The sequence below is a fragment of the Carettochelys insculpta genome, chromosome 25 (assembly GCF_033958435.1).
Source record: "Carettochelys insculpta isolate YL-2023 chromosome 25, ASM3395843v1, whole genome shotgun sequence".
Classification (NCBI taxonomy): Eukaryota; Metazoa; Chordata; order Testudines; family Carettochelyidae; genus Carettochelys; species Carettochelys insculpta.
The window spans coordinates 9,080,073-9,207,687 of record NC_134161.1 but is presented as its reverse complement, the minus strand read 5'-3'; the positions used below and the strand labels follow the sequence as shown (position 1 = coordinate 9,207,687).

The window sequence follows — 127,615 nt, the reverse complement described above, 5'->3', positions numbered from 1 at the left end:
GGCAGCCACAGCACCCCTAGTTCTGGCTCTCATGCTTGGAGGAGAATTGAGAGATGGCAGGGAACCTTGCAGAAGGAATCCTCCTGGGGTTTAGGTCTGCTTGGCTCTAGGATTCTGGCTGTGAGGCACTGGCACTTGAGGAAGAATGGTCCCATGATTAGGCTTCAGGAGAGCTGTTCAATTCCCTGTTCTACCCCAGGCTCCCTGTGAGACCTTGGGATTTAGGGGCAGATTTTTAACTCTGTGTAGGTGCCTGAAGGGGCAGGTGGGAAATTACAAAGCTCTCAGGTTGGAAGATTTTGAAAATGGTGAACTTCTGAAAATCCCAGCAGGCACCTTTCTGAGTCTCTCAAACTCCGCCGCCTAGTGTGTCTGTGCCTTAGGTCCCTGTGTGTGGAGTGGGGATAATAGCACTGCCCTGTCTCGCAGGGGAGTGATGAGGATAGGCATAAAGACCATGGGGTGTTCAGATGACTGTTGTGTTAAGAGCCAAATAAGTGTCCTGGATAACGTGGGCCAGTGGTAGCACAGTGTTAATTTATGATCCCCCAAAGTGCGGTTTTGAGGGCTCTAATAGACCTGGTAAGTCTCAGATATAGTAGTGCAGGCCAGGGAGAACTTTGAGTCTCCAAAGTCCAATCGTGTTTTGCTCCGCATCTCATGGGTGCTTTGGAAGGTGAGGCGTATTCAGTCCCCAGGTTAGCTACTATTGTACAAGGAGCTACCTGTGAATACCCAGTAGGGTTTGTGTTTTTTGCTGGTGAACTCAACCAACATGCCATGTCTGGTATCCAAGGAGAGACAAGTCAACATGTCTTTGGGTGGATTTTTGGTTAAAAAAGACATTGTTAACAAGGCAGCCAGTTGGATCAGAATTGGCTTCACAGGATGAACCAAATAAAAATATTAGGTACCTTGTTGCTTAAGCTTCTCCACCAACCAGTTAGCATTATAGTTTAGCATGCTGTTTTCTCATTTAGCTGATAGTTTTATGATGGTGAGTGATCAGCATAGGGTGCACATTGATGTGGGACATAAAATTAACACGAGGGGGGAAATCATAGAGAGGAAGGAGGTGCAGCCCAGGAACTAAGGGATCTCTTTGGAACTGACATTTCCAATCCTGCACATCCAAATCTCCTCCCTGAAGTAACTGTGGGTGGTGCAAATGGGATCTCTGAAACCAGTGGAAGTTGTATGGGGCCCCAAATCATGCTGATGTAAAACTCCCATAAAGGGTAAGATTGACCTTTGTGTAGTGGACTCGGAAAAGTGAACTCAAGGAAGCCTCATAGTATTTCTCTGAACAGGGTGAATCTCTCCCTTGCAGAACAGAGTGAGAATTTTTAATTAGCCATGAATTCCCCTTCCTCCCTGAAGTAAGCATGTAACAGTTATCTGAAATGTCTCATCACTGAGTCGCCAAGCAATGGAAGTAAAGCCAAGATCAGATGATAAACGCAACCAGGGAGGCAGGAGGGGTTGAATGTTTATTCCAGTCCAAAACAAAGCAAATCCTTTCCTTTCAAGGCTCTCTGTTCTTTGAAAACAATTTGTGTGTGCTTATCTAGGCTTATCGTTATTACCAGTAAATGTAAGAAGCTCATGAACATATTTACCTTAAAAAGGGGTGGCCAATGAGAAAAGTCAGAGACACTCAACTAAATTATTCATATGATTATTATTCATGAATATTGCATCCTGTATAACATTAATATATTATACATAATATGGTATGAATAATTAATCATTATTCATTTATGGCAGAGAACCAGCAGATCCCACCAAAGCCCACTGCTCTCTCCACAGGGGTGTATTTCACCCAGACACAGGAGGGCCAACAGAACTCCCACTCCCAGCAGCCCCTCTGTGGCACATGGAGTGCACTCCTTGGACTCTGATGGTGGTTAAAAAGGCCTGGGGCTCTGGCCACCACGACTTCTAGAAGAGCAGCAGTGACAGCCAAGAGCCCCAGGTCAGTTGCCTCCCCACCCATAGGTGGGCCTGACCATATGTTTTACCTGAATGCTCACTTTCAGTTTCACTGGTTGCAGGTTGGACTACTTGGCTGCGTCTACACGTGCACGCTACTTCGAAGTAGCGGCAGTAACTTCGAAATAGCGCCCGTCACGTCTACACGTGTTGGGCGCTATTTCGAAGTTGAAATCGACGTTAGGCGGCGAGACGTCGAAGTCGCTAACCCCATGAGCGGATGGGAATAGCGCCCTACTTCGACGTTCAACATCGAAGTAGGGACGTGTAGACGATCCGCGTCCCGCAACATCGAAATAGCGGGGTCCTCCATGGCGGCCATCAGCTGGGGGGTTGAGAGATACTCTCTCTCCAGCCCTTGCGGGGCTCTGTGGTCACCGTGGGCAGCAGCCCTTAGCCCAGGGCTTCTGGCTGCTGCTGCTGCAGCTGGGGGTCCGTCCTGCATATACAGGGTCTGCAACTAGTTGTTGGCTCTGTGTATCTTGCACTGTTTAATGAAAGTGTGTCTGGGAGGGGCCCTTTAAGGGAGCGGCTTGCTGTTGAGTCCGCCCCGTGACCCTGTCTGCAACTGTGCCTGGCTCCCTTATTTCGATGTGTGCTACTTTGCCGTGTAGACGTTCCCTCGTTGTGCCTATTTCGATGTTGGGCTGAGCAATGTCGAAGTTGAACATCGACGTTGCCAGCCCTGGAGGACGTGTAGACGTTATTCATCGAAATAGCCTATTTCGATGTCGCAACATCGAAATAAGCTATTTCGAAGTTGGGTGCACGTGTAGACGTAGCCCTTATGTATTTGAGTGGAAAACTGTAAACGCAAAGGATTTACTCAGGGAGAGTGTCATTTTCATTAAATCAGCTGTGAGTCCTTTGGTTTCACTTTTGAGAAATCCATTTAATGTAACAAGCAAATTAAAAAGGCATGGTTGTTCCCACAGTTGTTAGCACTTGAAGTAGAGGATTTTAAAAAAATAAAACAAAAACAGATGTCACAGGTAATTACAGCGCTTTTTGGCAACACAATTATTTTTAAAGTCAAACATTTTTTCCCAAATAAATAGTTTGATTACACTGAAAACATAGTAAACAAAACAATTACAACAAAAATATGTATCCATTGATAACATCAAGTTTTTAGAACTGTCCACAGAGAGAAACTTCAGAAAGTACTTTCTTAGTGGCAACAAAACAAGTTAATGAAAAGGATCTGGTCGTGTATTTTCCAATCTCAAACATGTCTATTTCATAAATATTCAGTCAGTAAATGTGTTCAGGTACTTGAGGCAGCAATGACAACCAAGTGGCATATTAGAGTGTATGCCGTCAATTGCATTTACAGTTTGATTATTCACTCATACATCATTTTAAATGTGCCTGCTCCTTTAATATTTTCATATGTATTTAAGAGTCAATGATTTCTTCTGCATTGAGGCTCAACTCATGTTACCACTAGACTTTCCATTATAATCAGTAATTTTCCTACTGACTTTCACTATGTATTAAATATTGAAGTACTGCAAATCAATTTTCAGTCCTGTGTTTAAATGTGAAAATTATTTCAGGACTGACAGACTAAAATATTCTACATCTCTCTTGTTAAAATGAATATTAACTTAAGCAGATGTTAAGTTTTCCCCATACCCTACACATGAGCTACTGAGATTTTTCTCCCATCCTCTTTATGCTGCTTCAGGACTGCAATTTAAATGCAAATTTTGGGTGCTACCAATTTCACATTAGTGTGTGTGGAGTTTGCTACTGCTCTAAAGGATGCTGAAGTGAACTGCAGTTCATCTATGTTTGAGTATGTTCCTTATTTAGTGCAAATACAAAAGGGAATTCATCTTTGTTTTTAGATGATATACTCAAGCAACAATGCAGATTGGCCTAACAACAAATGCCTCTATTCATTGGACAAAGAAGGATGTTCACAATAAGACAGACCTGCAGGAATCTGACTTCATCATTTAGCCCTTAATTCAGGGGAGCAGCTCTGTTCAGGCATGTTCTTCAGTTCCTGCTTAATGTCCTTTGAAGTCTGCCAGGTGTTAGTGTCCTCAGCTGACACTGAACTCAATGGCAGCAGAGAGCAAACAGCACTTAGCAGGTCCAGATCTTGTGTCACCTGATTGCAAGCCCTGAAGTCATTCAATAAGTCTTTCCAGTGATTTCAGTGAGCTTGGGATCAGGCCCTTAGCTCTGTGCAACTGAAAAGTATCAATACAATAGGCTAACAGCTAGTTTAGTGGAATGACTGTCAGTAATAATGCTATGCACAACTACATCTCCAAACTTTCTTTAACAATAGGTGCACACAATACACAGTGGAGCAGATAGCATCTAATTCTTTATGGTATAACAACCTAGAGGAGCCAGATCTGTTGATAAAAATGATACACTAGGATAATACCACTCTGGAATCATTTCTCTCGCTCTTTTTTGGAGGGTTTGGTTTTTGTTGTTTTTGTTTTGAAAAATTGTTTAATTCTTTTCCAGGAAGAGCTATTTTAATATAACTCACTCTTTAGTTATAATAGATTATTAATTTTATCATAACAACAAAAAGAAGCTAGCTCCACAGGGAAAACCAATGTTCTAGCTATCAGTTGGCCATTTATTCTAAATATGCTTAGATTCCATGTAATGGAAAACATTGCATTCTAGAAATAATGGGTCACATCTTCCACTGATGTAAATGGACATAGTTCTAGTGATTTCAGTGGAGTTAAGTCCATCTATAGTGGAAAAGGACCTGGCCCAAGAACTACCTATAGAACTTAAGCAATCGACTGTAGCTACCAGTATGCTGATAGTGAGGAAAACATGAAAATGTAGCACCTGATGTCTGCATTAACACATCCAGTTATTCCCACACAAAATGGACAAAGTGGTACATTGCTGAAATTGCTGGGAACTTTTTACTTTTTTTTTTTTAAGCACAGACGAGAGCAGGAGCGTCCAACCTTTTTTCATTGGAAGCCACCTAGCAATTTTTTACATGTTTTGGGGGCCAAACACAAAATAGCCCCAAAGCATCCCCCCCACAGTCTTAGACCACCACCCCCCACAGCCCCAAACCACCCCTGAACATCGCAGCAGGGGCAGTTCCCTGCTATGCTGAAAGAATAGGACTCAATTTATTTGGTTTAACAGCTGGATCCCTGCTGCCAGCCGTTAAACCAATTAAATCTCAAACTTTTTTATATAAAGTACCCCTTTTTAAAAAAAAAATTGTGAGTACACTGGCACCCACAATCTTCAGAAACACAACATCACCAGTCCCCCGTCCCCTCTCCAGAGCCAGGCAGCCCCAGCCTTCCACTATAACACAATCCCCCCTCCACTCCTCCAGAGCCAGGCACCCCCAGTTCCCTGCATTAACCCAATTCCCTCCCATCCCCCAGAGCCAGGCACCCGCAGCCCTCCACTGTAAACCAGTCCCCCTGAGCCAAGTACCCCAGCTCCCCACTTTAAACCAATCCCCCTCCCATCCCTCAGAGCCAGGCACCCCAAGCCCCCTGCTTTAAACCCATCTCCCCAAGCCAGGCATCCCCAGCTCCCCACTTTAAATCCAATGCTGGTGACTCACTAGAGCTGCTGCCACTATCACCGCTGCCATGCACTTCTCCCTCCACGCGCTGGGGAGGGATGCGTGCACAGAATGGCGCACAGTGCTCCCACGGCTCTGAGCACTTTATTGCTCAAAGAGCCATATGGCAGGGATAGCTCTCAGTGCCCTGCCACACTGAAACAATAGGACTTAATTTAATTGGTTTAGTGGCCATTGTAACAATGAAATCAAGTGCTACACTTTCAGCGCAGCAGGCAGGAGGAGTCAGGCAGCAGCAGTGTGAGCTGCAAATGGCTCCTTAAAAAGCCACATGTGGCTCAGAGCTGCTCAGCTGTTTTTTAAATATGGCAGCGCTGCCCGTGTTGTGGGCCAGGTAAAAAGGCTCCACAGGCTGGATTCTGGCCCATGCACCCCAGGTTGGACTCTCCTGGACTAGAGGGCACTAGTAACAACAAGCAGTTCGGGAGCACCTTAAAGACTAACCAATTTATTTATTAGGTAAAGAGCTTTCGTGGTTAAGACCCGCTTCCTCAGACTGGTCTTACCCGTAAAGCTCATTATGTAATAAATACATTTGTTACTTTAAGGTGCTACAGGACTACTTGTTGTTTGTGAATCTACAGACTAAAAACACAACCCCCATGGATCTAGAGACTACTAGGTGACGTTTAATATATTTCAGTGGGCTCTGTGCAGGGAAAGTGTCTGCATGTGTAAGTTTGCAGAAGTGTAATTAGACAGCAAATGTGACAAAGCAGGACATTTGTTTTTCTGGGGGGTGGGGGAGAGGCAGTATAATGGCACATATAAGACAAAGCTAATATTGGGCCATGTGGATGCCCTAGCTTGCAGGATCAGGGGTCTGACTGTTGTAGCCCAAAGTGTTTTACTTAAATGTGGGCATACAGGCAAAACATGCAGGTAAAGGCTGGACTTAGGGCCCAAGAAATCAGGGTGGCGTCCATTCAGCCCTACTCAAGCACTTGATCAAATAAAACAGCAAATGGAAAAATGACATAAAAATAATCTATTTTTTCCTCTTGTGGCTGCTGGGTATCGCCCCGTATTTACTGCTGTTCTAGATCCCAGCTGTAGTCACTCAGGCTATGTCTACACTAGGGAAAGTAAGTTGCTTGCAGATATGCAATTTTAGCCACAGTTATTGCATAGCTAGAATCGACATATCTGCAGTCGACTTACTTGGCTGCCCTCACTGCAGTAAGTCAATGGGACAGTTTCTCCCATCGACATCCCTTACCCCTCGTGTCTCTTGAGGACTACAGTGGTTGATGTTGACCCCTGGTAGGTCAATTTTATGCGACTCTATCAGATGAGCAAAATTAAACCCTGGAAGATTGACCCCGAGCAGGTTGATCTTCTGGGCTAGTGTAGACACAGCCTCATTCTCATGTTATTTCTGACCATGCCCAAGCTAGGAATGTCTCAAGAACAATTTGTTCTTGAACAAGTTCCTGCCTTGTTCCTAAGCCACACTAGAATCTAAGAACCATTGTTACTCCTTTTGGGGCCAGACTAAACTGATGAGGCCTAAGACTGCTGCAGGGAAGCCAAGAGAAGGAATTCTTCATGTCAGCTGCTTCAGGCCAACGTTTGCCTGGGACAAGACACTGACAATACATGAAATACTTATAAATGAACAGCAACATAGCAAAATATAAACAGTGATACTCTTTTTTAAAACTTTCTAATTAAAAACATTAAAAATATTTAGGGTTTCCCATTGCAATGTACTTAAATAATGTAAGATGCATTTTTAACAAAGAACCTTATCCGCATCAGTTTCCTTAATGCAAAACCCTTATTAGACAACAAAATACGGGAAGAAAACAAGATTTTCTTTTCTGACATTCCTGACACCTGAAACTCAAATGTGAGATCAGATAACAATTGTCAAAATACTCTCCCAAACATCTAAAAATATACATTTGTAAGAAGAGAATGTTTTACATTTTCCCTTCTCAACAGAACACTTTTTTAAAAAATACTAGCTCTATGCAAAGATCAATTACTACAATATTCAACAGTCTATGCATACAGGTTTTGTTCCATACCTGTTACATTTTACTGTCAAAACAAATTCTTGTAATGCTGCTTAACAATGGTCAAATCTGGATAGCTTTTCATCCTATTGCATATTACCCAACCTCTTGCAAGCCTGGAGCACAAAAGAGTAAGTTATCAATAGAATCTAAATATACAGTGAAACCCAAATTCTTTTTGGTTTGATTGTCTGTTTATTGATTTAATTAAATAAACTCCTTTGCAGGTTTGTGGTAAGGAAGCATGGAAGAAAACAAGCAATAAACACTCTTCAGAATGTCTGTACATAGCTAAAAATAGTTTAAATTATAATTAAAATAAAAAAGTGACAACAATATAACTGCACAGATACTGATGCAGTTTAGATACTGATGCAGTTTCTTTCTGTCATCACATAAGTTATCTCCCTGACGATTCAGCATACATCCCTGGTATAATAATGCATTTATTGATGTCCTACGATGTATTACATACATTGTAAATGTACAAATAGTAGAGTATTGTTATGGTCATGAGAATGTACATATTGCACAAGATGAGCTGTTTGTTGACTTAAATTCGGTCGGTAGTGAACCTCCAGTACTTTATATTCCTTGGCAAGGTCCACGTGACAAACTAGTTAAACTTGCTCTCAACTAAGCTGATCTTAAAATCTTTGATCTTGTTGTTGCCATATGGACAACATTTCCACTGAAGAAGATGGACCTTTAACCTGCATCACATGTGAAAGATTAGCCCTTCTTATGTTAGGGTCACTGTGATATACTGAATGTGTGTCCTAGTCCCATTGTAATCATTGAGAATTCTGCTATACTATTTAATGGGATTATCACCTCCCCTCAAATGTGGACATTTATATGGAAAAGAAGAACATTCTGAATTATGGCCAAAAAAACAACTTCAGGATAGTGCTTAACTCCCTTTTACTTGAATATAAGCATGTGCTTTAATGTTTTCCTGAGCTGCAGCTTAAAATTGTAAATATTTTACATAATAGTTTTGGAACCCTCATGCTTCAGGGCATAAATCAGCATTCTACAATCGTAGGTCAGGAAGGAACTTTCCTGGAGGCAGGTTATCCTATAACTGCCCATTGCAGACTTCTTGCTTCTTTCCCAAAAGCAGCTGATGCTGGCCACTGTCAAAAAGTGGATGTTGGAATAAAACACTGGGGCTACGTCTACACTTGCCAAAAACTTCGAAATGGTCATGCAAATGGCCATTTTGAAGTTTACTAATGAAGCGCTGAAATACACATTCAGCACCTTGTTAGAATGTGGGCGGCCGCGGCACTTCGAAATTGACGTGGCTCGTCCAGACGGGGCTCCTTTTCGAAAGGACCCCGGCTACTTCGAAGTCCCCTTATTCCTATCTGCTCATAGGAATAAGGGGACTTCGAAGTAGCCGGGGTCCTTTAGAAAAGGAGCCCCGTCTGGATGAGCTGTGCGGCGGCGAGCCGCGTCGATTTCAAAAGTGCCGCGGCCGCCCACATTCTAACAAGAAGCCGAATATGTGTGTTCAGCGCTTCATTAGTAAACTTCAAAGTGGCTATTTGCCTGGCCATTTGCATTTCGAAGCGCCGCGGCAGCCCTCATGCTAATGAAGCGCTGAATATGCATTTCAGCGCTTCATTAGTAAACTTCGAAATGGCCATTTGCGTGGCCATTTCGAAGTTTGGGGCACATGTAGATGTAGCCCATAGGTAACATCATTGGTCCCACACATCACTTTTGTCATCACAGTGTCTTCTTTCTCAACTCTGTTTTCAATGCATGAGAGGTGACACTTAAAATATAAAGAAAAGGAAGGGGAAAACCCAAAAACAAATAAAATTCATCCACAAAACAACCTCTCCACTTGAAATCTGAATTATTAATATATCCTTTTGACCATGTCATTATCCTTGGTGAAGACTGATTATTGTAGACAATCACTAGGGCTGTGAGAAATACTGATAAAAGGGTAAAATTCACCTCTCTGTGCAGAGAAATCAGCAAAAAGCCCATCCATTGTATAAACACACTATTGTGAGAGTCTTAAACAAGATTTGAGGGATCCGTAGAGATTTACGGTCCTCTGCCGAGCAGTGATTTTCAGCCAAGAAAATCCTCATATTTGGAGTACTCTTTTCATTTTCTGTTAGCAAAATTGCAGGTTCTTCACTGAAAAATGATCCTATTTTTCATGTGATAACTTCATTTCTGACAGCTTTGAAGTTCAAAATTGTGTGATGCTGATCAACGTCCTGTGCTTCAGTCTACCTTAAGCATCTATTACCTGCCCACCTGTGTAATATGTAGGCACTGAATATGGTAATCAAAAGGAATAGCTTGAAGCTCGTCTGTAATTAGAATAGAGAACCCCCTTCCTTCTGGAGATGAGACAAGATATCTTTTGGAACATAGGGAGTGTAGCTAATTTGGGGGAACACAAAACAGCTATTTAGCAAAATTTGGTTGTAATGGGGAAGCTGCCAACATTACACACACAAAAATTGCAAATACTTGTTCTGCAAGATTTCATAAATGAAAAAGGCCCCAAATTCACTTTTTTCACATAGTTCTAGATGTCACTAACATGGTGCAGAAGGCAGTGAAACTTTGTTGTCTGAGTTCAGTTCACGATGAAAAATATATCCAAGCTATTTAGCCTGAGATACCATAGACATTTCCTGCAATGCAGATGCCTGGATATATAGGTTATATTCTTCCATCACATAAGCTCTTTCTTATATCTACCCAGTTTTACATATGAGAACTTTTTGCACAAATGTGACTCTATAGGTGATATGCTAGAATGTTGTTGTGAATGATTCACCTAAAATGTTAGGAATATTTTTCCACTGTCATTAAACACAAGAAATAAGTGACATTCTCCAATGCTTAGAAAGGCCATTTTTGTTCATTTGTAAGTTTAGCTTTGCCTATTCTTGTAGTAAGGTCTCTCTCCAGTTAAAGCCTCCGGTTGGTCCATGTGTGAGAGGGAGGATGGGGGGGTCTGTTAGTTGCCAAATGCCTGTTTCTCCCAGTTCTTCACAGGAACAGAACCCCAGGTATGGAATCTGTGTCAGGAAATATTAAAAAATGGAAAGGAAATGAGAAGGGATAGATCAAGAGCAAAGGTGATGTTTTCAAAAGAGCTGAAGAACTTGTACTCTCAAGTTATTTCAACATCCCCCCTCCAACTCAGCAGATAGTTTGAGACACAGCAGGATTCAGTAATAACATTAGATTAGAGTTGAATGATTTTTTTCAGATTAAATAGATGGTATACTGAAGAAATGCAGTGTTGAATTGTTGAATTGACCTACAGTTGCATGCTTTTGGTTAGAAAATAGCAAATAGTTTTGGCCAAAAAAAAAGGGATGGGGGTGGGGTTGGGGGACATTTATTGGACAAAGATATCGATGTTGTGACTTTTTGTTTCGAAAGAATCCTTCATGTTGACATTTAGATAAATGTACTTTTGAGTATTTGTTTCACCTTGCTTCTTTAAAAACAAACACAAAAAGCTATTTTGTTTCAGGTTAAACTGAATATTTTGAAAAGAAATAAAAATATATTTTTTGTGTGGGCAAATAAAAATGAAAAATTTCCATTCAAGTGGATCTGAACTACCTGTTTAAGAGATTAGTTATTTGTTCATTTTTCATGCAGCCCTGCATTTTAAAGCATCTCACTGTGAATATAAAATATTTGCAGGTCAGACTCCAACTTTACAATCTCCACTAAATAAGATACAGCACACAGCTCTGTGTGAATGTCCAGGTCTCGTTAGCTGGCTTAACCGTATAAACAGTCAGTACAGCAATGGGAGAGTGACCCTGGTTCTATTCTGGCTCGCTTATGAACACAAGGGTCAGCTTGTGTAAGAAAGGTGATGATATGAGGCAGAAAGAATGCAGATGGATTTCCAGCTGCCTAGTTGTGATTGCAGGCTTAGCATACAAACAATGCTATCTCCAGACATGAAGTCAAGGAAAAGGAATAAATGTGGATGCCCACAAGGATATTTTTGAAAATGCTTTCCTGATTATAACAGGGTACATCCAGAGGGGGGCACCACCACCCCAAAGCATAAAAGTGCAGTGCAGACATGCACCGTTTGTGTGGCAGTATTCACTCTCCTGATATCTGTCGAGAAATGGACAGCGAAAGGGACTTCTAAGATAAGCCTCTTAAACCAATCTTCTCTACTCCCATGATTTCTGAAGCTTGCCAAGCTCAAACAATGGCCTGAATGATCAGAGACTAGAAACAAAGTCTCCTCTGGCTTATACGGTGATTTTCATTTTTGTCTGTCTGAAGAGCTTTACCCATTGATAATTACCTTTCTGACCATCTGTACAAAGTCCTTGGAATTCTGAGGCGACAGGCCCTGGAGTTGGCAAGTGCAGGCTTCAAGAGATGAAGCGTGAGCCACTATCAAGATGTTATTTCCTGCAACAAAGTGAATAAACACAGCTCATTTGGGGTGTAGGGTAAAAAACTCTACATAGTGACAATTGTCAAGGGCCGCCGACTGGGGTGTGTGTGCAAAGGGGGTAATCGCCCAAGGGCTCAACCACTGCTGCTGTGGTAGCGCAGCGGCTGGTGGCTCTGGGCCCTTTTAAATCACCTAGGTGGCCTTCAGGGCTCCTAGGAGCACATGGCCTGGTACTGGTGGCAGCAAAGGCAGCCAAGTGGGCATGTGGAAGTCCAGGCTGTGCCAGAAGAGTGTGCCCAGCAGTGCAACAGAGAGCACATGGACAGCATTGCCCAAATGTCAGGCAGACTGTGTGTATGTGAGTGCATCTACTGCGTACGTGGGAGCCCATTCACTGTCCTGCCCGGGGCCAAGAATTACTGTCCATGAGCCTGCAACTGTCCAATGCAAAGTCTACGTTTGAGGCTCTTAAAATGGATTTAATTTTATACAGAACATCTCCATTGTTGTATGTGGGAAAAATTGTTTATGAATAACACTTCTAGCACTTGTTAAACTTCGGAGTGCTTACAGCTAGAATCAGTGGAAAATTGTTTCACATTTATTGATTTTTTGTGACGACAAGCAGCTTTGTGAAGAACATACACATTTTGGTGGAAAAAATTTTGCCTGCTTTGAAATTTTTGATTTTTTTTGAGTGGTCCAAAAATATTTTTCTGTTTTGTTTTGTGCATGCAGGGAAAAGAGTCTCAGCAATAGTTTTGTCAACTGAAAGAAAATATTTCATTTCACTGGAGTTATTATTAATAGAAAATACCTCTACTTTTCAGCCACCTGTAATTCTGGCTAATATTTTCAAACTCAGTTGCCGAGTTGATTCTGGCACCTAAGTAATCTATCGCCTTGATAAACAGTGTTTCTAATACCCTCATTAATTTCAGTGTGAGCACTTCTGAAAACCAAGCCAGACTTATTGACATGGATAAGTAGGATTTGGAAGCTAATTTTATAATGCTCTATATTCTTCATTTAAAATGGAAATAAGGCATGCTTTTTAAAAAAATAGAATTATTAATCACTGAAACAGTTTATTAAAGGATATGGTTGCTCCTTTGTGAATTGGCGTCTTTAAGACCCAATCTACGGTAAACCAGCATAATTATGTAGTGTTAAAAATCCACAACCTTGAGAGGCATCGTTTAGCCAATACAGTCTCTGTGTAGTCTTCTGTTGACCTGCCTACTGTCTTCTGGGGAGGTGAATAGCCTACGCTGACCGGAGAATCCTTCCCGTTGGCACAGGTAGTATGTGCACTGAAGTACATGCATCTACAATGATGCAGCCATAGTGTTTTAAGTGTAGACAAGCCATCAGCCAAGACTGGGTGGCTTTCTCAAAGATAGCTACCCTTTTAATTTTAAGTTCTTAGACTTGGTACAGAAATTAGTGAGTGAACTTCAGTGGTTTGTATTCTGCAGGCGATCAGATGAGACAAACAGTGGTCCCTTCTGAGTTTAAAAATCTACAAATCTGTATATAATCTGGGGCTCAAATCAGCAAATCCATATATTAAGCATAGTGAATGCGATATTGAGTAATACTGTTGTTCTATCACCGCTACATTTCAATAAAAGCACTTCTAGGATCAGGCCCTAACTTTAAAAATAGGGTTTTATTGTTTTTTCCCCTTCAAACTGGGCCATGTCAATGCTGACCATTGGTTTTTCAGTTCTTAAATGTTAGCCAGAGTTTATTTTTATAATTTTAGGATGACTTTTTAAAACTCAGCATACAGCTAGCTGTAAAATTTTCAAAGAAAAATATTGAGAAGAACAGAAATTGTTTTGGGTTCAATTAATCTTTTCAGGCATGCTATTTTCATGCTGGTTTGTTTTGTCCTCACAAAATTCCAGATTTTCAGAAATGCTTAACTAGCTCTATTTGATAGAATAATGCTGGAAGAAAACAAAGCTACAAAAATCCACAAATCTCACCCAATTCTTTCCATCTTCAGATATCCATGTGAGATGTACATTACCCTTATTTAATTAATGGAGAAGCAGCTGGGGAGGTTAAGGCTGGGATTTTCAATCATGACTGGGGATTTGGTCAGTGATCAGCCAGAGATATTTGAAAAAATCTTGATTTTTCAGTACGCCTTCAATACCTGCCCTCTTTGAAAATCAGGCCCTTTAAGGAGACTGAAGTTGGGCATGCACAAATTTTCAGCCTCCTTAGAGGCCAATGTTTTCACCTGGGATTCTTCTATCTGCTTTTTGGGGCTAATTATCTCTGAAAAACCTCAGGAAATGATCACTAACAAAAACAAACAAACAAACAAACAAGTAAAACAGCTGGGGTTTTAGGAATATACCAATTGTTTTCATGTTTGTTTTCTGTTCACAATTGAAATCCACCTTAAAATTCTGGTTTTGTTCCAGGGCAAAACAAGCCACTGGAGTAGCAGTTATGACCCACACAAATCCATATTAAAGCACATAAAGACTCTCCTTCTGGTCCTGGTGGTGGAGATGGGAGGGAGGAAATGGCCTGAAGAGGAGTTGTTCCAAAACCAGTGGAGACAGAAGAAACCTGCACAGCTTGCATAGGTTATAGGGCCCCTAAAACAGTAAGGTCTGATGTGACCACTTATTCTACTTGTGCTATGGACAAACCTGGTAATAAGAAACAGTGGGATATTTTACTAGAAATGGGCCTGCATGACAGTTTCTCATGGATGTTGAATCCTCAGTGTCTGTGAGCTGAGAGGATTCAAACATGGGGTTTTGACAGAGACTGGGACTCGCCATTGGCGTTCAATTCTAGAGTGCCTATCTGTCGTTTTGGATTACTATAGAGGTGCGCAATCCCCTTTTACTGAAGTGCAGAGCCACTTACCTTTGCCTTTGCATTCACTTATGATGTCTTTCGTTACTTGGTAGCTTCTACTTATGTAGGTGTCGTAAGACTCTGAAACCACTAACTTGCTGACGGGTATATGAGGTCTATGGGCAGAAAAACAAATGCAGCAAGTTTTGGAGATGAGAGAAGATTTTAAATGCAAGTTACTTAGACCCTGTCCACACTGTGGCTGAAAGCATGCACATCAGTGCCCATGTGTGAAACAAGATCCCTGTTGTTTTTCTAATTCTTCTAACTCAACCCTGCCAGACTTCATTGTGTAAGGACCACTTCCATAGGCTTTGAATCTTGGACTTCAAGCACTCAAGTACAAACCTCCATCACTCGCGCTAAAGGAGTAATTCCATTAGCTATCAGCAGTATTAAACTGTTAACCACTGTGTAGACCAGCCACTAGAGATGGAAACCAACATATTGTACTTATACAAGCCCATTACACTAGCAGTTGGATATAATAGTAATAGTCTGAACACTTTACGTTTCCATAGGTCCTTTGATCTGAGACTCCCAAAGAAATTCATTAAACTTCCCAGCAGCAAAGTGATGTCTGTGAGTAATATTTCCCCTTTTTAAATGTGGGCAAAAAGAAACAGAACCTCTGTTTTCATTGAGTTATTTCTTCAAATTTCCCACCAGTGCAGGTGGGAAATTGGTGGCAATGGTGGGACCTTTAGGATAGATGAGGTACCAGTGTTCCTAATCACAGTGTTGTCTGGACTTGCTCAGAGCAGAATTAGATGCAGTAGTGGCAAAACCACCAGGGGTGGCTTCTGTCTTAGGAAAGTATGGTACTGCACGGGTGTGAAATATTAAAGACCAGCTCAGTGCAACAAGGCCAGAGTGATTCAATGACTTACTCAGGTTGAGTTTGGCTGATTAATTCAATCGGAGTGTTTTTGGGCCAAGCCATTGGAAGAACTTGGGGTGGTGGTGTGGGAACAGAATTCTCTATTCCCCTCCACGGGACACAAGGAAAAGCCCTATCTCCTAATTCCATCCCAGGAAATGAGAAACTCACACTGGTGTCAGAGGGAATTACTTATCTCCTCAGACAGGGTACTTTGGGCTCCAGGCATTCACCCAGCTTAACGCTCAGACCACACGACAGCAGGTTTCCTTTTTCCTCGAAGAATATACTTTACATGCTTCCCAGAAACTTGGTGTTTCCCAAACTGGCTATTTTCCTGTGGTCCCACAGCTTTGCTAAATGCTAGCAATGTGATACCCTTTTGGGGATAAATGCCATGTGAGTATCTCTGTTTAGGTGGAATATACATCATGACCATATATTTCCACAGACCCGAAAAGGTAATTTGTAGGCAGGACAAAATATAAACAGCTATATGGTATAATTAGGCATGAAAGCTTTCAAAGGGCTGGTTTTTGCTTTGCTTGCTTATTTGTACTTGGTCACCCTAAAATAGAGAGTAGCTCTGGTGTAATAGAAGAATCCAAGGTTTCTGATGATATCGCAGGCCACAGAAAGAAGCTGCAGAATAAGCTGTCACCAAACACCATGTGTTGGAATTTCCTGTGTTAAATTATTTATAAGGTGGGAATGTTTTTATCTGAGACCTTTTTGGTTTGCATTTAATATCCTTCCTTCTCTCTAAAACAGATGGTTTACTGTTGATGAGAATTCACGATAGTCCTGAGAGTTGACCAATGTGTGTACTGATCAGGCCCACATGACCTTTCCCTGGAATCTGTTGCTCTCTGGGACTTTTCAGAAGCAGTTTAGCATAAATGAATCATAGATTTGGGTTGCAGAGAACAACCGGAAGGTCATCTAGTCTATTACTTAACTCTTTGTGTGATATGTGGGACTATTCCTATTAAGCTGGTTTATTTAACCTCTCTCTATATGTGTTCCCTGAAAGTTGAGCGCTTGGGGAGCCATCCAGAAGAAATTCAGGTGTCACCCAGCTGATTAACAGAGCGCCCACAGCCACCCACACTCCGCAGCATATAGTTCTACTGGTGGTGCACATCCACACATGCCTTGGTGCACCTAATAAATTTTTTTCCACCCAAGGATGGGAAAAAATAGAGGGAACACTGCTCTATATGCCTTCCAGTTATTTACAACACTGATAGGCACTGTGCTGCGTTTCAAGCAGCAGCTCCTTTGGTACAAGATGGAGCTGTGACAAGGTGGCCAGAAAGCTGGCTTCACGGTCAGGCCTGGTGGGTAGTGATCAATGGCTCAATGTCTGGTTGGTGGTCGGTTTCATGTGCAGTGCCCCAGGGATCAGTTCTACTGCTGGTATTGTTCAATATCTTTATTAATGATCTTGATGAGGGGATGGATTGCACCCTCAGTAGATTTGTGGATGACACTAAGCTAAGGGGACAGGTAGATAGGCTGGAGGGTAGGGATGTGTTCCAGAGTGACCGAGATAAATTGGAGGATTGGGCCAAAAGAAATTTGATGCGGTTCAACAAGGAGAAGTGCAGAGTCCTGTACTTGGGATGGAAGCCTCCCAAGCATTGTTACAGGCTAGGGACTGACTGTCTCAGTGGCAATGCAGCAGGAAAGGATCTGGGGATTATGGTGGATGAGAGGCTGGATATGAGTCAACAGTGTTCCCTTGCAGCCAAAAAGACTAACGCCAAATTGGGGTGCATTAGGTGGAGCATTTCCAGCAGATGTAGAGAAGTTATTATTCCCCTCTATTTGACACTGGTGAGGCCACATCTGCAGTATTGCATCCAGTTTTGGGCCCCCAGTATAAAAAGAATGTAGATGTAGATGCATTAGAGCGGGTCGAGCAGAGGGCAATGAAAATGATTAGGGGCCTGGAACACATGACGTATGAGGAGAGGCTGAGGAATTTGGGCTTATTTTGGTTTGAAGAAGAGAAGTATGAGGGACAATTTAGTAGCCTTCAGCTTCCTGAAAGAGGGGTCTAAAGAGGATGGAGAGAGGCTGTTCTCAGTCGTGACGGATGGCAAAACAGGGAGCACTGGTTTGAAGTTACAGAGGGAGAGGTGTAGGTTGGATATTAGGAAAAACAATTTCATCAGGAGGGTGGTGAAGCACTGGAGTGCATTACCTAGAGAGGTGGTGGAATCTCCATCTCTAGAGGTTTTTAAGTCTTGGTTTGACAAAGTTTTGGCTGGGATGATTTAGTCGGAGTTCATCTTGCTGTGGGCAGGGGGCTGGACTCCATGACAACCCGAGGTCCCTTCAAGCCCTAGGATTCTGTGATTAGCAATTGCTGAGAAATTGAGGCTAAATGCAATGGTATTTGACGGCAGAAACTGCTGCATTTATAGTTTTCAAAGAGATAGGAGTTTATTTGGGCGTTTACTGGACCATCAATTGCTAATTTTTCAAAAAGTTTTGGAGCACTGGGAAAGTTCCAGAGGGTTGGCAAAAAAAAACCCAAAAACCAAAACCTCATGAGGAGCCAGTTTTTAAAAGGATGTGTCAGTTTCTTCTGATTAGAAACAATGGGAAACTTTCCATTAAAATGCTTATTTCAGGGGCAAATGGTTTTTCAATTAAATGAAAAATTTAATGAAAACATTTTTGGTTTCATCATTCATTTCCGAGTTTTTGCTGAAAACTCCGATCTTAAAACATTTTCAGTCTGCTAACTGAAAAAATTCAAACGGAACATTTTCAGCTTTTGGTTGCTGAAAAAGTAGAAACAGTGTTTGCTTTCAGGCTTTTTGATGAAAATCTCAAAAATTCTGAGGAAAACAATTTTTTAAAAATAAACCTGTTGTTGAAATTTTTCATTGGCTCAGGAGACAAACCCTCATTCCACCAATCATTAAGGATGCTTCACTCCAAGCAGCCTTTCTGAAGATTCAGGAGTTAATGTCTGAGATCCTCTAGTGGAAGGCACAACGATTAGTGCTTACTCTTAAGAGGTATTAACCTCTGAGCTGTATTTTTTACACAAACAGATTGAAAAAAGGAAACTGGAGTTGTCTCTAAGTCCTCAGGAGACAGTTATGGGGGGGAAGAGGGCCTTCTCTATTAAGAGTTTCATTTGCAATAATATTGAAAGTTCAAAAAACATGTCTTCTGCATTTGTTCCAGTAACATTTAATACTTACTTTGGGGAACGTGAGCTTTTCGGAAGGGAAACTGAAGACTTATATGGGCACTGCATACTTGGCAGTTTCATGTGTCAGCACGAAAAAAGTCAAAAAACAATGGGAGCCCCACAGGGGCTTCTCATGTTGATTAACCACAAACTTACAATTCTTCGTGACTTTGGCTGCTGTCCCAGTTACAGTGAGGTAGTAGCTCAGGAAGGAAGGACAAACACCAGAGGAAAACTGAAAATTACGGGCCACACCTTTTGCTGGTGTAAATTGGTATAGCTATGCCTATTTTACTAGCTGAGGGCATGGGACTAACAGGGAGGCATCAGATGAATGAAGGCAAGAGTCTTGGGACCAGACTCCTGGTGGGAAGTGACAGGTTGGTGCTAGTGGGCAGCCAGCAGGATACAGTGGGGTTATCTGAGTGGGGAAGATCAAGACAGCACTAGGAATGGAAGAGGACAAGCGACTACCCCAAGGATGCCTCAAAATATTGGTGCTAACATGCTCCTGAGCATGTTGCCAAGTGTATAAGGGCTCCAACCATGCGATTAGATGCCCAAATCCATACCCCAGATTTGCATCAGTGGGATAAGGGGATGCGACTGAGCTCATGAGTTGGCCCAGGCTATAAATGTCCATCATGGAGATTGACTCAGCTCAGCTAGTTCTTTTGTTCTCTTGTGAAGCAGACATGAGCCTGGGCTGCAGAGCTCACATCTAGAGTTCAAATCCCAAAGTTTTGAAACATGGTTAAAGAAAACAAAAACAAACCCAACCCAAGGCAACACCCTGGCCCAACAAATGCCCCACTTTCACAGCTCAGCAGCACTAATGGTGCACATGAGGATTCCATAGGAATGGGGGAGCCCTAGTTTAGGGGACACAATTTGTCAAGGACACACCTAGAGTACAGCAGTGTTCTGGTGAGCACTGCCTTGTGGGGCACCATGACTAGCTAATGAAAATGAGAGCAGACCTGACCTGCTCTAATTTAGGCTGGAAACTCAATAGCTTCCAGCAGCTCCATGGACTGTACAAAGGTGGTCAACAGCTCATTCAGCATGCAGGTGTAGGTCCCTGGTGTTTTGTTTTTTCTCTCCTGTGCATTAAATTAAAGATTATTCGTTGCTAAGGAAACTCTGAGAGTGACACGCCAAGTTCTGCTACCTGTAGGTTGTATCAACACACAGATTGGCTGCAGCTAAATCCACAGCAGGTATCCAGGCAGGTAACGTGGTTCCAGAGACCCATTTCGTCCACTCAAATAAGCCTGGCTCTACTCGAATCTTCAGGTTATTTTCTTGTTGCAAACCTGAAAGGAAAGGAAAAGAAAAGAAAAGTTGGGCAATGTCAAGAAGCAGAGGAAGGGACTATGGACAAGAGGAGTGAAAATATTTTGGGATTAGTAATCAACAAGTGCTTCTACTGGTTGGGACTGGGGCAGTGTTCCCTCTAATTTTTCCATGCACACATGGAATAAATGTTGTTATATGCTCCGAAGCATGGGCAGATGTACACCACACGTGCTGCTGGTTGTGGTCGCTGTGGGCACTTTGCTGAAAAGCTGGGCAGCACCTGTATCTCTCTTTGGTGGCTGTTCAGCTGACAGGGAACACTGGTGGGGAGTCAGGGTCACATGTGCACAGTTCCAGTATTTGTTTGTGTCTGTAGCCAGTTTAGTATAGCGTGAATTGCAGACGTGTGTGCATCATTTAGTGCATGGAGCTATAGAAGTGCCCCTAGTGTAGATATAAAATTCTGTATTTTGTAGGGCGCCTTCTTCGGACCATACGTTCCAAATGCTTGACTGTTTCAGAGGTGATAAGCAAGCTGATGATTCTGAAGACAAGTTGATGGCAGTTCCGTGTGCATCTTACACTACCATTGTCAAGGGAGCAAATGTATTCGCATTTGCTTCCCTTCACGTCCCTGTCTGTGTAGCAGCCTCTTTCTTGATGACATCAGCGTGTTGATGAGTGAAAAAAATTAGTTGCAGTTAATAGCTGCAGAACCAGCAGGGGGAGCTCATGCTTCCCTTACATCAAAGAGCGTCTGCATTGAGATGGCAAAGTTCAAACACTAAACTTATACATATGGCGCATCATCCAACAAATTTAAAAATCCTATTTTTGGGCACCTTGAAATGGGTAATGATCCCTCCATCTCTCTACCAGCTCACATATAACCTACAAAAGCAGCGTTACAGACCCCACCGTGGTAAGTACTTGTTGAAATACACAACAAAGAGAGAGACCCTGCCCTGAAGAATTTGCAATCTAAGCACTATGCCCCAGTCTCAGGCTTGCCCACAGCACTCATGCACCATCAGTTCTCACTCAGAGTATAACTAAAAGAAAGCAGCTATTTGCAGAGGTTTTGCTGACTTGAAAAGCATATACCTATGAAAGTGGCCCATAGCCCATCTCCCAGGAATACATCCTATAATACACCAAACACTGGTGTGCACTTGATTGCACGCACAGGATCTAAGGCAGTGGCTCTCTACTTTTCCTGACTGCTGTAGGTCTTTCAGGCATCTGATCTATCTTGTGTACCCAGGAGGCAAGGTGTGTGGGGCAGCTCTGTGCCCCAGAAGGGGCAGAGCCACAGAGAGGAGGGACAGTGCTAAGGGCAGCCAGCTCTTAGTGCTACCTAGGGCACGGCACTGGGCCTCCCCTGCCAGCCCTCAGAAGCTGCATGGTGGCAGAGTGATGCTGCTGTGGTATTTCAAAGGGGCCTGGTTGCCACTGTGACTGTGCCAGAAGCAGTGGCCAGGAGCTCTGGACCCCTTTCAAACGCCAGGCCTATATGCAGTTTCTCCCTTTGCCCCCGCCCCATCAGCGAGCCGTTGTACCCCCACATTTCAGCTCACCTAAAAACTACTTGTGTACAAAATCAGACCTAAAAATACAGAAGTGTCAACAGCCCACTGTTACTGAAAATTGCTGACTTTCTCACTTGCCCCATATAATAATAAAATAAATCAGCTGGAGTATAAATATTATGCATACTTTTCATTGTGAACTAAATAGAACAGTCGACACAAGTCACAGCCTGGATGAAATTTTAGTTTGTACTGGCTTTGCTTGTGATTTTGGTGTAAACTCTATTGTAAAAAAGCCTGTTGTAAAACTCGAGAAATACCTAGATGAGCTGATGTACTCATTGGAGGGTCTCAGGGTGCCCCCAGGGGTATGTGTACCTCTGATGCAGGGCATTGGAATCTGTTAGACTGAGAATGCAGTTTTAATCAGTGCACTTGAACTCAGGAACTGCCATACAAAAACAGGCCATTGATCCATCAAAGTGGAACCCTGCCTTCAGCAGAAGCCTCATGTTGTGCTTGACCATTGTACAATGGTATGGAATGGAAGAGAGGACAGAAAATCCATTTCTTGCTTCAGTTACTAGTGGCTTCATGCCCCAAAGGTTAATCACTTAACCTGTAGAGCACAGAGTAGAATGGTGCTTGCTATATTTGAGGCCTCAGATTAAATCAAAGGGGCTTCCAGCGTCAGCTTCCTCAGAAAACCAGAAAAATCCAGACTCCCTCGTCAGCTTCTTACCTTTCAGAATGTTGTGCGCTGTCTGCACACAGCGCAGCGATGGGGAACAGTAGATGTGGTCAATAACAGTATTACTTTCTAGCAAGGCTTCACCTGGAAGCAAAGGTTGAGCATCACAAATGACAATCACGGTAATTGCAGCAGGCATGTTTCAATATATATGTAACACAGAAGGAAGCTAATGAAGTTCTCCAGTTGGACTGGTTGTTTTTTGTAGACTTGTTTATCCATCAGATTTTATTTCAGTAGCAATACTATGTTTTGTGGCATAGGCAACTGTGACCTATGCTACCTTTTTCTGTGTACTGTCCTTTTCAATTTCTGAGAATTCAGTGGCTAGAGCAATGACTGCAGTCATTGTCTTCTCAGAATGGCTGTAGCCTGTTTCAAGACAGATATACCAACACTGTGCTCTCTCAGAGACTTGATTCTTTTTTGTTCTTGCAAATTTCTTTATTTCAGATTGCCGCCTTACACTGGAAACATATCCTTGCTATTTGCACATTGGGAAAATATAAGCGGCCTGAGTGTTATTTCATTTATACTCATGTAAGTCAGGAATAACTCCATGTAAACCAGTGGAAGTAAGATGAGAATCAGGTCCAACATTATGATGATTTATATTACAGTTGTTACCTCAGGAGCCCAAATCAGATTGGGACTCCATTGTGCAAGGTGCTGTACATTCACATAGTAAAAGATGGTCCCAGTCCTATAAAAATCTGACAATTTAAATAGATGAGGCAGTCAAAAGGAGGGAGAATACAAGGGGTTTTAATCTTCTTAAATGTTAAATTATGTCTAACTGGCTTTTTAACTGTTGGGGAAGGTGGTATGTGCAGTTGAAAGAGAGGTGTGTATGAAAATCTTTCCCCACTTGATTCCGAGCTATTCTTTTACTAACTGTCAGAGGAGTGTTTGAAAATGATGTCAAGTATCGGAGGGGTAGCCGTGTTAGTCTGGATCTGTAACAGCAACGAAGGGTCCTGTGGCACCTTATAGACTAACAGAAAAGTTTTGAGCATGAGCTTTCGTGAGCACAGACTCACTTCATCAGATGCATCTGATGAAGTGAGTCTGTGCTCACGAAAGCTCATGCTCAAAACTTTTCTGTTAGTCTATAAGGTGCCACAGGACCCTTTGTTGCTGTTTGAAAATGATATAGCTCTTGGGTTCTTCAAGGTTATGCTCGCATTTGTGTAGAACAGAGTTTCACCTGTAGATGGCAGGCAAGCTGGAGCAGTGCTACGAAGCTCTTTTAGGAAGGTTATTGCTGGTCATGTACAAGTCTAATATTTGCAGACCCTAATTCATGGGGCCACCAAAGTGATCTCACTGCTTCCAAATTAGCCCTTCTGTACTGACCTTCCTTGAGAATTGCCCCTGCCATTTGACCAGACTATTATTATATCCTCTTTCATGTTTAGTTAAAGGCCTATGTTTTTCAAAGTGTACAGTACCCTTGATGCTTCAGTTTGCAGGTGCCCAACATGAGATGCCTTGCAGAGGCCTGAAGTTCAGAAAGTGCTCACAAAATCAGATCCGTAAAGGTCACTCAGGTTGGGTAAACTAAAATGTGTAACATTTTCAGGGGTTTTTCCTGCACTCAGTAAATATCATATTCCATAAAAGTAGGGAGGTAGAAAACTAAGTATTCCCCTTGTGAATCAGGCCAAGAACAGAACTGGGGAGATGCCTGATTTGACTTGAGCTGCACTAAGCAGTATAAATAGGAAATCCACTGAGGAGATAAAACCACATTTTTGCTGCAAGGCACAGATCAAAAAATGAAGCTTGTCAATCAAGTCAGGAACATATTTTGCATACAGCAACTGTCATGTTAACTGAAGTACTTTTGCTACCATCATTATCAACCATCTTTCACAATGCAGCAAACTTATAGGGCAATTTTATATGCTATGCAGCTGCATGTCTGATTGCTTTGATTTTTGTGCATTGTTCTTCCTGCCAGAATGGCAGATGAATGGGGCCAGGCTGACTTTAAAGGAAGTTCTTTTCTAATTGAATTGAGGAAGCTTTTTGAAGGCTTTTGATGTGACTTTTTTTAGCCCCTGGCACCTGAGTGAATTTTTCCATGTTGCACTTGCTCTTTCTTTTCCTGTGTTAATCAGCCGATGATAGCTTACCAACAAGTCTTGCTTGCGTGCAACCAAACACGGTGATTGGTGCATCTTTTTCATAATCCCTGAAACCACCACTTCTCTGAGGTAAGCTGTGAGGCATATTCAGGTTGGTACGCATATACCTTCCTGTTGAGGGAAAATTTAGAAGCAGGTGCTGGAATTAGTGATGACTGAGAAAAATGCTTGGTATCATTCATGCTCATTATAACCCTTCATTCACAACAGCTTGCACAGAACAGACGTTAACCAGAACTGGGTGGGAAAGAGTTTTCACACTGTGGGAGCATTTTCCAGAATTCACATATTTTACTGCTCCAAATTAGTAGGAGCTGTAATCATGAAAATTTTCAGGATTTCCACAGCAGTCCGAGAAGAATTTCAGTTCTGGCCAACTGAAATATTTCATTTTGATCATTTCAAAATGCTTATACTTTTGACTTTTTAAAATTTTAATATTTTTAACTAGGCTTAGCTTCATTTTCCAAGCACAATTTTTTTGTTTCAAAAATACCAGGAACAGGAGGTTTTGACATATTCAAGTTTTCTTCCAAACTTTTTTCCAAAAGATGAAATTAATATGCAATGAAAAAATTCCGACCAGCTCAGGTTCTAACTATGCCTGGAGTTACTGTGGATAACTTATTATAAGGAATACTAAGGCTTTGTCTATTTTGGAGAGTTGAACCAATTTCAGGAATCATTCACCACCTAATGCCATTGCTGCAAGTCCTAGCATGGACAAGGTAAATTGTTCTAAGTTGTGATATGCTCTTGTGCCTTTTACTCTGGTTTCATTGAGGCTTAAGAGCTACCAGCACAAAGAGTGGCTTTGCCTGCCTGCAATAAGAGTTTTTATTGGATTTCAATGGCTTGGATGTCAATGGTTAAAATTAGGGCAAATCCTTGGTGTAGATATAGTTTTAACTTACAAATCAGAATGATTATGGAAAGGTTTTATTCAGATGATTTTTCACTTCAACTGCAAGGGCAGAGCAATGTGTTCAAGCGTAGTACTCATCCACCTTATCCCCACCCCCACTTTGCAATGTAACCTGTGGCTGCAGCCAGTGCACTAAGAATGTAGATGGACTTGAGCCACTGATTGCCTAGCCCTCTTATGATATGAACCTACTTAGGGCTCTTCTTCTCTACCTGGTGTATCAATGCTGCAGCAATCGATCTACCCGTGGTCGATTTATGGTGTCTGCTTAGACATGATAAATCAACCTCCAAGTGCTCTCCCATCAATTTCAGTACTCTGCCAGGACAAGAAGAGTGGGCAGAGTCAATGGGAGATCAGCTTTTACTGACCTTACCGCATGGAGGACATTGCAGTAAGTATGCTGTCTTGAGCTATGTGACAAGCTTAGATCAACAGGGAGGCATAATGTAGACTAGGCCTTAATGAAAGGCCTAATTCAAGACTGCAGAGAAGGAGCAGATACATTGGTATTTCACACTGTCCCTTTCTTAGATACTGAAGAGTGCTGTTAAAAGGGTATCTCAGTTAGCCTCTCCCTATGAGTTTGAGTTTGCCCTGGAAACAATCAACTTAAAACTTGTGTAATTACCACCCTCCTACTCCACTTCAAAAGTTAGGGATTAACCAATCCTTCAGCAACTGACTCACCTTTGGCATCAAAACACTGGGATAACCAGTACTTTCCAAACACAACATCCATTCTCTCCCCATGCCGGCAGACAAAAAGGCATCTTTTTTGAGGCCCCAGCTGACTGGTTACTCTCAGGGGCTGAAAACAAAGTGACAAGAAGTTTGGCCATGGTGAAAATCCAAGTGTCTTTTCCTTAGTTCCAGTTCCTTAAAGAGTAAGGACCTGACTCTTAATCCTAGTATGAAGAAGGGATTTTGGAAACTGTACTCGAGTAGATAATGTATACCACTGTAAATGTGGTGTATATGGAAGAAGAGTAAGACTCTGTCTTTGTTCCACAGGTATTCTGGAGACAGATGCCATCTTCAGAATTTGTGGTCTATAATGTTACTTTAAAGTTAGGGTTAGTGCTAGTCCTCAAAACTGCCAGGTGGATCAGCACAGACCCCTCTCTCTGGCTGGGCTCTGCGGGGGGTTTCTCTGTGCATCCCCTCAGCTATGCATCGCCCAGCCACACCCCCTGACCTGCATGCTTCCCCTGCTATACATCCTCTGGCCCTTCCTGCTGCTCCCAGGTGATTTAAAACCTCCCCAGGGACCCGCGATGTCACCAGTGGTAGTGCAGCATGTTAGAGCAGCTTCTTTCCGCTAGCTCTGTGCTGCTGCCAGCACACCCCAGTGGCCTGAGGGATGTGTCTGCAGAGCCATCCCATCCATACCCTGTGCTTTGGGCCCCCCGCAGTCACTTTAGCTGTCTTATAGACAGGATGTTCCCCAGACCCACGTTAGCCTATGGAGTCCTGGGTGGGGGCCTGAACACAAAATTGCCCCCGCCCAAGCCCATTGCAGTGCCAGCCCCACTTGCCGCCCTCAGGCTTAGACCCCCACAGCTCCAAGCTGTCCCCTGCCCATCCCCAGGCTTAACCCCCCCTCCCAGCCCCAAACCCTTCTGCCACCGGCCCCACGCCCTAGCTGGGGTTCTGCCCCCCAGGGCTGGCAGCGGCATAGCGCTCCGGCTGCCCGTGCTCTGCTGATGGCCCCAAGCCCCAGCCAGAGCTCTGCCCCTGGGGCCAGCAGCAGCTCTGCACCCCAGCTGCCAGGGCTCTGAGGCAGCTGGTCCTGCCACAGCAGCTGGCCCCACAGGCTGGATAAAAAGATTCCATGGGCTGGATTCTGGCCTGTGGGCTGCTTGCTGAACACCCCGATGTAACATTTAGGCCCCAGCGGTCTTGACAAGGTGACAGTGTTGCGACTGGAAAGTGTGGGGAGAAGCTTCTGAATATTTGAAATTAAACTTACTGTGGAATTGGCATCTTTGGAGAAACCCATGTATTGCATTCACAGGACAGGTAGAAGTCTGAGGGTCATTCTTTGTGTGTGGCTAAGTGGAGAGTGGGGAGGTCCTGAAACTATTTGCTGCTGTTAAATGGGGTCACAATATGGAAAAGCTTGCGAAAAATCACTGCCTTCATCCCTAACATACATTGAGCCAGAAACAGCTCAGTTGCAAGATGCAAAGCTGCCATAAGAGGTATGTTCCCTATTTATAAATTTTAACTTAAGTAATATAAAGAGGTCTACATAAATCTTGAGGTGCCCTAATTGCAAGTTGAGACTACAATTACAATTATTATCACAATTACAAATTATTAATTGAGATAACAAATAATTACTGATTAGTATTTATATTATTTACATTACTAGTTAATGTTACAACAAATTGGTTGTGTTTAGCTGCGTTATTCATAGACTCAGGAAGGGACCTCATGAGGTCATTGAGTCCAGCCCCGGCCTAATGCAGGATGAACCCTAACTAAATCATCCCAGCCAGGACTTTGTCAACCTGGGACTTAAAACCCCTCAGGGTGGAGATTTCACCACCTTTCCAGGGAACACATTCCAGTGCTTCACCACCCTCCTGGTGAAACAGTTTTTCCCAATATCCAACCTACACATCCCCCTCTATGACTTGAGACCATTGCTCCTTGTTCTGCCATCCACCATGAATCCTTACGTGCACTGTCTGGCAGATGATTGTGAGTGGTCCTGTGTCCCCCGGTCCTTGATCTTCTTGCTGTCTTCTTTCCAGAGCTCCATCATTAAAGGCTAGAGGGGATGCGGAGGAACTGGTACTCAAAATTGAGTAAGATCTGTAACAAAGAAAGAGACAGGTGCTTGGAAAACATACCTTTGCCCTTATTGTGCCAGGGTGTTCCCAGAGCCTAAGACAGGGCAATAAATGGTCTTATTATTATTGTTTTTCAGTGTGTAACTGGTGCTGTATGTACACAAAGTAAGGGATTACTCCTGCCCCAAAGAACTCTCCTGTTCATTAGAGAAAGGGTTTTTGAATCTCCATGGGTCATCACCGCAAACTAGGGCAAAGGAACATGCCCAAAGGCTGCGTAGGAGGACCAGCAAGGGAATTGATATCTGTCTTCAAGGTGGCTGGAGGCTGTGGTGATGGTGGGGTCTGTTGCAGAGCCAGTGCTGCTCCACACTAACAGCAGCAGCTCCTGGAGCTCCAGTCCTGTGGGTCTGACTGGATTTGGTTCCCTGTTTTGGGCCTGGTGCATAGAGTTTTGGCATGACTCGGGTTTGACCCACCCGACCTTCTGTCATAAAAGGGGTCTGGCCGAGCCAAACTTGAGTCAGTGGAACTGTGGCCCTCTACATCACAATGCCCAAAATTAGGGCTCTATACCTACCCACCCCTTGGGACAGGAGCTGTTGCCACAAGCACACAAAATGTTTGATGTACTTATTGAATACATGGGTATTATATATTATGGGTAAGAAATATTTAGTAACCCTGCTGTTTAGGTACTAAAGCTGTTTACTGAGTCACAACGGCCTTAACCAATGGATCTTGAGCCTCGAAAGGTTGAGAACCGCTGCAGGGAAAGAACAACCGAAAAAAAAAAGATTGAGAGGAAGTCTTCAGCCAGCTTTGGGGCAGGGGCTGTTATTTATTATGAGACTGCGGAACACCTAGCACAGGGGTCAGCAACAAAATAGCAAGAATTTTTCAAATTCAAATAAAAACTCAATAATTCAAGAGCCACAGTGCATGTGAATACGAGATGGTCCTTAATAAATAATGTCAAATCACACATAATTTCTATCTCAAGAACAGTGCACACAATGATTTGTAATGCAATACATGTTTACTGCAGGACTTTCACAAACTTTTTACGTATTCTCTCAAGGTAGCATTTTTTGTTGGTGGTGAATTTCTCATTGCAAATGAGACAAAAAGGGAGCCCAGCTGAAGTCGGTATAAATGTAAAGGATTGGATCCATTCAGGTTGAAATTTTTTGGTTTCATCTTTGATTTTCCACTTTTTTGAAGCCACTTTAAATATGTGATCTTTACTTCACGTTTAATTTCAGTTTTCTTTCTTAAAATGCACATGGCCCTTCACAGCAGGAATGCCCCAAGTTTCCTTTTCCTTTTTTAAAATCAAGAGTTTACAAGCAACACAATCAAAACACAGATACAGTATCATATCCCACAATGCACTGCACATATTAAAGGGGGAGTTATCCCATGTTTGCTATTTAGATCTGAGTTGTTCATTTTTGGGCTTTTAGACGTTCACCGTTTACTGAAAATAATCAGAAGGGTTTTTTGTTTTTTTTTTTAAACTTTGCAGTTATCACATGGGGAGCCACAAAAGTCCTTAAAGAGCTGTATGCAGCTCTGGAGCTGCAGGTTGCAGACCCCTGGGCTAGTACAAGGGGGCCCAACCTGGTCATGATCTTTAGGCACTACTGAGACATACCATGCTAAGTAAGTAGCTGACAGTCCATGCTGTTGTATGGGTGTGGCCAGAGGGAGAAACAGACTTGTTGGACCCTAATCAAAGTGTTTGGGGGCAGGGGTAGGGGCAGCTCTGTGTTCCCAGAAGGAGCATGACCTTGAGTGGAAGGGGCGGGGCTGGGGGGCTAGCCTTCCTTCACCAGCTCTTCAGCACTGTGTAGGGCTCCAGTAGTGATTTCGAGAGCCTGGGGCTCCAGCCGCCTTCACTGCCACAATAGCAGCAGCGAGGAGCCCTGGGCCCTTTTAAATCACAGGGCCCAAGGGCAGTTGCCCACTTATCTCCCCGTCAGCAGTCCTGAGTGTGGCAGTGGGGCCCTGTAATCTTTCATGTGTGCAATCCTCCTCATACAACCAATGAAACCATTGCATTCAAAGTAGCTGTGGAACCTCTCATATCACCATGCTCCAGGATTCTTGGCATGACGTAGATATGTGTCTTGCAGTAGCTGCTCACTGGGTGGGTGTAATTTGTAAAATCAGAATGGCTGAGAGCCTCAAATCTGGATGGTAACAGACCACAGTGCCCAGTGATGATTAAGCCTGGTGATAGTCCAACCTGAAAAAGCTTTCAGCCATACTTCTAGCTGTTCCCATGGCTTCACACTGATTCAGTGTTCTTGGCTTCAGTGTGGCATGCAGAATGACAATCTTCTTATTTTGCTACTAACTTCCTAGTCTGTCAGGCTGCTTTTAAGGGGTCATTACAGATTACAACAACTATCATGGGATTATTCAGTTTTGATACTTTCAAGAGAAGGGATAACATATAAACAGTAACAGGAGACAAGATCTTAGACATGATTCTCAGATGAATGATACCAGTGTAATAGGTAGCACGTTTAAAAGAAACAAAAGGAAATGTTTTTTTTGTGCAGCACAGTAAATCTGTGGAACTCCTCGCCAGAGGATATTGTGAAGACCAAGACTTTAACGGGCTTCAAAAAAGACCAGGATAAATTCATGGAGGACAGATCCATCAATGGCTGTTAGCCAGGGTGGGGAAGGAATGACGTCCCTAGCTGCTTTTTGTTAGAAGCTAGAAATAGGTGGTGGGAAGAATCAGTTGATGATTACCTGTTCTGTTCATTCCCTCTGAGACACCTGACATGGGCCACTTGCGGAAGACAGGCTAGTGGGCTAGATGGATTTTTGGTCTTACCCAGTGGGGCTATTCTTATGTTCAGTGAATGCCTTCCAGTTAACAGAGTTGACACCAATTTTGTAACTGGTACAAAATAACGGGATGAATTGTGCTATTTCCTGAAGAGATTATCTCTCCTTTCTAACAAGATATGTTGCAAACCAAGACTATGGTCTTTCATGTTGCTCCAGATAAGTGCAGGAACCTACCCACACAGGTAGCTTGTGTGATCTGGGCCTTCTCAGATATGTCACATTTTCAAATTGATTCCATTATTCCTACACTTTTTCAGTGTCTTCCACAGTGGTTCCCATCTGCTGTGGGCACCACAGAGTTTGTTTCTTTCTGCCTGTGCTAGCAGCTGAACATAGCCATGGGGAGAGAATAGATCACTTACTTTTTCTTTTCCATTAAATATGTTAATCAAATGTTGCATGCTCAGAATAAAGCCATCCCAGCTAGATGTTCAGGCACTTGGGCCAACATCCTCAGGAGTAAATTACAAAAGGCAATTACAGAAATTCGAACAACCCTCTGTTGATTGCAGTGGATCTTGCTGCAATGTGCCTTTTCTTATTTGTTGAAAATGAAGCATGGGTTAATGTGTGCTTTGCTTTGACACAGAAATATCCACCTTCCCTTTGCACTTAAGTTAACTGCTTTAAATATATCAGGAGAAGATCCTCAACTTGATCCAAGGGGTAGGGGGGATGCCTCACTACCAATGAAAGAAAATAGATCATCTGTGTTTGTGAATAGTCAATCTGCCACAGGATCATATCATCCCTGCTGGTAAAAAGTGAAAAATATCATGCCCTTCATCCTAATGCCCCCTTATTTTGTGCAATCAATAAATATTTGGGCATGTTGCTAGGGCTATGTATGGTGTTACCTCAGATAGGCAGGACGGTACTCTTGGGTGGCCCCCAGTAACCCTTAAAAGGGGAATATGAACTGCAGATACTAAGATCATGAGCATGGCGAAAAGATCTATAGAGAATACAACACTTCCCTCTTCTTATCACAGCAACTTCATAGCCTACAGAAAGGCATTTCTGCACACCCGATGCGACAGAAGCCAGGGAGCTGAACGGGGGTGGAGTCTTAAGGGCCATCATTCACTCTTCTTTATACCTGTTGCAGAAATTCCCAGGTCTGGACACCCTGGAATTTGCCAAGAGTTAGACAGGAAATATTATTATTATTGTTACAACTGTAGGTCCCACCAAGTGCTGGGCACTTTCCAAATACGCAAGGAATTGTCCTTGCTCTTATGAGCTGACAGTTGAAGAGTACAGAGACAATTTAACAGAGATTAAGGGAAGATAGTAGATAGTCAGAGACTCCTAGAATTCTTAGGGACCTTAAGAGATCAGGAGTAGCAATATGCAGTTGCTATGTATAGCACTGTAAGCAACACAGCTGAAGGGTGTTTTGGTTTTTTAAGATAAACTTATGGATGTACATCTCAGTGGCACACAGACAGGCTCAAGAGGGTTACACCATGCATGGGGTTGCAAGCCAGACACAATTTTGCATCTTGATGGTCTGAACCAAAAGCTTGGATGTGAATTGTAATGAGGCAATAACCCTGGGAGACCTTACTTAATTCAGTAACAGAGAAAGAGCTGTGTTAATCTATACACTATCAAAACAAAAAAGCAGTTCAGTAGCACTTTAAAGACTAACCAAAACAATTTATTAGGTGGTGAGCTTTGATGGGATAGACTCACTTCTTCAGACCATAGCCATACCAGAACAGACTCTTTTTCTGACTTAATTCAGTTTAAGTCTCTTCAGGTTCTACTGTATTCAATGCCAGGTTCATGTATTATGGTGGGTTAGGGTTGTATGAAATCTCTCTGGACAGGAGGGGAATGTGATATGAGGCTTGGGAGAGTTCAAAGGACTAAACTGAAAACAATGTGCCAGAAAAGAAAGGACTTTTGGGGCAATAAGTATGAATTGGATTTCCTCAGAAACACCTAGGGAAAAAGTCTTTCATGCATTACAAGGACTGTTTCCCTTCCTTTGATGCTTATAATTATCTCAGGCAGGATACTTAACATACCCCATCCCCCTGCCACCTACTTCAGTCCTATGTACTTGATTTGTCAGGTTTATTGCAATTTCTTTTTTTTTTTTTTGGTCTTCTGTACTTATAAATGTCAGTCTGTATTGGAAATGAGACTGAGCTGAAGAATTGGCTCAGTCCCAAGAAAAAGATCATCACTGAATAAATCATTTTGTTAGTCTTTAAAGTGCTACATTTCTGCTGGTTTGTTTTGTTGGAGTACAGACTAACATGGTTACCTCTCTGTTACCTTGGGAAAAGTTACCAAAAATTCCTCCCCTCGACTTGTGCAGATACTCAGCCCTTTGACATCATGGCCTGAGGAATGGAGTCATTGTTCACTGACGATCTCTCCCAGAGGTTGGAGATCAAAGGCCTCAATCACATAGGCTGAACTGCCCAGCTGGGGCTCTCAGAATCAGAGATAGTTCTGAACTATTAAACATGGGGAAAATCTAGTTGTTGATTTTTCAGGGCTGACACTTACCAAAACCCAAGGCTGGAGTTGGGAGTGATGTCTGGCAAGCTTTTGAGTAAGTTAGTAGGTTCTTACAATTTTTTAAAGTTTTCTCTGTGATGCTTTCATCTTAAAAATAAATGTGCTTGCTTAGAAAGAGTTGTGTGGAGACTTATGATGACAATCACACTATTCACAATGTCTGGAGATTAAGCAAAGCACAGACACTGGCTTGGTTAAGCCATCTGGCTTACTGTGCATATCACAAATTAGGTAAGGAACAGTACAGCCTTAAAAACACCCTAATCAGGAGTGGGGAGAGAGAGAAGCAGGTCTCTGCCCAAGAGAGGAGACAGCTGGAAGCAAGAAAACTAGGTGGCATGTGCTGTGTGAACCGCGTAGGAGGAATGTAAATGCAGCTGCCCTGAAACTGTGACATGCATATCCCCCAAACTGAACGTTTGGGAAATCCTCCCTGGCCACCCAAAGTGACTGTTGAGCCAGACTTCTTGTCTTTAGTGCTGAGCACCACAGCGGCCGTGCTGACAGAAGGCATAGCTGAGACCCATGGACAGGGACAGCAGTGTGCAGCTGGCTTATGCCTGGTCCTGTCACAATCACTGAAGATGGCCAGTAGCAGCATTTATATCCCAATGCCTTAGCTGATACCGTGGGAAGATGCAGACCCAAGCAGATGGAAAGTGACTTGTCTAGTCTCCTGTTTTTCCCTATATCTCTGAGGAATTGCTCCATCATTTTTTGATGTTCTTTTCCCACCTATTCCTCTTGAAAGTTCATGCAACATAGTTGCATCCGTTCCTGGATGCTAAGAATGGATAAGAATTTCAATGAAGCAAAAGCGAACCTTTCTGCAACCGCCAGTATCTCATGGCTGGAGAAATGCCATAAATCTGACTTTTCTGATGTCTTCCTTGCTCTGCTTGTGACAAGAAATCAGAACTTTCTGGAGCCAGTTCGAGTTAGTTATCTTTCTCGTGTACCTCATTGTTTGGAAGAAAAACCCATTGTCTTCAGGGTGAAGCAGCTATGCCCCTTGCTTGATCCACAGTGTCACTGCCAACAGCTTTGATTCTTCCCTGGGGGCAAAAATGTGCCCTCTCCTATATAGCCCTGGAAGGCCAGTGCAGGATCTGAGCTTGTGGGTGGGAAAGGCAAGTGTTCCTTCCATGTCCTCACTCACTGGAGTCTACAGGAGACGGGAGCAACAGCCGGTGCACCTACCAGACACTGCAAGCTGTAGAATGGGACTGTAGGCATGGAAGGGGCAACTGAAGCCCAGGTGCTGCAGCCATGGTGACTGACCGTTGCTTTCCCTCCTGGACTCTTTGCCCAACTTGGCTTGTTGAAGGAGGCAAGCAGTGGCTTTGGCCCAATCAGAAAGAACAAAACTAGGTGGCTGTATAATATCTAATAGAGCAATTTGCAGATGCTAGGCTAAGGGAGGAGAGTCCCTTTGCTTTTGCAAACAAGATAAATCTCTCCAGGCAAGCAGTTCAAGCACCTACCAAAATCTCCAGCTTTCAGCAGCCTCCGTGTGAGCAGGGCTGAGCCCACAGAATGACACTGGGCTGGTTTCTTCCATCCTGTCCCTTTAAGCTCACCTATGAGAGAGACTCACGGTGTTGTGCGTCTAGTTTTGTGGCTCCTGTGGGGACGCTGCTGATAGCTAGCTCTGCTGGACTTCCCACTTCCCTTCTAGCCTCTGTGGGACGCTGCTGCGGCAGGGAGTTCCTCACTCTGAGTTGGTAGTGCAGTAATTCATGGAGACGAATGGCTGCTTAGGGACTAGTCTGCAGACAATTCTCCTCCAGGAAGGACTTGGGACAGGCTATTTTTCTGGAGCATAGCTTAGATTTGTTCCAAGTTGTTACAGCAGAATAGTGCTGCTAGGCAGAAAGGACTTCAGCCATTAAGTACTGGATGGGGGAGGCTCTTTGTTATTACAGTACCTGTGCCCAGATCCTCAGTTGGTGTAAATCAGAGTAGCTCCAATGAAGTCCCTACCCCAGTTTTCACTGCACAAGGGATGAGGTTCTTATTTCCTCAATGTATTTTCCACTTGAGTGTGATTCAAACATGCTGTAGTGTCAGTTATAGAACAGCTGTTAAGTTACATTTCTTGTAAACTACAAGCTTTCTTCTACATCCTATACATTGGAGGAACACCAGCAAAACCAAGGGATCCTTTGATTCCCTTATTTCTTAGGTTCTTGTGCTGTTCCCATTGTTAAGCTATCAGAGCACCTCTTACATTTTAATGCATTAGCCTCACAATGTGTGGTGAGGTAGGGAAATGCTATTATTTTCATTGTACAGAGAGAAGAAATGAGTCACACAAAGATTAAGCGGTTTGTCTAGGGTCACACGGGACGTCAGCAGAACAAGGCGTCCAAGTCTTTGTTTTCTGAATCCAGAGAAGCACCTCTAGTATTTGACCATCTCCTTTAGGCTAGCGTAAAACTGGCATTCACTCCCACTGAAGTCACTGGAGTGACCATGGTGTAAAACTAGTGTGGGAGAAGAATCAGGCCTCCTACTGTGGGGATGGATACAACTTTCACTGTGACCAGTGCAGGCCTGTAGCTTCTTCAAAAAGCCATCTGCTGAACTTGGTTACTGTCCTTGTTGGTCATGTGGCTGTGTACTAAAATTAACAGAGTAATATTACCCAGGCCTAGATGTTAAAAATCGTGAATCATCCCCCACAAATAGTGAGATTTTAAAAATACTGACTTTTGGGCCCTTTTAATTTGTCTATTGGGTTTTGAGCTTTTGTTTCACTTTCTTGGGGTTTTCTATATGGCCAGGAGAACTAGAAACTTTACTCTTTAAAAATCGCAAGTTAAGATTCTCATCCAGTTGCTACTCTGGAAGCTGGGGGCTTTTAAAAGCAACACCAAATATCATGCAATGCAGGATAAAGGACTGGTCACACGGGATCTGAAGAAGTGGGTCTGTCCCATGAAAGCTCATCACCTAATAAATGATTTTGTTAGTCCTCAAAGTGCTACTGGACTGCTTTTTTGTTTTGGTTAGTCTCTAATGGTTTACACCAATTTGATGCATCCAACGTGCAATGTGTACACTGAAGCAATTCACAGCGTTCACTATTTTACACCATAATTCTCACTATAGAGATCAAATACTTCTGCTCTTCAAGCCCTCGCCCACATGAACATCTCCTTGTAGCCAGAGAACTGAGATGGAAAGTACATGCACAAGGGATTTGACACCCCCAAAGTTTCCCAGCACAGGAACCTCCTCTTTGAATCCCCACCCTGGGGCACAGAGGCTCTTTAGGAATTGCTGCCCTGGCAGCTGAGGAATGATTCCATGGTCACTCTGCAGCCTTTGGGCGTGGAGACATTTCCATTCATGGAGCCTCCTGTTACACAGCCCAGCTTGCCTGCTCTAAGCACATCCCATTGCACTTTGTTCGGTAAACTGGCCAACCTACCTTGTCCTTAGTCAGCAATGCTGGCCTAGTGTTCTACAGATCTCTGCAATTGACTTCAAAGAATACTGTAAGCTCTTAGAAGCAGGGACAGAGGTGTGGGGGCTGCACAGGGGGCCACAGGCACTTACTCCCCTGCACTCAGTCAGTGCTGCTCTAATTCAGCAGGAAGAGGCAGGTGGGGTGGAGCAGGGGTAAGCGGGGAGAGGGCAGAGAATCCCTGAACCAGTCGCCTTTGGACAGGAAGCACCTTTTTGTTGTCTGTTTGCATAGGTCCTAGCACAGTGGGATTCTGGCCCACAGCTGGGTCTTGGCTCCACCACCGTGAGGTTTAATTAATTAGCTACTTTCAAGTTCTCCAGAGCTGAATCAATCTCTTCAAGCTTGTAGTTCACTATACTGCATTGGCAGAGCAAGGGAAGGAAGGAAAAAGAGGGAGCAATCTTTCAAAGGAGATCTTCAAAAGCCAACTTATGCTGGGACACTGAAGATCCTATTTTGTATGCTGTGGCACTTGCTCTGATGCCCGAGGTTAAAATTTGTCCTCTCCTGGTTTCTGTGTGGTGCAGTTGTTTACCTGCCGGCATGCTGGCCAATATCCCAGGAATGTGTTTTGTTTTGTTTTGTTTTTCTTTCAATGATAACGTGTGCCAAGAATTTGTTGAAGTGCTTCAACATTCATTTGGGATGGTACACACTGCATTTTCATGTAGTACATTTATTGCGATCAGCAGGAAAATATTCACTTCATGATCACTCTTCTCCAACTCCAGGGCTGCCCAGTATTACCAGTGTGAGCCCCAGTTCTATGCACCTGCCAACTGTTCCAGAGACAGAAGTGAGCCAACCCCTGGGAACCCAGGCACCTCCGAATGCATGACACATGGATCATAACTCAGTGAACCGAGTTGCCCTCTTTTACCACAAGCAGAGCTGGAGCACCGCAGTGAGTATTTCTCTGTTCACTTTCATTGGCAATGATGAAACCCATGGTGTGTATACCTGAAAAGACAAGTCTGAATGCACAGTGGCTTTCCAATTATCAGGAAAAATCCAGCCTGCAATACATTGCATTAGGCTGCAATTTGGGAGTTGAACTTAACTTGTCCTTAGTTTGTTTCTTCTGAACCGCACCTTATTATCTAATATGCACTGTGGGAACCTTTTACATAATATCACTCTGTTTCCAAGTATGTAATAATGTTTGTGATAAAATGTTACATCTTGCCTACTTTGATTCATTATTTATGTTGTTTAATGGTAATCCTGGAAAGGGGCATTTCCTTTCCTCCCTTTCCTGGAGACAGAGCTGGTAGAATCGCAAAACTTTCGATTGCCTTTTAGTTATTTTAATAATACTAATAACTGCAATGTATTGGTGTCCAGGCCTAAAACTCCTCCAGGAACCTTGAGAAAAATGTAGATTTCAGAATGTGATGTGGCAACTTGCTGTAGAGTAGCTTCAGTGTGCAAATGCAGACAACATACCCATTGCAGCCTGTGAGGTTTCAGTGGAGAAAGGATGAGCTTGTTAGGGCACTGGACTGTGATGGACATTACTACCTCAGCCACAGACTTTTTGATTAACCTCAGTCATGTCACTTCATTGCTCTGTGCTGCCTTTGTTACAAGAACTATTTCCTCTACTCCTGGTGGTATTATGAAACTGACTCCATAACTATTTGGGAGGTATGGCGATATTAGAGGGTACCACGTAAATACCAGCAGATTTATAGAAAAGATCGCCCCAGCAAAGTGGAAATGTGAAAACCATGTATTAGCGACCCTTGTCTCAAAGTACAGACTCCAGCAGCATGACAGACACTTACAACTTCAAAATAGAAGGGCTTGCAATTTGCAGATTGGTGCCCACCTGAGGGCGCATGGCCTCTGGGCCTGGGGGAATTCAGGGCCTGTTTGTAAGGAGAGGCTGTCAATTGCATTGATACTAGCCACTGAACATACATCTGTTACTAACCGCACTGCATGTAACTGAAACTGGAAGGGTAAAGAAAAAAACAACTGGAACCTTTCTGCTTTCTTTCTTGCATTTCACGCAACCTGGAGATTTTTGGTTGCTTCCTTTTAATTCCTGCGCACCTTTCCTCAGAAGACTTGGGTGTCCATTGAAGTGTTAAATAAGACACGTCGACATGTGGTTTGTAACTCCCTCCCAAAATGTCGTAACTTCTCTCATCAGAAATTTAAAGTTGGAGTCCCCATTGTGCAACACCTCAGTAGAGTGATAGTGGGGCAGGAAGATGCACGTAAAGATGCAGACAAGACTTGGTTTCAATGGGAGTTAGCTGCCTCGTGGGATTTTCAGAAGCACCTTAGGAATTTATCTGCTTAAATACCCTGGGAAATGTAAGTCAGTCCATATGCTCAGGGATCCCACACAATGGCATTAAAGAGATGGTCTTGCAGGAATGCACAATCTATATCATTATGTTACAAAGGGAGCTGCAAGGACTGCTGTGGGTTATAGTCCTGGTCTTGCCACTTCCTAATTCCCCACCCCTCTTACTGCAAGGCAGTGCCTTTACAGCTGCCCCCTAGTTCTGGCTCTGTAAGAGTTGGTGGTGACCTTTTGAATAATGTTGATGGAACACCTTGTCTGTGGCCACACTTGGCCAAGATTTTGCAAGGGCTATGCTAATGGCCAAATCGGAGAATACTAATGACTGTTCGGTGCCTCATTAGCATGCTGCCAGCCACGGCACTTCGAAAGTCTTCGAAAAAGACCCCTGTGTAGATGAGCTGCATGCGAGTGAAACAAAGTGCTGTGGCCACCAGCATGCTAATGAGGCACTGAATATTCATTTCAGTACCTCCATTAGTGTTCTCCAATTTGGCCATTAGCATGGCCCTTTCGAAATTTTGGCCAAGTGTGGCCACAGCCCTTGAGTCATTATGTTGTGTTGCCCTAGGGTAGCTGGTCCCATGCAGAGCGCTGGATCCTGCTATATCTTTTGCTTGGGTGAGTGTTTCTGTGACTGTATGTTCCTATCATTTGCACCAAGTGAATCCCACTAGCTGAATTCCAAAGTCACTTCCTGTGGCCAGAAACTGGCCCGAGCATTGCTTACCCATGAAACACCCAGGTCCCACACTCGTCTGCCTTCGTGATGTAATTCTCAGGCAGCAGCCCAGAGCAGCCAGTTGCTAGGGAAGTGCCATAGATCCAACCCTCGCTGGTGCTGGTTTGCTCCACCGGGGACATGAAAATAAAATCCCCTGGAACCAGTTCAAGCTCATCGTCATTCTGAGGGATGTAGGGATAGATCACTTGCAGCGTCTGGGGAGATGGAGGAGAAAGAGAGAGCACATGAGAAGGGTGTTACAGATTCATGGGCTATGCAGGAAGGCTGAAGTAATCAGCTCACTTTTTCCTCTCCGCTGCTGTATACAACCTTCCCCTAACTTGACAATTAACCCATCTTAGCCTCTAGAAGAGAGAGCAAAGGCAAATATACAAATGAATGATAGACGTTGAAGATGGAAAAAACCTTGTGAGATCACCTGGTCCCACGCTTCAACTGCTTCCATCTTGGCTTTCTACATTGTATTGTCTAGTGCAGGGGCTAGCGACTTTTCCGAGACAGAGTGCTGAAATTTGACCTTTTGACCTCCGTGTACTGTCTGAGTGCTGGTGATACTTTTTAAGGTCACTAATTGTCCTCCTTAAAACAGCTTTCATTAAACAATAAATTAAGACGCAGAGCTTTACTGTTTAGTTGGTGGTTGGTAGCATTAGCTGGCCTTTTGTTAATCTACAAGGCAGCATGGCTTTGAGCAAGCTCCTGGCTGCATGGGGGACGAGGGATGGGGCTCCACTCCCGCCTCATGTACTCATGAAAATCGGCTAGCATGCCATTCTTGGCCTAGAACTTTATCAGTTGATTTTCTAACGGGAGGTCAGAGTAGATGATTGCAGTGGCTGGCCTCATCTACAAAAACATCTTAAGAATGTGCTGTTTTCCCACATCCCATTGGGACAGTACTCAGTCCTCCTTGGTGGGAAGTTTTCAGTATTCAGTTTCTGTTTACTCATTTCATCCCTTCACAGCTAGCCACGCTGTTTCTTGTGCCATCCTAAATAATTGCTCCACTTCCTTGTTCCCCAGTTCAGTAAAAAAAAAAAAAATTTCACATGCTTAACTTAATGCATCCTGTTGACTTCAATGGGGCTACTCGTGCTTAAAATTTAAACATTTGTTTTGGTCCACGGTGGAATTGGGGCTTGGTTTTTACACACCAGGTTCCCAAGATTATCTTGGCAGGTTTACTTACTCTAACTAAAAGAAAGTCTCTCTTCTCCACTCTTTATTAGCTTTGAAAGTAGGCAGTGACCCTCTGGCACTGGGATAATACGTTAGAAGTTTGATGTTCTGCTCTCAGAACTCTTTACCCAGGACATTAAGAAAATAAAATTAAAGATGAGGAGACGTGTATACTGCCTAGACCAGTGGTTCCCAACCTGTTGTCTGCAGACCCCTGGGGATCCACCAGGATATTGCAGGGGGTCTGTGAAAAAATAAAAGATAAATAAAAATGATCATAGAAAATAAGTTTTAAATACATTGCAAAGTTACAATCAATTAGTATTTTAAAATTAAATATCTTCCAATAATGTTATTAATTGCTGCCCAAAAATCTATGTTGTGGTTTCCTTTTTCACTGAAAGAGTGTACATAGCATCTAGAATTGGCTTTGATGGGGGTCTGCGAATGGTTTGGAGGGGTGATTGGGGTCCACACTAAAGAAAAGGTTGGGAACCACTGGCCTAGACCATCTCAGTTTACAATTATTTAAGATGAATGGGCTCAGGTTTCAAGGTAGGTAGAGAAGTCATGAGTAATTGCAATTCTACTTCTCTCTGTTGCACTGTGATGTTATGAAAATATGTCCTATGTTTGGTGCTCATGCTTGTGTGTCATTAGGTGTGCACACGTGCATGTACCAGGGTATGGATGTACAGACATAAGCTGTAATGTTCAAGACGGGACGGATGGGATTTAAACAAGTTTTGTTTTCTTGCATGTTTACAAAAGGGCAAAAACAACCCTATAAAAGTAAACAAAAATGGTCATGTGGGGAAAAACAACTTGTTTTGAGTGTAATTTTGCTGTTCCCTGCTGCCAGCTGAGAGCTAGAATCTATTGCAGAGAGAGGGAGAGGGGAGAGAGAGAGAGAGAGAGAGAGAGAATGGCAAGTAACCTTCTCTGCTAAATGGAGTCAAATGTTGATCAGTAACTTTCCCTGGAAATATCCACAGCCATTCTCCACTTCAACAAAAGATCTGTTGTCCCCTGGCAAGTCTGAGTTCTGCACTCTCAACTATTATCCCAAAGCAAACCTCTTATGAGCAACTCTGTTCTTTTTATGTACCTTGTATGCTCCATAAGGAAATGTCACCTGCTATGCTTGGGTCTGACTGTTGTTGCTCTGTTGATTCTATTACTGTATTCTGTTTCTGGCAGTGTCCAACAGCTCTCCCATAATACCACAACAAAACTTGCACAATTGGGCCTGCCTAAAGCAATGCACCTAATAAAAGCACCTGGTTTTCAAAGTAGCTGATTATTTACCACTCCCACTGCAATCGGCAGGTGAGCTGGGTATACGCAGTTTTTGAAAATCTAGACACATGTAGATGTCTAAATATGGATGCAGGTCACCTAAATTAAGCACTTGGATATGATAACATTGGTCCTAGCCAGTTGCAAAGGGCTCTGAAGGGACATTGAACATTCTGTCTCAGGTGGTTGGGTAGGAGGTTGTTGCTCATGTGCTCAGAATCCAAATGACCAACCTGCATAGCATCAAGAAGGCCGTTTCCCTCCAGGTTGGCTTGTTAATGACATTATGGGGGTTTCACATTCCTCTGCAGCGTGAAGTATCGGATGCTTGCTGGGATTATCTGGATATAGTTGGGATTATCTGGATATAGTTCCTTGAAATTATTCCCTGTGATTGCACCATTGCAGGTGCCTCAGGTATTGGTGCACTTAGGTCTCTCCTATTCTCTCCTGGTGGCACATAATACATTTAGTTTTCTGTGGGCTGTGATATGATGGTTTAACTTCAGCTGTGGGAATTAGTATGCAGGTGGCGGCAGGAGGAAAGCTGGTGATGCAAGTGGGTCAGATAAGATGATTTAGGGCTCCCTTCCCACCTTAAATTCCAAGACTCTATCTGGATTCTGGCTCTGCCACAGACTCCTTGTGGAACTTGTTGAGTCTCTGTAAACACCTTGGGCAGGGCCTAGGATGTAGCATAGCACAGCGCTATCTCAGTTAGGAGCTTTGCAGTACTCCTGAGACACAAATAAAAATCAGTAAATTGCACTTATGTGATTCATTATTTTAAAGACTGGGATGAACTCCAAAAATTACCTCGTGATTAGCAAATCTTATATCTCGAGAGAAGATTGCAGCGAGCCAGTCGCACCCTAGCTTGACATCGATGTTCTGTGCTAATTTCTCCAGCGTGGGCAAGTGGCTGGTTTGGAAGTGGTAGGCCAATGTCACATGCAGCTGTTTCTTATGGGGCTCTACATGCACATCTGAAATGAGAAAGGTGTGATTAACTGCAAGCGACTGTCATGTTTCAGAGTAGACTCTTGGTCCATTTTCAAAAGCCAGGAAGCATTCACCCCACTGGTATGGGAGCATTGAGCAAACCTTTTCAGTTAACGAAAAGGAAACAAATTGCAGTCTGGTCTCTGAAATCAAATTTACAGAGTTGTGCACCATTGAGCTGAACGTGACCCTTAGGAATTAGATTAGAAGAGCGTTTGGAACCAGTGAAGACAGGGGTGCCTCATGAAATCTTGTACAACCCACTGCCTGCTGAGTCTGCATTCTGCTTCCCCAGGACTATGCGCCTGATGTACAGAGGAGAGAAATCTGCTGCTATCCGGCATTCCAGAGTATAGCAGTCCTTTGGTGTGTTTGTACTCTGGTTGTGACCAAAACACCAGACATGACATACTTGCCAATCTTTTAAATCTCAATTCTGGATTCAGAAAACTAGTATTTTTGAAACGGAGGTGGGAATTGTGGTCATTTGTGTTTCTAAGGCTGTTTTAATTGAAAAACCATTTTCTAGCTAATAGGCAGGATGTTCCTCCTATCATAAGTGGTTGACATTCTGTCCAAAAATAGGCTGGAGTGGGTTTCTCACGTGGTATGGATCTGATACTCCTTTTGAGAGCTTCTGTTACGGTGCGGCATCCTGTTGAGAAACAGACAGTGGTTTGTTTTTCTTTTTAATTCCCCTATACTAGAACTTTTCTCGTGTAGTCACTCCAGTTTCTATTTTCTGTCTGTTCTGTGTTTCATCTTATGCATGCATTACATTTCCCTCCCCGCTACTCTGTGCCAGTTTGCCTCCCACAGATGAAGAACGTAAACCTGGGAATGTAAAGAGTTCAAGTTAACACCTCTTGCAGTCCTAGCTCCATGCAAGTCAATAGGAACTTTGCCATAGACATCGGTGAGATCAGGATTTCACCTACAGAACTGAAGTATTTTAAGATCAGGCAACTGGTGTTTGAGGTGAGTATTCCCAGGATAAGAGGTGAAGCTACTGAGAGAACCTGCTTAATGATTATAAAAAGATGAACACACAGGTGAAAAAATGCCAGAAGCTGGGAATGGGTGACAGAAGATGGATCACTTGGTGACTGCCTGTTCTGTTCATTACCTCTGGGGCACCTGGCATTGGCCACGGTCAGAAGACTGGATACTGGGCTAGAAGGATGTTTGGTCTGACTCAGTATGGCTGTTCTTGTCTTCTTATGTACATCAGAATAAACAGAACTGTTACAATAGTAGTGAACAACGGGCACATTTTTACCTCTGCAAATTATGGAATAAATTGTTCACAAATAACTTATTTTTCTTGATTCAACCACAAGTAAAAATTAGGAACAAACTTGCAGACATACGGAGACCCTAAAGATCAGATGCTCTTCCCAACCTGTTTGAATCTCTCTTATTTAGCAAAAAAAGGACACAGTATAGTATAGGGTAATCTCGAGGGCCTGGGAAATCAAATGTAGGTAAATGACACAGCTGTGTGCTAGCAATCAGCAGTCCCGACCGCCACCGTGGGTCCTGAGGCAAGGTGGGCTGTTGGTGGAGGCTGGCTCTGAACCTAGAAGGGGCGGAGCCAAGGGCAAAAGGGGCAGGAGTTACGACATTCAGCCCCTGGTGCTGCCCAGACTACATTGCTGGGCCCCCCTCCCGCTCACTCACAGCCGTGTGCAGCTGGAGCAGCACTGCCACGGCACTTCAAAGGGGTCCAGGGGCAACTATCTGCCCCTTTTCCCCCCATCAGCAGGCCTGCTAGCAGTGCACACTTAAGCATTAGCTTTGGCCTAAGAGGGAACAAATCCCATGAGAACAGGCTTTTTTGAGATGGGCAGTGCTTCCTTTTGGTTAGTTGGTTTGTCCAGAAGCTGTGAGGGTGGCCATTCATGATGTGCTAGGGTGCTTTGAAAAAAGCCATATTTTTGGACACAGTGTCTCTCGGTTGCTGTCAGGTGAAACTCTTGTGGACTTGGAACAGTCTGTATTTTACACCAGTAGGAACACATGCTGCCAGCTGTGGGCGCTCTGCTAATCAGCCAGGAGGCATCTGAATCTCTCCTGGGTGGCTGCTGAAGTGCCTAGCTTACAGGGAACAGCCGTGGTGAGGGGGGGATGTCAGGGAGCTATTACAGCTCTTTGATGCTTTGCTTCAACATTGTGGCTGTTCCTGCTGGGGCTGTACAATTGCTGGGAATCACCAGAGCATACTGAGCTGTGGCCATGCATATTCCATCCCCCTGACATGCTTTCTGCATGAGGACGAGGAGGCCTGGGTGTCAGTTTTGCTGGTTTTCTGCTTGCTGGCCACTCCAGTTTGCCATGGGATGCCAGCAGAGGATTAGAGCAGGTTTATGCTCCCTTTGCCTTAGGTGAGTGATCTAGAGAATCTAGTCCCCAACATGGTGTGGCAGATTTTTTCTGGACATACAAAAGCTGAAGTGATTTCCCTCTGATTGTTGAGGTATTTTACACATCTTCACCTAGAGCGGGGCTTGCCTCTGGGAGGCAGAAATTCTGTAAGAAACCTAAATGCACCTCCTCTCCTTGGTGGGAGGAAAAGCTTGTGCCAACGCAGTTTGAGGTAGCGAGCTGAGCAGGAAATACAAAATCTCCCAGACAAAACGTCTGTTTGAAAGGTTAAAGAACTGTCAGTCATGAACTTCCCTTCCAGAAGATAACACTTCAGAGCATACGTGATGTGTTCTTTGAACTGAAAACAGTAGATTCTGTGAAGAGGCACAGAAACCCTGAATACTTCACAGGGCAGAGTGGTGAAGGATTCCTCTCTTGTCTTCCTAGCTCTGGAGCCTCTCTGAAAAATCCTGCATCACTTCCCTGAGCTTGAAAGCCCTATTTCTGAATGGCGTCAAAGCTTTGCCTCTGAAAATGCACTCCTGGGTGCCTAAGAATATAGAGGTCACCAAAGCAGAGCAGAAAAATGAGCCATTTAGGTTGGTGTCCTATTTCACAGTGACCAATGCTGAATACTTCAAAGAATACTTGAGTCCCACCTTCCCAGATCATGCATGATACTGGGCAATACAATTACACAGAGGGTGCCAGGTAGGTAGATAACGTAGACACTGATTAGGTGCCTGATTCAGTAAGGTACTTGGGCACCTGACTAACTTGAAGCATGAGTAGTCCTACTGATGTCAGTGGGTTAATTGCCTTCCCGTATTGGGGGTGGTATTTCTTACACCTGTCTCTCCCCTCAGAGTTGAGAACAGAATGCCAGAGGCCTGACTCTGAACTTCTGCCCTAGTTACTAGATGTCACTGCTTTTCTACAGACAGCATTTAAAAAGCCTCTTTCTCAGAGTGCCTTCTGTTAGTTTCTCACTGGCTAGTCACTGTAAAATATCAGGCATACCAAAGACGACATATAGGCCGTGTCTACACTAGCCCCAAACTTCGAAATGGCCATGCAAATGGCCATTTTGAAGTTTACTAATGAAGCGCTGAAATACTTATTCAGCGCTTCATTAGCATGCGGGCGGCTGCAGCACTTTGAAATTGACGCGGCTTGCCGCCGCGCAGCTCATCCTGACGGGGCTCCTTTTCAAAAGGACCCCGCCTACTTCAAAGTCCCCTTATTCCCATCTGCTCATAGTGTGCATCCATGAAAATTATACCTTTTGAAACAGCCACTACTCTGTAAGTGATAGGCTTTAGCAAGTGTATGTCTTAGTTCCTGGTATCTTGGATGAAGCTATAATTAGTCACTGGACAAAATCTGCTATTTGTTTTAATGGTCACTTTAAAGGGCATCCTTTATGATCAATCTTTTTCCTGGCATAAATGAAATCTCTTGACAGAAGGGAAATGCTGTTGTTCGAAGATCCCGGTGTGGGGAGGGTAAATTGAGGATCTGTCTACACTGGCAATTGAGCGACAAAGCTTTTGTTGTTCACAGGTACTTAATGGCTAAAAGGTTTACCAAGAGAAGTCCTAATGTCAACAGTGGTTTTATCGTCAGGACAAAGCAAATGGCACTCTTAGGCTACAGTGACACTAGGAAGTTTTGGCAGCAAAACCCTGGTTTTGTCAACAAAACTCATGGAGTGTGCACAGACAAAATGGGATTTGTTGACAGAATCTGGACAAAACACAGCACTTTTGCTGACAGCATTCTGCCTCAAAGCTTTGACGCATAACGCTGCTCTCAACAGATTCTGTCAACAAAAAAGCTGTGTGACTGCTCTGCGGGGGCCTTCTCTTGGAAGACAGGGCACCCACAATAACGGGCAGCCCTGTTTTGTCGAGAGAGCGTCCGGCTGCTTTGTGGAGCACAGAGTGGAGCACTCTCCTGATTGGCTTTTGTGTGTGGCCACAGTCTGTCAACAGAAGTTTTGTCGGGAAAACTCTCCCAACAGTGACTTCTGTTGACAGAGTGCTGTAGTATAACCGTAGTCTCAGGGAGTAAAAGATTTTTGTCTACAAATTTCCAACGCAGACTGTTTATACTGCTTCACCTTTGGCACCAGGCCCTTAAACATGCCCTCAGGGCTTAAGTACACTGTTTCTGTTTCTTCTTCTTCTTCTTCAAAATCCTTTTTTCAACCAATCCCCCTTCCCCCCCCAAAGTGTTCCCACAGGCGAGGAGGACGGTTTGAGAAAAGAGGGCTTTTCCCTTGAAATAATTACTCCAGCTCTGTGAATAGCTTTTGCCAACCCCTTCTCCTCTCACGGTCGAAAAGCAGCGTATGTAAACAAAGCACAGCCATTATCAGCTCATGTGAAGGCTCATTTTGCAATACTATGGCTGTGAACTGTGGCTGTAAATGAGAATGCTGTTTTGCAATGCAGTGGCTGCGTGAATGTGATTTTCTAACATTACTTATTTAGGCATTAGAATGTCAAAATAAGTAACATAGAAAAAAATGTGAAGTGTGGAGATAGCCTTAGTATGAGGACTAATCTTGAATGAATTTATTCAGTGTCAGATCCTCAGCTGGTGACTTGGGTGGAGTTTTTCCCAATTTACACTAGCAGAGAATCTGGTCTTATTATTTACCATAGAATTTACTTCGTACTTACCATAGAAGGCATACTGTGCCGGGAGTTACACTGCCCCACAAAAATGCTTCAACCCTAATTTGTAGCTCCATCTCTCTTCCTGACCAGTCTTCAGTCTGACATCAACAACAGAAAGATGTGGTGCACCTTTCCCTTAAGGACTGGGCTGATTCCCAAACAGCCCATTGGAAAGCTCTATCAGGACATGCTTGCAAGACTTTGGCAGCAAAATGGGTGCATTTTGCCACAACATACCAGGAATATTTGGCACTAGTCAAGCTACAACACTTGGAACTCTCAAATGTGTGCCTTTAGCATTTCTTTCCTGTGTACTCACCCACTTTAGATGCAGCTTCTGCAGCAAAATCAGCAGCAAACTTCTTGAGGACCTCAGCACTGTCTTCTTTGACAAAAAGCCCAATGAAGTTTGAAGACGTGTAGAGTTCCAGTGGCAGAGGAGCAGGGAATTTGCATTTCCATCGCATCACTGTGGCCTGCAGGACTTCATTGAGTGCATCAACCTTGCTGTCTTCACACTGCCAAGGGAAGTAGGACATATGTTCTTTACGTGCCAGGAATTCATTCACTGGGACCATATGTACCCTTGTAATGAAGTCAGAGAATAAAGGAAGAGTTCAAGGTGATGGACCTGAACAGTTTTAAAGCTTCACCTTTCATGAAAGTAGAAAAATGTAAAGAACTAGCATATACAGCCAAAAAACAAAAAACAAAAAAAGAAAAAAGAAACAAAACAAGGTCTTGGAAGAGCAAGGAGAACAAAAAACTCTTTCCATGGATTTGCATTCAAATATTATAGCTAATCAGTGTCAAAGATATTCATTCTCAAATTGAAATTTTTGTTGCATGGCTTAGTTGTTGGGGTTTCCCTGGAACCTCTTCCACCTGGTTCCACAAGAACTCAGCTCATTTCCCATGTTATCAGTCAGGCTTCTTTATTTGGGAGGGGAGTGTAGACCTACCACACCCAAAATTACACAAGAAACCTCTTCCTTTATGTATGTTTACCATTATATTGCATTTACTATACAGAACATGACACGTTATGGGACTGGTCACTTTGTAGGACTCAATCCCAGATCAGCATGCACAATCCATATGTAACTAGATCAGCATGCACTATCCATATGCAACTTGCACATTACCTCGTCTTACTTATAGGCTAATCTTATCCATTGCTATCTTGTCCATTGTAGATGCTTTCCTGGGTGCTCCCCTTTATCTTAGCTAGTACAGATGTTCTGTAGTCAGCTTGTTGATCTATTTACCTCCCCAGTGTTGTTTCCCAAGAAGGCAAGACTCACCCAGTTCTAATTATTCACATCAGGCCAGGCCTGCACCAGTGACTGAGTAGTATGAGTAGTAGTAGTATGTTTCTAATATGCCATCACCTAAGAAGCCTTGAAAATCTATAAGTGATCCTCTGGAATGAAGAATTAATCCCTTATGTTGTATTTCTATTCCCTATGATTCCTACAAGAGAGATGTCAGGTGGCGTGCTCTTCAGGTTTCTTTTTCAGAATTTTTAACATAGCCATTCTTATATAGTCAAATATGGTGTCAACAAAAACCCAGCCACAGTGCAGCTTTATTAGTAACACTGTATGAAATGGTCATACGTAAATACCCATGAATGTTTATAAGATAAGTAATTCCCTAACGTCGCCTGCATACCTCCCCCAAAAATAAGCAGCAGAAGCCCTGTCTAGCTGGAATCTGCCTGTTAAAAGTTCTCATGAGTTCCATTCATAGTTGGAGCTTGTGCCTCTGTAAGTTAGCGTTAGGGTTTTTTTCTATGAGGGCAGTGTTAGTTAGCCCAGTCAGTCAATCAAAGAGCGTGCGTGTGTATACAGTATGTATGTACAAATGGCAGATTTCCGTTTCCTATCAAATGATTCTTTTAGCCCCTAAGCATTACAGCAATCCACTTCCTGGCATTACTCAAACAGAGTGGACCTTCCAGAATGCCCTAAACACAGAAGCTCGAGGTGGGGAAACCTCTAACCCAGTAGTCTTAGAGCACCAGATGCTTCCTTCCATATCATGGGCCTACTTTGTCATTCAAAGACTATCTGAGACAGGTTTGCATGAGATCCAGGGCAAGGTGGAAGGAGGACCCGGTGCCGCACCCTGGGAAGGGGCAGCGCCAAGGGTGGAAGTAACAGGGCCAAGGGAAGTTAGCCCTTAGTGCTGCTGAGATTGTGACACTGGCCTCTCTGCCTCCCCTGAGAGCTGTGGCATTTCAAAGGGGCCTTGAGCTCTAGCCACCCCTGCTGCCAAAGTAGCAGCAGCAACAGGAACTCCAGGGCCCTTTGAAATGCTGGGCCCTGGGGCAACATCTCCCTTTGGCCCCCTGTCAGTGGGCCTACGCATAGGAGCCGCCACACCTCCAATATTTGCTACGTTGAGAGAGTTGAGTTTTAAACAGTCCCAGAAGGGTCCAATAATTTTGAGAATTTTGTTCGGGAAAAAAACTGCAAAACAACTTGATGTTCCTGCACACCTGTCAGAGTGAAAGGCACTGTTTAGTATCTCTTCCCATTTTTCTTTTATGATGCAGTCAGTAAGATAAGTGAAAGAGTTCACCATTTTTGTGTGTTACCCACAAGTGGCTCTGGCTAGCTTACTTTTTAAGGTGTGTGTCAAGTGGATTTTTTGTTGTCAGCCAACAATTCTCCACCTTCTTTGTAATTTTGAGTCAAAATTTACTATAGAAAGGGCCTTACTCTATTGGGCAGCTGGTGGTTATCATAAAGGTAAATGAAAGAGGTTAAAGAGGTCTGTTCAGTAATCTCTTTCCTGGTTACTGTGCCCATGGTTAGCCAGGCAGATTTGAGTTTTGAGATACAACACTGAAACTGGGGTGAGGGGAGCATCACAGATGGATATGGAAGGAGAGTTGGTGAAGAGGTCATGGACTTGATTTTCTCTGGGGAAAGGCAAGCCATGTAAAGAATAAGGCTGCAATGTGTCTGCCTTAAGAATCAAACACTGGACTCCTGGAGGAGCATTTGTGTCTACTCTATCTATTGAGAAACAGAATATTGGAACTGGAAGGGGCCTCAGGTGGTTATCATGTCCAGTCCCCTGCACTCACAGCAGGACGAAATACCATCTAGATCATCCCTGAGAGATATTTATCCAACCGTCCCTTAAAAATCTCCAGTGATGGACATTCCACAACCTCACTGGGCAGCTTACTCCAGTGCTTAATCACCCTGACAGGAAGTATTTCCTGAGGTCCAACCTAAAACTCCCATACTGCAATATAAGCCTATTGCTTCTTGTCCTACCTTCAGAGGTCAAGGAGAATAACTTTTAGGTACTTATCATGTCCCCTCACAATCTTCCAAAACTAAACAAACCTAATTCTTTCAGTCATCTCTCATAGGTAATGTTTTCTAGATCTTTAATCATTTTTGTTGCTCTTCTCTGGACCGCCTCCAATTTCTCCACATATTTTCTGAAATGTGGTGCCCAGGACTGGACACAATAATCCAGCTGAGGCCTAATCAGTGCAGAATTGAGCAGAAGAATTACTTCTTGTGTCTTGCATGTGGGTGCTATGGTGATGATGATGTTAGTGAGGCAATTTAGTACAAGGGGCTCTTGAATTCTCTTTTGCGTTCTGACAACCATTTACTCTCACTGTGAGTAAGTTGCGTCATATATCACACCTCTGTGGCTCAGCCTTCCCCATTTGTAAAATGGGTAGAGGGATCTGTGCATCCAGCAGGAACTACAAAACTTAATTAATGCTTCAAAATATCCCAAGATAAAACTCCTTATAGAAGTGCATTGGCTTCCAGTATGGCATCATCTCGTAGAACCCTAATCAAACGTCAGCAAACACATTTTTCAGAGGATTTCAGGGGCCTACTCTCCAGTGATATTATTTTGGTAAGACAGTGGTGGTTTGGAATTGACTTGTTTAATAACAGTTTTGCTTCCCAGCACGTTCTGCGTCAAGCAAACCCAGCAAACCCTTGAATTCCTGCAAGCATAAAGCATGACTAGAGAAATCTGCAACTGAACCTGGCAAGGGAGGCTGCTAACCAAGATGCACAGGGCAACTGAAGGAGAAGTGCTGGCTCACCATAAAGAACTGGCACAGAGTGATGTGTGGGAAGATGTTGTGAGCCTTGTTCTTCCCACAGATCTGCTTCGACTGCTGCCAGAAATCAGAGAGCTTCTGAGCCAAAGGACCGGTGGGGCGCAGGTAGAGGACATATTCTCGAGGCAAGGGATCATCAAGGAAAGGGTCCCCCACGTGAGAGAACAACCTGAGAGAGAGAGGGAAGAGGTGGCTATTAAAGAATGGCAGAAACCTTCAGTAAGAATTTATTTAACAAAGACCCATATATTTGTACCAGAAATAACCAAAATCGGCGTTCTTCCCCATACTCCATCTCTTACTAGCTTTGGGGCCACTGCCTCTCCCAGGGACCAGGCATGGACGTGTTGTACACTCCTGTTGCCTGCTAGTCCAGTGTGGCCCAGCTATTGTTAAGTAGGGAGGAAGCTTGGTCTTTCAATTAAGAAGCTGTCTCTAATTCAGCAGACCTGGGTTCAGTCTTTGGTATTGCCATGGGATCTCTAGGTGACCTTGTGTCAAAAATGCTTTGTAATTTTGGGTTCTCCCACTTGAAACACATTAATGGGACCCTGATTTCCAAAAGGCAGAAGTTTCAGGACTCTCTGAACATCATGCCTCTGCACTTGTTCTCCATGTGGATGCTCAAAACCGAGACACCCAAAAACCCTTGTCACCTTTGAAAAGTTACATCTCAAACTTGCTCCATTCCAAAAGTGTGAAGTGCCGAGGGGGAGATAAAATTTCCTTTGTGTCTGCCTTGCCTTTTTACATGTTTCACATTTCAGAGTGGGGGCTGTCTCTGACCATTTTGCTCAGGACAGTGAGTGTACACCAGGCACTGCCTTGGTACCGACAAACAAAAATGTGTTTTTTCCATGAATAACCATATAACTGATCAGTGTAAAATACTTCAAATAAATCTTATGCACTTTTTAAAATGATTATTACTTCATACTAACCAGTCACATGCTGCTTGGACACTTCTTCCACCAGTGGATGCCAGTGCTTTTTGTCTGAAGAGCGGGAGGAAAAGAAAATTCCACCATTAGTATTAACAAGAGTAGACAGAGAGTGAACAGTAACAATGGCTGCTTGAATTGGGCTCTGCAGCTATCAGTGAATTCCTGTGCCTCAGGACTTGCAGACAGAGGCAATACCTAAGGGTGAGTAGGAGGTCCTAACTCTCACAGAATAATGCATTCCTCTGTGAATGCACCAATTTAATTCAATTAGACTAGTTGTGGAGGAAAGCACAGGTAGATTAAGGCAATCCAGGCGTAGAGACATGCCCCTGAACTGATGCCCCAACCCGCTACTCCATGCCCCTGTGCCAGGTGGCAGCAGCAAGGCTCATCCAAACATGGTCATTCTGCAAATCCAGCCACTGCTCATATGCTGAAGTTTTGTTCCTTCCAAATCCTGCCCACTGTTTCCTCTCTTCAAGCGAGCTGGATTCCTACAAGAAAAGAGAGAACTCAGCTCCTTTGAGCAGCTGCACAGCTGCAGCTGAGATGCTGCTCACTTGAACAAGGGCATGAATGAAACTCTGGCCTTAGCTAACCTCAATGGCATAGTTAACGTCTCAACGGTGGCACCAAGAAAAATTAATGGACTCCGAGTGGAAAAAAGTTGCCTTCTCTGCAAGCTTGCAAGGTTAGAGCAGTGACAGAAACATGCCGTGCTGAGACCATCTAAACCCATTCACAGTGTTACTGAATGTCAGATCTTTCAGTTTTATAATTGATCTCATGATATTTAATGTTGTACTCAGTGCCTCAGCTCCTGGAGGCACATGGTTATGTGAGAATCTCAGCTTTCATTTTATGAAAAGTAAGTTTCTACAGGCCCGGATCTACAGAACATTTGAAAAAGTGACCGAAGCACATCCCAAAGGCTTAAAAATGAGCAATCAAACAAAGAACCCAAATTTCTTAAATATAAAAAAATCATAATTTTTAGTCGATCTTGTGTCTTTCTGGGGTCTGACTGATGATTTTGGAATGCATGGGATTTGCCACAGGGCATTCCCATAAAACCTCATTGCAAGAATATCCTGCCTAGCAGGTATAATCTCTCTTCAGACTTTCATTGTGAAAGGACTGCAGCATTTTATTTATAAACACAGGGAATATAGTTTCCCCTTGCTTACAAAAACGCCTTCCTGCTCTTTGCTCAACCTCTTAGCTGTCTCTATGGCATGTCACATATCAAATCAGCACCATTTGAAAGCTGGACTCCTCTAAATGTAAGCACACATGGACTCTGGATCTACTCTGAATACACCTAAATTATAGACTCAACAAAATCAAATATTGTGCAATCAGTTCACACAAAACACCAATGTCTGTGTTCTTTGTATTTCACTTGGTGTGCTTCATGATAGATCAACACCTTTGTTTCATATCCATAGGTTTTAAAATGACATATTTTTTGGCCATGTGATCAACATAAAAATTAAAGTGGATGACTCTGAAAGCAGGGGTATCTCATGCAGTTTTAAGAAGAACAAAGAGAAGCAGGCACCCCCAGGGGGCACAAAGAAAATATTTCCAGCCTGGCATAACCTATGGAAAAACTACTAAATGTGTGCAGCTCCTGATCATGTTCCTGTCCAAACTTTTCCCTTTTAAATGCATAATTATTCCCTGTTGTTCTAACAAAGTTTGAATGAAAATACACCAAAGCATTCTGTTGCTGAGCAGTCGGGACAATACAGGAGGAAATCAATAAATGGCAATTTAATATTGGATAGCATGTATCAAGAAATGTTTCCTGAGCTATCAGTATAATGCACTGAAGAGTATCTATTTCTGGGATTCTTGATTAAACTACAGGACTTATTTCGATACCATGTAGATGAAGTCAAGAATTTCTTAGAATTAAGAAATGAAATAGATGTATACATGAATATAATTGTGTATGCTACATTTTGAAGAACTCTGAAAAGATAGAAACCTCATGTTTCAGGGCATAAGATGACCTCTTACAATGGGGGGGTCAGGAGGAAACTTCCTCTCCAGGGAAGTCATCTCACACCAGCTACTGCAGGGGGTCATTCTTGGAAGCAACTGGTACTGCCCACTGTTGGAGACAAGATGCTAAACCAAGGTAGGCCATTAATCTGACCCAATCTGGCACGTGTTCCACAACAGCCAACCAGCACATTCCCTGGTGTACCACAACATGGGGAAGGAAGAAGTTTGATGTGAGGCACTGGGACAAAAACATGGCTCTTATGGAAAAATGCTGTGGGCAGCAGAGACTGCCTCAGTTTCTAAAGATGCATCCAAAATGCCATATCATGGGACCCTATAAAACTCTTTCTTGAGGATAAAAGGGACTGAATGGATCCCACTGAGAGGTGAATCCCATTGGTTCCAGCAGAGAGACTATATACTTTAAATTCAGGGCTCTGAAGCCTTGAATGATCAATCATATTCATCCAGTAGCATCTTTCCCAGTGTCAAGCAGCAGAAGCAGTCAGTTACTTGTACAGCTTTGAGTCTGTTTGCTGCCTTCAACCAGTCCAGGAACATAAGGCTGGGACCAGCATAGGAAGTGGCTCATTTTATCTGCCAGCTGTTATACTGGCTTTCACAGTGCTCTTTGGATGGTATGAGCCTGTCTCAGAACTCTGTGCAGTAAAATTTGCCTCATGATAGGAAAAGCTCTATTCAGCTGCTAGCTGGCCTCAAATGGTACCCTCAAACCTGTAAAATATTATGTTATGGCTTATTTTAAAATTAAGACTTCCTGACATCTGTAAGCTGACTGGTGACCGTGCATGTAGGCAGAGCTGATAGACTCCACAGGGTATCGGTTATTATCTTCTGAGTGAAAGTGCAATTGGGGTTAGAGGACAAACTGGTTTGAAATGAGTGCAAAGGGCCTGGAGTCAATACTTCTGGGTTCACATGTCTGGAAGGGAATTAGTCAACTGTTTAGAGCAGAGGAACAGGATCAGTACTTCCTAGTTCTGCCAAAAGCTCACAGGGAAATTAAGGCAGAGCAAATATTTGCCATCTATCCCTAGTTCATGTTTTTGAAAGCCCTCTGGTATCTGTTCAGGAACAGCGCTGCCCAAGTGCCAAGTGTTACTAATACACTAGTACAGACATGCATGAATGAGTATAAAACCACTGAGCCAGCTACATTCCATCTGTTCAATTGCTTCTCCCCACAAATACGTTCCCCCATTTTGAGAACATAAGAGGAAGGCAAAAGAGAGGGACGTAGAAAGAACAGTTTTGCAAATGTGTGGTGATGAAAACACCTCCTCCTCAATGCTTGTGCTGCCCTTATCTGCTAGCATTCCATTGCAATCAGTGGAATGCTTGAACATTCCCAGCTCATGCCTCCTCCTGGGACGTAGTATTGCCTAGCGTCATAGTGCCCTTGGTGTGTTGTACCTGGATGCGCTTTATCTAGCTTAGCAATAAATGACTCATGCAGCGAAGCTTTTGTTGTTTTCTTTGGAAGACAATTCTACAGTTTTATAAGCCCTGGGGGGTGCAAATCTTCAGCTGGTGTCAAGCCCACTGATGAGAGTGAGGGGGCAGCAGCACAAAGAATCAGAGTCCTGGGGCCTGGCATTTCAAAGAGGCCAGAGCTCCTGCTGCCATCACCACTACTTTAGTATGGTGGTGTCCAGAACTCCAGGCCCTTTTGAAGTGCTGCTGCTGTGCAGTTCTGCATGGCTTGGGGGAGAGGGGTGTGTGGTCCCCAGCACCACAATTCCAGTGGTGCTGAGGGATGACTGTCCTAGGCCCTGCCCCTTCCGTCCTTGGCCCTGCCCCTTCTGGGGGCAAGGAGCCAGACGTACAGCAGCTGTCAGCCCTGCTGGCTGATGTAAACTGCTATAGTCTCATTAAATTCATTGCTGTCACATACATTTACATTTGCTAAATTTTTGGCCCCTGACTTTCCTCAGCTGTTTCTTCCACTCCCATTCAAACTGTCTCAAACCAGCCAAGCAACTGCTTTCCTTTCCCTCCTTGCTAGTCTACAGAAGTGTCTCTCAACTAAGTGTACAAACGCCCATGGGAGGACATACAGGTTTTGAGGGGTCATATTACACATCTAGTTATTTGCCTAGTTTTACCATAGGCTACATAAAAAGCTGTAGTTATCAAAGTTAGTACAAACTAAAATTTCATTCAACGACTTATTTACATTGCTCCATATACTAAACACTGAAATGTAGTATTTATATGTGGTATTTGTATTCCAGTTGATTTAGTTTATAATTATATGGTAAAAATATGGTAAAACTCAACCTGCTGCCTTGCAGGAAGGTACAGGAGTACCAAAGGCTAATGCAGACAACCAAAGATAACTGATGGAAAGCAAGGGGAAACCACCATCATTTCATTTCCAAGCACATCATGAACCAAAACCACTGTCTACTTAACGAGAATGACGTAAAAGCTGTTGCAAAAAATCCTCGTCCGGTAGGGTACGTCATGTGCTGTAGGTGACACCAGACCATTATCAAGTGACTGTTAGCAAACCAAAAGTGAAATGAAAATACAACAATAACATCATAAAGATTGCTACTTGGAATGTGAGAACTATGCTGGCGAGTGGGAAATTGGAGAACATCAAGCAAGAAATGAAAAGACTAAAGGTAGATGTAATGGGGCTCTGTGAAATGAGGTGGAAGGGAGCTGGAATTTTTACATCGGATGAGTACAAAATAGTCAATTTAGGAGGAGAGAAACATGAAAGGGGTGTGGGAATCATCTTAAATTCAAAAAAAGCAAATAGTTTAAAGGGTTATTGACAGTATCTGATAGGGTCTTGTTAGTTAAACTTGAAAGCAAGCCTTTTGGTGTGAATATAATCCAGGTCTACGCTCCAACTGCAGATAGCACTCAGGAAGACAGACAGATTTTATGAAGAACTCGAACAAGCCAAAGCTTACTGTAAATCGAGTGAAGTTCTAATTGTTCCAGGAGACTTTAATGCTAAGGTTGGTTGTGAACAAACAGAAGATGTAACAGGACCTCATGATCTAGGTTCAAGAAACAAGAGAGGTGAAAGACTGGTAGGATGGGCTAGAATTCATGATTTGATCATAGGAAACACAAGGTTCAAGCAACACCCAAGGAGACTATGGACGTGGAAGAGTCCAGGAGAGAATGTGAAGAACCAAATCAATTTTATTCTTATAAATAAAAGGTTCAGAAATTCTCTCATATCAGCTAAAATAATGCCAGGTGCTGACTGCTATAGCGATCATGTCCCGGTGGTAGGCAAATAGAGAGTAAAATAAAAGAAAATTAAAAATGTTGTAAGAAACATCAAACTTGATCTGAAATTGCTCCATACAGATAGAGAAGTTTGAGATTGATTTGCTTTACCAGTCAAAAATAGATTCAGTGCCTTAAGAGACCTAACTGATATTAACAGACAACTATTGAAAGAATCCATTGTTACATCTGAGGATGAACATTCCAAGAAATAAAACCATTATTAAGAAGAAGTGGATGACTGAGGAAATTTTGCAACTCATAGAAGAAAGAAGAGTAAAAAAAAAAAAAAATCTTCTGAATATGAAAAGTTGAATAAAGAAATAAAGTTAAAATGTGCAGCTGCAAAGGAGAACTGGTTAAATGAACAGTGTAAGATAACTGAACAGCAACATGGAAGTGATACAAAAGAGATGCATACGCGAATCCAGGAGGTAACAGGAAGGAAAACATGTTCATCATCTGGCTGTCTGAAGTCGAAGGATGGTAGTATAATAATGGAAAAGGATAAAATTTTGGAAAGGTGGTCTGAATACATTTCAGAACTCTATGATGATGAGAGAGTGGAAAAGTTGAGTCCCTCTAAGAATGAAGATGGTCCACCGATACTCAAGGAAGAAGTAAGAAAAGCTTTGAAATGCATGAAAAGAGGAAAAGCGCCTGGTCCGGACAAACTCACGAGTGAGATGTTTGAAGCCATAGAAGACTTTGGTATTGACACACTTATGAAACTCTTAAATGATATTTACAGTACAGAGCACGTCCCAGAAGACTTATCAAGATCTGTTTTTATTGCCTTGCTGAAGACACCATGTGCAACTCAATGTGAACAACATAGGACAATCAGTCCCATGAGTCACAGGAACAAAATTCTTCTGAAGATTAATATGAACTGGATTCAAAATCAAATACAGTCTGAGATCTTTGATGAACAATATAAATTTGTGAAAGACAGAGGTCCTGGTAACACAATCTACATTTTAAGGTCATTAATCAAAAGAGCACTGGAAGTTCAAAAAGACATATATTTTTGCTTCATCGACTATGAGAAAGCGTTCGACAGAGTAAAACATGAAGAAATGATGCAACTGTTGAAAGAACTGGATATAGATGGGAAGGATTTGAGAATAATTAAAAACATCTTCTGGGAACAGACAGCAGCCATCAGGGTCGGAAAAAAACCTTAGTTGATACATGAAGATAAAATGAGGAGTGAGACAAGGTTGTGTTCTTTCACCTGATCTCTTTAACTTGTATTTGTGAAAGAATAATGCACAAAATAGAAGGTCTGCCAGGATTAAACACTGGAGGATGTAATATCAACAACCTGAGGTATGCAGATGATACTGTTTTAATAGCAGAAAGTGAAAAAGATCTTCAGGAACTGGTTAACGTTGTCAATAAAGAAAGCGAGCTAAAGGGACTCAAGCTGGACATCTCGAAGACGGAAGTAATGGTGATTACGAAGACGAAAGTCCTGCCAACATGTGAGGTACTAGCAAATGGAACAGTTCTTTGTCAAGTGACTAAATTCAAGTACTTAGGCTCCTATATCACATCCACTGGTAGGTGTTTAACTGAAGTGAAATGCAGAATTGCTCAAGCAAAAGCATCATTTCAGAAAATGAGTAGCATTCTCACAAACAGATCTTTATCATTGGAGATTAGGAAAAGAGTGCTGCGATGTTATGTAGAACCAGTCCTCATGTATGGATGCGAATCATGGACTATCAGTAAACAAGTTGAGAAGTACATCGAAGCCACAGAAATGTGGTTTTTAAGAAGGATGTTGTGCATCTTATGGACGACCAAAAGGATGAATGAGTCTGTCTTAAATGAAGCCAACAGCAAAAGAACACTGTTAAATAGGATAAGAACAAGGCAGGAAAAATGCATAGGCCATATAATTAGAAAGTCTGCACTTGAAAATTTAGTGACAACAGAAAAGTATAATGGAAAGCGAGAACGAGGTAGACAACGTGAGAAAATGTTGGATTGTATCACTTCATGGTTGCATTGCCACAGTACTGTGGAGATGCTCCAGAATACTTGTAATAGACGGGGTAGAGGGCCATGATCACCTATGCTAATCAGCATGGCACGAATGAATGAATGAATGAATGAATGGTAAAAAATAAAAAAAGAGAGAAATTTTTCAGTAATAGTAGGCTGTGACACTTTTGTATTTTTATGTCTGATTTTGGAAGCAAGTAGTTTAAGTGCGGTGCAACTTGGGATAAGCAAGACAAATCAGACTCCTGAAAGGGTTGTAGTAGTCTGGAAAGGTTAAGAGCCATTGGTGAATGTCCTTTAAAAGGCTGTCAGAACTCTACCCCCTTGACCTGGTCCATCTAATGCTGCTAGTTCTGTTGCAAATCTCCATTTACATTAAAAATTTACTTCCTGCAAAGCCCCACTTGCTTTGAAATGAGCTGTTTCTCTATCGCGTAGTATGAACTGACAGCCTGGATGGCGTCTCTGATTAACTCTCTCCAGAGCCCAGAGCAGATCACCTGAGACACCATGCCTTGCCAAGCAGGACATAGGGTGCTGCCACCCTCCTCCCTTGCCTTGTTCTCTTCATGAAGCTATGAATGTTTTCTTGGAACGAGTGGTACAATAAAGCTCTGTTAGAACAGATAGCAACTCTTTCTCCACTGCCTTTTGTACTCAAGGGATCCAGGAGGCCATAAGGAAATTGTTAGTCTGGGCCAAATGCAACCTTGTTCACAAGCAACTTCTGAAGGTAAATGCTTTCTCTCCATGCCACCCGTCTGGTTCTGTCTGGGACCATTGCCCCCTACCCCACACACACCTCTTGTCCTAACCTCCCCGCCAGTTTAATTTTCAGTGCAAGGAAGGACAATTTCTGTCATGGCGTTTGAAACAGAGAAACTTTCTTTTCACAGTATTTAGTGTTGGGGAAGGGAACCCTTGCTTCAGCCTGATGCCCTCTCTGACCCTTCAGAACAGGCCAGTAAAGAGTTTCTCCCAAATGCCATGTTTGTTAGCCCTCAGCTCGGACACAGAAGGGACATTCCTCAGGGGGCTGGTCTCTGCAGCCTGTTAGCGCTCATGCCCACATCTTCATAACTGGATGCTGACAGTAGGGTAATGCACATTTGTATGCAGTGCCCTAAATAAATGTCCCGATTTTTCGGAACTGCTGACCACCTGCAGTGTGAGCCTGTGGCTGATATGCATATCCTCTGAAAATCACTTAAATCCAGTCAGATCACATTTGGTGCTTAACTGTAGGTATATGGCGGGGGGGTTGGTTTTGTGAAATGGCTACTTCAGGATAGTACATAGATCCAGGCCCCTCGATGCTGGGGATGGGGTGGAAGGGGAGTAAAAAGGAGCAATTGCCCTGGGGCCTGGGGCTCCAGATATATCTGCTATTGAAGAGCACTAGGCCATGTGCTCCAAACAGCACTGAGGGCTGGTGGGGGAAGGTGCACAATTCTGGGCAGCACTGAGGGCCTTGTGTCTTTGGTCCTGCCCCCCTCTGCCCTTGGCCCCACTCCTGGGAGCGCAGAGCCAGCCAGCTGCCCCATGTTGCTTAGAGGCTTGAGGAGGCTGTTAGTTCTGATGCCTAGACTGAGTCACCTCCATTCTGACAGGGTAATTTCAGGTCATTACTCACTGTTCAGGCTGGAGCCTTACAGGTGAAGACACTTCACAGAGCATTACCAACGGCTTGTCTACACTGTTTATTTTTTTTTCCCCAGAAAAATACCTTCCCCCACCCCCAAGAAATGCCCCCTCTGCCCCAAAGCACTCACACAGACATGCAGGATAATTTCAGATAAGAGGGCTTTTCTCTCGAAATAATTACTTCAGCTCTGTGAACAACTTTTGCTTACCTTCCCCACTTTCAAGGTCCAAAAGGAATGTATGTGAACAAAGCACAGCTGTTATCGACTTTTGCAATGCTGTGGCTGTGAACTGTGGCTGTAAACGAAAATGCTCTATTTCTCAATGCTGTTAGAGATTAGACACTAGAATGTCGAAATAAGTAATGTAGAAAAATAAAACAAACCCTGCATTTGTGCACATGGCCTAATACTTTGAGCATTGTGGCTTTTCACAAGCTTTTGAAAAGGAGTTGCTTCATCCAGCATCCCTTGCAGCCACCACTGTGATGAATAGGGACATGTGTTTAAAAGGGACACGGCTACACAGAGCAATGGTTGAGAGCAAGATGTGATGCTGCTGCATCCAAAAGAAATTATAGACTGGACTGAGAATGGGCAACGTGGAATTTAACTTCTAACATCTTTTCTGAAAACGTCGTAGTTTCAATCATCAGAACATTAGGGGCTCTCCAAACATCTGCATACCCATGGAAACCTCACTAAGGCAGCCATTCAGTGTCAAGTCAGAATCACCAGTCAGACAGCACCAGTGTTCCCTGTAAGCAGAGCACTCGGTGGCCACGCAGCAGAGATTCAGATACTGCCCAGTTGATTAGCAAATTGCCCACAAGCGGCAGCACATATGCACCACCAGAAGAAAAATCACCATACGCCCTGATGCACATAATAAAATGTATCCTGCCCATGGACTGTAAAAATTAGCGGGAACCCTGAACAACACCTACATGTTCCTCAGATGTCTGCCAGCCAAAGTCTCCACCCTGAGCTTGCATAGCCACATCATACATTGTATCCCTGCACAGGGACAGCTGAACAACACCTCAGTAGTTAATAAGTAAACAGCACACAATACCCATTTCAGCCCACATCTGCTTAATGGAAAAGTATATAGCCCAGTGTAGTACATAACTTAACTCATTACTATAAAAGGATTTTGGCTTCCTGTAATTTTCATGGCGGAAAAAACAGTAACAGGGGAATGTCAGTTCAGCTTGGAGATACATGTCAATAAACATAAAGCATAATAGCCAAAACCCATTTACTTCAAGGGAAATGACTTTAGGGGAGTGATGCATTAACCATAAAAAGAAACTTCAGTCTCAGTAACAACACATAGAAATCTTTTCTCTTCCCCATAATTGCTTGGCTTTCTTATCAGAACCCCATTTAAGAGAGAGCTTGCATTTGCTGTCAATGGGTTGGCAGCTTGCAGGGTAAGAAATTAGCTGCTAACGTGTACTTGTGGAAATGGCCCTTTCATCTTCAGAATGAAATTGCACAATGGAAAAGGAAAAAAAAGAAGAAACTGCTATTTTTGGAACAGAACAGTGTCTTTCTCTATGGAGAACAAATTCTGCCTGCTTTGCATTTTGTAAAACAATAAAAGTGACTGTTTCCTGAGCCAGAAAAGGAGAGCATGCAAAACTGGGGGTGGGGATGGGATGCTCAAATCCAGAGGAAGGAGCATGCTGTGGTTACAGTGGTAAACTAGGAGGCAGATCTGTGCTTAATTTCTTGCAATGCCACAGTCACCTTTTGGTACAATGGCAGAGCCATTTATTCTATGTGTCTCTGTTCCCCATCTGTGAAATGGGGTTAATAATCATCCCAATGAATGACCCTTGGTCCATCTTGTTTATTTAGTGGTCTGTCCTTCAGGGCGCTGGCCCTTCTCCAGCAAAGGACATAAACGTACTCAAACCTATTGATTTCATAATAAGTTCTCAATTCACTTACTTAAATAAACACCCCATCTCCTCCACCCCACTCTAGCCCATCAGGTATTGCAGAACAGTGGCAACTTCCTGTTTTAATATCTCTTCCCGAATACCCCCCCAATTTCCTCCCCACACCCATTAAAATACACAGCACTGAAAAAGACAGGATTTGAACCTACAGTTCCAGAGGGCTTATTGCTTATCAAACATTGATGATTATGATATAATCAAAATGTCCCCACTGGATGCTATATAGAGCAATGTGACTTTTCCCATACCTATTCACTTTTCTTCTAAGGGCTTGTCTACACTTTCATGAAGATCAACCCGGTCAGGGTCGATCTTCTGGAGTTCAATTTCTCTCATCTGATAAAGACACACAAAATTGATCTGTCTGGGGACAGCAGCTGACCCCTGTACTCCTCGCGATAGTGACAAGTAAGAGAGAGGTCAACAGGAGAAATGTTCCCAGGAGAAACACTCCCGTTGACCTTCCTTTGTGAAGACAGTCACAACAGTCGATTTCCGAAACACCATTTCTAGCTACGCAATTGCCATAGCTAGAATTGCTCATCTGAAATCAACTTTCAGCTCTAGTGTAGACCTGGCCTAAGAACATAATACGAGCAGAGGGTCAGATTTGGGCTCAGTGATACTGCATAATGCATGTTTGTCAAAAAGAACTTGATCCCACACTGCATGTCTGTGGAGGCAAGCATGTATATGCTACCAATATTCTCTACTTCTGAGCCAGCTACAACGAAGCTATCAGCCCACGCAAGCAGTGAAGGATTTGTGAATGAGCACAAGCATTAGAGACCGTATGGGGAAGAAAAAACGAAATCTCCTATTTTATGATGTGCCTCATGCCTATACAAACGTCTTATCAGCGAACAAAGCTCGTCAAGGGAAAGAATTCATCATTTTAAGTAGCCCCTAAATCTCAGTTCATAAAATGTTTAGCTGCAAAATAAGGATTTGCTGGAAACTGCATTAAACATGAGGGACAAATCTGGTTCTTTTCAGCGTTCGATTTAGTTTGAAGCTGCCTGACATGGCAGGGTTAGAATTAGAGAGTCATAATTAATGCCAAATTGGGCTGTTTAAAAGAAGAGCATTGTGAAGCACAGTATTTTGTTGTAATTATAAAAATATTTTTGTTTTGCTGTTAAATATATATCTATATTTAAAATTTAACTTTCCAGCCTGCTGTGGTTTATGGCAAAAGAATAGAAAATACAATGCTGCTGGCTCAGAGGACTTATAACAAGATACAGACCTTTTCAGGATTAAACTCAGCAGTAGAACAGATTGGAAAGTCAAAACAAAAAGCAGTCAAGTAGCACTTTAAAGACTAACAAAATAATTTATTAGGTGAGCTTTCGTACTCAATGTTAAATACTAAATATTGAGTCTGTTCTGGTATGGCTATGGTCTGAAGAAGTGGGTCTGTCCCACGAAAGCTCACCTAATAAATTATTTCACTAGTCTTTAAAGTGCTACTTGACTGCTTTTTGTTTTGATAGTATACAGACTAGCACGGCTCCCTCTCTGTTACTAGATTGGAAAGTGTTTGTAAATGTATGCTTTGCCCTCCCTAGTGCCATCTCTACGAAGACAGATAACCATCTACTACTGTTGATAGACAGTGGCAATAGTCCTTTGGCTTAAGTGGCAAAGTTTTTAGATTTAATGCAGAAGACCTTGAGTTCAAACCTGGTGATGACCAGGGAGTAAAGTAGAGCCAGATTAGGGCTTTTTTTTTCTGTTTTCAAATTATTTATCAATTAGGGTTTTTTATGAATATTCATATAGGAAGTCTCCAACTTATGAACAGGTCATGTTCCACAAGTTTGTTTCGAAGACGATGGTTTGGAAGTGGGAACACCTCTTCCCACAGAAACCATGTTATACATTAGATTCCCAGGCCAGCCCCCAAATTAACCCATAATGTAGCTGAAATACTTTATATTGGCAATGAAAAATAGTAGAAATAGTTTGTTTGTTTTTTATTTAACCTCGAATGCTGGGGCTTGAGGAAAGACATGTTTAATTAGAGGAGGACAGGGAGATAAATGGAGATATCAAAGGGGACTTCTGGGCATTCCTCAGGAGCCAGGCCTGACAGGAGCCCTGCGGGCTCTGCACTGATTCTGGCAGCCTCCATCTCCAGGCTCCCCTCCCACACAGGCTCAGCATCCAACAGGCTGCACCCAAACTCTTCTCACCATGAGGCAGTGAGAGCACAGGCTGGAGGACTTTGGAGGAGCAATGGGTGTTCCATGCACCTGGTGGCAGTCCTTCAAAGTGCTGCTTCTCTCCAGCTGCTAGTTTTGTGACAATCCCCTGCTCCTTCAGAATCATCTGGCCATTACTTGTGTGTTTCACTGCCACCTGTGCCTCTTGCCTGCTCCCCTGAGGCTGCAGGAGAGCTTTTATTTCTATGTGCGGATGTTCATAAGTCAGATGTTTGTAACTCAGAGTGTGCCTGTATTTCAGAAGTGATCACCTAATTTTTTTTTTTTACCAGCTATGATGGAAAAAGGGACACATTTGTCTGATTAATTACTGCGGTCAATAAATAGTCACATATTCAAGAGATACTCTGAAAGCAAGATGTCTGTTCCTGATTCTTACAGGCAGCCCAATTTCTTGATTATGTGATAAGGGGAGATGCTAACATTCACAAATAATTCATCAACCACCCTCCTAGTATTTTCAGACACCTATTCAGGCCTGATGGGTTTTTGCAAACAGTTTGAAGAGGTTGATCCTTTGAGTATTCAATATTCAGAATTCGTTGTATGTGACTGGTCACCTAAATCACATGATATTTTTCTGGTGCCTGTTTGGCTGACCTAATCTCTGTAAACAGCATCAATGCACACAGAAATCACTAAGGATTCAGTTCCTATTGCATGCTGCTAGATTTTCCTCTTTTGCATACATTTTAAGAACTGAAGTACATAGGGGTTATTGCAGGCATGTAACTCCCATCCTGTAACATACCGTACTGGCCAGACAAGTAAATTTCACTCTCTTCGAAAGGCTTTGTGTCAGTCCCTTAAATACTATCTGAGCTTCTTCTGCTGCTACTTTTAATACAAAATGTGGGACCCACGCTCCTCCCTAGTGTTCACCCAAATGTCAACATTCACAAGGCTGGGGTGTATTTTCTGCTGCGAAATCATAAAACCCATTGAAAATATACACACAATTTGTGGGGAAATCTCTCTAATTTAGGTCAGCAAATATCAGAAAGAGGACACAGCTCTGTAAAGATCCTCGCCCCTCTGAAATACAGGAACTTTCAAATGAGCATTATTGCAGAGTAGTTGCACAACCTGGAGATAGACAGCAAGATTCTCTCTCTTAGGTCAAATAAATATTTATAGAACGTACGTGACAACACAGTAAGAGACAGGTCTTCTTTTGCCCCTGCCTTTTCCCTGACCAGTGGCTGTCATATCTCAGTACTCATTATTACCAAAACCAGTAAGTAGGAAACACGAGAAAGAAGCTGGAAACACAATGAGAAAAAGGATTGGTTCTGTTCGCATTGTGCATTTATAGTTGCCCCTATTAATGATTTCTCGAGGGGGTGATCCAGCTGCCCAGAACGTAATCCTGACTTGTGACTTTTTTTTTTTTTTAAGTGCAGAAGAGTTGGGGACTGTCCTCACATGTTCTCTCTCTCTCTCTCTCTCTCTCTTTTTTTTTTTTGGTTACATAACCTCTTGCGAGCACTTCATTTGTGCTTACGTGCTGCTGGATTTTTTTTCTTCCTTAACACATGTGCACCAAAATGTCCCCTCAGTTCTTTGCTTTGCCAGCTTGTTAAATCAAACCAAAAGACAGAAGTAGAATTTAAAAAAGGCATTCTGGATCATTAGACGAATCTAGCAGTCGTTTTATGTTTTTAAAGAGATACATGCTCATTTAAAAATATTCTATTGTTTAAGACAAAAATGACAGTCGAGGCTTATGGGTAAGGGGCCTAGACCACAGAGGATTTGGATTCAGATCCTGGCCCTACTGCACACTTGTGTGACCTTGGGCACATTTCTCACATGTTGTACAATTTCATAGCTCTGTTGCAATCTCCGTGTGCCTCTGTTCCTCTCAATGCCTCTACAGCAGAGGAAACAGCACTTCCTTTCTCCCATCCCTGGTACACAAAGGTTCTAACTAGTTTGGGTTCTGGAGGTGGATGGTAATGTAAAGACCACATGAACTACAATAATGGGCCTTTAGAATACAACATTGCCCAATCGAAATGATTTTTAAAAATAAGTTTTAAGTTCTTTTTGTTAACTGGGGTTTTACCTTTCTGGATTACAGTTTTCAAGCTTTTCTGTGCAACCATGAGGCCAGCAGTAACTACTATTTCTTTCTATGAAAGCTGAAATTTTCTGAAAATAACTTATAAATAAATAAATAAATTTGGGTTCAGGCAGGCACTAAGAAAAGGAATGCTATGTGAGGTGAGGAATAGCTCAGTGTCTTGCGTTCAGTCCTCGAGGGGGCCATTTAGGGGTCTGGGGACAATAGATTAAAAAAAAAAAATCAATCAGTGATGGTGATAGGTCCTGCTGTGAGGGCAGGGAACTGGACTTGATGACCTTTGAAGGTCCCTCCAGTTCTAAGAGAGAGGTTTTGATCTCCATATACCAAGAATTTAAAACAGGGAGCTGGCATTAAACATAAACTATGAGAGAAATTAGGTAACACCTACCTCTGTTAACTCACTTACAGGAATCTGAATTTTAGTAAGATTTAGGCTATTATATTTGATAGGACAAGTGCTTTCAGATGTACAAGTAGTAATAAGGGAGTGAATCCAATGTTTTTCCTCTGTGGAAAGGGATAGTCAGTAGAATTAGAACTCATCCGACTACACATACTGTATTTGATATAACAGTGGCTTTAAACACCATCTAATATTTTGCACAGCAGCCAAGACTTGAGCAATCTTTTGTTATTCAATTTTTTCTAACAGCATGAGCAAGGAAGTCTTTCTCACAAACCTTAATAATTCATTTTTAGCTAACCAGGAAGACAATGTATTTGTAAGGAGCCAACTTAGAAGTCTAAATGTGCTCAAATGTGGCATCTGGACTGACCATGATAGCCAGAAAAGGAAGTGGAGTTGTCATATTGATTGGAAATAAGTTCCTTCACTGGGTGATGTTTTCTCTCTGCCATTTGTGTTCCCTGTACAGATATGAAGACAGGTTTGTACCATCTCCATCCCATACAGTGAGGGCCTCTTACTGCTAGAGCAGAATTCCATCACAGGTAGTTTTTCTGACGGACCATGGCTCTATTATGAGGCTTCTCAGAGCATGGAGATGGGCTTAGTGGCAAGGGCAGCTGCCACTTCACGTGCTAACCATAATGGTGTTACTCTTATTTTGCACTCTTGCTTATCTGTCTCTGCATTCACTGGCAGTTTCCCGTCTTATAATCATTTCATTAAGGGTGTGTCTAGACTCCGGTGCCTAGTGCAGTGGATTCACACTCCCTGATCAGAGTCACGACACACTGTTGCAGCAGAAATAAGAACCATGATACATCATACCCCAGCTGTATTGCCTGAGCTAGTTATCTCCAATTTAAAGATGGAGGAGGGGAGGAGTAAGACTCAGTGACTTCTCCTCAATCTCAGTCCTCAGAGAGTGAAAGAGGAAAGTCTCCTGACACCTGGCTGGCTCTGGGCTCCACCTAGACCCTAGAGAGAATTGCTAAACGCATTCTGACAGAAATTAAAATCTCTCCCAGAGAGTTCTGAGAGAGACACTTCCACCCTCCATCTTTCCCCATTTCCTTGTGTAGCACCACATTTCTCTTTCTGAATGGATTTTTTGTATCACAGAGGTCTTGAAGAGAAGGAAAAAAAAAAAGAAAAGAAAGGAAAAGAAAAAAGAAATGCAACAAGTAGCATTTTAAAGTGTTGGTGTTAACATTTTCCAGCATCTCAGGGTTTCAAAACAGGAAGCTTGGGGGCGGTACAATTGCTCAATTTGTCAGACAAATGTCGTTCTGTTAAGTTGGTTGCACAGCATTACACCAGGAACTGCAAGTTTAAAAGCTGAGGCGTTAGTAACTTCCTGGGGTAAATTCTCAGTGCGAGGCAAGGAGGTTTGGGTGTGCTACTCCCACAAGCAGCAATGGGGGACACTGTGGTTTAACACCCCTTATCCACCCCGCAATGTGTCATGTTGAGAATTTACCTTCACTCTACTGAGGCTAACAAACCAGCTATGGGGAGGTCTTTCCAGCTCAAATAAGAAGAAATCAGTGGAGAGTTACCATATATGACCTTTGGAAAAAGAGGGCACCCATATGAGGGATTGTTTCTGTATCAGGATCTACCAACTCACTTTGTACTAATGCACTGTATACACTATAACACATTAATAAAAGGTGAGTTGATAGATACTGATACAGATACACTCCCTCTCAGAGGTGTCCTCTTTTTTCACATGATATCCCTGGAAGAACTGTATCACTGCAAGGCTGAAAATAAAGGGTCAGTCTACCTTCTCTTGAACCTGAAGTTAGAGCTAGAAGGTTCTGATCCAGAGCCAAACTTCCCCACCAATCAGAGTCAAGAGGATTTGAATACAGGACTTTGGATCAAGTCATATCAAGTGAAAATATTTAAATATTTGTCCATCTTTGCAGAAGCAAAACAAATGCCAGAGCTTCCGGGAAGACTGCAAAGCATGCCAGCAATAAAATACAAAGTTCTCCACTCTCTGAGATGGGCATGTTTGTTTATCATGTAGATTTAAAACCAACAAGAAACAAATTAACTGGAGGCTATGGATCCAGTATTCAAATAGGCCATCCTAATTTGTTTGTATGTTTGCTCACATAAGTACCTTGAAAGGGCATGTAATTGAGGATCTAAATGCAGGGCATGGATAAATAATTAACACTCATATGGTTGAAAAGTGGACAGTAGCACTGATCATAAGAAACTAAGTGCTCCCTTATTGGATCAGATTATGGTCCATCTTGCCCACTGTTTTGTCTCCAAGGGTAGCCATACAGAAGCTTCAGGAAGAATGGACAGAACAGAGCCTACCTGATCCTGTTGGCTAGTAGCCACTGATGTATCTATTTTCCATGAACTACTCCAGTTCTTTTTTTACCCACTTATATTGTACTACTTGTGTATATAAGACATCACCTCCCACCACTCAACTGACTTGTGTAGGAGCACACATAACCTATGTATATGCAGATCAAGTCCTTATTTTGGTCCAAAGGGGTTCTATCCCATTCCTTCTGGAAGCACTTGGTTCATGTGAGGGATATGTACAAATGGGCTTACAGCACTGCTGAAAAGACAAACCCACAAGATGGAAAATGGGAAGCACATGCTGCAAAAGGAAGCTAAGCATAACCTCACAGCTAAAATGATACACAAGATGCAGTGAGAAGGAAGTCTTAGAAATGAAGGTGGAAGGAAGATGGATCAGATGGTAATATAGTGGGCTGAGATGACAAAGCAGAAACCCTGCTCTGGAGAACTCTGTTCAGGAGCTTTTTTTCATTTGTTCTTTTAATAATACCTGTTTAGATTGTGATCTTGTTGGGATCCTGCAAGCTAAGTAGATTCAAACCAGCCCAATAGTTGAAAGGGAGGGAGACCTCTGAGGCAAATCCACAATGCTTAGCTGACTCAAAGTGTGAGGCATAGTTTCCTCTGAATCAGTACTGAATCAACGCCACAGCATAGTGCTTAAGGCGGAGAGCATTTTGGTAGCAGAGTGAGCATCCTTTGGTGAAGACATCAAACTGCAGTCTTGACCTCTCCTTTTTTCTTTACAAAAAGTGAAAGATCACATGGAAGTTTTCATAAGAGTAAGGCCGTTGGGTAGCAAGATTTGGTCCAAAGTTCAAGTTAGGCAACGGCATCCTGTCTCCCTAAATTCCCTCTGCAGTTTTTAAAGGGATATGGCAGAGATGACAAACAGTCTTCAGATGTTATGCATCTCTGCTTGACCCCGGATGGGAAGGCACCAGTAAAACACTGATGTAGCAAAACGTTTTGGTTGAAGTTCCCTCTTGGCTTAGCTCTCCTTCCTTCGAATACTAGAAGCAGTAGATTTATGTAATACTGAATGCTTTTACCACCCTTTCACTCACGATAAAATGGAGAAGAGCGAGATCTGAGCAAAACATTACTGTAGCAATGTCTCTTTTCCTACCACACCATCTGCCTTAAGAGCATTTGATGGAAGGGTCTATAGAACAGTAATATTATTTTGCTGTTATAAAAATGAATTCCCTTGTCTGTCTGCAAACTGGAAGTTTTAAATTGTGAGGCAGATTCTAGTTTCCATGTCAGCGGTGTAAATTTTTTTGGGGGAGGTCTGCTGAGTTTAATGCTGTTATTTTCAATTTACACCTTTGCAGGCATATCTTGGTTCTAAGCTTCCTAATTATCTGAGGGTGAACGGTGGAAGGGTTACAGCAAGGCAAATGGGGTGGGAGAGAGGCTATATAATCAATATGAAGTCTAAAGGGGGCCAGGAAATACAGAATGGTATACGGATCAATATTGAGAATAGTCGAGATGAAAAAAAGGACCCCAAAGCAGAGCGAGAAACTCTGCACAAAAGCAGGAAACATTTTTCTTCAAATACTTTTCTAGTTTTCTCAAAGCCAGAGATGAAGTAGGAGATCTTGTTAAGTCTTACTGGTAGCCTGAATAGTCTTTACTCACGCATGTGATTTCATTGACCTGAATAGGATGCAGGACAGACAACAGTGGGGGGTAAAAGGGGCAGTTACCCTGAGACCCCACAATTTAAAAGGGCCTGGGGCCCTGGCTGCAAAAGCAGCAGCAGCCAGAGCTGCAGGCTCTTTAAATCCCTGTCCAAGCCCTGTGCAGCACGGTCTAGGTAGAGCTGCGGGTGGGCTGCTATAGCCCTACCCTTTATGCTCCATCCCTGCTGGGGGCCAGATCCAACATCTCTGCCCCCACATTGGCCAGGGCCCAGTGAAGTCACCAGCCCTAACAGGATGACTCAGAAGAGGAGAGACAATGTATAGGCGTAAAGGTTTTCAAGATAGCGAGCTACAAGGCAGGAACAGGCCAAATCTGATCCAATGAGGGCTGGATGCAGAAAGCCACCTTATTCAAGAATAGCTTTGCACTTAACTTCAGGCATGTGCTTAAATCCCACTGACTCTGCTGGAGTTTAAGCATGGTCTTAAAATTAATCACGTGCTTAAGTGGGTTTTTTGTACAGGGATGGACATAGACACGTTTGTGTTTTTTCAAATTGCATCTTCAGGCTTTAGTCATTCTTGATTCAAACAAAATTTCTAAGAATTTTAAAATGAATGCTTGCCAGTGTAAAAACATGTATAAACTCGATAAGAATGTCTAGAATTACTGTTAGAAAGTACCAACTCAATGTGTATTTGTTAGATTGGAATTGCTCCCATGTCTTTATTGTTAATTTTTTTTCAAACTTTTCAATCACCAGCACAACCATCTCACCCATTATACAGTATACAGGGGCATGTTGGACGCAGATTTTCCCTCTAAGCTTCTCTTTCCCTATGACCCACTTTCTAACCCCAGACAAGAGATGCACCATGAAAAATGTTGTGGTCCTGTCATTGGGGTGTCAGAGTGGACTGATGACATGGTTTTGAATCCCAGGTCTGCCACTGATCTGCTGTGACCCTGGGTAAATTCAAATTGTAACACAAGTTTTGCCCCAACTCAAATTGCTGTCCATGCACACAGCTGGTGAAGTGATATTTTAAACTCAAGCTAGCTGGACTGTCTGGGAATAGGTGGAAACTGACAAGCTGCTCAAACAAAGAGTGGGCATGCAGCAATTTCCCTACAACAAATCCATGGATGCTACTATAATCACTGAGCTAATCCAGCCACTCTGTGTATGAGGCACCATTCAGCAGCTGGTTATCTCTTGCTCCATCAAGGCTAGCTTGAGGGTGGCAATAACTTGAGGTAACTGTTGCAGCTCAGAGAAGCTTTCTAAGTGCTCAGCATCTCTGACTCAGGGCAGATCTACACTAGACCTGATAGTCGATCCTAGATGGGCAATTCCAGTGAGGACAATTGTGTAGCTGAAATTGACTTAAGTAGGATTGACATATCTGGCTGTTGTCACTGAAGAAGGTCACCTCCCCTACTCCTCATGATAATGAGGAGTACAGGGGTTGACTTTAGAGTCTTGACTGTTTGTTTGATTTTGGGCATTGCCATTCGGTGTGTGAAATTGAACCCCAGAAGATCGACCCTGGGTCAATCTCCCGGTAAGTGTAGATGTACCCTGAGAGCGATGGGAGTTTTTGAGCACTGCTGATCACTTCACTTAGGCTATATCTATATTAGACACAGAAATTGACCACTGATGTGCAATTTTAGCAATGCTATTTGCATAGCTAAAATTGATTTTTCTGCGGTTGATTTCCATGTCTGTCCATACGGACAATGGTCAATGGCAGCGTTTCATCCATCAATCTTCCTTATGCCTCACCTCTCTCAAGGAGTACAGGTGTCAATGTTGGGAGAATCATTTCATGCATGCGGGTCAATCTTCTGCAATAATGTGGCTCTGGCCTGAGTTACCTAACCAGGAGCAGAGCTCCTGTGAAAATCTGGCTATGGAGGTGCTCGGACATCAACGGTCCCATATTACATTTAGGGCTGTCCTTCAAATGTTGGAACCGGATTGAGCTCAGGTTGCAAAAGTCCCAGAAGCCAGCTCCATTCTAACATCTTTGTACGCTGAACATGTGGGAGACCATAAGTCTGTACAGGATTGAAAGCCTTGTTCCCTCTTTTCCATACCTGTGTGGATTTTTTATCCCTGGATGGAATACATTTTTTTTTCTGTGCACCGAGGCATGTCTGTGTGTGTACCACCCATGGAAACACGATACCTAGTTGTGGGTGCTCTGATAATCAGCTGGACTGCACCTGAATCTCTCCTGAGCAGCCACACAAGTGCACAGCTTACAGGGAACACTGATTGAGAGTCAGGAGATCTGGGTTCTACTTCTAGTCCAGATTCCCTTGTCCAAGTCACTCATGCTCAAACTGACCTGTTAAGAAAAGGGTAATAATATCTCCTGGCCATGTACTGCTGCCTTCTATAAACTGTCCCGTTGATGATATGGAGCTTTGCCAATGAGTAAAGATGATGGGACTGAGGCCTAATCTTTGTGAAGAACTTTGATTACAGAGATGCCCAGATGAGAGGTGTTATCTGGTGCGAAGCATTATTATTATTTTACTCTGGACAAGCACCAAGGATGGATAGAAAACACCCCAATTTAGCATTTCCCTGCAAGAATATCACATCTTTCAGGCCACTTAGCACCTCCCGCCACAAGGGGGGTTCGATACAAAATCAAATCTGGGGCGAGAGACTTGAAGGTCTTGCCATCCTAATCTTGTCAGTCATGCTAGCATAATCTGGTTGCCAAAGTATAATTCTTCCCCCGCTCTGGAGTACAAAAATAACTGTTGTGGGAGAGTGTTTCTAAAATTATTTGTTTTACAACTGATCCAGGTCTGGCTATTTTGCATGAATATTCAATAGCCTAAGCAGCAGAAACGCAGCATTTAAAGACAAACAAAATGATGTATTCAGTGATGAGCTTTCATGGGACAGACCCACTTCTGCAGATCAATTTCATTTTCAATACAAACTGACATTTATAAGTACTTACTTTACCTGTACTTACAAATGTCAGTCTGTATTGGAAATGAAATTGATCTGATGAAGTGGGCCTGTCCCATGAAAGCTCATCACCGAATAAATCATTTTGTTAGTCTTTAAAGTGCTACATTTCTGTTGCTTTGCTTTGCTTTGGAGTACAGACTAACACAGCTACCTCTCTGTTACTGTTCAGTAAGTGCAAGAAGTGCAAATTATGTGTAAATGAAATGCTAGCCAGTTCAACCTGTGGGGCACAGCTCCTTGCATCATACTGACTAGACAGCTTATGACTTGCAAAGCCAGTTCCTTGGAGGCCAACTGTGCCATCTATCATACTTGCACTGAAACTCCTTGCTATTCAGAGGGTGGTTGATGGCACATAGGCCAGTTCAGAGTTTATGGCTATCTTCAGCATTAGCAAGATCTCAGCAGCAGTGGTACTCAAGAAAAGTACAGTGCAGCTTCACAAAAGGCCTCTTTCCACGCTGATGGTTCTTGCGCATAACAGTGAGCCTAAAACTGACAGGCATCTACTACAGGCATGACAGGCTCTTAGCACAGAAGGAGAAAAAGAACTGGCTCTAATCTCTCCTGATTTTGAAAAGCTGCTTTACTATGCATGCTGCTATGACTACTGTAGATTGTCTAGACTCCAGACTGGCGTTGGCTTTCTTTGCAATACATCTGTGTTTTAAGTCACTTAGGGACAAGGAGTAAGTATGTATTAAGAATAAAAGCCATTGCCGTAGCATTCTAAGGAGTTAACACTAAATAAATTTGCAATAAATCATGCATACCAAACGTGCCTACAATGGAGACATAGTCCCAATGTGATATACGTTTAAAAGCAAAATCTCGGTCAACCCCATCCTTCTGAGAAGCTCTGTTCAATGTATTTCTTTGCAGTTGAAAGATGTGTTCTTACTTTACCTTGGAACAGCCCAATTTCCTGAGTTCACACATTGGCACAGTGTGCAATGCATGTTCACGATGCTGTTTACCATTTGGCTGCACTATTGCCAATCCTAAGTAGTCAAAATTCATGTGTCAGTCCACAACAAAATCCTTAATTGCCTTAAAGACGATGATGTTAAAAATAAAAGGTTCATTCTTTTATTTGCTGCCTTTTTTCAGCTGGGTCGGTGCCCACGTGTCCCACTTTCAAGCTTTTTTCAGTGCTTGAACTAGAAATCTACTTTTATATGTTCACAATCTACACTTATGAAGATTTACTTGGCACATGCACGTCCATTAGGGATGTGATTATTTTGCAGATATAGGCAGGCTAGTAAAAGCTCAAGTTAGTGTAATTGCAGGTATATCAGCATAAAAGCGTACAAACTACATCAATATAAGCGCCAGTGGTAGTAAATACCCAGGGAGTCCCATGACCACATGAGTGAGGACTATAAGAAAATCAGCAAATATCACAAAACTTGTGATTAAAATCATGGTCAGCGACACTACTGACTTATCTTTATTGGTGGCCGCCCCAGATCCGCAGACTCCAATGCACCGAATACAGGAACGTGAGGTCGTCTCCTGGCAGCCTCAACCCTTCCTATTTTCTTAGCATGCCAGTTCATCTCCATAGATTTCCTACTGCCTTTGTGCTTCTCTCCCTCTGAGATCCTCAGATAACACTGCTGTATAAGTCAATCATTATAAACTTGCAAGAGCCTTCAGCTCTGCAGCTCCTGCCACCTAAAAGAGTCTCTGCATCCTTGGTCCGCTCTCTTTTCAAATCACAACAGAAAATAAGCCCCTTCCTCCTCTCTCATAAGCCACTTTGTTTCTTCCTTTGCCACTGTTGAGAATTTAACTCTCTCATGGTATTGGTTAACTCTTCAGAGGTCTTGGGAACCCATTTCCTAAGCCAGAGGCAAATAAATTGTCTTAAGTTCTACTGGCGCACACAGCATAGTCAGGAATTTGCACGACACAAAACAGAAGGGTGCAGTAGCTGTCCCTTCTTGCCCCAAGTTTTGGGGTGTTTGTAAATAACAAGCCTGATCTTGCATGGATTCCTGTGTAAACAGAAGTGTGTGCCCATTGCCCCACCCCACAAGAAAATTACCAGACAGCAATGTGGTTTGCTGCACTGAATTGTATAGGTAGGGTGGGGTTTTCAGAGATGCTCAGCATTGGCCTTGACTGGGCAGAGTAATGCAAGCCCAACCAAGCAAGAGTTAAAGCTTGAGAGCAACTGCCTTAGAAGGCCAAGGCCATCTGTTCTATAGCTATGGGGGATGGGGGGAATTGTTAGCTGAGCCACTGCTTTCCAGCAGGATCCCTAGGAGCACAAGAAGCAATATTCCTGGCCCAATGCACCAAATGTGTTTAAGGTATTTAGGTCACTGAGTAGTGGTAGAAACACAGCAATATCTTACTTCTACTGTTCCATGTAAGCTGGGTGCTTGGGTGGCCACCCAGGAGAGATTCAGATGCAGCCCAGCTGATTAGCAGAGCACCCACAGTCAGCAGCATGTGTTTTGACTGGTGGTGCACAGCCACACATGCTTCAGTGCGCATAACAAAATTTATTTTGCACGTGGATGGAAAAATTAGAGGGAACAGTGGTTGTCACCTCTTGGGGTTTTATTTTCTCAAGTTAAAGTGATATTCAAACAGCATGGTGTGAAGACCTGATGGAGAAGGAGGGCCTGACTTTGCTTTTTGTTACAGTGGTGTAAACCCACAGTACCTTTTTTGGCTTTGATGTCAACCCAAAGTAACTGCGTCTGTGTCCCAGGAAGCAGAATATGTCCCAGAAGCCAGTTACTTTCAGGACCTGACATAAGCATGAAGCAGCAGGACAAGAGGGAAGGAGAAAAGGAAAACCCGTGCTGGGTGGCTCCTTACAGCTGTAGGGCAGACTTTCTTTCTTCCCACCATCAGCTGTGTCAGTAACCTTTCAACCAGAGTCTGTTCTTGGTGGATCTGGAGACAGTGAAGAATTGCTTATATAATGGGCAGGCTAGGCTCATTAATGCCTTATGCACAGAGGAGAGGTGGAGGGAACATTATTTGATTCACATCATATAAACCGAGACAACTGACATTGAGTGGCCATGTTGTGGGCAGCATCAGTGATTAGGCCAGAGATAATGAAGAGCTGTTTAATGAGGTGTCTGGCAGGGTGTTATGAGGCAGTCTTGCCAGGCAGTTCCTGTTCCGGAGATGAACTGAAACCTTCCAGCTCTAGAGCTGTCGACCCAACACTTTTCACTAGTACTAAATTAACTCAGATTATATTTTAAAAAGTGCCTCCAGATGTCTGTCCATCTTAGGTACTTACATAGCTCACATTACCGTCACAGCACTGTAGAGCTGGAAGAGACCTCAGGTGGTCATTGAATCCAACCCCCTGCTGAAAGCAAGATGAATCCCAACTAAATCATCCCAGCCAGGGCTTTGTCAAGTGGGGACTTAAAGACATTTAGGGAAGGAGATTCTACCACCTCCCTAGGTGACCCATTCCAGAGGTTCATTACTCTCCTAGTGAAACAGTTTTTCCTACGATCTAATCTAGATCTCCCCCACCGCAACTTGAGTCCATTGCTCCTCATTCTATCATCTCTTACCACTGAGAACAGCCCCTCTCTAACCTCTTTGGAACCCCATTCAGGTAATTGAAGGCTGCTATCATATACCCCCATCATTCTTCTGTGGACCAAATAAGCTCAAATCTCTCAGCCTCTCCTCATAAATCACACACTCCAGCCCAGAATAATTTTTGTCCCCCTATGCTGGACACTCTCCTGTGCATCCACACCCTTTCTGTAATTGGCGGAAGAAATGGTTGGGGGAAGGCAAAGTGTTTTGTGCCACCCTGTAGAATTTGGTAGAAAATTATATCCCTGCTCTAGATTCTTAAAAATATAGAGTTCTGTGTCTAGTACCCAATTCAGGCTTGTAAGAATACTCTGCAGGGAATTTTTTTTTCTGTTTTGAAATATGAGTTTCATTTCTAGGTCATTAACTTGCCAAGTCCCCTGACCTCTAGACAATAATTATTCCTTCTATGGTGTAATGGAGCATTTTTGAAGGATGACAACCTCAAATAGCTCCATGAAATAGACTCACTGTACCATGTGGCTCAGAATATTCACACTCTTCAAAGCTGGGAAAAGTGGCATGCTCTCGCTGTGTGAGTGAGCCTTGCAGTAAAATCTGTAACCCTAGTAATGTTTAAAGTGACACCACTAAGAAGCACATCTCTCACCCAAAGTGGTTTCTTTCTCTTAATGGTCTTCTGAAATGTTCAACAACACTCTACTCTACATGTTCATGGGACTCAGCCAGAGTACAGTGACATTTCGTATTTTGTTTAACCTGTTCATATCATTGATGGCAACTTGGGGGCACTGCTAGAGAGAATTTACTAGTTTAAAATATTGTAGAAAATATCCATTGTGCATTTTCTTTCTCTCTCTCTCTCTCTCTCTCTCTCTCTCACACACACACACACACACACACACACACACAAATTGTCTATGTACACATGTATACATTCTATCTCAACAGATACACAAACACTCTACTCTCAGTGATAAACCTACAAATAAAAAATGATAATTTCTGTTAGGGGAGACTTGTAAATAGAATACTTGTGCTCCTTTTGCTGAATGTGCCATAGCAATTAAAACTATTCCCACTCATAGGGAATATATGACTTTTAAGTTATTTTGAAGTGCATTATGATCCCTACATTATAGTGCTTCCCTTTTTAAATACATTATTTAGTGTTTAGGCTCTTTCCTTTCAAATGACTTATTAAAAGAGATGCTGATCCTTTATGGAAAATGGCAGAGGAAACTATTCTGATCATAAAACCATATTCTTCCTCTTGTATTTTTGTTTACTGCCAACAATGTTTGCAAAATTGCAAGATCTTTACGGCTCAGGAATTCACTTACACATGAAATCCCCTGAATTCCCATTGCATATCCTTCCTCTTGCCCATGACATCATAGTCCTCTGTTTGAGACAGCCCAATAAAGAAGGAAAGAAAAATAGGTGGTGACAGGAGATAATTGATATTTACTCAGTGACTGAGCTCCTCAGCTGCAACCAAAGAAAACTAAGCACAATTTAAGGAAAGATAAGTGCAAAGAGGACCCTGGAGAGGCAGTGTGGCCTAGCAGATAGTGCATTGGACTGGGACTTGAGACCTGGCTTCTATCCCAGCTCTTCTTCTGAGGCACTTTGAACTACTCATTTTCCTTCTTTGTTCCTCAGTTTTCCTGTCTATAAAATGAGGATAGTAACTTTGACTCCTTTTGTTAAAGTGCTTTGTGATCTAGAGATGAAGAGTGTCATGAGAGGCACTATGATTTTTTGTCACTAAAGACTTCTTCCAACAACCACCGAAACCAGTTAAAAAAATCACTTGGGCTTGAAAGGCCTTTCCCATCAGCTGCTTAAACGGAAGTGATTGTCCCAAGGCTAGCTCTGGCTAGCTTTTTAGGACTGCTGCTTCACTGATGGCACAGCTCAAAGTGACCAGCTTGCGAGGTCTGAGCTTCTGTGTCCATACGTATGTGGAATGATAATAGTTTTCTTTCAGAAGCCCTAACAAATTTCATTTGTTAGGTTGAAATTTTCAGACTTGGTTCACTAAAGCCAGGAACCCATATTCATTAACACGAGCCTAATTAAAAGTGGATGGTTTTGTTTTGTTTTGTTTTGTTTTTCCTCCAGAGGAACTGATAAAAATCCATCACTCTAATGGGAGCAGCAAGTTTCTCTCTCTCTTTGAAAAAACAGGCTACTTTTTATAGGCACCTTTGTTTTGTATTTATCTGCTCTACCTCATGTGACCAAAACAGAACAGCAGTCATAAAGCACTTTAAAAACTGACAAAATTATTTATTAGGTCAGGCGAGATACCGAACCTTCCCCCCCACATGCCCTCCTTCAGTTCTATGTATTTGATTTGTCAGTTTTTATTGCAATTTTTTTTTATCTCTCTGCTATATAACTGAGTCTGGACTGGAAATGCTATTGATTTGAAGAAATGGATCTGTCCCATGAAAGCTCATCACCTAATAAATCATTTTGTTAGTCTTTAAAGAGCTACATGACTGCTATTTTGTTTTGTTAGAATACAGACTAACATAGCTACCTCTCTGTTACATGACCAAGTGTGAAAATGTTGGGCTTTGATGTTTCCAGTTGAAGATGAAATCCTCTGACATCTGGCGTGCCTTTAGCTGTCTTAAAGAGGGCTTAACACTTAGCAAAATCAAGCCCTGAATGAATTCACAGAAGATTGTCATCAACAAACTGCAAGGCCCCTGAATGGTATCTTAGGAGCTGGCCAGCCCTAGAGCAATTCCCTGACCCCCTTAAAATCATGGTTTGGTTATGACTGCATTAGAAGATGGAACAGCGCTGGGTCAACAGCCATGTTGTAATGAAGTTACTCTGCTCAGCCCTAAGGAAACAACCAAAGAAATTGAAAAAAACCACCAAACTCCCATTTGCTTGCAAATATCCTTTGAACGGAAAAAAGGCAGGCAGATGGGAGAAAAATCAAAATTGCTTCCAAAATGTGATTTTTTTGAAAGTTTTACAGATGACACAATCAACTTTTTAAGTATATAATTTATAGGGGGAGTCATGCCAATGAAATTAGGGATTAAGCACATACTCAACAATGTGAAGGGTGTGAAATCCTTTCAAGTCTTTTGAAAGCTTCATTACATGCCATTTGTAGTGTTACCAGCATTTATGATTTTTTTCCCCCATGAGAAATGGGATATTTCATGTGTTTTCTTGAAGACCCAGCTCCTGGCATCAGGTGACTATATAAGAATCTCAGTATTCATTGTTGAGAAAAAGTAACTTCTCAGTCTTCATGACCAGGCAGAAAAGTTTGAAAATATGGTCTGAGTGTACCCCATATATAAGAGCCCAGAAAGGAAACTGGGAAAAAACATTCTATTTAAATCTCGTGAGACAGTCTCATGAGTTTCTAACTTCTGGATTAGTGATATCTGAACACTTAGCCTTGGCCATTTCATATTGGGTAGTGGCTGGTCTAACACCTTAGTCAATGCAGAATTCTGAAGCAATTCTATGTAGGCATGTGGGAAATACACTAAGATCATTGGCTGGTATGGTGCTAGCCAGCACGTGCCAATATTCTACAAATCTATTATTGGTCAGGCAGAAGGGGAAACATAGGAGAGAGTCTAATAAAAGAAGCTCTGTGTTTTGCAGATACCATTGATCTTTTATCACTCTTTTGCCAAATGTAGGCTGTTTGAATCAATGTGCACCTAGTGTATGTAAAATGGGGGGATGGGCTTGTACTGGGCAAGGAGAAACATTGTTTTGTGTTGATTAGATTAGTCCATTGTTGCATTTTATCATACTGTAAAAATTTTCAAAACTCCTTATCAGTAATACAGTAGTGACTAGCGACTGCCAGGTGAGATCAAGGCTCATCATGCTGGGGCTGCACACAAGCTGAGTACAAGAGAGGGTCCTGCACCAAATAATTCACTAGCTCACTAGAGTTACTATACAAGGCTGGGTAAAAGGAGGTATTTTTCTCTCTGTTTCATGGATGGGGATCTGAGGTGCAGAGAGATGAAGAGCCTTGCTCAGGATCACACAGGGAGTCTGCTGCAGAGCCAGAAATCAGAGCCACGTCTTTGGAGTTTCAGTTCAGACGCTTTGGGGGTGATCTACAATATAAAGTTAAGTTGCCCTAGCTACGATCATGCAGAGGTGTGAAAATTTCTCTCCCCTGAGAGTTGTAGTTAAGTAGATCTAAGCCCTTCTATAGACACTGTAAGGTTGGTGGAAGAATTCTTCCTTTGATCTACCTGCTGTATCTTGGAGAAGTGAATTTGCTACAGGGACAGAATTTCCTCTCTGCAGCTGTGATGCTGTAACTCATCTAGTGAAGACATACCCTCCTCAGTCACAATCTCATCCTTCCTCTGAAGATCAAGGATTCAAAGCGGCAAATGTGAAGAGAACCCAGCCTCAATTCATTACTCTTTATTTAGACCAAACTCACTTAGCTGCATGCAAGTTGTCCTCAGGGCCCCAAAACTCCCAGGTGCTACACACCCATAGCTCATTTTCACATCAGTCTCCTGGAATCCAGCCCCTATCTATGGGACCCTGCTGCCTCCTACAAGCTGACCAAAGAAACATAAAAACTGCGCAAACACTAACCAAACTCAGACAGTCCTGAGAGGCTTAGGGAATTGAAGGCTGTAAAACTCTTTCAAGCTAGAATGTGCCATTTATGTGTTAGTTTTATTACCCCTTATAGTAAGAAGCATTTATGGCTCTCTATCTTCAAAGTGTTTGGCAAACAATTAATTATTTATAGTGCTGCAATGTTTCAGGTTTGATGTCATTCTGAATGTCAGGAGCTCATAAAAAGGAAAAATTCTGTAATCTGCCTTGGGTAATCTGGCCTGTGGTGATAATTTGTATTTCAGTAGTCCAACAACTGGGTGCACATCAGACAGGTCCCTCATCTGTGTTGCTCCACAGAGGAAGTGGGTCTGGTACAGGCCCAAGTGAGCCGTGGTGAAATGTAGCAGCTCCTGCTTTCAGCTCTAGACATGAGTAGTTTAGTCCCTGGTGTGTCAGCCAAGATGTTGGCTGTCGTATTAAACACTGTACACCAAGGGCTCAAGTGGGCATAATGATTGCATGAAAATCTTACTCATCTGTCTTCAAACAAGATGTAACAAATAGATGTGGGGAGGAAAGTTCAAGGTAACAGCTGTTGTTAATCTGTGGATTTTCAGAGGGTGCTCTTTGACAGGAGTTGGGGGGCCAAATTCTCGAGGTTCCATTGAGATCGCCTTCCTCAAGTCCTCATCCAGAGCCTACTGAAATAAAGGGGATGTTTTCCACTGACTTCACTGGGCTTTCGATCAGGCTGACATATAGCTTAACAGTGTGTACTGCTTGAATGTCCAAAACATACCGCAACTGGTCTCCTAAAGCCTCCTCCACTTCCTTCCCCCCACTAACACAACATCTGTGAATTTTATTAAGTCTCTGAAGAAAGCTACACATGCCCCTCAAAGGGACCCAAACCTTCTACACATTCAGATGGGCAGCCAGACCCTGAAATGCCTCCTTACATCTTTTCATTCTCAGTGCAATCGCCACTCTCAGCCCAGTGACGTCTGGAAAGTCTCTGAACCAAATTCAGCCTCTGGGATCAGTGGGAGCTGTATCTGCTCATTTGGGTCTCTGTCCACAAGTGATAGGCTTGCAGAGTATCTCTCCTGCCATTTCCTGAAAGATTTTGCCTACTCATGAGAGGCTAGAGTGTGCAGTTATGAATCTTTGCAGCAAGGCTGGGCATAACCTCCTGTCAGCAGCATGGCTCCACACATGAGACAGCGTTCTATAAGTTACTGGAGCTGTACATATGCAGCATCATGCTGTGATCATCCTGAGGTGATGGTTGTCGATCCTGAACACTCCATCAGATAACAAAATGCTTCTCCCACCCATCAAAGGTTCAGTATGACATTCTTTTTTGCAATTTGCTAATAGAAAATTTTTGAAAAAACAAAAATCATGGAATCATAGAATACTAGAACTGGAAGGGACCTCAAGATGTTATCAAGTCCAGTCTCTGCACTTATGGGAGGGCCAAGCATCACTTAGATAATCTCTGACAGATGTCTGTCTGGCCCACGCTTAAAAATCTCCAATGATGTAGATCCCACAACCTTCTTTGGCAACTTATTTCAGTACTTAACCACCCTGACAGGAATTTTTCCCTAATGTCTAAACTCAACCTATTTTGCTGCAATTTAAGATCATTGCTTCTTGTTCTATGATCAGAAGCTAAGGAAAACAATTTCCCCCCTCTTCCTTGTAACAATCTTTTAAGTGCTTGAAAGCTGTTACCATGTCTGCCTCAGTCTCCTTTTTCCATACGAAACAAACCCAGTTATTTCAATCTGCTCTCATAGGTCATACCTTCTAGACCTTTAGTAATTTTTTCTTGTTCTTCTCTGGACTTTCTCCAATTTGTTCACCTTTCCTGAAATGTGGTGCCCAGAACTGGACGCAGTACTCCAGTTGAGGCCTAATCAGAGCAGAGTAGAGTGGAAGAATTGCTTTTCATGTCTTGCTTACAAAACTCCTGTTAATACAGCTATTATTAATTACAGTCAAAACAGTAATTGAGAGCATCTGCTTCCCTCAAAAATGGTCAGTTTTCCATAAATGCCTGGAATCCAAACATTTTCAGCCCCCAAATTTCCATTTTCCAGGCACCCGTATCTATACAGCGTCTCCCTGAAGGTTTGGGTCTTCCATGGAAATCCACCAAGATCATGATTTCCAGTGGCTCATCTTGATGCAGTTCCGTCTGCATTATCTTCAAGCATATCCATGCTTGGCAAAAGCTAGTGACATGGTATAATTTCTGTCCTTCCTCTTCGCCAAAGACTACAACCCACCATGTACAAAGGAGACAGATTTTGCTTCTAAAGTCAAACAATAACTTTTCAGTCTGTTTCATCACTTCCTTAATAAACAAAACATGATTCCCTTTCAAGCTTATCTGTGTGCCAAGTTCTGTGGTTACAATAGCTGCATTGTTCGTTTGCTCGAATGTCAAACATGTATTTTGGTCTGATGACAATTATGTAAGCAAACTGTTAACTCTTTCAATGCAGAGAATGCATCCTCTAAGCAGGGGTCACTTGCCAGTGGTGCAATAAACTAATTCCTGTCAGCTACTTACTTGACTATAATAAGACTAACATAAACTTGGAACTTCTTAGTATTAGATTACATGTAAATGACTGTGACTCATAGTGGAAAATTGTAGGTAATTACAGAAGTTTTATTTAACCACCATCTTGCAATTTTTTCCCCTTTATGTGTGTGAGATATAGAATCATATGTACTATAAAAGGATAAACACCCACAGGTATGTTGGTAGTTATGTATTAGCTTAAAAGATACATGTATATGCTTATCAGCCATACTTATTCTTAATAGGGTGAGATGAACATCAAAGGACTTGAAGCACTGGTTCAGTTTGGAAAAGAAATTGCTAATTTCCATGTGCATAGTGCTGCCAAGAAACTCAAAATACTTTAGAAATACGTCTGTCTTTATAATTATTTACCCCCATTTTACAGGTGGAGAAACTGAGTCATGGGAGGAAAGAAAGGGAGGGAGCCACAAAAGGATTTAGGCATCTAATTGCCACTTCAGATACCTAAATCCAGCATCTAGGTGCAACGAAAGTCCTGTTCAGCTGTCACTTAATCCTGGGAGTGCCTGAAATTCCTTGGTACCTGAGTTTCCACCATTAAAATTCCTGATGTGTCTCACTTTCTGTCAGTGAATGTGTGCAGAGCTGCCTCACTTTTGATGCCCAGACACCTATCTTATGCCTAAAACCAGTGGGATTCTCAAACCAGGCTTCCCCTTACAGGGGGTGATCCTCTAGGCATGCTCTGAGCATGCTGAACCCTGCGTAAAAGTCAGAGTAGGAGAGGCCTTCCCTTATATACTTTAGCCCTATGGTTACGGTCAATGTTTCCTCTAAGCTGAGCACTTGGGTGGCACCCCAAGAGAGATTCAGGCGCTGCTCAGCTGATTAGCAGAGTGCCCACAGCTGGCAGCATGTGTTTCTGCTGGTGGTACCTGTCTGCACATGCCTGGGTGCACATAACAAAATTTATCGCACCCCAGATGGGAAAAATTGGAGAGAACACTGGTTAGGACAGTCACCTAGGAGACGCCTGTTCAGTTCTGAGGAAAATATCAGAACTGATGGGCTACACAGTCATTCTCCTGGTCTCTGGCCAAATGCATGTTTAATTATTTAAACATAGTAGAACAGCCTCAGTAGTGGAGGTAGAGAAGGAGCTCCACACCAGAATATCCCACAGCCCATTGACTGGAGCATTCTTCAGAAAGGCGGGGAAACCCAAGTTCGAATCCTTTCTCTGTATCAACCAAGGCAGGGAACTGAACCTGGCCCACCCACATCCCCGGTGCGAGCTCAACCATGAGTGAAATATTGTGGAGAAGGTCTCCTCGTCTCTCCCACCTCTGATTTATTGCAAGAAACAGCTTAGGCCCCCCGATACCACATAATTCCAAGCAGAGAAAGGTCCCTTCCTCTGGCTGTGAGATAAGCAGTAAACTGTTTTAGAAGGGCTGGGTTTATGCCATATGCTAGCTCAGGTGGCTTCTCACTTAAGATTTTCTTGCGCATCCCAATTTTAGATGCTTAACTCTCCTTCTGCATCTTCTGAGCAACCTGGGCACCTAACTTGGGGCTGTGGATTCTCCTGGGTGGCAAGGTGCCTAAAAGTTAGGTATTGCAGTGTCTAAATGCCTTTGTGAATAGGGTGACTTGTTCACAGTGACAGAGTGGGAAAAAACCCTGCAATTTGAATGAAGGGGACTGCCTTCCAATCCCCTGAGTTAAACCCTACCTCCCTTACCTAAACTATGGGAAACTCTTGAATCGGCAAGCGCATGCTGGAAATCAAACAAGAACAGGCAAGATTTGTAGCTCTTTTTGGCCTGAAATATTGAGAATAGCGGCTTTGTGTGTGTGTGTGTGTGTGTGTGTGTGTGTGTGTGTGTGTGTGTGTGTGTGTGTGTGTGTGTGTGTGTGTGTGTGTGTGTGTGTGTGTGTGTGTGTGTGTGTGAGTGAGAGAGAGAGAGATACATTGGCAATTCCAGTTCTAGTCTTCTAGTCCCAGCCAAAATCTGCAAATCCACAAACATAAGAATAAAAAATGTTATCTTTTGTTTGAAATTGGTTCCAGAAATGACTGAAAGTTTGGGATGGGGGAGAAATGTATTTTTTCCTGAATCAGTTCAACCCATCCTAACCTATCTATAACCTATCTATCAGAAACATTCTGAGGAAGAAAAGGAAAACAACTTTGCAATTGAGTTTTCATTCCTCATAGACATAACTTTATAAAATAAAGAGAGCCAGATAATGTGGCTGGGTATTTTGGAAGCAACTGGGAAAAAAGTGTTTTATCTTTAGAAACGTCTTTTCCACATTACTCATCCTGCCTACTCACATACAACATAGGTTTCTTCCCAACAGTGCATTCTCAGTTGCTCTGTCCAGTCTAGTTTTAGAAGGTCTGAGGAATGGGGTTTCCAGCAGTTCCCAAAGGAAAATATGCATTTGTCCAACAAACCGTCAAACATAATTTGTTTTTGTTCATTTTCACCCCAAAATAAATTTTAAACAACTGCATTTCCCTCCCCGGTGTCCATAAAAGCGTCCACCAGTACGGCTTGAACTAGGATTTGACGACCATCCTCAAACAGCTCTCTCCATTCACTGGTAGTAGTAACAGTCTGTTGTTGTCTGAATGGAATAGCCACTTTGCAAATGTGTTTTGTTGGTATCCTAAAGGATGGTTTTCATATCCCCTTTCACCAAGCTAAACCCATTCAGTTATTTTCATCCAATAATTTTCATTGCTCCTTGCTGACTTCCCTTGAATTTGTCACTATCTTTCCGTGTTCAGAAACTTCGACTCTTTCTCATTAGTGCTGCCTGAAGGGAGATTTTCACTCTATGGGAGATGCCCAGGCCTCCCAACTGGAACAGACTGGGATTTAAAACAGAGCCCCAAGGAAGTTTTGATCCCAACATCCCATCAAAATTTGAAGTATCTCACTGATGTTTGACTGTCTTTATGTCTTCAGCCTCATTTGAAAATCCCAGCTGATGATGACCTTTTGCAACTGCAATGCACTGAACACTCATTAAAAATGGTGCTTCAGTGCAGTAAACTGCAGGGCTGAAAAAGGAAAAAAAATCTCTTTAGCCTTTGATGACAGAACCGGAAGCAATGGGCTTAAAATTGGAGCAAGAGAGGTTCAGGTTGAGCATTAGGAAAAAATTTCTAACTGTCAGGGCGGTGAAGCACTGGAATAAATTGTCTAGTGAGGTTGTGGAATCTCCATCACTGGAGATGTTTAAGAACCACTTAGATAGCTATCTGGCAGGAATGGTCTAGGCAGTACTTGGTTCTGCTGTGAATGCAGGGTACTGAACTTGAGCTCTCGAGGCTCCTTCTGGTTCTATAAATCTGTGACTCTATGAAATGAACATTTCTGCCCAACTGGCTAAGTAGCACGTTACTGAAGAAATGGGGATTTTATCTTTCTTTAAAGCTTTATGGCTAGACAGAGGCAATCCAACAGTCTGATCTGTCACGGAATAGTGTACATTTGTGCATCACCTAAAAGTGGGGTTTAGGTCTTTCTTCATCATGATCTCATTCTTCCTTTTGCTTCTCCTACGTGTTGCTTTGTATTTACCTGTTATCTGTCATCATTTCCTGAGACTGTAGTCTCTGGGGGTAGGGACCATCTTTTCCTTACATGCATACACAGTGCACACATAGGACTTGAGCTGTGATTGGAGACTCTAGGTTCTATCACAATAAAAATTAATACATTCATAAATTAGTGATGTATGATGGGACCAGCATTTGTATTTGCTTGTCCAGTGCTAAATACTGTTAACAGCTCTGGAGAAAGATAAGTACAAAAGGAAAATAGTTTGAAGAACTGAATAAAAAAAGCATTTCCAATTTTTGTGTGTGTGTGTGTGTGTGTGTGTGTGTGTTGTGCCTCTTCTAGTCTAAAATATAAAGGCATTTTGTTTATGATCCTGCTATATTGGGGCTCTAATATATTTCTAGATGGGCAAATACAAGCATGAGTTGGTGAGGCTCCATAAGCAAATACGGATGAAAGCAAACTAATAATCATTTAGAAAAGTTGTGTTCAGAATTCAGGATTGTGTGCACGTGTGTGTGTGCACGCGCACGTGCCTGAGCATGTTCACACTTCCTATGCAGATGCAAACTATTTGCAACTGTATTGAAGGTTGCCCTGTGGTCTGTTCTAGTAACAACAGAGAGCATTCCTTTTCATGCACTAAAGCCATTTCCCTGGTAGTCCAAAAGGTTAAATCCAGAATGCACTGAACTCATTGGGAAATCTCGGAGTGACTAGAGTGGGACAAGAATGTGGGCTTTATTCTCTTGGAAAATAACGGGCTGAATTCTGTGTTAAGAATTTGCCTTAGCAGGCAACGTGGTTCCTTGTATGTAAAAGGCAGACACAGATATGACACCAGGGAAAAGTCAATAATAATTATGTGTTTTGGAAATTCATGGCTTTTGGAGATACAATTTTGTTTAGCTAGATGATAGATGGAGATGCAACTCAATCGTGAATCCGGAATTCATTAAGGAACTTTCACATGACTCTGGTTAACGGAAGGAAAACCATTTTTTGTGCTGTGGGTTACAGGTGGGGCAAGTGTTGTGAAATGGCTCCAGAAACTCATGAAAACTGACATTTTAATCATTGCACTGAAACCTACACAAAGCGGTTAACCCAGAAATCATCTCCAGAGAAATTAATCTTTCCCAACCTTTTCTTCATTTCACCAACATGAAAGATTGAAACTCCTTTTCTGTTGTTGCAAATTGACATTTTCAAGGTGTGTGAACCAGTCAACAATTTTCTAAATATAGAGCAAATGTTAAGCTCAAAAAGGCTCAATAAAATCTGGCTGGTTAGTCTGTATCAGACAGAAGAGTTAAAAGCTAGAAAAACACGTGTGTGAAAAACAGAGAAACATAAAGGCTCAGGCTGCTCTAACCACTAAGTAGCAGCTTCATCACCCACCTACCTCCCACGCACAACTGGAAATAACTTTAAATAATTAATTTAAATGTGTCTATATTGCAGCTATGTGTTTAATGACTTAAAGGGACCGTGTTCCAAATAGGAACACATTTTAATTTCCCTTGGTTATAAATTACACACGATAGCTGTCATTTACACCTCTCATCTGAGAATTTCAAAATGCTTCAAAGGCATTATCCAGTGATGTCTCAGAGTGCCCTTCTGAGATGTTTACTGTCCCTGGGGAAATGAAGGCGCTGACACATTCAGTGATTCACCTAAGGTCACCCAGTAGTAAGTCAGTAACAGAACAAGAAATGAGACACACTGATTCCCAGCCACGCACAATAACCATTAGAAAATAATCCTCTGCTATTAGCGTTCTATTCCTTCCGCCCTCATCTCCTTATGCCCATGAGTTTCACTCACCTGCCACGCCTTGTCTTAAACTAAGAGTATAAATTACTGGGTGGAGGAAGTTGTCTTTTAACATGTCTGCACAACGGATAATGAGATACTGACCTAGTTAGGGCCTGTAGGATTTACCACAAAGGAATAAATCATGCAGTTGGGGACTGAATGGACATAGTTAAACAGCAGGACTGGTGGCGGGGGGCGGGTAGTTTGTAGGAAGAAGAGGAGGGTAACATGTAGGAGCTTGCATGTCACTGTTGGAATTATGTTACGGACAGTGTTCTCAGTAAGATGAGCTCTTGGACTGCCACCCAGGAGAGATTCAAATGCTGCCCAGCAAATTAGCGAAGCACCCAGAGCTGTCAGCACATCTGTCTACAGGTGGTGCACCTCTGCACATGCTTTGGTGTGCACAACAAAATTTATTTCTCCCATGGATGGAAAAAATTTAGAGGGAATATTGATTACAGATGGAAAAAACTCGATTGGGTCATGCCATCTGTTCTATTGGCAATGGAGGATTGTTCTCCTCTTTCCACTGTACACCTATCTTCTTGTTAATAAGCAGGGCTTTGACCAGCCTAGCTCCTGCAAAACTGGATTTGAATCTGTTTTAGGTCATAACTGAATTGAATCCAGAGGCCTTATCTTAATCCCCATTTTAAATTCTTCCTAACACAAAACTTCCATTCAGTTGAGTATCTGACAGGCTTTGCTCTAGATAGGGTCAATGGTGTCCATTGTGTTTAGTTATCCAGACCCCTAATCTCCAGGAAATGATTCACAACTGTTTCCATCCAGGGACCCCTGGATTATAGAATGCCCTTCCCCCATCTACTTATGAAAAAAAGACATTGACGTTCTGAAACCTATTCACACCATCCGGGATGAGATCCCACAAACAACGCATCTGAGGACCACATGAATATAAATCAAGATATTTAAGGATATTAAGATACTTAAGGACATTTGCATAGCATTAAGGACATTAAGATACTTAAGGACATTTGCATAGCACTTGGCAGACCTTGTGTGCTTTGCTGTAGTCTTTCACTTACGTGAGTTTCACTCCATTTGACAGAGACTCTGTGCAGCCACAGCCTCAGTCTTCTGGGCGGGGTGATGGTGACAGCATAAGAGAGGACTGATTTTCAGAACTGCTGTTCCTCTCGAGTTGTGTATGTGCAACATTTCTGAAAATTAGGCCTAAGCAGAGTTCCAAGCCAGGCACTCAAAATCAGTAGTCATTTGGGAAAATTCAGCCTAGGCAAATTTGTGCTCATTCGGTTTGGTGCACAAAAGTGCACAAAAGCCTGTTTGTTTTTCTGACTCATCTGATCCTTTTCATTCAGGAGCCAGAAAGCTAATAAAAACTTAGTGCAGGCTTGTTCTCTGTGTCTCCCCACCACCTTTCGGGTTGTAAAATGGAAGTGAAAAAGCTTGTCTGATCAGTGCAGAACCTGAAAGCTTTTTGCGGGAGAGTCCATCTACAGGAATGGAACCAGATCTCGTCTCAAAACAGCTTCGGCTGATGAAAGGCCAAAAGGTTGCTATCTTGCATTCCATTACCACGAGGCACTAACAAAAGAGATGATTTTGCATCCCAGTGACATGCCACAGTGATTTCTTTGAATCTCTTCCTGGTGCTGGTGCTCAGTTGGATTGTCCTCCATGAAAAGAAAAAGGGAATGATGGACAAACCCTACAGTTCTCCTTAGATCCATCCAAGAGTCTCCTGAATTATGTTCCTGCCCTGATCTTCCTGTTTGGTCTCTATTCATATAATCACCTCTGTGTCTTCCTGCACCCAAGTCCCACCCCATGCTTTGTACAATTTCCCTGAGCTCACCCCAAGTGCTACTGAAAGACTCTCTTCTGCTGTAGCGCCTACAATGAATCCAGTTGAATTGTATAAAACTGCTTCTTTTCCCTGACCTCTGTCTACGTCTGCCCCTTTCCTGTGAGCAACTTGGAGCAGGGATCCTTCCTTCTTGATTGTCCACTTAGGGTGTTGCAAGTATAACCACAAATAAATACCTTTCTGAGCCCATTTGATTTGGAATTTTAGGCTTGGAAGCTAGTGAGAATCATCTCCCTCCTCAGATGATTGGTACTTCCTTGTTCTGGTTGTCTAGGAAATACTAAGAGAACAATTTCCTGTGTGGTATCTGGACTTCGGTGAACCCTGCAGCTTGTTTCATGTTAGTCTGAACCAATTCTCTAGGTCACCAAAGGGAGCTAACCAAAAGCAGGCAGCATCTGCTGTAATCATTTTGTTAACAATGAGAAAAGCATGACCTTTTAAACACTGTTTTCCCCCTTTATAAATATATAGTACAGAGAGGGTAATTATAGATCCCAAACCTGACAGTTAGCAATGACACAAATAAACACCCAAACAAACCCAACTGCTGCTCAGTCTCAAGAAGTTTTGTAGAGGATCGTGTATTTGCTAAAATACCTAAGGTAGGCCTTGAACGCCACTTCTTTTTCTTCGTATTTCATCAAAACATATCTCTGCGTAGTGGGAAGGCACACACCCATGGAGTTTTCTGAACTTCTGAAGCATGTTGCTTTAATTTCCAGTTGTAAATGGCAGATGGTAGCTTCGTATGGGTTTTAAATCTGATCACATCTAATAGGACATGGGATTTTTGGTTTGCTTAGAACACTTGTCTATTTCTATGTGAACAAGCCATAAATTCTCACTCATGCTCTGTGCAGCAAAACTCAAGAGTTAAGAAACCATGATGTGATTATTATATGGAAATAAAGATCATGCCATCTGCAGCCTGTAAAACCTATGACTAGCAGCACTATTATTTATTCAGCTTACATTAGTACCCAACTGATATCAGGGCTCCAATGTGCTGGAAGCTTCACTTTTGTACAGTGAAAGAGAGCTCTGCCCTGAAAAGCTTACATTCAAGACAGAGTATGGGAATATTGTTATCTCTAATTTACAGATGGGGAACTGAGGCCCAGAAATAAAGTGACTTATCTGAGTTCAGCAGGTGGTAGAGCCAGTCCATCCACCCAGACTTCATGAGTCCCAATCCAATGTGTTACCCACAAGATTGACCAATCTTTCTCTCAAGAGCCCGACACAGGACTAAAGATGTAAAATTTCAGTGTGATGTTAGCACATCAAAAAGTTCAGGGGTCGTAGGGGCCTGAGATGTTTTGCGCCCATTATAATGGCAGTGAGCTGTAGCAAAATGAAGATGGAAATCCAGCTTTCCGAGTCCCCATCCCCCCCCGCCCCAAAATGACAATCTGCAGTGTTGGGGGGGGGCTCATCCTGAGAAGAAACCTGGTCCAGTAGATTGCCTTGTGTAGCTGGGATGGGATGGGCAGGGCAGTTTTGCCAAGGGAAAAGCCAATTATTAAGAAGGAAAGAGGGGAATGGTGAGAGACGGGTCTGAGCACACAGCAAAAGGGAAGAGAAATGGGAGTTACTCTTCTCCTTATCTCCCTGCTTTGTGTGTGTGTACATGTGGATAGAGATGTGAGGTTGGCTAGAGCAGTGTTTCTTAAACTATATTCTGTGGAACACTGGTGTTCCATGAACAACTTGCAGGTGTGCCATTAACGTTTGGAAAAATACACCAATGGTATATATGTTCTGTTATTCAAACCAGATACAAAGTTACTTCTTCATTGCTATGATACCAGATTACACTATATTTAGTTTTTGCTGTATATGTTGCTGTTTTGGTGTTTTTTGGTCTGATGACAATTTTTTAAAGAAAATTTTCATAAATGTCCACATAAAAATATTATTGTTTGGTCTTGTGTGGTCTCAAAAAGTTTAAGGAAACCATAAGCTACAAGACATATGCAGACTCCTGGGAAAGAGCATGTGGGGGCAGGTGTCAGTGTGTGATGCAATTGGTCCCTGATGTGTACAAGTGTTCAGCTAGCTGACTGTCATTTTTGTAGCTGATTTATGGCTTCTTCCAAGAGCCAATCACAGCCAGAATCAGGTCTCTTGCCCCAGATTTGCAGGTACCAGTGCTGGGTGTGTGCTAGGTCACAGGCTTAGGACAAGATGAAGCTGGTCAGGCGCAGGACTAGACATGTCAGAACTAACACTGGGAATTATTTTGGTCCCCACATCTAACTAGAACCTGAGTGGCATAGAGGTGGCTTAAGCCCACTTTCACCCTGTTCTCCTTGTTCTGAGCCTTGAGAGGCCTTTTATTGTTGCCTTCCAAAGCACTCTCCTCCTGTCCTGCTCATAGCATGCCTCTGGCTCTCAGACTTGTGACAACCCTAAAGCCTCCTGTGCTGCTTTGCCTTTTTACAGTTGTGCCTTCTACTGCTGTGAATTCAGGGTTACATTCACAGCTGTGCCCTCCATGGAAGCAGTGCTGCTTGGCTGAGAAGCATACTAAGGAACAGGGCACGTGCTAGAAATGACTTTCTCTCAGGGTTAGAAGTTGTGGGCTCTACGTAGAGAGCAAGACTTAGAATTCTGGAAACCCAGTTTCCATTTGGGTCTGGGGAGGAGAGAGTTCTAGGAAGCTGCAATATTTTCACCTTAGTCTTCACTAATTGCCCCATTGGTAAAGGTGGAAAATGCGAGTTATTTTCCTCTCAAATGTGTCTTTGTGTAAAATGCTGTGAGAAGCCTCAAAAAAGAATGCTATGGAAATGCAAAACACCTTATTAACAATTTAGAGATGTCTTTCTCATGGAGAGTATTGAGACTTATCTCTCAAGGTGAACGTTCAACAGGGTGGAAAATTAATGTCTTTGACCTATAATTCAAGTGATTTTGCACAAAGAGGAGCTTAATAAACTCCTTCAGTATTTACCAAAGTTGTATCCCTGTGGTCTTTAAAAAAACAAAACAAAACAAACCCTTTGTAAGATGCGTGAGATTGCAGGAGGTGGTAGAGAAGTTTTAAATTGCCTTTATTATACTTTGTGGTTCATCGGACTTCCAGTTGAGCTCTGGAACTGAAAAGTGACCCATTTGTGCAAGGCTATTCACATACTGTCAGGACTTGTCTCCTGTAGAATGTAACAGCTGCACCAGCTAAGAGAAGATTTACCCAAGATGACTTAAAAGTAGCCTTCAGGCCCTGAAAAGCTTTGAAGTGTCCCATGTGTTAGAGTCCATTCAGCCTTACAAGAAAACTGGGAGAAAGTTTTAGTTTTAATCCCAGCATCTGGTGCACACTTGGTGGTAGAATAAAGATTCATTCATACTATGCACAAACATTTGACTCTGCACTGTTAAAGGGCCTGTGGTAAACCTATAAAGGGCAGTGTTCTCATCCTTGCTAGAGATTTGTCGAGCCAGGACTTAAAAACCTCTAAGGAAGGAAATTCTACCACCTCCCATAGTAACCCATTCCAGAGCTTCACCACTCTCCTAGTGAAATAATTTTCCTAATATCTAGCTTACATTCCCCCATTGCAACTTGAGACCGTTGCTCCTTGTTCTGTCATCTGTCACCACTGAGAACAGCCTCTCTCCATCCTCTTTGGAACCCACTTTTCAGGTAGTTGAAGGTTGCTATCAAATCTCCCCTCACGCTTCTCTTCTGTAGACTAAATAAGCCCAAATCACACAGCCTCTTCTCCTAAGTCATGAACTCCAGCCCCCTAATCATTTTGTCACCCCTCCACTGAACTCCCTCCAGTGATTCCACATCCTTTTCTGTAATGGGGGCCCCAGAAATGGACACAGTACTCCAGATGTGTCCTCACCAGTGCCGAACAGAGGAGAATAATCACTTCCCTAGATCTGCAGGCAACGCACAGGAACATACCACCAAAAGTCTAAACCCAATTTTCAAAAGTGTCTTTGGAGCCCTGCAGTATCCCATTGCTAGGTTCCTAAATCACTTAAGAACGAGACGTGTTCAGTAGTTAACTTGCACTCTACATAGCAATAGCATTTTCACATCCCTGCAATGATTAAAAATAGACCTAAACGGAAAGGGCCAGATCCTCTGATGGTATAAATAGATGTAGCTCAGTTTAAGTCATGGGTGTGGTTCCACTGATTTCAGTGGAGTGCTGCCTGTCTATGCTAGCTGAGGAGATGGTCAGAAGACAAGTTGCAGCTTTTTGCAACAGAAACTATTATCAAATGTCAGAGACACTCCGAGTGCCATCTCGTGAGCTGTACAAACAGGCAAGAGACCTGCCAAGCAGGGAGTAGTTTAGCCACCCACGCAGCTGATACAATACCCTCTTGTGCCTTTAAAGGCCCTGCACATTCATCTGTTAGGCATCGACCCACTTTAGTTTTTTACAGAATGTAGCCCTTCCATTTGGGCTTGCATCATGGTCTAAAGGAAAGTAAACAGCCTAACTCTAACTGATTTCATGGTCTGGTGCTCAAACTGTAGATTAGAAGAGATTAACTGCAGGACAAGCCTGGAGGTGCTTCCAAATTTTGCTCACGTCCACTTGTGTCCATTGCACTGGCACTTTTCCTGACTAAGCACTGTTGAAAACTGAGGCCCAGATTCTGCACTCGCTTATGAATGTGTGACTGAATCCAAAGTAATGCCACCACACACATGCCTGTAGCATTTTAAACCATAACACTCTTCTAATGGCTACTGTATTGATCATACAAATCTACATTGCTCTGGGTTCCTCCAGTAACTTCCATCCTTGAATTCCTTTCACATCCTTTTCAGATCAATAAGATCAGAGTCCTCTAAATTATCTTGCTTATGATAGGATTACAGTCCATAAATGCCTGCTTATTTATTTTGATGGGATTTTCCATATTGTCTTTGTCACATGTCTATAAACTTCCCCTGCCCAGATCCATCCCTGGTGTATGTAGCACTTCTAATGGAATTACAGAAGGAATGCATGTGGCTCCATATGTAATATTGAATTGTTATTACCTACTGAAGGCTGGGATTGTAATGGGTTGGATGCCCTGGTTAATGTATTTTGTTCTGTTGAAATATCAATGCATGCAACATTTTCTAAACACATCTGAAAGAATCAAGCTGATGCCACATACATCAGCTTTCCCTAACATCCAGGAATGTGTAATATGCCCTAATAGCGTATGCAGTAATGGCTCAGAAGGAAAGGGCTTGAGGGTAGATTTTTCGGTGGGTGGGAAGAGTTAACCTTTTTATTTCAAGGCCACTCAGTGTATTTGCTTCGCCTCTAGAGGACTGTGGAAGTTAACTGTAGTACACTAATAATATGCAAGTCAGAAAGGCTATCTGACAGTGGGAGTTGTAGTCATTTAGGAACAGACCTGCAACAGCATTTGGAGCTTATTGGGGTGGGTGGGAGTGTTGGAGGTCTGGCTTCGTAACCCGGGGCTTAAAACACACAAGAACTAATGGATCTCTCCCACTGGTGTAGATCAGAAGAGCTGTCACTGAATTCAAGGGGATTACAACGGTGGTAAACCTGGATGCCTGTCGAGTTCAGTATCAGTCACTTTTGATTTACTCTGTGATCAGAATCAAGCCTTTTCACTTCCCTGAAAACACTGGTTTATATACTGCCAGTCAGTCCAGTCCTTTGCCCTTCCAATTGTGTGCAACCATACAGGGGTGCAGCTCTTTCAGAGGAAACCACAATATCAGAGTTCCTGTGGGAAATACACAGACGCTAAATTTAAAGCACCTTGCATAAGATTAGTGGCATGCGAATGCCCTGGTGTCCATAGCCAAACCATGTCCCTCCCCTGCTCTTTGCAGTGTCCTTTACACTGATTGCTTGAGCGGATACCCAGCTTCCCAGAAGTGGCTGTTGCATGCACGGTCTATAATTTGCAAGTCCTGTAGGCTACCAGGCACTATATAAATGTGAAATATTATTGGGTATGCACCCATACCTCATAATCTGTGGCTAGAAGGATGCACTGAAGCCTAACCAGACCTACTGCATTGAAAAGCCGGTTGTGTTTGTACAATTATAGCACTCCCACATATTCACCCTGTGGTCTGAACCAGTTCCTTGGCAGCATAGGCCTGTCATGAAACTTTAGCCATCTGGCTGTGCTCTATAGTTCACATCTTATAAAGGGCATCTCCCAGCATCTGTCTGAGCTAATAAGCATCACCGGCTTCTGCTCTTAATGCTGACCGTTTATTCCCTATTATACTAAGGTAGGCTTTTAAAAGAAAAGCAAACCACATATGGACCACAAACTGTGGCCTAATTTCAACTATATGTATATTTAATGCTCAGGGTCCTTGAGATCATTTAGCGTTTAGTAGACACATAGTTTCCCTAAGATCTGGGCTGGTGGAGGAAGAGATAATTGCACCAGAGCTTCGGGGGAAAAGCCCCTCAAAATGTCTGTAATGGGTGAAATGGGAGGTGGCAGCAAACGTCACATGCCAGGGCCCCAAATTTCTCTCGACAGGCCTCCCTATAGTCCTTTTGTGCCAGCTAGAGCAGGGGTGTGCAGGAAATTTCCTAAGGGAGGTGCAGCACGGTCGGATGCTGGGTCTCTGGCTCATCCATCTAATTAAAAATGTTGAAATCTGTTCCTGTTTTTATGTCTGTGTATTCACATTTCTATACCAATTACTAAAGTGTTTTCCTTCTGCAGACTTATTTTCTTACATGTGCTGAAAGAGTTTTTTTATATGAACATAATCAAAATTTCCATCAGTTTGGATTATATTTGCCAGGCTGGGGGCCAGGGGGCCCTGCTAATTGCAGGGACAAAAAGTAGGGCCCAATGTAAAAAGTTCGTTCACCTCTGAGCTAGAGTGATGAGATGCAGGCTAGACATAATAGCGCTGGTAGAGCAGCCTGCTGGAGTGTCCCAGCACAGCTAGAAGCCCAGAATAGGGTCTGAGTCAGACTATAGGTGGGGTGTCCTTCATCCCCTATATTGGAGGGGTAGCCGTGTTAGTCTGGATCTGTAACAGCAATGAAGGGTCCTGTGGCACCTTATAGACTAACAGAAAAGTTTTGAGCATGAGCTTTCATGAGCACAGACTCACTTCATCAGGTGCTGGTCATGGAAATCTGCAGAGCCAGGTACCATGACCAGCATCTGATGAAGTGAGTCTGTGCTCACGAAAGCTCATGCTCAAAACTTTTCTGTTGTCTACAAGGTGCCACAGGACCCTTCGTTGCTGCTTCATGCCCTATGTCCTGTGTGTTCACACTAATACCCCACAGAGGTCATGGAAGAAGGGGTGCAAGCTAGGACTTAAGAACATAAGAACATAAGAATGGCCATACTGGGTCAGACCAAAGGTCCATCGAGCCCAGCATCCCATCTGCCGACGGTGGCCAATGCCAGGTGCCCCAGAGAAGGAGAACAGAAGACAATGATCAAGTGATTTATCTCCTGCCATCCATCTCCTGCCCTTGTTATGAAGGCTAGGGCACCATACTTTATCCCTGGCTAATAGCCATTTATGGACCTAACCTGCAAAAATTTATCAAGCTCTTTTTTAAACCCTAATAGAGTCCTGGCCTTCACAGCCTCCTCGGGCAAGGAGTTCCACAGGTTGACTGTGCGCTGTGTGAAGAAAAATTTCCTTTTATTAGTTTTGAACCTACTACCCATCAATTTCATTTGGTGTCCCCTAGTTCTTGTATTATGGGAAAAGGTAAATAATTTTTCTATATTCACTTTCTCCACACCATTCATGATTTTATATACCTCTATCATATCGCCCCTCAATCGCCTTTTTTCCAAACTGAAAAGTCCCAGTCTCTCTAGCCTCTCCCCATATGGGACCCTTTCCAAGCCCCTAATCATCTTAGTCGCCCTTTTCTGAACCTTTTCTAATGCCAATATATCTTTTTTGAGGTGAGGAGACCACATCTGCACGCAGTACTCGAGATGTGGGTGTACCATAGTTTTATATAGGGGAAGTATGATATCTTTTGTCTTATTATCGATCCCTTTTTTAATAATTCCTAACATCCTATTTGCCTTACTAACTGCCGCTGCACACTGCGTGGATGTCTTCAGAGAACTATCCACTATAACTCCAAGATCCCTTTCCTGATCTGTCGTAGCTAAATTTGACCCCATCATGGAGTACGTGTAATTTGGGTTATTTTTTCCAACATGCATTACCTTACACTTACCCACATTAAATTTCATTTGCCATTTTGCTGCCCAATCACTCAGTTTGCTGAGATCTTTTTGTAGTTCTTCACAATCCCTTTTGCTTTTGACTGTCCTGAACAACTTGGTGTCATCTGCAAACTTTGCCACCTCACTGCTTACCTCATTTTCTAGATCATTGATGAACAAGTTGAACAGGATCGGTCCCAGGACTGACCCCTGGGGAACACCACTAGTTACCCTCCTCCATTGTGAAAATTTACCATTTATTCCCACCCTTTGTTTTCTGTCTTTTAACCAACTCCCGATCCATGAAAGGACCTTTCCTCCTATCCCATGACCACCTAATTTACATAAAAGCCTTTGGTGTGGGACTGTGTCAAAGGCTTTCTGGAAATCTAGGTATATTATGTCCACTGGGTGCCCCTTGTCCGCATGTTTATTAACCCCTTCAAAGAATTCTAATAGATTAGTTAGACACGACTTCCCTCTGCAGAAACCATGCTGACTTTTGCCCAACAATTCGTGCTCTAACTTCTGGACTTCTTCCAGGGCTGGCCTAGGCTCTTCTGGGGGAGGAACCAAATAATCAGAAAATTGCTTAAAAAGAAAAAAAAAAAAAGAAAGAAAAAAGCAACTTTCAGATGGGGTTTAATACATGATGAAGAAGGGGAAAAGAACAGGGAAGCCTAGCTTTTAACACTGGCTGTTTAGGTCACCTCTCAGTATGCAGATATGTAAACACACTCTCCTTTAGTGCATTGTCAGCTCCTCATTCCACAGTCAGATGGCTGAAAGTACAGCTGATCACTTATGTAGAGTTGCAGCTATTCCTCTGAGGGTCTGTGACCTTGGTTCGCTTCTTAGCCACTGCTCCATTACACATTTCCGGTGCCAGGCAGACACATTCTGAGCTCAAGGTCAGTAGTGTTGCTGTCTTTCAGCCTCTTGAGAGCACAGACACGTCTGGAAGAGGGACTGGAGGAAAAGGAAGGAAGGGACTGCATTTCTGGACAGGATTCAGTTGTTGCATTGTTAAGCTACTTTAGGACTAAAGGGTTCAGCAAGTGGGGTGGTGATGGGAAATTACACATGGCAAAACAGGCAAAGCTATATCGTGTGTGATGTGCTTGGAAATTGTTAGCACTGATGAGATAAGATATCTCCCCAGCACAAGTATATTTATAGCGAATGGTCTCTAACAGTGGGGCCGCAGGGAAAGAATTGCTCTAGCTGAGAGAAGAAGGGCACTAACAGAATTGTGCCGTGGCTGAGGGGAAGTCGGTGACTTAGGCATCACTGGACAGTCAATTTCATTTAGGTGGTTTCTGAAAATTTTGCGTAGCCTCTTGATACATTTTGAGGCTGGTGGGTTTGTAAAATGCTCTGGGCCTGCTCCCTCTCACCCCCCAGTCCCTGCCTTGCACCTTGGTGAATCACTTACACCTGCGCAGAGTGGGTGGAAAACATTGCTGTTCTGACTTGGTAAGGCAAAGCAAAGGGCATAAGTCCTATCTCCAGTGGGACCTAAACACATGCCTGCTGTTAGAGATGTGCTTAAGGGTTTTGCAGAGTGGGAGTCTGTGATTATGTCTACACTGCAAAAAGGAGGCACAGATAGCATGTGCAGGCATGCTCCAGCGAGCTTGCTCAACTAAAATAATATAGGTCAGCAGCATGGACTAGCTGACTGTGACCTTGGACACCTAGTCTGGCATCCAGGCCACAGGTATGCTGTTTTTAGTGAGCTAGTTCCATCGAAGGGTTTGTCTACGCATACCACAGTCTTCTCCTGATTGCAATGCAGAATACCCCGAAGGTTTTCAACTACAATCAGAAATAACCCAGATTGGTCCAGATTCTTCAGTGCTGATCTCTAAGCAATCGGTGTAAATCCCTGCACATCCTTGTCCATTGTTAGGGCCCAGCACACAGGCTAGTTGTGCCAATAACAGTAACAGAGCTATTTAGTGTTACTGCACTAGCTGAAGCTAGTTTACAGATGATGACATGGATATTACTATAGGTTGAACATCTCTAGGCTGGCACTCTCTGGTCCAGCCACATCTGTGGTCCAGCATGACTTTAGTTAGCTGGATGTCTACTTATCATGGATCTGAGCAAGTTTCCCTTGGTCCCATAAAGTTTGTTTACAGCCATGGTCCTGGCTCTCACTGTTCTGTGCTGTTATTTAGTTGTAATATATCCCAAATGTATTCTCAGAGCCCAGTAAGCAGTGGAAGTGTTGGTAATGCTGCTAGACAATACTGACCTCCCATGATCTGGCACCGGTCAGTTCCCGAGAATGCTGGACTAGAGAGGTTCAAGCTGTACCCATTCATTTCAGTGAGTGCTAAACTAGGCCCTTAAGTAGAAAGAAATAATGATGCAGTTACAGTAATGGCAGCAGCCAAAGCCATCCTTTTGGGTTTTCATACTTTCCTACAAATGAGAGAATGATTTGATTAAACACAAAAATCTGTTGGAAATTTGTGTTGCTGTGGAAAATTATGGTCTGGGCCTGCACTGATGACAGGGAGAGACCCATCAGACCTTTCCTAATATCATCTGAGAGTTACAACGATGGATTTAAAAAGTGCCATATTGCCAGAGATTAGAGTTAGAGCTGATAACCAGAACAAAGAGCTTCCTCTGTTTATCACATCTTATCTCGTATAATACAATCTACTTCTTTAAAAAATTTTTTTCTTATTAGGTTTTCTACCTCTCCCCTCCGTGAAATGTGGTTAAAAGATGGTAGGAACTAATAATACAAAAGCAAGTCTGGTCATGGTCATTTTGTACTACATAAGAAGAGAGGTTGAGGCAAAATTCTGCTCTTGTGTAAAGCAGTGTGAATCCGGATTGACTGTACGGTTTTCAGTGGAACGACTCCAAGTTTACAGCAGAATCTGCCCTGTGATAATCCACAGTTCCATGTGATGGAAACAGACGAGGTTTTACGAGCATTACTGAGACCTGATTAAACACTTGTTAAAAACCAGAAAACACAGTAAATTTGTCTCTAAACCCTCCTCTGGCTAGTGCAAGATGTTGTTTTCTCCTACAGACAAGCAGCCTGGTCCTGAAGAAACCAGGAACTTGATGAATCCCAACTCTATTGAGGATTCACTGTGTGATTTTGGACAAGGCACTTAAAGCAAAGTTCTTAGCATCCTTTCAGAGATGCCTAAGGGTACATCTACACTACCCAGTGGATTGACTTGGTCAGGGTCAATCTTCTGGAGTTGGATTTTGCATGCCTAGAGGGGATGCTTAAAATCGAACTATCGGGGTCAACAGCTGACCCCTGTACTCCTCAATCTCTTGAGAAGTAAGGGAGATCAATGGGAGAGTTTCTCCCGTGGACCTCCCTCGAGGACAGCCAGGTAAGTCGATCACAGATGAATTGATTCCAGCTACCCAATTGCCATAGCTGGAATTGCATATCTATGATCAACTCGAAGGTCTAGTGTAGATCTTCAAGAAGCCATCTGACTCCAGGGGGGCTGGCTCTTGTTTGTGGATCACTGAGCAGGGCTAGGTGGCTCCCTGCAGTTTGGACTTAGGCACCTATTTGCAAGACTGCCCTCTTGGCTTTTATGCCTCATGCCCTTAGGGGTCTGTCTCTCCGTGTTCATTGTGTATGGGGCCTAGGTGCCTAATTCAGGTTTGTGAATCCCAGTGCTGATCTTGTGGTTTTTGTAGTTCATGATGAGCCACATTGTAACATAAATGGATTCCACAACTTTATCCCTTGCCACCTGTCTCTGTACTCATTACTTAGGGTCAACTTTTCAAAAGTAGCCTCTAACTTTAGGTGCCTTTATTTTATATAAATAAAAGACCTGATTTTCACAGATGCTGAGCGCCAGTGTTCCCTCTAAGTAAAGTGCTTGGGTGGCCACCCAGGAGAGATTCAAGCAACTGCCCACTTTTCTCCCCACATCAGTGGGCCTGAGAGACACTAATGCAGGCAGCTGAATGCAGCTATTCTGATGCTGGATCTGAATGGCTAATTGAAAGTCTGACAGTGGCATAGAATAAGCAGAAACTCTTACCATGCTACAGAATTCAAAAATAAAGGATTTTAAAAGACCCGCCCTAATCCAGGAGGCACCTATACCCTTGAGATGTCCCAGCTGAAGCCAGGGGCACTGCTTATGTATTTAAAGTTTACACTGTCTTCTTAAAGCGATTTTGCCAGACTGACTCCTAAATTCATAGCAATTTTCTCCACAGGGTTGGATCACAGTGGTGAACCCTGTGGGATTTTTGAGGGCACTCTGCTTGTAGGATGAAATTTCTCTTAAAAAATCCACACCAGGCTTTAAATGTTCTACATCAGTCCCTCTTGTATCTTAAATTTCACTTGAGGTTTTTCACCAGGGCTCTGAACATGGATAATCTTCATGCCCATCTTTTGGAATGGTGATGCCTAGCATTTACTAGATTCTCCCACCCCCACCCCACCCCAGAGGACAACCTGGTCTTGATGGTTGTCTCATTCATTCAAAGAAAAAGGGGATACAATAGCAATAATTTCCAGTGCATTTTATATTGTGATTGAAAAACTGTCTCCTGATCTGACATTAACTTTGCAGCAAAGGGATCATTATCTAGTCACAACATTCAATCCCATTTTCATGATCTCAGATTAATTCTTCAATTGTTTCAAATGTTCATATGATTTGAAGGATATTCAATAGAAGAGCCAGCTGCATACAACACAAATTGAAAACTAACTCCTTATAGCTAAAGGGAGGAGAAGTGGCTTGAAGAAATAAGAGTCCTCCCTCAAAACAATTACACTCAACCTGCAAAACCATAAAACCCTTTGTCCATTGTTAAAAGGACACTCAAACTGAACACATTTTAAGGGCCTAAAATGTTCTGTTTACAAAACTGCTTTCGATTTTTGCTGTTGCTGCCGTGCATCTGAGTTCAAAGGTTTGATTAGAATTTGAAGTGCCATATGAGAGGCCACTTTTGTGGTGTTTGCAGCCTAGCAGTGATTTCAGACTGCTCAGAGATTGACCCAGCTCTGCAGCTGAGTTGCTGCATGACCTTGGGCAAGTCGCTTAGGCCAAAACTTTATCCTTCAGATGCCTGAAGTAAGTGGCTTCACTTCCAGAGGAGCTGAGCATCCAAGGGTCATAATATTCACAAGTGGTTAGTCAGTTTAGGTGCCCAACATGAGGTAACTGAAAGGGGCTTGGTTTTTGGAAATGGCTGAGCAGCGTTCCTCTGAATTTAAGGCTTCTATAAGGAACCTCACCTCAAATCGCTAGTAACTTCTGAAAATCATGTCCTGGATGTAATCCGTTCTGACTCTAAAAACAAAACAACCCCACCAATGGCTAAATTTGCCCCTGTGCTGGGGCCCAGTCAAGTAGCGAACAGGCTTTTGCTAGTCCTCTGTGAATTTTACCTTGGGCATAGTGACATTATAGGAGCTAGAGCAGCACCCCTGTAGCGTAGGTAATCCACCTCCCTGAGCAACCATTGTTAGGTCAGCAGAAAAATTCTGCCACCAAGCTTGCTGCATCTACGCCAGGGATTAGTCTTGGCTTAATTTCAGTGCTCAGGGTGGGTGAATTTGTTCTATCCTTGAGTAACGTAGCTAGGTTGATTTAATTTTAAGTGCAAGTCAGTGCTTTACCTATGGTACTTTTATGACTGTCCGTCACCATGGTATCTGAGCACTCCACAATCTTTAGTATATGGACCCTCATCTCATCCCTGGGAGGTTAGATGGTGCTATTAGACCCACTTTACAGATGATAAGCTGAGGTACAGAAAGAAGTGACTGGCACAGCGTAAGGTCTGCTAACAGGGTGAACAAAAGGGGCAGTTGCCCAAGGGGCCGGTGATTCCAAAGAGCAGTTTAGCCATGGAATGTTCTTCCCCTAAGTTTGCTCAGAGGCCCAAGTCCGCAAGGAGGATGATAAGCCAGTGGAGTAAAACTTAGTCAGGGTCATGGAGAACAGTAAAAGATAATCTGTGGGAGATATTTCAGAGGGTGATTTGCCACTGTAGGTGCTATATGGTCTTAGTGTGTGAAAACTTGGTGCTGAGAGACAGGGGCTTGTGGCTGCCTTGGCTGATCTTCATCCCGTGCTCAGACGCTTACAATGTCAGACTAACTTCCTGTTTCATTTGACGAGCTTTTCCACTGACCTTCTAAATGTCAGAAAGAATTAAAAACAGAACCCCCAGCTACGAGTGCACCTCCTCCACCCGCTCTGGGTCTCTTGCAATTAATCACTGTGTGGCAAATGGTCATTCAAGCTTGGTCCACTGAGGTCCAAGGAAGTCTCTCCACTTGCTTCAGTGGGAACTGGGTCAGGCCTTGTACGCAGAGGGCTATATTGTCTCTTTTAAGCCACAGGCTGTACATAGCAAAAGGCCTGCCAATGGGAGAGGAAGGGGGCAAATTACCCCTCGGCCCAGCGTTTCAAAGAGTCGTGGAGTGCTGTACACCGCTCCGCAGGTGACTGAGGGAGCCTGGTATGGGGGCCAGGGCTGGCTGCCCCAAGCCCTGCCTCTTCCATCCTTGGCCCTGTCCATTCCAGGGGTGGAGAGCTGGGCCACCCTCCCACCTTGCCCCCCTGGGCCCGCAGCATTTTTTGGCGCTGTGGCATGGCAGTTCCAGAAGGAATTCTGTTCCTTCTTCAGGATGCAGGGAAGAGCAGGCAAGGCAGCAGCCACCTGCTTCTGCTGTATATTACCCTCACGTTCACCACTCTGGCTCAGCCCGCTGACCACAGTGCAGGAAGTGAAGCTCTTGCCCTACCATCATCCTGACGTGAGCCCTCGGAACAGCCTTAGCACCACCAGTGGCCTTAGACGCACAACCTGGGCCTTTTTTCTCATTCAGAACACTAGCAACTCATTTATACTTCTGCTCCTGCTGTTGCTATCTCTGGTGAAGCAGCACCCATGGTAGCAGTCATGGGAACATTCAACCACCACGTCCTCTAGGACCACTTTTAATACAGGCTTAGACCACACAATAGCTAACACAGCAGTCACAGGACTGCACTAGTGCAGCTGTTGGAGCTGGAAAATATTTAACAACCAATCGCCTAGTGTAGGCAAAGCCACAGAATCCTTGCACTAAGAGAGCGCCAGCATTCTCTTCCACTGCGTGCATGCAGACAGGGAAAGCTACAACATGGCCAATCAGTTCCATGTGGCAAATTCCTGCCTCCAGTTCAGACACGGGCTTCATAAAGAACTGTTTGTGTGTCCAGTCTACTTCCTCACTTATCTGGCACTCTTGACTCACTCTTTTTAAAACCTAGTTTGCACCTGCATGGTCCCTCCAAAAACCAAACACAAGGCAGAGAAGTCAACAGCCAGTCACAGGAGTTTCCTGAGGGAACAACAAAAGAATCCCAGCAGGAGCCCAACCTTGACTTAAACAGGAATTCAAATGACCCCCGTTTTAAGGGTGACTGACAAAGGAACCTGAAGCAAGATTCATTGCTTGGGTACCTGAAGTACCTGTGAGTATATCACTGAAGTACTGTCCCTACAAAAGCTCCCCCATTGCCCTGCATTTCAAATGGAATTAAAACCCATGTCCTATAGGACAGCTTTCTCATGTTGGTTACATGAAAACAACTTGCAATGCTGTCCTTGTTAGGAAGAATTTCAAACACATTAATCCAGGTTGGCATGCATCAGCTTTTGAGCAGGAGTCTTCAATGAAATTAACTGGGAGCATTGATCCCAAAAGCCACGAGCTTTCATAAAGCAAATTCCTTTTCTCTTGGAGAAGAGATTTCATACGTCTACTCCAAAGGATCTGTGCAATCATGCCTGATTTTGGAATTGACGGTTCCAGTAAGTGTTGTGTTTGCTTGAGAACAAGGCATTAGAAAGAAAGCAGGAAATACTCTACGGTTTTTTTTCTTTGTGCAGAATTGGACTAATTTTGCAAAATCAAAATTAAGCATGCAGAATCCTGGTACGGCAGGACTCACTGTGGTGTGACAGGCCCTTAGCATGCAGCTACCTCCGCATGAGAAAGCATCTTGTGCTGTATAGAGTCCTGATGACTTCCTTGGGTAGATCATATTGGCATGGGAGTTTGGCATTGAAGCATCGTGGCTACAAGTTGTGTAGGTCTATAGGTACCACTGATGACAAGACTCGGTGAACAGGGCAGAAGGTGAGCAGATGTGGATCCGTGGGACGGTAGGATGCCAGTTGCCATTCAGCTGCACTGTTGCAATGCAACAGCATCCCATTGCCTTGTGACACCCTAACAGGAGCTCTGTGCTTCAAGGCTACTTCCCTGCACTGGCCTCTAACACATTGAGTCACTCTCTGCTCACAGCCCTCTGTGTTTCACTGACACATCTCAGACCAGCATGGTCAAAGCGTGCAGGAGGCCAGCTGCGCAGCCAGTGTATGGAAAACAGCCTTGCATTTTCTTTTGCATGCTGTGACTTTTTATAGTGTGCTAAGGCCCACAGGCGCTCTTACAGAAGACATTAATGGGCATCTTGTAGGTATGTAGATAATGGCCCATGAGGCAGAGAACCGGTGAGTCACTATTTACAAAGATACTGCATTGCTGGTGTAAAATGCAGGGAGGGGGAAGAAATTGAAGACAAAGCTTTTCTCTCAAAGACTTAGGGACAGTGTCTTGCAAACTCTAAAATCTCTTTGCCCTGCCAGACTGGTGCAAAGGAGCCCCTCAGCAGAGTAGCATAAAGGGGCCTTTGTGCAAACGAAAATGATGTTATTTCTGAGAAAGGGCCACAGCTGATATAGATCAGCTTTACTCCCCCAAAGTCAAAGACACTATGCTTGTTTACACCAGGTGAGGACTTGGCCCACTAGATACATATTCCTATACAGTAAGGCCACTTTGTACTATTCCAGCCAAATGAAGGAACCTTAAAAGGAGTCTGAAGGTGTGTCATATTGGGTCTATATAATTTATATTTCGGCTAGCGTTAATACTCCACATATACTGACAGCATAAATGAGAATCGGACCTCCCCCACATTTGAGAATTGTCTGAATTGTGACTCAGAGAAATGATTGCAGATTATCCACGGATAATGTACTGTGATCTGACGCTTACTCTCAATTACCAACCACTCATTTCTAGCATGCGAGGAAAAGAAATATTGTTCATAGGAAAATAAACTAATAAAATCATATGTGGAGAGGAATGTGGTTCTTGCTCGAAAAATCAGCATAATATTGGGTAATTCTATAATATTTTTATTCAAAAAGCTTGACAACTAATTAAGCCTACTGGGGCTTCAAACAAGTCAATGCACCTCTCTGATTTAATTTCTTATTGGTAAAATGGAGAGGACACTCACTCATGTTACATGGGCTCTGGGAAGCTCACTTCATTTATTTTTAATCTTGTATGAAGACGAAAAGTGCTAACTATTAGGGAGTGTTACATGTACATAGGATGGAATTCAGCTCTGCATGGAAGACTGTATGCACTGCTTAACATTCTACTTTACTCCTCAAAGGCATGGTTCCTAGCCAGATCTTTGCACAAGCTGCCTACAAAATATTATTGAGAAGAATCAGGAATGAAAACTCTTGTCGGAGGCAATGTAACCAGCACTGTCTCCTTGTTTCCTGTGCTCTCCCTGTGTCTGACTGTCTATATCCATCCGTTGTCTCTTGGTGTCTGCTTAGACTGCAACTTCTTTGAGGCAGGCATTTTTTATTTGGTGTTTGTATGGAGCCTAGGGCTGTGAGGTTCTTGTCCACCATCAGGTCTCATGTGCTACTGCAATGTAGATAAAATAATGTTTTATGTTTGTGCAAATAGAAATAGAATTTGGGAGCGTAATGCCATCCTTTTCCCAAAATAAGGTATTGCTCAGGAAAATAAATGTACAGCTTTAGGCACTGCAGATGTTCTCAATATTACTGCAAACATCCCTTCCACAATCATGAGGGAAATACAGAGCACTTTTCTCTCAACAGTGATTCATATTAAAAGTTAAAGTGTAGATTTAAGTGCATTGCTGAATCAGGGCATTGATGGGAAACGGATCTGATCCTAGTGGAGTAAGAGTAGATTTATATTTTGTTGGGAAGTGGGTGACGAAGATAATAAGTTTTGTGCTTTTAAGAATCAAGAGGGGAAAAATACATCTAATGCCCTCCCACCTCTCTGACAGAAATTATTTAGCAGTTGCTATCTGCAAATGATTAATTCTGAACTGTCATGAACTGCAGTGCCTACTTAATGCTATGTAAAAGGAAGAAATGACATTTGCTTTAAATTGCTTGTAATGACGGGTGATGGGAAGAATGTAAATGAAATAGGGTTAAAACCTCTTTTGGTGTCAAGCTATTAAAGGTCCCACTGTTTATCAGAGTTCCATATCTTCAATGTTGCTTCCAGACTTAAAAGTTTGCTCAGCAGCCGTTAACCTTTTGTCAGTATTTCCAGAATGACCCCCGCCCCTGTTCTGCCATAGAGAAGAGTTAACTTTCATAACATTGAACCTCAAGTCCCAGAGACATTTGACAAAGTTGGAGATGGAAGGGGGCAAATAAACAAACTCTATTTCACCAAATAAAATTTCTCCTTTTTTTTTTTTTAAGTTTTAGCCTTTTGGCTGGTGTGTCTGAGAGAGAGCTATGACACTTCTACCAGACCCCTTGTTGCTCCAGTTTTTGGTAAAATCAATGGGAACAAGGCAGGGTTCCCTCTAATTTTTTCCATCCCTGGATAGAATAAATTTTGTTATGCGCACCAAGGCATGTGTGGATGTGCACCACTGATAGAAACACATGCTACCAGCTCTGGGTGGCTGTGGACAGTCTGCTAATCAGCTGGGTGGCACCTGAATCTCTCCTGGGAGGCCACCTAAGCACTCAGCTTACAGGGACCACTGGTCATGAAGATCAGGCTCCTGCTGACTTATTTCTAGACCATGAATTCAACAGTTAATTTTACTGCATACCTACATGCAGGATTCCAGTAAGAGGCATTAGCTGCACAAAGTGCAGTGCAGATCTTCCCCTCTCGTTCCTCCAAACAAGGTGGGTGTGGCAGAAAAACTTCCACAGAGAAGCTTTCATTCTGTCCTACTGACACTTACGCAGCAAATATTCCTATGACTCACTGACCCTGGCATGGTTGTTGCAAGTAACTTTTGCATAAGGGTGCACCATATTTAAATGGTTTCTTCAGTTTCCAAGGTGCAAGGGTCTGGGTTGTCAGTATCATAGAAATGTCTTTTTGTTTCACCTCTCGACTCCCCTCCCGCCTCCTGAAGAAACACAATTAATGCGAAGACTGACTAAGCTATGGCTAATCTATAAAATACTTCCTAGCATATATGCAGTGTTGCTGCAGCTGCAGTGCTTCAGCTTGTGATCTTATCGCAGGGACAGGCTTGGTCAGCACTTGAGTCAGATGGCCTTTTCACAAGCGCAGCAAGAATTTGTGATGGCAGTTCAATAGGCATCAGTCTTCCCTTTAAGACCTTGATATGGCAATGAGCTCTGTGCCAGAAATGCCTGTGCCTGCCCACTCAGGCCTCAGGGTCTGCGTTCAAAGAACTCAGTGCATAACCGCGGTTTAATCCATTATAGAAATCGTGTCCCAATGTGGGGCCTGACAACACTGGGGGAGTAACTGTATTTTGCATGAGACATAAAAAGAGGGACTGCTTATAATTAATAAAGGTGCTGGGGCAGGGTTCCCTTTAATTTTTTCCGTCCATGGGCAGAATCAATTTTGTTATGTGCACCATAACGTGCAAATGTGCACCACCAATAGAAACACATGCTGCCCATTGTGGGTGCTTTGGTAATCAGCTGGAGGACTAAGTGCTCAGCTTAGAGCAAGCACTATCCTTGGACTCTTCAGAATTGATTAGGGATGTCATACTTAATGTTGCGTCCCAAATGCAACTTAGATTGCAGTCATCTGCCTTCCTACATTTCCTCACAGTTTCAACTTCTGATGATCTCCTGAACAGCGTCTCTTAAAAGTGGGTGTAACATGAGGGTATGCTGTTAAACAGCTGCTATGTTTGTACCCAGAGGTTGCTGCCTTTCCCAGGTAGTCAGAGTGTGATGAAAAGTGCTCTAGAGTGTAAAATCCAGGAGCATGCAGCAGACCTGCTAACAACTATGAAAGACTTCAGAAGTTCTAGTGACAGGACTGTATGCAGACACTGTGGAGAGTGAAAACAAATTTCTTTACTTGTCCATCTTCATGGCACACATTCTCTTAGCCTCCCTCTGTAGTAATAAGATTATTTCATCAGCCCCTATCTTCAAATAACTCCCTTGGCTCCCCATTCATTTCAGGATAAATTGTTCTCCCTGGTTTCTAAAAACCTCTCTGAATTTGACCTTGCCAACCCTGGGCAAAATGTTCAGAAGTATTTCGTGATTAAGATCCTCCATTCCATTTTCAAAACACACTAAGGGTCAGATTTTCATAGTACTAAAATCTATGGGAGTTAAGTACAGTAAACTCATATTTGGCAGCCCCAGGACTGGGAGGTTGCTGGATAGTTAAATATTCTGAATATTCTAGAGAGATATGCCTAGCAATACATAACACTAAAGAAAAACAAGATTAGATATTAACAAACAAATGTATGCAGAGTACTTTATTTACTGATAATAGTAGTACCGTATCATGTAAGTTAGACTGTATTTGCTGTATTTATTTGCATTGACTTTAACTACACGGTACTTATGGAACACATAACTAAAATTTACTTATGGCTAAAATGCCAGTTATTTGAGAGTTCCGGATGATAGAATGCTGGATATGAAAGAGTTCACTGTACTTAACTTGCTTTGGTGCTTTTGAAAATTCCACTAGGTGGCCATCAACACTTTTAGACCCTTAAATTCCTTTGAAAAATCCAGCCCATAGGACCTGAGGAACTTCCTGAGGCATGTCTGAAAATTGGACTTAGGCTCTTAAGTGACTAATGGACTTCTAATATTTTGTTCTACCTTTTAATATTTCTTCTGCCCAGAGATATCTGCTGTGTCCCATCATACGCTCTTAGTGCAAATATCTTCTCCAAGATTCATGGAACAATCTCCCTATAACTCTCTGCCCAGTCAACCATCCGGAGAGATTTCCAGATCTTCTCTGAGTATTTGTCCTTCCTTTCTTCTCTGATTGTTTTTCCTTCTGTTTATTATTTCATGTTGTAACTACATTATTTAAATCTGTAATGCATTTCATAATAGTCTGCATGAAAAGTACTAGACAAAATAAAGATGGTATATTAATGCTAATCAACCAGAATGACTGCTCCATTTCCCTTTTTATTCACCTCTCTCATTTCCTTCACTCAGTTTCACTCTATTATTTTTTTACTTAAAACAAAAACAAACAAACAAACAAACAAACAACCACTAAGATATATGAGCGACAAGGTGGGTGAGGTAACAGCAGAACTGAAGAAGAGCTGGAAAGCTTGTCTCTCTCACAGACAGGAGGACGCCCGGGTTTCATACCCTTCCCCCCGTGCCCCTCCCGCAGGGAGGGTGAGTGGGAGGGTATCTAGTGGAGGGGAACTAGGAGCCAGAACTCTTGGGTTCTATCACCTCCCTGGAGGAGGGTCAGACACCAGCGGTTAGAGTGAAGGGAGGCTGGGTTGTATTGTCCCATGCAAGGAGGCTGGAAGGCAGGGCTGTTAAGTTCTGTCCTCCAACCCCAAGAGGGACCGAGGAGCCCAGGACTCTTAGGTTTTATTACCCCCCCACCCAGCGGGGGGGTTGGGATTTTCACCAAGTGGTTAGAGCAAGCAGCTGGGAGGCAGGAATCCTGGGCTCTGTCCCCCCGCCTAGAGGAGGGTGGGAGTCTAGTGGTTGGAGTGGAGGGAGGCTGGGAGGCAGGACTCTTGGGCTATGTCTACACTAAAGTGATCTGTCAACAAAAGTTACTGTCGGAAGATAGCTTCTGACAAAATTTCTGTCGACAAATTGTGGCCAAATTGCCAAGCACAGTGTTTCCCACAGCGTGGTGCGTGAAGGCGTTTCAAGGAGTACATGGCAGAAAATAAATTACTAAAAATCACTGGGATGGCAGTGGGAGAGGGGGTACACCAATAAGGCCTAAGTCCCAAAAGGGGCATGCGAATGTTTTAAGTTTGGGAAACACTGGCCAGACAGAGTGCCCGAGCGATCCACTTTCTGGACAGAGAGCGGCCGGACTGCCTGGCTGCTCTCTTGACAAAACAGCCAGCCAGAAGCACAGCAGGCAGGGCTGCCCAGAGTGCCACAAGCTCTGTCTGTCGACAGAAGGCCCCCGGACATCCAGACTGGCTTTCTGTTGACAGAGATGTTCTGCCTCATGGATGGATGGCAGAACGCTGTTGACAGAAGTGCCATGTTTTGTCAATTTACTGTTGACAAAACACTTTGAGAATGTGGATGCTCCCCAGGTTTTGTCGACAAAACTCTCTATTGTAGACATAGCCTCAAGTTCTATTCCCTTGAGAGCCAGGAATCCTGGGTTCTATTCACCACCGCCCCCAGGGAGGTGGGACTCTTGAATTCTATCCCCTGGAGGAGTCTTGTGGAAGGGACTGGGAGCAAGGACTCCTGGGTTCTATTATGCCCCTGGGAAGGGGATGGGAGTCTAGGGCTGCGGGTGTCTGTCTCTGGGGGATCCTGGCCCTGGAGGAGAGGGGAGGGGAAGGGAGGGGATTGGGTTTATATATATTAAGGGTGGGGATGGGAATTGGGTTGTATATGTTGGGTGTGGTGTTTGAAGTGTGCCACATGTTGATAAAGGTTGCTGAGCACTGATCTAGTGGACGGAGGGGCTGGGAGCCAAGACTTCTGGGTTCTATCTCAGCTCTGGGAGATTGGTGGGAATCTAGTATAGTGGTTAGAGCAGGGGTCTGGAAGCCAGGACCCCTGGAATCAAACCCAGCATCAGAAGGGGAGTGGGATATAGTAGTTAGAGTGGACGGAAGCTGGGGTTTTGGAGAAGTGGGAGGGCATTGAGTTAGAGCCGGTGGGGGGAGGGAGGAATTGGGATATGTATATTGGGTGGGCCATGAAATTTTAATGAGTGCTGAAGTATGCCATGAGCTGATAAAGGTTGCTGAGCACTGGTCTATGACTGTGTGTATATTTCATGCCTAGCACATGTACTACTGTAATACAAATAAAATAATAAAACCCCCTCAATCCTGGAGCAGAAAATTGAAGTGAAGTCAATGAAAATTCCGTATGTGGAATGATAACGGGATGTGACCCCACATGCATATTGGCTGAAGCCTTTCTCCAGTGTTCCTTCCCTACAGCTGCTAACTCAATTACAGTATCCATGTCCCACTGCACAGCACAGCTCCATGCTTTCCCTCCTGGATCCATTCCAGCACAGATGTACACAATCGTTTAGAGGCCCCGGTGCTGAACCTAAGCTCTGCAGCCCATGAACTAGACCATTTAATTACTCAGGCTATTGCACAAGCCAGGATGCAGAATTTCATCTGTTAAAAGCTAGGGTATGCAAAAAGCCTTCTCTCTCATTACTTCCAAACAACAGTTAAATAAGTACTCAAAGGGGGAAAGAATAAGCGGTACAGAGAGAAAAGCATATCTGGATGAATCATTTGCAAGGGACTGCTTATTCAATCAATTATGCCTCTTTTTTTCCACTGTTCACCAAGAGAACAGATTGGGATCATCAACAAATTTGCTATTTAAAATTGTTGATCAAATACTCCCTTGGTCTGCACTTGCTTCTGAGTGCTCAGTATCTGAAATGGAAGCAGTTTCGATTAGACAAGTGGCACTATGAATATTTGTATTACAGTAGCATGCAGAGGCTCGAGCCAGGAACAAGATGCCGTTGTCTTGAGTGCTGTACGAATGAAGTCCCTTCCCCCATTAGCTTACGGGAGTGGTACCAGTATGTTCTGTTCCAGCACTGGAGGCGATTGGCTCCAACAGGATTACAAATCTGAAATTCACTATCTTACAATATGCCCTTAAAAATGGCTCGGTCAAGGAAGATTCCCTTGAACAAGCACATTCATTAGGGTGGAATCCATCCCTGCACAGAAGGCCCAGACAGGGCACAAAGCACCACCCGAATCCTCCTGAAGTGCCCCTGAAACCCAAAGAGCTTATGTGATGCACAGACCTTGTGCTGTTCCTGTGGACAAGATTAATTTCAGCCTAGAATATTTGCAGAAATCTAGCACGGTGGGACATACACAGAGGGGAAGTGGATTGATTTCAGACACTATTTTTTTTCTCAGCATTTTTCCAGTGCTAGAGGGATGTGAGGGTTTCACAGCCTCTTTCCATAGTGAAATGCTACAACGTGGCCCTGTCTGTTACTAGGCAAACATGTTTCAACAGCACAGAAAACATGGTTGGAACACAGGAGAGGATTTCACTACGTATAAATTGGACTAATTCCCTCTACATTGAGGATCATCGTGAAGTGATACCCACATATTTTAACTCCTGCCCACCTACCACCCAACTACCGAGAAACCCCCAAAATGACTTGGCTCTGCTGAGATGGGGGAAAGGAAGTGATGTAACTTTGTATGTTGACTCCTCTTTGCCCCCCACCCGCTGATGAGCTCAACTTGGTGTTCTCCATGGGACCATGGGGTCATGAACAGTAGGGAAAGCAGCGGAGTTGATTTAGTGGTATGGAATCCTTGTGAAATATGTGACTACACTAGTTGCACATTGAACTCATTCCCTCTCAGTGTCCTGCTCTGTTCTCCTACCGAGGTGGCTGAGCCCTGTATAGGATATGTCCACACTTTGGAACAGGGCCCCCAGCATGTGCCTGTTGTCTTAGATGGGTACCAATTCCAGATGGCTAGGCCCACCTGCTGCTTGCATCACCCCAGCTCTACTCAGTAGGTTGTTACCTCAACAAGAGCTAGAAGTGCAGAGAAGCTAATAAGCCTACTCTTTTGGAATTTTGTTTTACTTATTGTTTGAACCAGTTTCCCAGGTACTGGCATAAGGCTCACTGGGCTGCAATTCTCAGGATTACTCACTCCAAATGTTTAAAGCTGGCTACTTCTCCAGAAGAGTGGCTGATTTTAATAAGTGATAGATATTATCTTAGAAGCTCAGCCATATCCCTCAGAAGTCACTGGACAGCTCCTAGGCTTTGCCATCTCTCAGGGATCTATGCAGCTTTTGGTGGTTGTAGGGTCTTTCAGTTGCCAGTTTGTTCTAATGTCTTCTCTTCACATTCTCAATTCTTGATCTTTCTTTCTTGAACAGAGCAGCTGCAGGGCAAGTCTCTCCCCACCAACTTCTTTGATAAAAAGTGATGCCAAGAAATCAGTCTCTCATGATTGTCCTTATCCCCCTCAATTGCTCCTTTCCCCCTATTTATTCAAAGGATCCATCAAGTCACTCACAGGTTTCCTGATTCTGATAGACTGAAAAAATTCCTTGGTATCTGTTTTATATCTCTGACTGTTCACTCTTCTATTCCATTTTGGCCACTGTGGCACATGGAAAGCAGTGAGCTGTAGGAGCCTACCCTTTTGAGGTCTTGTGCAGGCACAAGATCACCACAGCTAAAAGATCACCCCTATAGGGGGGGAATCCACTGACCCAGTCTTGGGAACCCAAGTAATTAATTAATTAATTAATTAACCTTGGCTTTGGCAGCAGAACCCAGGTTCAACTGGCCGACTGACTTACCCAGACCCATGGCATTTACATTAAGCCTTAGTTATTTTTACTCTATTCCTGCATTGATCATTGGTAACACAGCAGTACTCAGAAACCTGATTCTGAAAATCCCAAGCTCAGTCTCCTCCCTTCACATTTGCACAGAAATGAGCATTTGGATGAAAGCCGCCTTCTGGGAAGCAGCACTCTTGTGGGAAACAGCCTGACAGAATGCTCTGCATGGCTTGTAAACCCTGCACTTTGGGGATTCTGACCTGTGCATTACTCCCTAATAGTCTACCACTGGCAGCAGCAATTACCAGTCTGCTTTTATTTTTGTTTTGCTTCTTACTTACATTTTAATAACCATGTATTTGCTACATTCTCAGCAGACTGCAATACAGTGCCAAGAGTGATGCTGTATACTGAATCATCTGATCTCAGCATAAACTTTATCAGTTAAATATACTACTACGGTATCATGTGGCTGGGAAAGAACTAGCTGTTTTCACCGCTCCAAGCCCAAATGCTTGATGATAATTAGCTTTCAAGTTTGGGGGGTATGTTTGCTACCTGGGGTCTTTGTATTTACCTTCTCCCAGCTGGTATATCTCAGCTTTGCTTTCATTTTTATGCACTGCAACTATGAAGCAAGCATTCATCTTAGCAAGGATGTGAACTGCATGGTAACCAAGTACTCAGCTGAAGGTACAACAGCAGGCTGTCAAACTAGACGTCACTGTCATAGAGGTAATAATTGTTTTTATCTTTCCTATCAAGCAAGTCTTTCCCCCACCTAGGCTGAGTAATATACGAGTGCATTTCCATTCAATCTGGGTGCATTAAGTCATTTCTTCCTTAGTATATCAGTCTGCAAGCATCCTGTTTAAATGCTACATCCCGCTTTCTATATATGGCTATAGATCATTGACACACATATAGGGCATAAGTAGGACAATGGAGAAAGTGCATTGGATTTTGAGTGTGTGTATGTTCTAGTGAAAGCCAGGGCGGTCATATGAATTCATAGATGATGTCTGTCCTTAAAATCAAGTGTGTCTGTACCTGTAGAAATACTATCCAGAAAACAGTCCAAAACCTGCTGAGCTGTGATAGGTCCACCATAAAAGGAAAACCTAGGCAGATCAAGCAATCATCCACATTCCCCTGGCTTGTTTTACAGCTTAAAGTAACACCATTCAGCAGCCATCATTTTAACAAGGGGGAATAAGGAGGGTCAGTATTACATATTTCAGGTGGACCCCCCCACCATGACTTTTGAGCATAGCAAAGAAATGTTACAGCAAACTGTTGCTGAATTGTGCAAGGAAAACACAGAATCTTGGATCACCAAGGGTCATGTTTTCAACTGCAGCTTCCATTTACTTCTCTGCATGTAGATGAGGGCAGTTATCTCAGATGATTGAATGAGCTAAACTAACTGCTGAGAAGTAAGAATTGTAAGGAGAAAAAAGGGTAAGGAATTTGGTTTCTAATTACGGGAGTGCAGGTTCTTTTCTAGCTGGGCCCAACGGGCAATCCATGACTTCTGAAGCAATTTCCCACCACCGTGCAGGGGTGGGGGGAGGTGCGGTAGCACCCCCCTGCCCATTTGAAGCGGTTCCCATGATGTACAGGGTTTCCAGTTTGGTTAAACAGCTCTCAGCATCTCCACTACAAAATTATTCCCGCAGCCGTGGACAGGACCACAGGCTAGTGGATCTAGGAGGATCCATTCAGCCGGGAAGCCCGGCCCAGTTTTCACAGTCCGGGGAATAAGCAGATCTTTACCTTGCAGCACAGCCTGAGATTTTAGGCTCCGCTGCTCCCTGACGGCGAAGTACCCTGACATCAGAATGCTGCCCCTGGCTGAAGAACCGCAGCGGGCAGGCGCTTGGCCGCTGGGTAGCAAAGCACCAGCCGGGGCCGCTGGCAATAGGTCCTGCAGATCTCTTCACCTGCCGTGAAAGGCCGGAAGACGACAGCCTCCCCGAGCCAGCTCCCGTCCCCACGAATGAGCATGCAACCCCCCACCCCCGCTGCAAACTGACAGCCCAGCCCGCACGCCACTGCGGAGCCTGGCTCGGCCGCCGCAGTCCAGCCGCTCTCCGGCGAAGCGAGTGGCCACTGCCCCAACCAGCCCCGCCGGGAAATGAAATTGACGAAGCCCCCGCGCCTACGCCGGAGCCCGGCGCACCTGCATGGCCCGGGGCCACCCACCCCACCACTTGGTGCTGCAGAGCCAACAGAAAGCGGCGGTGCAAGCTGTTACGCACGCCTGCTCTCCTGGATCAACGCGCACCGCAGAAATTGCAACCCCCCGCCCCAGCCAGCTCGCCCTGAGCCGGGGAAAGAGCAAGCGGCGAGCAGAGGGGAGGCAGGGAAATCAAAGGGTCTCAACTTACGCCCTGGCTTTGGGAAATCCCATGGAGAGGAGGATGTCCAGAGACGACCCGTGTTTGATGGTCCCCGTGCGGTGCTGCCTGTTCCTTCGGGGGGTGACTTTGCTGTAGAGCTCTTCTTTGGCAGCCATGGTGTGTGGTGTGGAGTTGTGGAACTGGGCCATCATTCAGCCATCGCAAGACACACAAAACGCCCCCCCCCGCGATCCACACGCGGAGAAAGGCGAGCGGCTGCTGTTGTGGGAGGGCGCGTGTGTGGGTGGGTTTGTCTCCCCCTTGCTGTCTCAGCAGCTGAGCGTGGAGAAACCCAGCGCAGCTTCCTGGTGTAAAGCAACAACCTCCCTCCCAGCCGCCCTCGCCGCCTGGTTTCGCCGGTCAGAAATCTCGCTCCCCCTCCGCGCCACACATGTGCAGCACATGAAATCCATGCAGCCGCACTTCCCCCGCTTGCAAAGTCGGGAATGTGCTGTGAGTAATTTCTGAATGGAGCTGAAAAGCAAAGGAAGCCCTGCCGGGCAGCCTCTGCCCGCTCCGCGGCTGGAAACCCGCCCCTCTCTTAAAGCTGCAGCGGATTTTCTCCCGAGCACCAGGCAGGGGAGAAACTGCGTGGCCGACGGCTTTGAACGAGCACTGTTGGGGTTGGAAGTTAGCCCAGGAGCCCAGTGGAGGGGGCTGCTTTGGTGACCCCCCCAAAAAACAGTTCCTCGAAATATCTCTTCGTGGGCGGGTTGTCTGCCTTGGACAGCTGGGCTGAAATGTCTCAGCTCCCCCGTGCTCCTGGCTGCTTTTTGACCTCAGCCCAAAGTTGCAAAATAAAGTTTTCCCAGGGGACGTTTGTTTGGAAAACCCGAACATTTAAATTACAGCCCTGGCGGCTGCTGCTGCTTGTAGCAAAGCTGTGGCCATTTTAGGGGTTGCCCTTGTCCTATTAAGGCCTCCTATTAGGACATTCCCAGCACCATGGGACAGACTTCAGCTCCCCCTGCTTCAGAAGCAGTTTCCACAACTTGAACATCTCACTATGACACAATAGGGCAGGGGTCAGCAACACCGGCACGGGTGCCAGAAGTGGCACCGAGCTGATTTTTATTGGTACCTGAGGTGGGAGCTCAGCCCTGACCTGCCTCCCACATGCAGCAGGGAACTTGCTCAAAGCCCTGCCACCTATGCATTAACAAAAGACCAGCTAATGCGACCAACCACCATCTAAACAGTAAACCTCTGCATCTTTATTTATTAAAGAAGCTGTTGTAAGCAGGACTATTAGTGGCTTTAAAAAGCATCCCCAGTGCTCAGGCCATACACAGAGGTCAAAAGGTCAAATTTTGGCCCCCAGCCTCCAAAAGGTTGCTGACCCCTCGATCGGTTCTTTGCCTCACAGATGTGCAGTTCTGATTCCAGCCAAGAGAGGGCAGTGGTGCACATACAAAACTAGCCAATCCATCACCAAACTAAACCCAGCAACTGCTGGGCCTAATCAAAATGAAGAAGCATGGAAAGTTATCACCTTCTGTATGGCTTGGACCTGAAATATTCGCAGAAATGCACATCACCTTTCGTGTATAAGTGGAAAGGGTGAGGCTAGACAGAATGCACATTTCCTCACCATCAGCCCCTGAGGGCTCTGCCCAAGACAATCATGTGAACAAGGCTTTGGCGTGGTAACCAGGACAAAAGGCAACTTTTAGATAGTAATTAGAGCAGATTGAAATGAGTGGGAGCTCTCATCATGCTGGCCAATGAGCAGAGGGAGCTACTGTCCAAGGGAGAGGCTTACCCAAGCTGGGAAGAGCAGAGTGAGCTTCTCCTTGGCTTGAGAAAGGGAATAAGAGTTTATCTGTCTTCTAAGCTTTTCCTATTAGGTGAGAAACATAAGAACAGCCATTCTGGGTCAGACCACTGGTCCATCTAGCTTAGTGACTTGTCTTCTTTTCATGGTGAATGCCAAACGCTTCGAGGGAAATGGAAAGGATAGGGCAGTTATCAAGCCATCTATCCCCTTATTTTAACTGCTGCTTGTAGCCTTTGGATCATCCCAAACAGCCTCACTTGTGAAATATTGTCTGCTGGCACATCTGTTCCAAGTTGGTTTGCATCTTTCCTTTATTACCTGCTCCTGTGTAGAGCACTTTCAGTCTCTTCCACCCCACAACTTCCTTTTTGTCTTTAATGGGGGGAGTGTTTCACTCTCTAGTGCAGCCAGAAGTATTTCTGAAATTTGTGTGCTATTGTATTTCAGATCACGGTATCACACGTTAGGGTATGGCAACTATTCCTGAGATAGCCTGTCTCTGCGTTTCCTCCTTCCCCTCACTTCTCCTTTGTCTCATTTTCACCTAGTTTCTCTTTATTCCTCCCCATACCCCTGCACATATTTTCAAACTTCTCTGTCCCTTTCTCTTCAAACATCTGCCATCAGTGTTCCCTCTATTTTTGTTCATCCATGGACAGAATAAATTTTATGTGCACCAAGGCATGTGCATATGTGCACCCCAATAGAAACACATGATATCCACTGTGGGTGGCTTTTGGCACTCTGCTAATGAGCTGGGAGACACCTGAATCTCTTCTGGTTGGTTACCCAAGCATTCATCTAATTACTTGCCCCCTTTCTTTCATACCCAAAACCAATAAAGATGGCCAAATCATGTGAGAGAGAGTGTTTTCTTAAAGTCCTAGCTCCTGGAGGGAGTCATATTGGTATGTAAGAACCTCAGTTTACATTTAAAAATAAGAGTAAGAGTTTAGCTCTTATGGTTACAGAGAAAAGCCTGAAAGGGAGCCCCATTTAAGGTGCAGGCAAATAAAAACAATCCCATATGTATAATTTTTATAAATGTGATATTTTTAAGCCAGTGTCATGGGGGACTTTGACAGCAGATTTTTTAATGTTTGGGTTGAGCAGGATTGTTACCAACCTTATTAATAATATTAAAAAGAAATTGAAAAGAAATATTCTTGTCAATTTCATGTTACATGTGCAGCTCTCCCAAGTCAGAGAATCCAGAAAGTAAGACCCTTCTGCTCCCTACTCCATCTCCTTGACAAAGAAGGGAAGTTCCCAGCAGTCTTTCTCTTTAGTGCTTTATCCAAAGTCTGGGGGAGAGAGAGAGCAGCATTTGGTGACCAGCTCATCTGCTTTAATCTGGAGTCTCTGTTCTCACAGTGATAGCAGGGCTAAAGTCCCATTAAATTTGAAGCACAAGAGGGGACATTATGCAAAACACTATTTGCTCAGCTCAGTATTTGTTCTGAAGTCACTTTGAACCCCTTTGATGTTCCCAAACAAGGAGGCCAGTCAAAATCAGGAGGAATTCCACATCAGATAATGAAGGATATCCTGGTCCTGTTGAAGTAGTTGGCCATTGACTTCAACACAGTGTTTCCTGTGAGCTGTGCACTGGTGCAGCTACCCAGGAGAGATTCCAATGCCATCTTGCTGAGTAGCAGAGCACCCATAGCTAGATTTTTTCTTTCTACTGGTGGAACACATTCACACATGCCTCAGTGCACATAAAACTTGTTCCACATGTGATGGATGGAAAGGATTAGAGGGGACGTTGCTTCAGTGGAACAGGATTTCACCCAATGGCATTACTCTACACTAATTGAGACAAGAATTAGCCCACTAGTTTCAGAAACAATTAATTAAGGATTATCAGCTCTTTTACCATAGCACCTGGAAGTCCCCATGATGGATTTGGTTCCCATTGTGGAAGGTGTTGCACAAGGATTCCATTTGTACATGGCTGAATGAGATATAAAAGGCCAAGTTAGCATCAGTCCTTTCCATTACCCCAACTCCCTAACTCCCAGACTGAAATAAATACTGAAAACAGCTGTCTAGAAAAGTCTGATAAGTAAATACAACAAGCCCAAGAGCTGGCATTAGCCAGCAGAGATCTGCACAGATGATTGTATTTCTTAACCGGATCTGGATACGCTCCAGGTACTGCCTGATTTTCTTTGCTGCAGATGTGTTAAGTGACCTTGAAATAATAACAATTTGGTATCGCAGTAGCCCCCAGAGGAGTTAACTAGGTCAGGGCCCTGTCGTGCTAAACACAGCACAAACACATAGTCAGTGCAGGTCCAGCACTGTAGCATTTATAGCGTAAGACCTGATTCTGCGCTTCCTGTCCTGTGCATGGATTGTTGGACCTACATACATCCCAGCTGAAGTCAACAGTGGTGCCGTCAATTCAGATAAGCGCACGCGCGCACACACACACACATACAGAGTGCATAAGTTGGTGCTGACAACAGCTGAATTCTGAGGGTGTTACACTAGACGGGAACACCCATTCACCAGGTTGCAAAACCATTTCTCTTGGCTCCTCCCCACTTCTGGAGGGGAGGGATGGCTGAGCCAAATAAGAGCGACATTGTTACTCTTCAGCTGGGGTAATGCCCCCCATCAATCCAGTAGCAACTAGAGTAATTCAGAACGGAACATGGAGCCACGGCCCCCTCTTAACTCTGCGGGTCTCTGGCAATTTGAGCCAGTGTACAAACCTTGGGTGGGGGTACAGCCTCATTATAAATCACAAGATCAGGGCTTTTGCAAGGAAGACATACTCAATGGGTGAAACCAGAAGCTAGTAACAGGTTGTTTCAGCATAGACTATCTATATGTGCAATTCGTAGTTGAGCAGTGTAATCATAGCTTAATATATGCCTCACCCAGCAATGACAGGGCAAGTGCCTCTCTTACAGGATGTTTCTGTTGCAATCACATGGTACGCTTGCTGCTCAGGC

At 43.4% G+C, this 127,615-nt stretch overlaps 1 protein-coding gene across 1 annotated transcript; it reads right to left on the bottom strand.

The window, feature by feature from the left end:
• Nucleotides 1-9,130: 9,130 nt before the first annotated feature.
• Nucleotides 9,131-123,557, bottom strand: UBASH3B (ubiquitin associated and SH3 domain containing B). Its single transcript, XM_074976869.1, has 14 exons — nt 122,861-123,557; nt 54,017-54,070; nt 53,058-53,244; nt 49,281-49,479; nt 43,725-43,894; nt 40,416-40,624; nt 28,371-28,506; nt 26,374-26,494; nt 24,747-24,869; nt 22,600-22,692; nt 20,201-20,345; nt 14,945-15,051; nt 11,951-12,060; nt 9,131-10,682 (listed from the first exon to the last, which is right to left on the bottom strand). The coding sequence occupies exons 1-14, from the start codon at nt 123,022-123,024 to the stop codon at nt 10,545-10,547; spliced, it is 1,956 nt and encodes a 651-aa protein (XP_074832970.1). The 5' UTR covers nt 123,025-123,557; the 3' UTR covers nt 9,131-10,544.
• Between the last annotated feature and the right edge of the window lie 4,058 nt (nt 123,558-127,615).

What these genes read in the sequence shown, in the direction of transcription:
- UBASH3B (XM_074976869.1), bottom strand. Translation starts at nt 123,024, where the DNA reads ATGATGGCCCAGTTCCACAACTCCACACCACACACCATGGCTGCCAAA. An exon ending in AGAAGCTGCATCTAAAGTGG is followed by an intron (nt 43,895 to 49,280) that starts GTGAGTACACAG and finishes TTCTCATTTCAG; the next exon opens with ATGTGCATGTAGAGCCCCAT. An exon ending in AAGTGAATGCAAAGGCAAAG is followed by an intron (nt 12,061 to 14,944) that starts GTAAGTGGCTCT and finishes ACTTTGTTGCAG; the next exon opens with GAAATAACATCTTGATAGTG.